At 39.8% G+C, this 115,192-nt stretch overlaps 4 protein-coding genes across 13 annotated transcripts; 1 reads left to right on the top strand and 3 right to left on the bottom strand.

Annotated features, from left to right (window-relative positions):
* Nucleotides 1–1,521: 1,521 nt before the first annotated feature.
* On the bottom strand, nucleotides 1,522–47,393 carry arl13b (ADP-ribosylation factor-like 13b). Of its 7 annotated transcripts, none has more exons than XM_052014658.1 (12): nucleotides 45,828–47,391; nucleotides 38,369–38,491; nucleotides 34,141–34,211; nucleotides 30,935–31,184; nucleotides 16,875–16,980; nucleotides 12,527–12,729; nucleotides 10,785–10,902; nucleotides 9,917–10,130; nucleotides 9,657–9,758; nucleotides 4,359–4,427; nucleotides 1,931–2,009; nucleotides 1,522–1,835 (listed from the first exon to the last, which is right to left on the bottom strand). In XM_052014658.1, the coding sequence occupies exons 2-11, from the start codon at nucleotides 38,425–38,427 to the stop codon at nucleotides 1,933–1,935; spliced, it is 1,269 nt and encodes a 422-aa protein (XP_051870618.1). In that variant the 5' UTR covers nucleotides 38,428–38,491; nucleotides 45,828–47,391; the 3' UTR covers nucleotides 1,522–1,835; nucleotides 1,931–1,932. The 7 variants fall into 7 exon arrangements, with proteins under 7 accessions (XP_051870618.1, XP_051870619.1, XP_051870620.1 ...); XM_052014659.1 differs by having other exon boundaries at nucleotides 45,919–47,391; XM_052014660.1 differs by lacking the exon at nucleotides 45,828–47,391 and adding an exon at nucleotides 45,347–45,468.
* stx19 (syntaxin 19) lies at nucleotides 18,369–26,371 on the top strand. The gene is made up of 2 exons (XM_052014666.1): nucleotides 18,369–18,512; nucleotides 23,943–26,371. Exon 2 carries the CDS (start codon nucleotides 24,044–24,046, stop codon nucleotides 24,926–24,928), a length of 885 nt encoding a protein of 294 aa, XP_051870626.1. The 5' UTR covers nucleotides 18,369–18,512; nucleotides 23,943–24,043; the 3' UTR covers nucleotides 24,929–26,371.
* Nucleotides 47,394–47,559: 166 nt separating the features above from the next.
* Nucleotides 47,560–86,201, bottom strand: LOC127569780 (nectin-1-like). Of its 2 annotated transcripts, none has more exons than XM_052014667.1 (5): nucleotides 85,941–86,201; nucleotides 75,789–76,124; nucleotides 73,093–73,422; nucleotides 66,666–66,785; nucleotides 47,560–52,113 (listed from the first exon to the last, which is right to left on the bottom strand). In XM_052014667.1, the coding sequence occupies exons 1-4, from the start codon at nucleotides 85,981–85,983 to the stop codon at nucleotides 66,709–66,711; spliced, it is 786 nt and encodes a 261-aa protein (XP_051870627.1). In that variant the 5' UTR covers nucleotides 85,984–86,201; the 3' UTR covers nucleotides 47,560–52,113; nucleotides 66,666–66,708. The 2 variants fall into 2 exon arrangements, with proteins under 2 accessions (XP_051870627.1, XP_051870628.1); XM_052014668.1 differs by lacking the exon at nucleotides 47,560–52,113 and adding an exon at nucleotides 65,774–65,826.
* Nucleotides 86,202–96,941: 10,740 nt separating this feature from the next.
* LOC127569987 (pregnancy-specific glycoprotein 22-like) lies at nucleotides 96,942–113,703 on the bottom strand. 3 transcript variants are annotated; one of them, XM_052015124.1, is made up of 7 exons: nucleotides 113,569–113,703; nucleotides 111,405–111,817; nucleotides 110,966–111,310; nucleotides 106,984–107,073; nucleotides 105,563–105,682; nucleotides 104,752–104,840; nucleotides 96,942–98,974 (listed from the first exon to the last, which is right to left on the bottom strand). In XM_052015124.1, the coding sequence occupies exons 2-7, from the start codon at nucleotides 111,457–111,459 to the stop codon at nucleotides 98,852–98,854; spliced, it is 822 nt and encodes a 273-aa protein (XP_051871084.1). In that variant the 5' UTR covers nucleotides 111,460–111,817; nucleotides 113,569–113,703; the 3' UTR covers nucleotides 96,942–98,851. The 3 variants fall into 3 exon arrangements, with proteins under 3 accessions (XP_051871084.1, XP_051871085.1, XP_051871087.1); XM_052015125.1 differs by lacking the exon at nucleotides 104,752–104,840; XM_052015127.1 differs by lacking the exon at nucleotides 104,752–104,840 and having other exon boundaries at nucleotides 98,858–99,014.
* Between the last annotated feature and the right edge of the window lie 1,489 nt (nucleotides 113,704–115,192).

Genomic DNA, 115,192 nt, shown 5'->3' with positions numbered 1-115,192 from the left:
AAATCACATATTTTGCTTTGGGCAGCAAATAAATACTGCATCACTATTTGAACACCAGTGCAGTTGAATTTTAAAATCACTTGAAGTGCTTGCCTGTACTTTGAACCAAATCTAAAACTATTACAGTTCTAAACATAATTATTCTGATGACTACATTGCATTTTCTAGAATTGCTCAAAAAGACATTAAGCTCAGAATAGGAACAAACAAAAAGCTGGAGGAACTCAGCAGTTCAGGCAGCATCTATGGAAGGAAATGGACAGTTGACATTTTGGGTTGAGACCCTTCATCAGGACCAGAAAGAGGGGAGATAGACGGTATAAAAAAGTGGGGGGGAGAAAAGAAGTGGAGCAAGAGCTGGCAGGTGATAGGTGGATCCAGGTGAGAGGGGGATGATAGGCAGATGGAGGAGGGGGAGAGTGGGAATGATACAAGAAGCTGGGAGGTGATAGATGTTAAGTGATAAAGGGCTGAAGAAGATGAAATCTGATAGGAGGGGACAGTGGACCATGGAATAAAGGGAAGTAAGTGAGGAAGGGAAATGAAGAGAGGATGTGTGGGTTCTGGGCAGATCAAGAGGGCAGGAGAGCGAAAAGAAAAGGGGTGATGGGGCCAGTGGAAAAAAAGGAAGCAAAAAGGGGGGGGGGGACAGAAGGGAATGGTTATCAGAAGTTTGAGAAATCGATGTTCATGCCATCACTTTGGAGACTACCAAGGCAGAATATGAGGTGCTGCTCCTCTAATCTGCATCTAGCCTCAACTTGGCAGTAGCGGAGGCTGTGGACAGACATGTCTGTATGGAAATTGGAAGTGGAATTAAAATGGCTGGCCACCGGGAGATCCTGGCTGTTATGGCAGACAGAGCAAAGGTGCTCAATGAAGCGATCCCCCAACCTGCATAGAGTCTCACCGACGCAGAGGAGGCCGCACTGGGAGCACCGGATGCAGTAAATGACACTGATGGATTCACATGTGGACTGCCTCATCTGGAAGGACACTGGTGAGACCCAATGCAGATTGGAGGAAATCACTTCATCGAGCACCTTCATTCCGTCAGCTGTAACAGCCAGGATCTCCCAGTGGTCAGCCACTTAAATTCCACTTCCCATCCCCACACCGACATATCTGTCCTCGGCCTCCTCTACTGCCAGGTTGAGGCTAGACACAGATTAGAGGAACAGCACCTCATATTCCGCCTTGGTAGACTCCAACCTGACGACATGAACATCAATTTCTCGAACTTCCGGTAACCACTGTCTCCCCCCCGCTTTTTTTCCTTATCCCACCGGCCGCATCACCCCTTCCCTTTTCCCTCCCCCACCCTTTCAATCTGTCCCTCACCCACACATCCTCCCACTGGTTCCCCTCTTCACCTCCATCCTTTTATTCCATGGTCCACTGTCCTCTCCTTATCAGATTCCATTTTCCTTAGCCCTTTGTCAGTTCCACCTATCACCTCCCAGCTTCTTGCATCATTTCCACTCTCCCCCTCCCTCACCTACCATCCCCCTCTCACCTGGATCCAAGCTGTCACCTGCCAGCTCTTGCTCCATCCCTTCCCCCTGACTTTTTATACCAGCTATCTCTGGTTTAAGCAGAAGGAAAACTTCTGTAGTGTATCACCTCACCACCTGTTCTTCTTACCAAGACTGCAGAAGATGCCACATAGCTAATATATCTTTACAAAACTTTCCTCGAAGTCTATCTATACCTACCACTTTTTGTATTGCTATCAAGCCAATGCCATTTCAATACAGCATCTTTCAACAAAGGATCAATTCCTGGAGCATTATTCAATTCTTTTCCTTCTTGATGATAGGTCCCACAGGTCTTTTCTGATTTGAGATTAAAAGAAAAGCATTAATATGTATTGTATAAAAATACATCAGAATTATTTATTTCTGTCTAAAGAGAAGCAAGACATTCATACTGCTAGGAGATGACATCATGGGCCTCGGAATTTGGTTTCTGACTCGTTGGTACTGGTGGCAATGGCTTATTGTAAAAATCTGCAAGACAGGTTAAATGGGAAATATACCAAGTTAATTGTAAAAGCAATAACATTTCTATTTAGCATCGAAAGTACAAACTCATTGTGTTACTCATTTCTTCTGAAAACATGCCATTGAATTTTTCCATCCACTTATATCTTCATGTCAGGAGTAAATCACAGTTAGCAAAATATCTTTTGTACATTTAGCCCTAATGACATTACAAAATTATGTTGTATTGTTCTGGGCAATATTTGGACTCTTCTTAACACTTTTCTTAACACCTCATATTAATTTATTTCTTGACACCTCAGGCAATGAATTACTTTCCATTGAAAATGCAGTAACTGTTCTATGGGCAATGCTACACCAATTTTCAAACTGGGATCTCTAAGAGCTTTAAGTTAAATGAAATATCATTTACAAATCTTGAGTGGTTATAGGGGTCAGTAGTTAATTAAAGCCATGGAAGAGAGGTGGTATAGCCCAGAGGCATACACGTCTGTGCGAGAGAGATGCCCAGGGTGTGGAGAACTGCTGCTCCCATTGCTTCAGTATGACTCAGTATTGAAAAGACAGAACAAAAGGAGGATAAGCATTTCATTTTCATTTAAGCAGTGTTCCACTGTAAATAACTACAAGGACAACTACATTAGTAACCTTAAAGATTACAAAAGAATAAGATTCCTAATTGTTTATTGACATGTTCTTCTTTTCCTCATTTCCTTCCAATTTTCTTCCTTTACATGGAGGTCATGATGACTTTTATCAAAAAATCTACACCTAATAAATGTTCCTCTCCTGAAAGAATTGAATTCAGGAGCTGGTCTCTGGAAACTCCCTATCAAGGACGTCATTCAAGCATAACACTCGACCATATTTGTTGACAGATGTTAATGCTTTAGGAGCATCATATTCAAGGCAGAACCTGCTTTCAATAATGTCTACATAAGGGTATACCAGCAAGAGTCAATGACCTTTCATCAGAATTAGGAAAAAAAAGTGAGAAATCAAACATATTTCAGAACAGAGAGGGTGGAGAGATCAAAAGGAATTTCGGTGAGAGGGTGAAGACCAAGAGAGACTGAGTGTTGGTGCTGCTGGCTGAGAGAGGGCTTGCTTATCTGCCTGGAGGAGGTGCAGACAAAAGTAGATGAACAAGCAATCATTGAATGTTATTTTTAATTATTTTTCTATTTATCTATTTTAACAATTTTAAGATTACACATCACTAATCTTTCCCATTTTTATGTTCTAGCTTGCTTCATTAATTATAACTCTGTACACTACAGGATCGTTACTTTCAGAGCTCACTTTCTGCTAAGTGAGAGTCAATGCAGTTCCTTTTATTAGTTGCCCACCATTTAACTCTCCCCTAATTTCACTAATGACATGGATAATAGTTCTACTAACTATTCATGCATCACTACTGAATGACAATCACCTTTTAATCAGGACCTTTAAATTGCCAGCAGAGCTGACATTAATGACATTGCTCATGTTTTATTAGTGAGGCAATAATACATTATAACAGTAGATATGCAAAAGCTTATAAACACAGTATTGTAAAGCACTCACAACTATGTAAAAACAAAGGTTTCATAAAGAACAAAGAGAAAGGATGCCAGATTTCATAGAATGTTTCAGATTGACAGACTACAAGTGCTTTTCTACCACGTCAGTGCCAAGGCACTGGGTGCTAAATACTGTAAGAATACAAGTCGACTTGCTCCTTTGCTTCACAAGTTTAGTCCAAACCCCAGTTAAATAACCAAATTATATGTTCGTGTTATTAGAGTCATGAAGTGCAGAAACAAGCCCTTCGGTCCACCATGATTAATGTGCATCAAGATGGCAAAATCAACAGATGAGACTACAAATTTAACAAAACTCTATAATTCTCATGGACCGATGAACAGATTTTGTAACCAATGTGATTCGTTAGCACAGAATTATTTTCTAAATGCCAGGGCTGACATACATAGTTCACAAATGTATTTTTGCTACTTCTGCCAAATGGATTTCAATATCCAGTTTCATTCCAGTAAGCATAACATTTTGTAATAGTTGTTAACAATAATACATATATTTTGTTACAGCTATACTGGCTGGAGACAAACAGTTCCAAAATTGTTACTCTAGAATGCATAGGAGACATTCTACGTCATTCAATTATGCATAGGAGCCATTCTACATCATTCTTGATATGAAATAACAATTAATTTATTTTTAAAGACTTTGAAAACAAGAAAAATAATGATGATTATTTATGTTGCAAATATTCACAGGTATCGTTGCTCCCAAACAAATTAAATGAGTTTCAGAATAAGCATAATGAAAGAACACCAAATGTTGGAAAAAAATTACCATTGTGCTGGGTTTCACCAAGGGGTTCAAGTTTTGGAAGTCTGGTAACTTTGGGAGTACCCCAGCCAACTAAGGGAAGACAGACAAAATAACCATTAAACATGGAAGTCTGGCTTAAGAAATCCTTGCAACAATGTTGATGTTAAAATTCAACAAAGCAAGAAAGATTTTAAAAGGGAAATATCCAAATGAGCAAAAATAATCTGTAAAATTATAATAAACAATGCTCCAAAAAGAGAGAGGGGGTGGGGAGGAGGGAGGGGGGACAAGAGGTGGGGGGGGGGGGGGGGAGAGAAAAAAATATTTGTTGTTAACTGACACAAAAAAAACACTACTTCAAAATCACTTTGATATCATGCGAATTGCAAAAAAAATTGTGCTGGTGTGCTCAGATTGTTGATATACTAGAGTGGTAGTTGGCCCAACTATAATATAACCTATATATGGAATCATCCCATGTATTCTAATCGAGAGACAATGTTTAAGCTTTAAATGATTATGTGCAGTACTTTATTGAAAGCAGTGGTAACAATGGCATCCAGAATCTTTAATAGCTTTAGTTAAGTTGCAAGGTCCCGTTAACTGATAACTGATTTGTCTAGAATGTGTGAAGCTTTTGAGAAGATAGATACTACACCCTATCATGAGCTCAAGATTCTCAGACCTAAAATATAATACCTGTTTATGAACAAGAAATCTGGATATAGGGTTTTATACCCATGACTGAAACTGGGTTCAAGAAATCTTCAACAGAAGATTAATCTTGATGTACATACTGATCGTTGACATCTTCCCTTTACCAGAGGCGCCCATTCTGACTGGAATTCTCTCTGCAATGGTAATCTTTATATCAATCAACACATGGTCAAGCATTACTATTTTAACCATCTTGGAACTAAACATTCCCAGCTAGATAAGATCAAGACTTATAAACACATCCAAATAAATAATCTTAACATCAAGAAATGAGACAAATCAAGAAAAACTTGTGTTAGTAGTCTGAATGTCACTGATACCATAACTTTAATATATTACATAAAGGATATACAGTGGCATGCAAAAGTTTGGGCACCCCGGTCAAAATTTCTGTTACTGTGAATAGCTAAGTGAGTAAAAGATGACCTGACTTCCAAAAGGCATGAAGTTAAAGATGACACATTTCTTTAATACTTTAAGATTACTTTTTTATTTCCATCTTTTACAGTTTCAAAATAACAAAAAAGGAAAAGGGCCCAAAGCAAAAGTTTGGGCACCCTGCATGGTCAGTACTTAGTAACACCTCCTTTGGCAAGTATCACAGCTTGTAAACACTTTCCGTAGCCAGCTAAGAGTCTTTCAATTCTTGTTTGGGGGATTTTCACCCATTCTTCCTTGCAAAAGGCTTCTAGTTCTGTGAGATTCTTGGGCCATCTTGCATGCACTGCTCGAGGTCTATCCACAGATTTTCCGTGATGTTTAGGTCGGGGGACTGTGAGGGCCATGGCAAAACCTTCAGCTTGTGCCTCTTGAGGTAGTCCATTGTAGATTTTGAGGTGTGTTTAGCATCGTTATCCTGTTGTAGAAGCCATCCTCTTTTCATCTTCAGCTCTTTTTTTTAAACAGATGGTGTGATGTTTGCTTCCAGAATTTGCTGGTATTTAATTGAATTCATTCTTCCCTATACCAGTGAAATGTTCCCCGTGCCACTGGCTGCAACACAAGCCCAAAGCATGATCAATCCATGCCCATGCTTAACAGTTGGAGAGGTGTTCTTTTCATGAAATTCTGCACCCTTTTTTCTCCAAACATACCTTTGCTCATTGCGGCCATAAAGTTCTATTTTAACTTCATCAGTCCACAGGACTTGTTTCCAAAATGCATTAGGCTTATTTAGATGTTCCTTTGCAAACTTCTGATGGTGAATTTTGTGGTGAGGATGCAGGAAAGTTTGGAGAAAAAAGGGTGCAGAATTTCATGAAAAGAACACCTCTCCAACTGTTAAGCACAGGGATGGATCGATCATGCTTTGGGCTTGTGTTGCAGCCAGTGGCACGGGGAGCATTTCACTGGTACAGGGAAGAATGAATTCAATTAAATACCAGCAAATTCATGGAAGCAAACATCACACCATCTGTAAAAAAAAAGCTGGAGATGAAAAGACAATGGCTTCTCCAACAGGATAACAATCCTTAACACACCTCAAAATCCACAATGGACAACCTCAAGAGACAGAAGCTGAAGGTTTTGCCATGGCCCTCACAGTCCCCCGACCTAAACATCACTGAAAATCTGCGGATAGACCTCAAAAGAGCAGTGCATGCAAGACGGCCCAAGAATCTCACAGAACTAGAAGCCTTTTTCAAGAAAGAATGGGCGAAAATCCCCCAAACAAGAATTGAAAGACTCTTAGCTAGCTACAGAAAGCGCTTACAAGCTGTGATACTTGCCAAAGGGGGTGTTACTAAGTACTGACCATGCAGGGTGCCCAAACTTTTGCTTCGGGCCCTTTTCTTTTTTTGTTATTTTGAAACTGTAAAAGATGGAAATAAAAAAGTAATCTTGCTTAAAATATTAAAGAAATGTGTCATCTTTAACTTTATGCTTTTTGGAAGTCAGGTCATCTTTTACCCACTTAGCTATTCACAGTAATAGAAATTTTGATCAAGACTCACTATTTTTTTGCAACAGAAATGTATTCAAAGAAACTTTATCCAGGGTTCTAGCATGTCGGGTGAATTCATTTCTGTTATTTGTTATTGCTGAGATACAGGGATCTGTGAACTTAGAAGGCAAGTTGGAAGAATGGATACTTGATAGAGAACTTAAGCTACTTATTCCACTGATATATTAGCGTCATTGGTATAGCTGCTTCCCAGATTTTCCAGCTAGCTTCATTAACACAAATATTTTAATTAGTTGATTAATGTTCTATCTGTCCCATTGCTGAAGCCCTTGGAAGACAATTTCACACATACACATTTTATAATATATTCATAGCACAATCAGAAAGTATTATCCATCTCCAAGAAAAATAACATTCATTGACAGAGACACGAGATTACAGATGCTGTAATCTGGAGCAATAAGTGACCTGCTGGAGGAACTCAGCAGGGCGAGCACTTGCTGTTGGGGGGTGAGGGGGTTGGTGGGGAAAGGAATTATCAATGTTTTGGATCAAGACCCTGCATCAGGGCTGAGAGTGGAGAGAGAAGATAGCCAGTAAAAAGAGCAGAGGGCGAGTGGCGAGACAGGGGCGAGTGGGTGATTGGTGGACCAAGGATCGGTAAAGGATGAGCTCCCGGTTGCATGCCATTTCAACACCTCCTCCAACCTCGACCACTGCATTTGGTGCTCCTGATGTGGCCTCTTCTACGTCGGTGAGACCAAGCACAGACTAAGCGACCAATTTGCAGAAGACCTGAACTCTGTCTGCAATGGCTTTCCCAAGCTCCCAGTTCCATGCCATTTCCTTCCCATTCCACACCATGCTGTTTGTCCTCAGCTGTCTCCACTGCCAAGGTGAGGCCCTATGCAAACTAGAGGAACAACAGCTCATATTCTGCCTGGGTAGTCTACAACCCAATAGTGTGAACATTTAATTTTCTCAATTTCAGGTAAACATCACCTTCTGGGTTCCTCCCATCCTCCTTCCAATCCACTTCCAGTCCTTCCATTTTTTTGTCCTCTTTCCCATACCCCCTTCTCCAGCCCCCCCATCACCCATTTCCATCCCCCTCCTGGTTCCATCCACCTACTACCCATAAATTTTGCCCACTGAATCCTTGCCTCCCCCCTCTGGTTCCTTCTATCTACTAATACCTTAATGGTTTCCATTATTAGCTTCCTTGCTTATCAGATTCCAGCACTGGTAGCATTTATGTTCCTGCTTATCACCCTCCCAGCTTTCTCCACTTTTACTCTCTCCTCCTCCACCTGGCTCCATCTGTCTTTTTTTCTTCCCTTTTTTGCCTGCCTCCACCAATCCACCATCTGCCTCTGTTTCCCAACTCCACTCATCTCCCATCCACCACCACCACCACCCCACCCTGGATCCAAATGCCCAGCATCCTTCATCAATCTTCGATCCACCAATCACCTACTGGCCTCCATCTTACCACTTCCCCTCTTCTCTTTACATTGGCTATCTTCCCTCTCCATTCTCAATCCTGAAGCAGGGTTTTGAACTGAAATGTCAACAATTCCTTCCCCCTTGCATAAATTTTGTTTTTAATTTTTTTTTAAATTTACAGTGTGGTAACAGGCTCTTCCGGCCCAATGATTCCGCGCCGCCCATTTTAAACCCAAATTAACCTACCTGTACGTCTTTTTGCAATGTGGGAGGAAACCCCAGCACCCGGAGGAAACCCCACGCAGACACGGGAGAACGTACAAACTCCTTACGGACAGTGACGGGAATCGAACCCCATTCACTGGCACTGTAATAGCGTTGTGCTAACCGCTACGCTACCGTGCTGCTCAACCTGTTGAGTTTCTCCAGCAGATTGTTTATTTCTCAACATTCATTGATAATTGTACAATAACAGATTAATAGAGATTGAAAGTTGAATATGAAGGGAAACACAACTGTTCCTGACATTTGATTCCCATTAGACATTTGCTTTGAAATAGTGATGCCTGGCTTTCATTCTATTTCAAATAATTTTCTCCGCTTTACAAACAGCAAGCAGTAAAAATTCAGGTTTGCAATCGGATCAAGGTGAAGTACATATAAAAATGTCTTTGAATATGATGCCCCACAATATTAAAGCACTCAGACTTTCATCTGGACAGTACAGCATCATATTCCTTCTTTACCTCCATCTCACAGTAATTTGCTTCTTAAAATTGTGCTAAGTTACAATTATGTAGGTCTTAGCAAACACTTAACTGTGGCTAAATATTGTTTTGTTAAGCAACTTGTTCATGACACACACTTTTTGGTATAGAACATTAGACAGGACTTTGAAAATGGGAGCCCTGGTTGAATTTTCTCTTCTCCTTGCTGATCACCCTCATTATTTGTTCTAAAAACACAAAGCAACTGGGGTTCTTCCTGATCTGCATGAATTCGAACCACCCAACATATACAAATAGAAGTCAGATTATTGTTTTTTTTTGGGAAAGAGTAAAGCCGTATTAACCTGTCTTATTAATAAATAAAACAACATATTCATTTCACCAATCACAAAGTATTATTTCCTTTAATCAGAACGCACTGCTTAAATCCATTTGTTCCTTTTAGTAACTGCTTCATTTCAAGCATTGTGTTTACTGCTAATACCCTGTCCAAAAGCATTCTCCAAAAGCATTTTTACTTACCAGGCAGAGGTGGTGGACTTGAATTTTCAGAGTCATCATCTACACTGACTGGTTCTACCTTATTCTTTCTCTTCATGTGAATCTTCTTGATTTTTCTCTTCCCTGTCATTGTTTAAAATACACAATTATAAATATAGAACAACATATGAACATTTTGAACATGAAGATTGATAAACAATGCCCATTCCAAATTTGAACATAGCTACTGTACAGGAATACTACATAATAATTACACTTTCTAAGCAACTTAATTTAATTACCAGAGTCTTGCATTTTCCGGTGATACCCAGTTTCTTCTAGCTGATCTGTTAATGCTTCTGCATTGGCACCCAATTTCACTTGGTGACCATTTTGAATATCATCCCCAGTACTCTTTTCTGTCTTAGATGATTCATTTTCTGCAATATTTAGTAGAGGTTCTCCATTAGGTTTTGGATTGTTCTTTTCTTTCTGTCTTTTGATTTTCTCTTCATTCTGACATCAACAACAACAACAAAAATCCTTTTAATGCACAAAAGCCCAACAAGAAAAGTGATTCACCTGTGGCTGAGAAGAGAAATTAAAGATATCGTTAAATCCAAGCAGTTTACAAAGCTGTCAGAAATAGCAGTAGATCTGAGGAATTGGAGCATTGAGAACTCAAAGCAGAACCAAGAAATTGATAAAGAAATGCAAGATAGAATACAAGACCAGACTGATGTAAACATAATATAGATTGCAGGAGAGAAAGAAAAGACAGGAAAATACTAGCAATAGCGGGTGTGGACACCTTGCAGGCAGAGATAGGAGAATTTAGGATGGAGAATAAAGAAATGGCAGAGGAATTAAACAATTATGTTGTATCTGTCTTAAAGAAAATAACACAGAAAATCTACAGATATAAGAGAGAACAAAAGTCAAGAATAAGAAATGGAAGGAACTGAGTACTAATCAATAGAAGTGTCAGACTTTACTATAAGCCATTAACTACATTATATCACAGATACCATTAGCTTAGAATCAACAAATTACATTTAGATTAACTTAGAAGTTTTAAGTTTAGAAGTTGATGTTAATCTTAAAATCCAACATTTAAATTGCATGCCGTTAAAAGATGACAAGTTTTTGAGCAGATGTATCAATACCCACCACAGAAATGACCTTGGATATAGGTTGAAAGGGGTTTGTTTGTGGATCTGGTTCATCACCATCATCTTGATTTAAAGGTTGTCCTCCTTTTTCAGCATCTTCCCTTTCTTTCAGTTCTCTGCAAAGACATTTCTTCTTAATACTATCAAGATTTCCCTGTGAACTGTCATTACCTTGAGCAATTAGATTTTAAAAATTAATTCTTGTTAAGTGTTTATGCTGGCTTATTACCCACATTTCACAGTCTACAGCAGTGAGATACAACTGTGCTCCTGCATGATAGTGGGACTTAAGAGTCAACCACGTTAGTGTGGAACTGGGGAGTCACTCATAGGCCAGACCAGTAAATAGGGCAGGTTTCCCTCCAGAGAGATACCTGGATATCAGTTAGATTTCCATAACATTTTAATAACTTTATTTCTTAAGGTGCAAACTTCCAAATTCTCAAAACATTATGGTGTTATGATCCAAACAACATCTTAGTAACAACCCAAACTCTTGCTCTCAGGATTATTAGTGCAGTAACACCCTACACTACTGTGCTTGCATATGGTAGAATCTGTGCCTTTTATAGTATCAGAGACACGTGCAAGAGGCATTAAAATGAGGACTGACAAAAAATCTGGAGACATGCACATGTGTGATCCAGATTCTTGTAAACAGTTCAATGCTTATACCAATAAATATTATTTTATGTTTAAATATTGCTCAATGCATACCATTTACACATTTATTATGGAAAAGTTCCAACAGTAAAGTGTTAAGGTTGAATTTTAACTTCTTAAAACAGTGCAAGCAAAGAGGGCTGCCGGTGAGCAGCAGACCCAAAATATCCTGCAGTCCAATTAGCAGAGCTGGTTTTAAGACAACCACAGGATAAACACAGTACTTTCAACTTTCCTGGCAAATGGGATTGAGTGAGTGTGGTGACAACATACATGGCTCAGTTTCAGCTCCAATACTTAAAGGCACAATGCAAGCATGATATTTGAGGGATTCTAATGTCTGGCTGCACAACACATGGGAAGCAGAATGTGGACTACAGATGATCCAAGGCTGCCCCAAGATTTATTGACTCCTCACTGGATGTCATCCTAAGCAGTGTAAGGGCCTCTAGGGATATCATGTTCTTTACCGATGGGAAGAAGTTTACTAGTGACACAAGATATCATTCATCTGATGACTCATACATAACATAAAAGCAAGAACTGATTGTGAAGTTAGGAAAGGTTATAGGAAGTCAACATCAGAGGACCTTGGAAGTTAAGCAGTCCTCATCCAGGCATGTGGAAAATTCCAACCTCATTTGTGCTTTGTGGAGGTGCTGAGCTCTGGAATTCTGTCCCTAAACTTCTCTACATCTCTTTCTTTGAAGACCCTTCCTAAAACTTGACCAAGGGAATCTGCTTTAATTATTCCTTGTGACCTGGAATCAAGTTTTGTTTGATAATGTTTCTGTGAAGAAGCTTAGAATGTTTTGCTATATTAGAGGCGCTAGTTAAATACAATCTATTATATTTGAAAGCATGTAAATATACCATTATATAAATAAACCATTACTTTGTTTACAATCTAGTTTGTATCTAGGGAAGGAGTTTATATCAGATTACTGCTTTTCCTCTGATAAAGTGGGAAATGGTCCAAATTCAAACCTCGAAGGGCTAGAAAAAATAAAAGTCATAATGCTGAAGATTAGAACTGATTTAAGTAGATTAAGCAAGTGTGACCATTTTGTCTTTTACCTCTCCTCTCGTATTTTTCGTACTCTTTCTGCACGTTCTCGTTTCTCTTGTTCTTCCTGCGCCTTCTGCTCCATTGCATCTTTTTGAACCCGTTCTTGTAGGCTATCATAATCCTTTGCTATGGTAACCAAAAGCCAAGTAAGGCCTTTCTTAATGGCCTTGTCCAATTTTTTTCCATATCCCAAAACAGCAGAACATGGTTCCTATTGGGGGAAAAAAAATATGCTCAATGGAAAATTGCTACTTCGCTAAAAAGGCAACACATACGTTGGGACACATCTCGTGTGCATTTAAGCAGATAAAATCCACTATGGCAGCAAATGAGTGGCAGAAATTGGTCTGTGTTTCAACATCATCTGGAGATCAAGTTCCATAATTTAGTTATATGTCTATGCCAACTGTAAGGTTGCCATAATCTTTTATATTATTTCACTGCTTTGAAAGAATTGGCATAGTTACAATTAGCTGAATATCCTTCATTAATTTAAGTTTCTAGGATTCTATGATTTACTATTTAAATCGACTTTTTGCAAAGTTTTGGATGCACTGTTGTTTAATAATAGTGAGAAGGGGGAATCAATAGAATTGGGTAGAAGCTAGTAGACTTTGACTGCAATCATAGGAGAATGTACAATTCCCATAGCTTCAGCATTCATCTTGTGGAGTGTGATCCTGAGTTTGGTTCCAATAGAATTGGACATTTGGAAAACAGATTATTTAAATATACAACTGGGATGGTGGATATAATTATTTAGCCACATGGTTGGATGCAGTAGCACTAGGTAGTGTGGAAAAGATCTGGGAAGTGTGCCTACCGGTAAGAGCAATTAAAAGACCAAGTAGGGAACAGAAGGTGAGGTTTTGACTCCACAGCAGTAGAACTAGTTAGTCTACTAAAGCGAAAGAACTGGGAAGCAAAATCATGATCTGGCAAGTTTAAAATAAGGCCCATGGTGTCTCAAGATTATTAGAAGAGAGAATGGGGGGTGGGGTGGGGGGGGTGGGAGGGTAGTCGGTGGAGACTGTTGAGATCTGGACACAGAGGGAATGAAGAATTCTGGAGCTGCAAAAGGGATACATTGAGGGATAGGGGAGGGCAAGGTCAGAGTGCAAAGGTTAACTGCTGCACCAAAGGCTGATATTAGCTGTGATATGGTGATATGGCACAGCAAGAGAGACAGGATGTTGTGCAAGCCCAACAGGCAGCCTGAAAACTGACAAGAATATCAGCAGGTATATTAATAGTGGTTCAGAGAAGTAACAGAGCAGAGTGGGGAATAGTCATTGATGAGTGTATTCTGCAAAGTAAGGGGGGAATAACAACCAATAATACCTTTCCTCTTAAAATCTCTCAAGAGATTTGAGTGGTTTTCATTCATCCTTCAAGAAATTATTTTAAGAGTATACCTGAATATCAGCCAGCTGCACATCTTGATTTCAGCTCATCAGAAAAGAGTAACAGAATGAGAATTTTAGCATAAATCAACTAGTTTGTTTACTCAACATACATAGCAACATGCAATAGGTTGGAAGTAATGTTGTTAGTAAATTGATGACTACAGTTACTACTCTATTATTTTTGATGTATGTGATACGAGTATTCAGATTATTAACTGATTTAATGAACAGCTGTATGTAAATAAATTCCAAAATTATTAATTATTCTGTACCACTAGCTGCATTGACTGGTTTCTACCCTTCAGAAGTACTGTTTTCCACTGAAGACAAGGCACCCAGTTTTATTTTATTTATTTTTACACAGACTAGAGTGCCATTGTGGAATTTCTCAGGGACACTCAAACTCTCAAATCTTCCAACCATCTGATGTCGGGGATGGAGAGACAGAAGTTAGTTCCTGTGACTATGACATTAGATTTTCTTAACCTTGTTCTGAAGGTTGGAACACATGGAATTGTGGTAACATATTATTACAGATTGAGAGTTTCTACAGATAGAAAAAAAAAGATGAGCAGGAATAGGTAGATCCTTCCAGGGTTAACAAGATCTGGCCAGTGGGGTACCATAGTGATCAGTGCTTGGACCCCAACTATTCACAATCTATATCATGGATTTCACTGGGAAGTTCAAATAATTTGCTGATGACACAAAACTAAGTGAGAATGTGAGTAATGATGAAGATGCAAAGAGGCTTCAAGAGGATACTAACAAACTGAGTGGGAAACTACATGGCAGAAAAATGTGAAAAAAATATAAAGGTTACTCACTTCTGTAGTGACAACAGAAATGCTGAGTTTTTGTTTTAAATGGTGGGAATTTGGGAAATATTTATGTTCAAAAAAGATCAGAATGTTATTGTACATAAGTCACTGAAAGCTAATGTACAGGTTAGGAGGCAATTAGAAAGACGTACAGCATGTTGACCTTTATTACTGGAAAATTTGTTAAGGTGTAAAACGTCAGAGGAAGTGGTTGAGGCAGGTACAATAGTGTCATTTAAGCAGCACTTGGATAGGTACATGAAGGGGCGGGGCTTAGAGGGATATGGGCCGAACACAGGAAATTGAGACTGGCTGGGTGGGCACTGTAGTCGGCATGGACACATTGGGCCAAAGGACCTGTATCCGTGCTGTACTGCTCTGTGACTCTATGACAACTTAACTAAATAGAAGCGCTGTAGAATGTGTGAGTTGCTGTCGCACGAGGAGAAATCAATTAGGCAAGACCTCAATTGTCTACAGTTTGACCTCATTGCAAAGTACATAATTCTTTGAGTGCTCTGTAGTGCTTGTGTTTGGATGACATTCTCCCTAGGTACAGTTTAGAACTAAGGGTCAAAGTTTCAAAATTGGAGTTGGCCATTTAAGACTGAAATGAGAAGAAATTTCTTCACTCAAAGGATGCTTTGGAATTCTCTATCTCAGAGGGCTGTGGAGGCTCACTACATTCAAAAATGAGACCAGAAGATTACTGGATATTTAGATTCCTGCTGTGGTAGAAGATCAATATTCTCATTGATCGACAGAGCAGACTCGAGGTACCACATAGCCTACTCCTATTTATATTTCTTTTTTGTATCGAGTTATCACATGAAATTATATCATGTGGTTAAAGGAGACAAAGCTCTTTGATTTTGAGAAGAACTTCTATGATAGTAATTAATATGCACATTTCAAAGAAAGCACTTTAATAAACCATTAAACTTTTCACCATAAAACAAGACCCGGAAGAGATACATGCCTAGAAATCCTGGTCCGCCCACATGGACAGAGTTGCAATAGACCAAGTATTGCACATCTTTGCAAGTGAAAAATCTGCCACTTGCTATGCTTTTTCTAAGCCCAGGCTCAGGCAGTTGATCACAGATCCAGAACATTGGAAAGGGCAACAGATCATGATATTTGAGACTAGCTGGAGATTGGGGGTTGTTAGGTAGTTTGTTTTATTGTGGGATAGTGGTAGGTACGCGGTTAACTTCCCATGCTGTTCTCGCACTTCAACACCAAGGGAGTAAGAAAATATCATGCTAGGAATGCCTGATTACAGGTACCAAGCCAAGGACTACATGGCCTAAATTCCTGCAAAAATCTCAAAAAACAATGAGCTCAGGGAATAACATCATTCAGTGCCCCACTGATGTGGAAATCACATGACTCATGACCGAGAGTATGCAATTAAATTTTGAGTTGTACAAATCAATCTGGAAATGGTTACTCATACTTCACTCCTGAGAAAAAAAAACTTTTCAATTGCATATGCTGAAAATCTAATATTCAATTGAATTTTCAAGCAACGATTTGAAGGGCTACACTAATCTATCATTCACCAGTAAAATACATAAAGATTTTAATAAAAAATGTATACTTTATGCTTGTTTAACTTGGAAATTTATTGCCAAATCTTTCTGTGGCTTCACGCACCAAAATATTGATGGAAATCTGAAATTTGGTCTTAATAGATATATTAAGTGATATTTAAATTAAAAAGTAAGCAAATGAAACTTAAATGTAGAAAAATGTTGAGATAATACATTTGGAAGGAACAATGAGAATGGGAACAAATACTAATTGCAAAGATTCAAATATAGCAGCAGTAACACTTAACGGCGCAGAAGCACATATCACAAAGTGTAAGAACAACTTCTTGAGAGCAGAATCTATGTTTGTAAGCTGGGGAACAGAATACAAAGACAAATAAGTAATGCTAAAATATAAAAATCATTGATTAGGCCAATAATATGTTTTCTTTAGTCTGTGTTACCTTAGTTAAGGAAAGATCTTAAGATGATAGAGGGAACAGAAGAGATTCACTGTGATGACACAAAGGCTTTAACAATGAAGAGGAAAGAAAGGATCTTTTTACTGAAGTAATTGACTATACAGGTACTTACAATTTGGCAGAGGCATTTATTATCATTGACCAACTTCTCCAATGAAAGGTACTCTATGATATCAGCCTCTGCTAAAGCTCCATCACAATCTTGTTTGTTTGCCAATCTAAAATAAAATTATTGATTATATTTCAAATTAATTGTTCATTTCACCAAAAGTAATCACATAATTGGTGAATTACTAGTCATTCACTAAAATGGGACAAATTGTCACATTGGACATTTACAAGTGAACTTCCCGAGATGCTTGTGTGGTCTTTTATTCTTCCACATTTCTTTAAAGAAGATTGGTTGTTAAAGGAATTATATTGTCATCTGTTCAAATATAAGTTATCTGGGGTGCTCCAGCATCTTTAGTTTATCTATGTTATACAATTTAATTCCTTTGCCTTGTCTGGTTTGGAGACACTTATCAATCCTGCTATTTATAGTATTGTGGCGACTCACCGTCTAGTCGGGCGAACCGGCTCGGCAGTCGGGTCGCGCGGCGTCGGAGCGACGAGGCCCAAGATGGCGGCGGGCCTCGTCTTTCCGAGCGACGGGGAGAACCCGCGCGCGGGAAAGTCCTGATGACGTAGGACTTACGTCATTGCTGGTTTTTTTGGGCGGGAGTTTTTCTCCCTTAAAGGGCCCGCACAAGGCGGGAAAATAAACCAGTTCTGTTTGGCAATCCTCCGAGTAGAGTCTTGTTTTATTCCGCGGTAGGAACCGCTACAGTATTAGCATTTAAACTAATACTGTTAAGGCGGCAATTTGGAATTTATCCAAATTTGATTTATATAAAAAAATATAGGTTTTATTTTCCTTCAGAAGATTTTAGTTACTATTGTCCATATTTTTAAATATTCATGACTATAATTCATTGAAGAGAGGAGGCTGCATGTACTATGCTCCAAAAACTGATGTTCTAATACAATTTCAATTAAAAAGAGAAACAGAAATTAATGGCATTTATATTTATAAAGATAAAACCAAATCTAGAAAGTGACTTGTCATTTCTATCAGCCTAGAAACTGCTACTACAATATAAATAATGAACTTCTCAAATATCCATACTATAACCAGCTCAGTGAAATTATTATTCCTTTGGGAATATCCAGGCTGGGATACAAGATGCCAGATTACTGAATATGTTAGTTTTAAATACATTGCATTGTCCAAAATGATTGTTTTCTAGATTGAATAATTTGAAACTTATAATCATGAATTTATAGAGTACTGCTTCTCGCACCAATAATTGTGCAATTGTTTCTAAAACCTTCAGGCAACAGGGCGGCTGACAAGGAGTACATTCCTCCGAAGAAAGAGATGGCCTCCCTGCAGGCAGAACCAGATTCCCAGACAAAAAAAACAAGAACCAAATTTTCCTCATTCTTGACGTCATTAGGAAAGCCAAATCGTTTGATCACATCTATTTTGGAAGCTTGCCAGGTTATGCACTCTTGAGAAACAACAACAGTCGGAAGTTGTCTTTACAAGATGGAGTACTATTTAGTAAAAGCCACTGAGATTATGAACTAGAGCTTTCTTTGAGACTTGAAGCACACTGTTAAAGCTGCTGCTCACGCATTCTTCATTTTTACATCCTCAGAGCCAAAGTTTTTCCAAGTATCATTGATGCTATCCGGATCGCACAAGGTATGTATAAACATTAAAGGTATTTTATGGACAATATCAGTGGCAAAATCTGTTTAATGTGAATAATGAAAGAGAGTATTAATGATTTTGTACAACTGTTGCACAAAGGGCTAAAGACTAAGTGTATTCCCTTATTTTTAAATATTGCATTATTAATTACTTTGTGATCTTAAAGCATTTAAAGCCCTTTATACTATAATTAGCAGGAATAGCACTTTTATTAAGCTGAGACAGCCTCAAGTACTTTGAATTTTTTTTAAACTTTGATGCACATTGATTACTTTCTGCATCACTGACTTACTCTCAGATGCCACAATCTTTGCACAGAGGGAAATGAAATGCTGGGAAAAGAATAAAACAAATAACGAGAGAAATCTAAAAGGAATAAAAAAAACAGAAAGCTAGGAATACAAACTGGCACAAGATAATGCTGTGCAAACTCCTGGTAAATAACACTATTATAGCAGGCAAGCGTACAGTTATAATCACAAGGAGGTAACGAAACTGCACAGCATCAGGCCAGGGAGAGACTAAATGGCATCCCTCAAGATTCAATACATGATTGTTCAGAACAAAGTGTAAACACAAACAAAGATCCCTGCTAGATACAAGTTACATTAGCACATGCAAATGAGACCAGGTTCAACAATTTTGATAACTAATGCAGATTATGTCAGAACATTGGAATGGACAAACCAGGAGCAAGGGGTGTAGTTTGGTAATTTATTATGTGGATTATAATGGAGATGCATCTATCCTGGAGAAGCACAGAGAAGATGGAAACCTGTGGTTAAGGATGAGACCAACCATAGGAAGGAAGTTATGTCAATAAACTATACAACAGCAGGTTGGAAGTTACTGGGATGAGCAGGGATGGAATGAGAATTCGGTCTGTAATCAAATTAGGGAAGTACGTTTCCAAACAGTCAATTGTTAGGCATGACTTCTATTCACCTGTGATTAATCAGAAAAGGTTACTAAGCAATAAATGCACAAGATCCTAGACATAAGACTAGATTGTTGCTTGAAACAATTGGCAAGGCCCTACTCAAGCAGGTGCTCTAGACTTGCCACATCCAATAGACTTGCCCCAATAACTTCCTTCAGCCTTAAAACTCACCATGAGTTCTGTCCTCTTGATTAAGTTCAACTCACAATTTGCATCACAGTCTATAATTATCTAGAACTCTTCCAGAATTCCATCACTTAAGCTTGTCTCCTGTCGAGCAGCTCAGAGTCAGAGAATAGTTTGGTAACATTTATGGTGAAGTAGTGAAGTATAACATAAAAGCTTATGGTGGGTGAAAAAAGTGATAATATTCTACTTTAGAAATCAATTTTGAGGGAGCCAAAGATAATGGGAAACATTAGTAAAGAAAACTGGCTCATGTTTAGGAATACTATGCAGAATGCAAGTAGGTATGCATCTTTTGGGAAAAGGATTTTGACGACAGAGTACGTCACTCACACCTTTATATTTTAGGAACGTCTGTGACAGATACAACAAAAGATAAAGAGTGAACCAATTGAATTCTTATTCATTTTAATGAAAAAATCTGTGGCAATCTCTCTGGCATCATAATTGCAATAAAGGGAGGATAGAAACTAATAAATGATATTGTTTTTCAGCATCCAAGCCTACACTTAGTTTTTTTGTTTCATAAAGGAGACAAACAAAAATCTATAATTCTGTCATCTTTCCCAAGTTAACTTCTGCCTTAAGCAGATGTCTTCTGCAAAAGGTTTATGTTGGCCCTTTTCCCTGACCGGTACACAGGCAAGTTGACCAGTTAATGCAAGTTGACTAGAAAAGCTGTACTCAAGGGAATTTGCAAATTAATATTACGGGAACAATTTCATAACACTGCTTTGATTTTCTCATATTTATGATCCATTATCTTGAATTTGCAGCAGCTGTATGAATGTTTTTATGGCCTATGACAAACACTGTGAAGTAAATTGTTTCAGAAATGACGTGTCTTAATTTTAGAACCAAGCACCGAGCCCAAGGTTGAAAATTGATTGTGTCTTCTTAATTGAGTCATGTATCAAATAACAGCTGGAGTCAATCAAGCTGCTTATTTAAAAGACACACTAGAATACAAACTGTGTCACTAATAAAAAGATACTCATCTACAAAGCAGAAAATGATACTGAAAAATAACTTCTACATTAAAAATTACTATTTAAAGAGTATGCAAATTAAACTAGTGGCACTTGTAGGCTGCTGCCTCATTGCTCCAGCAACTCAAATTCAATCCTGATCTCTGGTGTCGTCTCTGTAATTTGTACTTTCTCCCTGTGACCATGTGGGTTTCCTCCAGAGGCTGTGGTTTCCTCCCACATCTCAACATTGATAGGAAAATTAGTCACTGTAAATTACCCCTAGTGCATAGATGAGTGGCAGAATCTGGCAATAGAATTGATGAGAACGTGAAAATAATGTGGGTTAGCGTGGGATTATTGTAAAAATGGATCTTTGATGGTCGGTGTTCCCGTGCTTTATCTCTTTATAACTCTATCTGCACAATTCTCTTTAGGAATACACATAAATACCAGAAGATTTTAAGTCTTGTGCAGTAACATTCTTTGTCAATGCTAAATGTATGAAAATTGGTTATTCCCACAGTGGGACACAAATTCAAACCATTCTGGAAATATGACCAGATACTTCCATCATTAATCGAACAGCACTTACTACAATTTCTACAAAAGACTTGGGTGGAATGACGTCATTCCTTGTATTTTAAAAACAATGATCCTCAAGCCAGTCTCTATCCCAGGCAAGGGGTTACACTCAAGTAGGTTCCATTACTTACCTCCTCTCCTTTGGGCCCCTTACACCAAGTTACTGAACCCTCAGCTCCTAACCCACCAATCCATCCTCCCGAATTCTAGTTCCAATCCTCCCTACCCCTCCCCAGTGACTCTCAGGCCCCAAATGTCCCCAACCACCATCTTCAGGTCATAAATCAGGCCTTAACTCATCCTCCACCTGCATTATCCCTAGCCCTTGACCTTCACCCCAACCATCAAGCTTCTCTCCCCTGCAACTTTCCAAACTCAGCACAGGTCTTACCCAATACTTTCCTGTATGTACTCAATAATAGTACAACTCACAAAAGGAAAGTCCCATTCATGAGTGATCAGCACTTTGGGTCTCTGGCACTATTGATTTGTGCTGCAGCAGGCCTGCAACCAAAATCGTCACTGATGCACTACACAAGAATTCTTTAGAGAGCCAATAAATACCTAGATCATAAATTGTAAAAAGGATACTTTAATGATGAGGTATGGGCCCTTATTGTGACTGTTTGGAGAAGGCAGCACTAGACATGGATAGAATTAATATTCCTAATACAAAAATTATGTACATTAATCAAAGCAACTGGACACAAAAGGCAATTTTATAGACAAGTTTAGACATGTATCCTGTGAAACATGTTTTTTCGCTTTATAGATTTTGGCATAATTTTAAATAAGACTCTGTTAGTATCAGAGCAGCTGCCCATTCTTACACGCTCCTGGATTTGCACATTCAGTCTCCTGCCTTTCAGCCCTACATCAAAGGGTTAAATCTGGAAGAGTTCTGGCACTCTGCCCAGTAATGCCATTTAAGGAAGTGTGCTGTAAGCCTTGTTGAGGCCTTTGGAAAACAATCCCAAACTTGGATAATTTAGTATTTACAATGACAAAAATCAATTAACTGAGCTACACTAAAGGAACATAATTTAAAAAAATGTGCAAGGATAGTAATTCGCTTGATTGGCTCTAGAGTACAATATTGATACATTCCAAAATAGACTATAAAGAATAACTGATTTGAGGAATGGAATTCTTTGTCATCCATCTGACAGGCAGGCAGAATAATCTTGTTTTAAGTTTACATTTGACAATTTTCAGCTTGCTCAAAATTTAGTTTGAGACACAAGACAGGAGTTTCAAAGTACCATTTAAAACACATAAAAAATGAGCAGCTATATAATAAAGATCAATTTGAAATTAAGGGCTAATGCAGAAGAATTGTATTGAGAACAGTTTGGAACAAGTGTAGAGGCCCACAGTCAGAGAAGCAACTTGGCACATGGCAGCAGCTTGGAGAACTTGAACAAGAGGCTGTGCTTCCAGATCCTATCATAAGCATATGGCAGATCTAGGCCCTTTTTTGAATGCCAGAATATAGCTTGCTCATTGGAAAGACAGACATTAACAATGTAACAATTTAAAAAAATAAGCCATCCATAAACACAGGTCATGCAGAATAAAATTATCTGCAATTTCCATCACCTTCAAAGAGATTGTACCACTAGACACATCTTTCCCCCTCTCCCCTTCCAGCATTTTGCAGGGACCATTCCCTTCACAATTCCCCGGTCCACGCTTCTGTTCCCAGCAATCAAACCACGTCTAACAGCACTTTCCCTTACAGGCAATGCAACACTTGTCCTTTCACCTCTTTTTCTTCCCTTGATCTTGGGGCCCAAATAGGCTTTCCAGGCGAAGCAGTGATTCACTTGCACTTCTTCCTATCTAGTATACTGCAATCTGGGTGTTCAGAATGTGGCCTCTATATTGGAGAAACCAAACACAGGTTGGCTGACCACTTTGCAGAACGCCCGTGTTCAATCCGCAGGAGCGACCACAAGTTTCTCAGTGCCTGCCACCCTAATTCTCCATCCCACTCCTACTCTGACCTATTGGTCTGTGGCCTGCTGCACTGTTATAACAAGGCCCAACGCAAGCTTGGGGAACAGTACCTCATCTTTTGCCTGGGTATGTTGCAGCCCTCTGGACTTAATATTGAACTCTACTTCAGGTAACTTGATTTCTCTGTCCTTATCAGTCTCTGTCTGTATTGGCTGAGCTTGTTTGGTTTGTATTTCCTTTATGTTCCTCTGGGTGTGGAGGACATGTCCAGTCTGACCTCCCAGGCATGTCTTCCTACATTCTTTTGTCTAATGTTCTCACTCTCTAACTGCTCCTATTCACTTGTTGGCCAGATACCCTTGTTTACAGCTTATTGCCATGGTCACCCCAGTTTTACCCTATCATAGATATTCCCTTTCCCCCACGCACCCTGCAGTTTAACAAGCTTTTTCTTTTCTCTTCTTCCCAGTTCTGAAGAAGGGTCTTCAACCTGAAATGTTAACTGTTTCCCTTCCCACAGATGCAGCCTGACCTGCTGAGTATTTCTAACATTGTTTCTTTGTTTTTATTGAAATAAAACATTGTTAACATTTTAAATAGGACCAGACTAGTACTTTAAAGAGAGTGTGGGATTTCTAAATGCATTTCAATATGTTATTCTGATGACAATTTTAAACAAAAATAAATTACCTTCATTTCTTAAGGAAAATAATGGGACTGGAAGAAAATTGCAAAGGAAATGGTTTAAAATTTAACTTATGAAAAATTATTATTTTCACACAGAATTATCAATATTTGTAATGATTCACAGTCCAGAAATCTGCAGAGGAAGCAGCTGTTCTAATGGAAGTTAAACCTTTCTGCAATAAACCCAAGAAAGCAAAATGAGGGACCGCCTCGAAGAGCTCAGAAAACAGGCAAAGGAAGCTGAACTTACAACAGACAACGAAAGCAAAAAAACAAAGCAAACAGGAGGAAACGTGGCCTTTAAAAAGCAGATCATCATTTTTGAAAAGGAACCCGTGATACTGATTTTTTTAGTTCATGCAGAAGGAATTAAAGATGAAATTAACGAACTTAGAAATGATATAAAGAAACTGAGTGAACAAAGCACTACCACAGTGCTTTTCACACGGCGGTTCAGTATTATAAAAAAAGATAGTTCCAACCTCATTAAAAACCTGAAAGTCCGGGCCGAGTCCATCCACAAGCAATTAGATTCTTTATCAAAAGATGCAAAACAGTCAGAGGCAGAGTTTGGAGAAGATGCAGTTGTTTCAAGAATTAAGAGAGCACAATATTCATTGTTGTTTCAGCAATATCAGATGGCCATGTTAGAATTCAACACTGTTCTAACTAACAAACAAGAAATCTGCAAGAAATTCATGCAGCGCCAGCTTGAAGTTATTGGAAAGGAAGTATCAGAAGAAGAGCTAAACAACATGGTTGAACATGATAAGTGGTATGTTTTCAATGAAAACTTCCTCACTGACCTCAAAATTACTAAACAACACATGTCTGAAATCGAATTCCGCCACAAAGAGCTGATCAGTCTTGAGAATCAGATCAAAGAGCTGCAAGATCTCTTTGTGCAGATTTCACTTTTAGTGCAAGAGCAAGGGGATTTTCTAAACAACATTGAAAGGGCAACGTTGAACACAAAAGAATACACGGAGAAGAGCAAGGATAAAATCAAGCAAGCAGGAAAATACATAAAACAAAGTCTATGCAGAAAGTTGTGTTGTTGGTGTTTCACTTGCTGCATTTAGCTTTTATAACTAGACGCATTACACATTAGGTCTTATTTTCAGTACTAATTTTACAGTGATAAATTACTAACTTAAGATTCAAGTAATAGGACATCTGTTAATAGAATGCTGAAATGGTGGTTCAAATACTGTTACTCCAAGAAATAAATGAATGTACAGCTGAGGAAAGAATAAAAGTAAAAGTAAGTTATGTGCTAGCAACCAGGAAGTAAAAACAAATTAATGAGTGAACATAATTAACAAACATTGCTAATCCAGTTTCAATAGTCAAACTGAGACAGGCAAGTGTGAGGAATTACAAAACATAAATTATTATTGGGGAGGCCTGAAAATATCATTGTTAGTTTGACCAATCTGTTGCCTACTTTTCAGGTAAATGGTCAGTACAGATCAGATTTGTGGTAAATTGATGCAAGTTGTATTTGCATATGAGATTGGTAGACAGTTGCATTATTCATGAAGTGATTTTCTTGGCAAGCAAGTTCCAAACCAATGTTTAGCCAAGGGGAAAAACATAAGGCAATAAAAGCAGTTAAAAAATAAATAATTTCAACTGAAGATATGATTTGAGAAAGCTTTAGAATACCACATAAAATTTATATATGCCCAGCAGTAAAGTGCCAGTGCTCACCAGTGACCTCAAAGGAACCTTGTCAAGCACCATAAGGGCTGGAATCACCTTTCCTGACATCAGTTATTCTCAATTGCCAAATCTGGAGATCTCTGATACCGAGCAACAGGTGATATCAAACAAGCTGAATAGCTAATCATTTTGAAGAATTCTTACACAACCAACCAGAAAGTAAAAGACACAATTTTTCCACAAAGCTTTTACAGAGTGGAACACGAAGATTAAAATATACACAAGATTAAGGCAGAAGTTGTATTTTAAAGTAATCAAAGTAATCATGAGGGAATGACAGCAGACACATATAATTTTAGTCTTTAGGAGCCACTGAAGTTCAAAACATCACTTAGGGTTTAGTATGCTAATGAAAAAACTCTTGTAATTCATACAACAAGAAATGACCTTTTAGATTATTTTTAAAACATCAAACATTCCAGAAGTTGCTGTTAGTTTCACAAATTAAGAGCAGCAAATACTGACAGTTTTACCTTCACTGTAACTACAAAAATAAGGGCCATTGTTCCATACTTTAAGATCTTCTAATGAAAGTATGATGCTATTTATTATTTCAAAGCCATACTGCTTTTCTGAAAACCTGCTGTGGAATAACATTTGCCATTTCAAATAGGAGATGAAAGTTTTCTATGACACCATCTGAACAGTACGAAAGGCTTCCTGATGATGTAATTATTACTTAGTACACTCGCAACATCACATTACTGTTTTTGAGACCTTGCCTTGGGATGCCTGGTGTTGTGAAAGGGACGACAGAAATTCATGATTTATCTTTATGTTCATTTGGTAGCTACAGTACTATTCCCTCTATTTATGAACCAATAAAGTTTAATTCATTAAAATGTCCAAATCATATGCAAATATTATTTTTGATTGAAAATTACTAAGTAATCATGATTTGCTGAGTCTTCAAATCCTGCTGCATAAATCACTGCAACATCCATCTCAAGGAAACTGGAGCCCATAATAAACTGTATGATAACTTTTCAGCTCCAAAACCAGGTTCAAGTCCAGCCTGGAATGATTGATAAATATCTGCAAAGTCCTGGGTGAAGTGAATGTTGGCAGATGCAATCCAATTCCTCGTGGGCATGAGCTTCCAACAAAAAAAAGTAACACCCTACTTGGTACTAACTGACTCAGTCTCACTCAGAAAAAAGATAACTTTTATGTAAAGTGAGGAAAAAAAATGTTACACCGTTACATCAGTGGTTCTTATTCTGTGACTCAGGCAGAGCAGAAATCGGTGTTCTCTACTACAGCAGACCCGAGGACACTAAATTCTGTCACAGGGTGACAATTATAATTTTAAATATTTTCAAATCAGCAAACCAATGTGATCAGATCAGTTGTTTTACACATGCAGCTACATTCATTTCGCACAGATCAAATATACATTGAGGTTCGGAGGAGATGGAACAGAGGAACTTGGCCTTCGAATTGGGAGGGAGTAGGTCAAGGAGTTGAAGCTGAGAAGGTTACAGGAGTGCAGACATTAACTTTTCATACATTTTCATTCTTGTGATTTTTTTTTCCTTGTTTTACACCCACTACTCTTCCCTAGATGACCTTGAAAAGGTGAGTGTGCCTTCTTGAATGGCTGCCTTACAACTCCAAGGATCAGGGTTCAATCATGACCTCAGGTGCCGTCTGTATGAAGACAGCACATTCTTCACTTCATTGCTTGGGTTTCCTCGGGTTCAATTCCCTCTCACATCCCAAAGATGTGCTGAGTTTAATTGACAACTGTAACGTTGTCTATTAATTTTGATTAGGTACAGGGCTACAGGGGAATTAGGTGATGGGGAAATGGAACTGAAGGTATTGCTCTACTGAGAACCGGCATTCACTATATGGGCCAAATGGTTTCCTGTGTTGTAATAAATATGGCAAGAAGGTAGTGAACCTTTACAGTCGGAGCCAAATGCTCTTAACCGAGATCACAATCCAATGTAAACTGGGCTATACATTGAATGTACAAAAGCAAACAGACAAAATGTAGCGACTGTGTCAATTTAGGTAGAATTTTTATAAAATGTCATACTTCTGTACATTCTTAGATTCTACTTTGTAATTATGATCATAAATTTAGCTCACGTGAATACACTACTGGAAAAGCCATGGGCAATAAATTCATACAGAAGGGCTTATAAAAGTGCATGTCCTTAGTCAGGGTTCTCCCTGGACATTCTTTACATAATATACCAAAAAGTGCAGACTAATATTGATGTATCTGGGGAAACCCAACATCCAGGCATGTAAGTGACAAGGAAATGGTCATCTCTTTAACCTCAGACTGAAAGATTGTGAAATTTGCAGCACAAGGACAGCAGAAGCATAAATTAAATTGTGCAAATTCAATGTACAGAAATAAAAGGAGAGAAAATAATGAGATTAAGAAAGAAAAGTGTTTAAAATACTAAATTTTAAAAACCTCCAACAACTAAAAAGTTAAAAAACAAAATTCAACACATGCAAAGATCAATTTTCAGTTCCAGAGCTGTTGTCTGGCTACAATTAGCATTTTATGTTATTTAAAAAATATTAAAGTTTAAAATGGTAAGAATTAAAATTTTTATGAGAAGTTTAGTTTGTAACTTCCATGCAAAGACAGCATCTTCATACCATTCAATGTATTTCATTGTAAGCCCAACAATGAGGAGCCATTTCTGCAAAGTGATTAATGGTAATGGACCAAGTTGGAGAGTAACTTCACAACACTTGTTTTTTGCCATGCATTTTTCCCCTCACCCAAAATTGCAGTCCCATTTAGTGTGAAAGTAACAACCAGTTTAACTTTATTTTGAGGACACAGTCTAGCCTACTTAATCTATTTCAAAGCTATTGCATTTTTAGAGTTGCAGAGCCAAACAGCATAGTGGGCCAAAGGATCTGTTTCTATGTCCATTCCAACTAACAAATATCCATCCATTCTAATTAAATTTACCAGCACTTGCTGCACAGCTTTCTATGCCTTGGCAATTCATGTGCTTGTCTAAATACATTTTTAAGAAGTGGGTGGTCTTGCCACCCCCACCCACTCAAGCTGTGTTGCAGATTCCAACAACCACCCTCTGGGAGAAGAAGTTATTCCTCAGATCCCTTTCTCTCCCCCCCAAATCTTTTAATCTAAACCTATGCCCTCTCATTTTAGATACCATTGCTATGGGAAAAAGTTTCCTAATATCAATTTGTACTGCCACCTTCAGGGAACGCTGAACTCGTACTCTGTTCCCTTTGTTTCTTAGTATTCCCTAGGGCCCTACCATTCATTGTGTATATTCTACCCTTTTTAGTCCCCTCACCTCACACTTATTTGGATTTAATACCATCTGCAATTGCTCTGCCAATGGTTTTGTACTTGATAGAAAATGAACTTTTGGTTTTATTTTTGAACTCCATTCATTAAGTGATATCGTCTGAGGCACATACGAGAGTGGCTGTCTTGATAGTGCATACAAGTGATATTATGAAACATTGAAGTCCTGCATTTTATTGCAATCAGATATTTCAATTTTCATCTTTAAAACCTTGCAGTGATGATGAAAATTGTTCATGAACAGTTGAATTGGACTCTGATATTAAAGGCAATTCCTCCACTTTAAATTTCTACACAGGATAAATATCAGCACAACCATAATACTGACCCTTCCTTACTTTCTAAACAAAGCCAAAGTTAATTTAGAAGAGATTAGCATTTTTAAATGATTTCAGATATTTCACACTTGATGTTATTTTATGTAAATTAAAAATGAATCATGTCACAATTCTATTACAAGTTCTTTTCATATGATGGTGTTCACCAAATGAAGGTTTTCCCCTCATCAAATCACATTTCATCCCTTTAGGGATTTTAAATGCTGGATTAAATTAGGTGATAAAAAAAATTGTAGTCTGCAAGAGGCTACCAGATTTCTCCCATAATTTAAAAGGCCAAAAAGTGCCCAGTGTCACACACTACTGGAAGCTGGTACAAGGTAGGATAAATGAATGAACAATAGGGCATTGGTAATAGACCAGCTTGACTCAGTACATCATGAGACAACTGTATTTGCAACTCCTCTATCTGCACTTACTTGCACTGGAAATGGTCCCCAAAACCAATTCCTAATCAATAAGGCCCTGTACTGTTCAGGACTTTCCTGCTATAAGTAGCAGACTCTGCCCAAAGAAATGCCAAGCATCTAAAGACATTGAATTTCTGTGAATGTCTTCAACATTCATAAACATTCAAAACCAGTCAAAATCTATTAAAAATTTATTAGAGAAACATTTTAAGAAGTAAATTCATAAAATCAATGCACTTAAAAAGTCTAGAAAACATTTAAACAAAATTAACTTGACTAATTAAACAAAATGTATATCACTTGTCTCCCTCGGAAACATTCCTCTCCACTGACTTCTGCTTTATCTTTATTAGTCATATGTACATCGAAACGCACAGTGAAATGCATCTTTTGCGTAGTGCTCTGGGGGCAGCCCGCAAGTGTCGCCACGCTTCCGGTGCCAACATAGAATGCCCACAACTTCCTAACCCGTACGTCTTTGGAATGTGGGAGGAAACCGGACCTCCAGGAGGAAACCCACGCAGTCACAGGGAAAATGTACGAACTCCTTACAGACAGTGGCCGGATTTGAACTCGGGTCGCTGGCGTTGTAAAGCGTTACACTAACCGCTATAGTACCATGCACTGGAATCAATAGAGTCACTAAACTTGCCCCTAGTCTAATCTGGCAAAACATTCCACAGGCAAATTTACCATTGGGAAACTGCAGGAAATTGGCACTCTACTATTGGACCACCTGAGGTGGTTCAATATCAGAGTGCAGTCAGAACATCAGAGCAAGAACCTCTGAGGAAGTTTAGGACTTCTGCATTCATGGTAGAACTCTGTCCATTAATTATGTAGAGATGTTTTGACAATGAGTCAGGTATTTTACTGCAACACAATCATTAAGAAACAAATTATGAAATATGTTGATTTGAGAAGTTCCACTTTAAAAAAAAATGGCCATCAACATAATAATGGAAAGGTTCACTTTCTCTGCAGCTTTTTGCATTAGATGTTCCACAGTTTCCTCTTTAGTTTGAATTTTTAAAGCTGACATATTAAATCCAATACTTCGATCATAATAGCCCAAGATCAAGCATTTCCATTCTGTGCATCTTACAGATAAACAGAAAATTTTAGCCTTGAGTGCAAAGAAGCAGAATAACCCAGGTATTTAGTAATATTGGAGATCCAGCTTCCTACTAACAGATTTATAATGTTGAATTGTGTATTATTATTTTTACCAAGAATTGGAGGAAATAAATAATACAACTACATTGGCTTTGTTCTATATTCAGATGAGACACTTACACCAGTACAGGTTTTCCAGAAATCCTAGGATGCCTTATGACTTCGGCCACAGTTTCTTTAGCTTCTTCCATTCGATCAACATCACTGGAGTCCACAACAAAAATAACACCAAAGGATTCAGCATAATAATTCTTCCAAATAGCTCTGATTCTTTTCCCTCCGCCTAAGTCAAAAATGGTGACTTCAAATTTGTCCTGTTTTATATCAATTCTCGAAAAACCCACTGTAGGAGCTATATCTTCTGCAGATTCTGCAAAAAAAAAGACCAAGAAATCTAAGTAAAATACGACAGATGCCAGAAATTTGAAATAAAAACAAAAAAGAACAAAAAAGGCTTTTAACATTTAGGGACAGGAATCATTTGTGGGGATCAGCATCCCAAAGACATGTGGGTTGGTAAATTAATTGGCCACCGTAAATTGCCCCAAGTGTGTAGGTGATAGAATCTGATGGGGGGGGGGGGGGGGGGTTGATGATAATGTAGGAAGAATTAAAAAAATGGGATTAATGTACGATTCTTGGAAATGGGTGGCTGATGGTTTGCATGGACTTGGTGGGCTGAAGGGCTGTATCTCTCTACAACTCTATAAGATTCCTTGAGGTCATCCTAACTCAAAATCAAGTCCATTCACCGAGGACTCTCTGATCTACACCATCCCTAGCTAAGCAACAGCTGTATCTTAAAACCCTCATCACTGTTTCAAAACCTTGTACAGTTTCATCCATCCCCTTTTCTATACTTTCTTGAGCCTTGTCCCTGAGCACGTCCATTTATGGTTTGTTACACAACCAAAATTTAAGGGTACTTCACCAATGACAGCTGTACTTCTAACTACTAAAACTCTAGAATTCCCTCCTAAAATCACACCACTTCTCTAACTCTTCCCATATTTGGTAAATTGCTTAAAATATCCATTTGACCAAGCTTTTGGTCATCTGCTCTAATTTACATGCGGCTCATTGTCAATTTTCTGTTTCTTTTAATAAACACCCCTGTTAAGTACTTTGGTATCTTTATGTTATATTTAAGGCATTATACACAAAAAAATGCTGCAGATGGAATTGGTTTTAAGAATGAGGAGGGGACTAAAGAACAAAACAGAAGGTCTACAATAGACTGAAAGGCAGGAGGAATTAAATGACACGATGGAATGATGACTGGACAAGTATAAGTGTCCAGATGAGTTAAAGGTCAGGTTCAAAGTCTAACTGCAGACCGAAAAGTTGTGTCCCATATCCATTCTGAATTTAGTCTTCCCATTATAGATGGGACTGCAACATATTATCCCTTAAGCTGCTATTGTAAAGCAAAAAGAAAAAAAAATGATTACTAAATTTAAATACTTACCTTTATGTCATGTTCTCTAAGAGCCAGCAAGAAAAGGATACAGGACTTATAAACACCACAGAAATGTCATAATTACAGAGTTTTGTAAGATGAATAAATGTGGCCATTAGAATCCATACTACAAGGCACTCTAACCAGTTGCACTTCCAGCCAATACATAATCAAAAATCAGTGGTCCATATAATGTGAATCCACTTCCCAAACAGGATCCACCATGGCTTCAGCCTGTAATCAAGAAACCACATTTCTTGAATTTATGATGAGAGCTACATTGTCACCTACTCTACTGGAAGACAACTTGCCCAAGATAACCAGATTTCCTGAAATATTAGGTTAGTAAATGAAGGTACCATCTGCTGCTTGTGGAGGTGTACTGGCACTGGATATTCCAGTAAAGCCTCCATCCCTGCTGAACCATCTTCCTTGAAGGGGGTAGAGAACCAATTTTGGGAGCTTTTCTCTACCAGGTCCTCCACAGCTGCATCATTAAATCAGAGGGATATCTCTAGCACAAAATTGAAAGCTATTAAAAAAAATATTCAGAGCTAAAAGACATTTTACTTTAAGACGTGCAAGCTTATTTAAAGGAAGGAATGGGCCATCTGGTAATTCTAGCCTCCAAAAAGTACAAGCTGCCAATTAACATGCAAACATAATAACAGGTTATCTACAGTCTATCTTTAAATAGGCCCCAACCATCAAGAAGATCGTGCCAATTTGAAAACTCTACCCCACAATATCAGAAAAGAAATTTACTTCTCTTATATATTGCTGTGTTAGAAAAATCAATAGTGATCATAATTACAAAATGACATTGTGGGGGTTGGATAAAAGAATCCATTTCTTATCCCCCGATCAGAGAAAGAGCAACCACAGAAATAATTTTCTTCAAGGTACTAGTAAAATACAAATTCTAGTGTCTCCTATTCACACTGTTTTCCTTCCGATCACTTTTTTTTGAAAGAAGAATTTGTTCTATTAATGACCTAAAACAATACTTAGAAGAAATAATGTCCAGGAAATAATGTCCAACTATAATTCTTATCCCCAGCCCACACTGGAGAATTTTAAGAAAAAAATAAAAATAGCACTAAAGAGTGTCTTCTTTCTTCAGAAATATTCCCAATTTTGGGGAAAACAAAAATCAGGCTTCGGGTCATGAATTTCCCAGTCTCATAAAACAGACCCGGACAAGCTGCCTTAACTTCAATTAGCTAAAGTTCTGACTAGAAATATTAGCACCTGAATATTAGCAAACATTAGCACCCTTTAAAGTATAAAAATGATAGCATTTATATTCATTTCAGCCTCATAATTTATCCAAATCCAAATAACTTGGAATTAGGCTCAGGAGGCAGCACCTTCATAAGATTTTGTGCATCAGCCTACAACTTGCTCTCCGGAAATGCTCGTGGAATGAAAATTCACAAAGACTGCACAAGTTTCATCTTCATATCTCCCTCTTTCAATTATCTTGATTTTTTGAAATTGATGTTAAAAGATACAATTCAATGTCAACAGCTAAATTCAAAGCAGATCAGACTGCAGAATTCCATTGTAATGTACTGGTCACCAAATAAAAAGTCTAAGGTCACTGATATCTTGACCATGATATCCCAATAATCTATTAGATTTATCGAACGTGCTTTCTTATGCACAAGTATCAAGCTTTCTTAGCTGAAAAATGCCTCTACAATATAATTAAATGACCAAGTGATTAAAACTAAATTCTGAGCACAAGTAAGAGGAACTATAACTTCCTGTTCGACCAAACTTCAAGTTAAATTTAACGTTTTAATTCACACAACTAGCAGAAGCTTAGAGTAAAAAAATTAATGCCCTTCCAGCGATTGCTTACCTCCGTGAATCCCTTTCACGGTTGCAGTTTTTCCAGCATTATCCAATCCCACCATTACCAGAGTCACCTTCCTGCAAAATAGACAGGTTGCATTAATTATGAACAGTATTCAGTTATCGGCTTATCCTCCATGCTAGTGGCAGATTCGGTTCTGCTATTTTTTATTCTTTTGGCTGGAATATCATGTTCGTGTGCCTGGGCACATGTACTTTTTAAATAACTTGTCATCCCAACAGTTATTAATGAGTTAACCCTGGCAAGAGGCAACCAGACTACATCTCTGCAGTATTTTGCAAATGAGTATTACTAAGCAACATATTCCTAATATCCATATTACTTTTCACAAACAGAAAACTAACTGGACATTAATTAGAATACTCCATCCAAATATTACTAATAAGGGATTCAAATTGTGATCCAGTTTTTCTGGACATGGTAAAATTCTACCCTGCACCAGAAAAAATTTCTTTACATATCAAATGTTACCCTCAGCCTAATCTAATTTAGTATTCTCGTTCATAATCTCCAACAACTGATTTAACAGCATCCACGAAGTTCCAACACATGCCACATGTTGAACAAATGAAACTTATTTCAGTGAACTGCTATTGTACCAATCCTCAAAAAGTCAAAAGGCAAATGGCACCGGCAGATTAATTTGCAGAAGTCAATTTCCAGTGGCCCACCCATCTGACTTAAATTAACGTGGAAAATTTCACTTAGAAATATGGTTATCAGAATGTAGCTCAGTCAGTCATAAACAATATTTTCTTTCGAAAAATATCTTTACCACAAAGGTAACTACTGTGTAGGAGACCAGATATTATTTATACAATTGGTGAACTGTTGGTATTGAGCATCAGTATTAGATATCAATAGTGGACAGATCTTGAATATCAGTCAAGCCAACAAAAAGATAGTAAGCCGAACAGGTTTTATTTAATTATAAATAAATATTAGAGGTACAGGCAAACTTCCCCCAGCATTACAGTGGGGAAATCAACCAAACCTGGTATCAGATGGAAATCCCCATGAATCTGAATGGAGATTCCTATCCTGGAAGTAAAATATAAATATGTTTATTTTTTTAAATTAACTTCTTTGAATTATTAAAACGATTTTAACCAAATATAAAAACTCTTACAGACTTTCACAAGAGACAAAACTGATGGAATCTTGCTTTCTATCAAAGGCTGTTTGAACATGCAGCAGTGCACTGGATGAGGGCAAGTCAGCACTAAGGTATTGCTACACACTTCTTGGATAAGGTGACCCTTGCATCTGTACCAGCTTAGTACAGATAGGGGAAGTGCCCAGTTTGGCTGGAGAGAAGGAAGGGGGACAAACTGTGGCATTCAATTCAGAGAACATTTTTCTCCCTGTGCTGACAAATTTACAGTAATTTCATAGTTATTCCATGCATGAAAAATTATTTTAAGTGTTATTAAACAAAAATGAAGATGATAAAAAACAAATTTTTTTTATCATCATTCACAGTAATTTTTGTTATATAGAGAAACAAAGGACAGCAGATGCTGGAATCTAGATGAAAAACATTATGATGCTGGAGGAACTCAGCAGGCCAGGCAACATCCATGGAGAAAAGCAGGCGGTCAATTTTTCAGGTCAGGACCCTTCTTCAGGACTGAAGATAGGAAAAGGGGTAGCCCAATACATAGGAGGGGAAAGCAGAGTAGCGACAGGTGGACAAAAGAGGGGAGGCGGGGTGGGCACAAGGTGATGATAGGTAGATGCAGGTAAGAAATAGTGATAGGCAGGTGCAGGGGAGGACAGGAAAGCAGATTCATCGGGGGATGGGTCAAAGGTAAGGAGAGAAAGAAAAAAAGAAATAGGCTAGTAAAGGGAAGAAGAGAAGAAGCATGTTTGGGGGGGGGGGGAGTACTTAAAGTGGGAGAATTCAATGTTCATGCCATTAGGCTGCAAGGTTCCAAGACGGAAAATGAGGTGCTGTTCCTCCAATTTGCACTTGGAATTCTCCTGGCAGTGGAGGAGGCCGAGGACTGACATATCAGTGATAATGTGGGAGGGAGGGTTGAAGTGACCGGCAACAGGGAGATGCAGATCACGGTTACAAATGGAGCACAGCTGTTCTGCGAAACGGTCACCTACTCTGCGTTTGGTTTCACCAATGCAGAGGAGACCACACTTGGAGCACCGAATGCAGCAGGTGGTATTAAGAGAGGTGCAGGTGAATCTCTGTCTCACCTGAAAGGACTGTTTGGGTCCCTGTATGGAGGCGATGGAAGTGGTATAGGGGCAGGTGTTGCACCTATGGTGGGGGCAGTGGAGAGTTCCCGGGGTGGGAGCAGGAGGGGTGGGGGGAGTGAACTAGGGAGTCGCAGAGAGAGTGGTCCCTGCGAAAGGCAGAAAGGGGTCGGGAGGGGAAGATATGCTTGGTAGTGGGGTCCCATTGGAGATGGCAGAAGTGACAGAGAATGAGGTGTTGGATACATAGGCTGGTGGGATGAAATGAGAGGATAAGGGGACCCCACCCCTGTTGGGTCTGGGTGAGACAGAGATTCACCCGCACCTCCCTTAATATCATCTACTTCATTTGGTACTTCATTCCCACCCACTTTCTTTTACCACACAGACATTTAAGTAACATTAGTAGATTAATCTTAAACAAATTTACATTAATAACAAATAACTGAAAGCACTCAAGACACTGAAGCACATGGAATATTAGGTAAATATTTAATGTTAGAAATAGATGAATTCCTTTCATTTACTGGACAGTAAAGACACATACGTCAGACTATTGTTTATCGACTACAGCTCTGCCTTCAATACAATAATTCCAAGCAAGCTTCTCACCAAACTCAGAGACCTAGGACTCAACACCTCCCTCTGTAACTGGATCCTTGACTTTCTAGCAAACAGATCGCAATCAGTGAGGATAGGCAGCAATACCTCCGGCACGATTATTCTCAATACTGGTGCCCCACAAGGCTGCGTCCTCAGCCCTCTACTCTACTCTGTATACACTCATGACTGTGTGGCCAGATTCTGCTCTAACTCCATCTACAAGTTTGCAGATGCTACCACCATTGTAGGCCGTATCTCAAACAGCGATGAGTCGGAGTACAGGACGAGATAGAGAGCTTAGTGGAATGGTGTCATGACAACAACCTTTTCCTCAATGTCAACAAAACAAAAGAGCTGGTCATTGACTTCAGGAAAGGGGGCAGTGTACATGCACCTGTCTACATCAATGGTACTGAGGTCGAGAGGGTTGAGAGCTTCAAGTTCCTGGGAGTGAACATCACCAACAGCCTGTCCTGGTCAAATCACGTTGATGCCACAGCCAATAAAGCTCACCAGCACCTCTACTTCCTCAGGAGGCTAAAGAAATTTGGTTTGTCCCCTTTGACTCTCACCAGCTTTTACCGATGCACCATAGAAAGCATCCTATCTGGATGTATCACGGCTTGGTAAGGCAACTGCTCTGCCCAGGACCGCAAGAAGCTGCAGAGAGTTGTGGACACAGCCCAGTGCATCACGGACACCAGCCTCCCCTCCTTGGACTCTGTCTTTACCTCTCGTTGTCTTAGTGTAGCAGCCAGCATAATCAAAGACCTCACCCACCCGGGACATTCTCTCTTCTCTCCTCTTCGATCGGGTAGAAGATACAGGAGCCTGAGGGCACGTACCACCAGACTTAAGGACAGCTTCTACCCCACTGTGATAAGACTATTGAACGGTTCCCTTATACAACGAGATGGACTATGACCTCACGATCTATCTTGTTGTGACCTTGCACCTTATTGCACTGCACTTTCTCTGTAGCTGTGACACTTTACTCTGTACTGTTATTGTTTTTACCTGTACTTCTTCAATGCACTCTGTACTAACTCAATGTAACTGCACTGTGTAATGAATTGACCTGTACGATCGGTTTGTAAGACAAGCTTTTCACTGTACCTCGGTACAAGTGACAATAATCAATAATAAACCAATACCAATACCATTTGATGGTACAATTTATGTTGCTGGCTGACATGCAGATAGGAATCATAGCTATGCAACCTTTTCAAAACCAGTACATTTTTGAGGGAAGATAGTTTTGGAAATATCTTTGCTTTACTGGAATGAGACTTTTATTGTCATACAAGGGGAACTTTCTTTTCAAATCCAATTGCATACAGACCAATCATGTGGAGTTGTTAATAGGAAGCTCAGTTAAAGCACATGTTTAAAATCGTACCTGACAGGTTCTCGCCAACTTTTTAGCCATGAGCAGCAATTAGCCATGAGACTAAACATTCCTTCTCTGAAATGCTGGAGGATTAAACTTCAGCTGCAGATAAACCAACCAGGAGATCAACATCTGCAACAGAGTGAAGAAAGCTTACATCAACCAGAGTTTACAAGAAAGTACTTTCAAAATTAGAAATAACAAACTCAATATTATTCCATGCAAAAACAAAAAGGATTAATGGTTTTAAATGCTAAACAGGTATGAAGAAAATATAAATTATAATTTTATTATTGACATTAATAGCCAGGCTCTTTCTACCTTGGCTGGCAAATGCGGAAAATGCAGGATGCAGACAGTCAGCAAATCAGGTTGCATCAGTGGAAAGAGAAACAGACCACTGATACTGCCTGACCTGCTAAGCATTTCCAGCATTTATATTGTTTCAGATTTCCAGCATCTAAGTTTTTTTATTAATTTTCATTTACTGGCAGATTTCCATTTTAATTAGCTGAGTTGTAAACCATCAGTTTTCCTTATTCATATTTTGAACATAACAACATCAGAACTCTGCAGCTGAATGCAGCGATCAGACAAATCAATTCCTATCAATGCTGAAAACTAGTTTTCCTAAATTAAATCAGAACTAAATATGACATTGTTTACTGCAGGACAGAAAACACATTGTTTTATACTTAGTGTGTGATGTTTGTACAACATGCGTGCTAGATACATGATTCTTATAATAATATCAAATTTTCCAGGGTGGAAAGAAAATGTGAAGGAAAAAGAAATAATGGAGGAAAAGAACAATGGAAGAATTTGAAACAACACAGTTAAAGGATCATCAAGTCAAATGTTACCATGGATTCCAGAGGAGAAGGAATGGTTGAGGGTGAATATTACTAGCCATCCAACATCTTCCTCAAAGTCTCATTTTATGCTTCATTTCTGTCCTGAGGAGAGTGCATCTTTGAGGGAGAGGGCTGCAAGTTATATTCACACGAGAGGAAAATGAGGTTGGGGATAAATTGGCAACCCTCTAATTTCTGTCCTTGTCAGAAATGAACTGTTACGTGCGTTAAGCCTACACTGTAGATAGTTAGCGACAGTGCAATTTTATTTTCTTTTGTTTGATTTAGACTTTTTTTTCAAAAAAAAACAAGTTTTTATTCAGTTTTGTAACAAATCAAGCTTCTGGTCAGGAGTGAATTTTCAAGGCTTAGACAACTATTGTGTTGTGGCTGCTTCTAGTTCTGTTACTTCTTATGATCTGATGGAGACTCTTTAATTTGATCTCATTCATCCAGACAAGTTTCAGATGCTCACCTTGCTGTTCATGCAATTTCATATTTTTACCCCAATTTCAAGAGCTTAATTTATTGTCCTTCACTTTTATTAAAATAAAGCACTACCTGATCCTTCCTTTATCACCCCGGAGCATAATCTTTGGAAAGCAGCAAATTTTGACATATAATGAATAAAGATGCAACATGAAAACTAGATTGAGAATGAAGAAGTGATGAAAAAAGGAGAAAACAAGAACAATCTGCATACTTTGTACCTTCCCTACCCTCTGTTGTGTCCTCAGAGTTTCTTTTTGAAGTGCTCTCTTTGGCAAATACAACAAGCAAATCATAAAAAGACAAGTTCACAAACAACATTGAGATAAATGGTTTGATAATCCAATTTTGCTGGGGAGGTTTGAGAAAAATATTTACGAAGCATTGGTGAAATCCCTACGCTTCTTCGCCATGGAATCTTCAACATCCACCTATACGAGAGACTGGAGCTCTGTTAATTCTGGACTTGTTTCCCATTCAGAGATAGCATACAATATCAGAGGAAAAGTGCATAGTTTTTCAACTTAAAAGGTAACATGCATTTTCTATCTCAAAAGTTTTCCTTCACCATGACTTTCTAGAATAATTCTCATTTGGAAATCAAAAAGAATTATATTGTATGTCGTCAAAATATTTGGGTAAATAACAAAAAAAGTTTAAAATGCTGACATAAACTTCAAGTGAAAAGAGAACTATTGATCATTTAGATTTCAGACTGTAGTCTCAAAGAATAAATACATTCCAATCTAATACTCCCCTTTGCCTGGATAAGCACAGCTGCAACAATTATCAGGAAACCCCACACCATCCAGGAGAAAGAACCCTGCTTAATTGGCATCCTGTCAACCACCCATAAATATTTATTCACCCCACCCCTCTGCACAATTCATTCTACAAAAATAAACTGCAGTTACCATCTAGGCTGCTCTGACAGCACTTCTCAAAACCTCTACCACCAAGAAAGACAAGGACAGCAGCACATAAAATCACTAAGAACTGCAAGTTCCCTTCCAAGGTGCACAGTATCTACTGTGGGTGTGTGTGTGTGTGTGTGTGTGTGTGTGTGTGTGTGTGTGTGTGTGTGTGTGTGTGTGTGTGTGTGTGTGTGTGTGTGTGTGTATAGAGAGAGACAACACAGAAATAGGCACTTCAGCCCATCTGAGTCCACACTAATCATAAGGCACCCATTTTTACACTAATCTTACGCTACCCCATTTAATTCACCCTTCATTGCCATCAATCCCCCCCCTCAAGATTCTATCAATCATCTGCACCCTATCAGCCACTTACAGTAGCCAATTACCCCTCCTAACCCACATATTTTCAGGATGTGGAAGGAAAACAGATCACACAGATGAAACCCCACATGGTCAGAGGGACTGAAAAATCAAAAGAAAAACTGAAGATGCTGGAAACTTAAATAAAAACAGAAAATGCTGTAAATACTCAACAGGTCAGTCTGCATCTATGGAAAGAGAAACAGAGTTAATGTTTCAGGTCAAAGATCCTTCAGCAGAACCGGAGACAAAAGAAGCTTGTAAGCAGCAGGGTGGTTGGGGGAGGGGGTATGTCTCTGATGGGGTAAAACCAGGGTGACCATGGGGATAAACTCTAAACAAGATTATCTGGTTAATGAGCAAATGGAAGCAGTTAGCGAGTGAGAACATAGACAAAAGACAAAAGAATGTAGAGTTGCAAAATGCTGTCCCTCAAACTCACATTGGGCCTCATTTGTAAGACCAATAGGTCAGAGTGACAGGGACTGAGAATTTAAGTGACAGGCAACAGAAAGCTCAGGGTTGCCCCTGCAGACTGAACCCAGTGACTCTGCAAAGCGGTCACACTATCTGCATTTGGTTTCTCCAATGTGGAAGACACCACATTGTGAACACCGAATGCAGTACCCTAAATCAGTCTGTGGCCTCCAGTACAGTTAAAATGAGGCCCAACAGGAGCTTCCGTCTGGGTATGTTTCAGCCTTTTGGAGTCGATATTCAATTCTACAACTCCTAGTCGCTTGATTTTTCTGTCTGTTTCAATCAGTTGTCCATCTATGATACTGGGCATGTCTTCCGGTTCTGCATTTTGCAACCCCTCCATTCTTTTGTCTAATGTCCTCACTCTCAAACTGCTCCCATTCACTTATTAACCAGATAACCTTGTTTATAGCTTATCCCCATGGTCACCCGGTTTTACCCTATCAAACATATCCCCCTCCTTCACCCTTCTTGCAGATTTACAAGTTTCTTTTGTCTCTTTCACAGTTCTGACAAAGGGTCTTCTACCTGAAACGTTAACTGGGTTTCCGATTAAAGGAAGACCATGCAAACTCCACACAGACAGCACCAAAGGTCAGGACTGAACCCGGATCTCTGGAGTTGCGAGGAAGCGGCTCTACTAACTGTGGCACTGTGCCTCCCCTAGTCTGTTGCCGATCTTTCGTCATTGCCTATTCTAAATTCTGGAACTCCCTATCGGTACTGTGACAGCAGAATCACCAGAAGGACAACAGTGGCTCACCAGCATCTTCTTGAAGGCATTTAGAGATGGGCAATAGATGCTGGCCTTGCCAGCAATGCTAGATACCAAATAATGAATAAAAACATGCTACTCAAGCACTGAAAATCAGTAGTTATACAATGGATATGGAATCAACATGCCATGTAATGGAAAATATTATGACAATATTATTCACTATAAGCTTCAAAAAGTGCCAACAATGTTGCTCAAATCTGGAAAGTGTCTCTACCCTTCACTCCACCACCTCCTCACAGCATATCAGAAATAAAAAATTGTATTAATTGGAATATTGATTAAAAGAATGTTAATATTCATTTTGAGAAGAGAGTACTTAGGAATTCTACTCCTGAAAAGTTCAATCAAAAAAATGCCAAGGTTAAGATCCTTATTATCTGTGTTTTGAAACAAAAATCAGGAACTACATTAGGATCTTACTTCATATTTAGAAATAGTTTTACTACCCAAAAAAACTGTATTTACACATCAACTTATTCTATTCTCAGTACGTCCCAAAGTGTGTTTCACATTCAATTAATTAATTTTGAAACAGTCACTAATGCTATAAAAAAGTCCAAAAAATTACCATTAAAAGCAAATGCTGCAAAACAGACGCAGAAACGGTCTGCTGAGTTTTTCCAGCATTTTCCATTTTTATTTCAGACTTCCAGTATTAGGAGTGTATAGTAAACAAATTTTGCTCTGAGTAATTACATCCATTCTTATTCTGCATATCCTACAAAGGCAGAAAAAAAAAGCTATATTTAATTTAACCACAAAAATGCCATGGGCACCAACTGATCAACATTGAAGTAAAGAAATTAATTCTACTAAGAACAATGATCTTTGAATAAGATTTACGGTTCTTAGATTAACAGTGGCCCAACTTGCAGCAAGAATATCAAATTTAATTCAAATAAAACACTTCAGAAGCAAGAAATCTAAAACAAAAACAAAAAGTGCTGGAAGTACCCAGTAAGTCAGCTGAAAATTGTGTGGAGGAAACAAAGTTAACATTTCATGCAATGACCTTTCATTAAACTGGGAAAAGTCGGGGGGGGGGGGGTGGTGGGGGGTGAAATTTCATCATCCTGAAACTTATTAATAAAAACAAATGCTGGAAATACTCTGCAGTTCAGGCAATATCCGTGGAAAAAAGGTACAAATCATCCAACAAATCACCCTGTGAGAATGGAGACATCTGCAATGAACAGCAAAACACTGGAAGTTATTGGAGTTTTGTGAAGATTCAAAGCCACCCTGAACTTCTGAGCTTCATTTGCAAATGGCCTACTGAACTTGCAGAGAGCTAGGATTAACAATTAACAAAGTACCATTTTAATGCTATTTATATGTATGGAATACAGAATCATTCAATACAGAAAGGAAACCACTCCATGTGGCACCAGTTGGACTGTATGATTTGTTCCTGCACTACCCTCTGCAAGTCTCATCATCAAACCATTCACACAAAATGACAGAAAGAATTTAAGAAACAAGAGCAGGAATAGGCAAACTGACCCCTTAAACTGCTCTGCCATTCAATAAAGTCATGACTGATTCAATCATGACCTCAACCACTTTGCTGTTCATTCCATGTACCCCTTAACAAACATATAATTTAAATGTCTGTCAATCTCTGTTGTGTTCAAACTCTCTGCCTAGCTTTCAGGGATAGAGAATTCAAGATTCATAACCCTATGAGAAGAAAATTCCTCTTCATCATTATCTGAAATGGGTGACAACTTGTTCTGAAACTATGGCCCCTAGTTTTAGAAAGGTTCGCCAAGGGAAACATTCTCAAAATCCTCTCAACATCAACAGCGTCACTCCCCCTCAAAATACTATCCTCCCATTCTTCTAAACTTCAATGAGTATTGGTCCAACCTGCTGAACCTTTCTTCATGTGTCAACCCCTTGATCCTAGGAATCAACCAAGTGATCCTTCTCTGTACAGGCAACCCCTGCACAGGGGGGCGGGCAGAGGGTTGTGTTCCTGGAAAACGGCGATTTTCCGTAACACAAAATCACGTCATCTGCACATACATTAAGAAACGAGTTGAAAACAGTGTTTATTTATTTTCTTTTTTTCCCCCCCATCTGAATTCCATGAGAGCAAATTTTATATCTCAAATCTTTGGGTAGTCATTTGCGAATTCTGTAAGGGCGAATTTCCATTGCTCAAACAGCCATATCACTAAGGTTGTCTGTACCTATATGGTCTCACCAGTGTCCTGTAAAGTTGAATTAATACCTCCCTATTTTTAAACTTCATTACTCTTGCAATAACAGCCTTCTTAAATTATTTGCTCATCTGGATGCCAACATTTTGCATTTCTAGATCCCTTTGTACTCCAACATTATGTGGTTTCACTCCATTTAAATAATAGTTTGCTTTTTCATTCTTCATATTGACAATCTCATATTTCCCACATTATGCTCTACCAATCTCCTGCCCACTCACTGAACCCACCAATACCCCCTCAATAAGGTTCACTGTCCTCCTCACAACTTGCTATCTCATCGATCTTTCTATTATCAACAAATTTAGTTATTGTGCACTCAGTCTGCTCTCACTGGAAATACGGAGCAAATCAAATAATTTGAGTGATAATTAGTGATTGAGTTAATGTTTCAGGTCAATGAGCTTTTATCAAACTGGGAAAGTTAGGGGGAAAGAGTCATCAACCCGAAACTTGTTATTAATCATAAAAACAACTTGAAGGTTGCAATGTGGAAGGCGGCCATTTGACTCCTCGAGTTCGTGCAGATTCTATGCAAGGACATCGCATTCTCTCGCCCTCTCCCAGGGCACAGCAATTTCCCCCCTCTCAGGTACTCAAAAGTCACAAATGGATGCCCCGCCACACTACCTTACAGTGTATTCCGGATCCTACCCTTTGGCTGGGTGAAGAAAAAGTCGTTATGTCACTTTCAAGCAGATATTTGTTTACAGAACATAAATATTGCCAATGTCGGTCACATCATAGGACTGCATTGACAAAGCAAGAAAGCTGGGAACAAGAAGGATGGAAAACAAGGCGCCACGTTAGAGACGAATTTGAAATGTATTACTGGAACACTACTATCCACGAACAGTGCTGGAAGATATCAATCCAACAATTACCATGCAATCCGTGAACAGCTTACACAACTCAGTGAGATAACTGAGTTGAAACAAATTAAAAACTTCACAAAAAAATAACTAAGATTTGGAGCCATAAAGGAATGCTTTCTATGGCAGGAAAAGCTCCAACTCAGTGAAATAACGTCCAGCCCCCCACCCACCCACAAACAAAGATCTTGAGCAGGCGAGACGTCTGCAGGGACTCCTTGTTCCTTCCCCCAGAACACCGATGAAAGCCTCCGGTGGTTAGCGCCAACCTCGGACAGAGACTAACTGAAGCACACGCCGCCCAACCGAACCGCGCAGCAAATCTCTGCGATTCCGCTCCCCCCACCACCCCCAGCGGCGCCGGCCTCGTCGCTCAGACTACGGGGGGAGGGGGGGGGACACACTCGGGCCCCGAGGTCGGGGCCTGCTTCCCTAGCGGAGCAGAGGCAGGCGCTCCAAGACGGAGCGATCCCACCCGAGCTCGGGTACTCACCGCCCTGTCACGGCCGCCGTTCCCCGTCGGCCGCGGCCTGCTCTCTGCGTGTATGTACAGTTACCGCGGCGCTCGTTACCACGGGGGTTACCTGGTCCTACCGTCGCCCTGGTGACGAGACCTGCGTCGCCTGGTAGCCCAGTGACGTCACGACATTCGGGGCCGCTCGCTCCATCCCTGGGTCAGCGTTCGATTTCTGCCTGGAGCAAGCGCAACCGCCTTGGCTTGGCCGATCCAGCCGCGCTGAGTGAATGCAGCAACTCACGTAGTCTGTCCCCGGATTATGTTGGTGACAAGTCAAAAAACTGGAAGTTATGATTTCAGCATACCAGGCTTTAAAATGATGCACCACCGTAGACCCTACGTATAGAAAATGTAGGTGTTATGCATTTTCTGTACATACATCACATATGTGCCTTTTCTATTAACCCATAAACAGATGTTTAGACATCCTGGAGCTTTCTCACCCAAATGAAAGAAATCCAACAACTGTGCATTCTCTTAAGAGAGCAGAAACTAATTGAATATCAAATCGTGCTAGAAAACAAAAGAAACGTTAACTAGTAATAATTTCCACTATCCACGACGTACTCCTGTAGATAGTCTTAAGTGTGTCAGTGCCACTGAGTCAGGGAACACCGCTTGCACCATTTCCATGGTACCCTGGCACATGCAAAGGAGCGGAAGAAAGGCGAATGACAGCTCTACCACATCTGAGAGATGTTAAAAGTGACATTTTAGACCTACGAGGCATTGGGAATGTTCGTTACTCCATGAACGTTTAATGCATAATGCCTACATTTGCAACCTTCTTTCACTTGCTTTACGTGTTGTCATGCTCACCTTTAGTAATGTTGTTAATGGCAGCCATTATGAAAGAAAATTCAGCGTAGCTGTGATCTTTACAACTACTGCTTGTGCATTGTAAATTATTATGGTTTCTTTCGCAAACGCAGTGTACGCAGGACAGCTCCTGGAATCACAAGTGCTAGCACATCAGTAGCATGCGCCTCTTGTCCAAACTCCTGGACGAGAGGAGGCTTTTCCAAAGAAGCGAGATGCAAATATAACCTAAAAGCCAAAAAATAACCTGCAAACACTGGAAATCTGAAATTAAAACAAAAATTGCTGGAAATGCTCAGTATCTTCAATAGCATCTGTGATGAGAGAAACGGCGTTAATGTGACACCTTCCAGATGTTAAGTGTTCTCATTAGAAAATGCATTGTACCCTCTTTAGAAATGGTGTGAGAGAAATGGGAAACCTGCAGCAGAAAATAAAAAGAGGACTTAGAAATTGGCCTCAAAGATATTTTTAAAGAACGAAAATTTGTACTTCAATAAATCAGTAAATACGTTATTATTTAAGAAGTGATTCAAATACTGAGTCTAATTTAGGAAAAACAATTTTTTTTTTACATGCCTATTAACTTTACTCAATGTCTGAAGCACCTGACCTAAAAATGATAGGCCTGTTTGGCAACATTTGTTCCATTTTCATGTGCTTAGTGCCTTTAAAGGAGCTACCAAGGAGTGTTTGATGGTCTTTTTATGCAACTATGATATACACAGCAACTTGCTTAATTGTTATCTTATCCACCACTTAAACACTTCCTCTCTCCATCATCATTGTACAGTGCTGCAGTGTGTACTACATATAAATTGGTAATGGTGGAAAATGGAACAAATGTTGCCAAACAGGCCTGTCATTTTTAAGGCAGGTGCTTCAGACATTGAGTAGAAGTTAATGGGCATGTAATAAAAAGGATGTGTTCTTTCCTAAATTAGACTCAGTACTTGAATCACTTCTTAAATATAAAACAAGACCAAAATATTGCTGGTGTCTGTAATTAAAGCAGCCCACTGTCTACTCCAGAGAGACAAAATGTGACCGAAAATCCAAAAAGGGAAATTGTGATCTATTCATGGGTCCTTGGTGTAAGAAGCTTAAAATTATTTGTTGTTGCTCATCCGAGGAATAACACATAGCGATGTCAAAGAGAATTAATATCAATTGTGCCAAATAATGACAAGATGCCAAAGATATTGGATTTTTAGGTGACTGTCCAAGCAAAGTATTGAATTTATTTATTTTTCAGGATTATAGCATTGCTGACAAGGCAGATTCTTTTGCCCATCCCTAATTGCCCTTGAGAGGGTGGTGGTGAGCCGCCATCTTGAACCACTGTGGCCCTTCTCATGAAGGTGCCGCAAAAAAACTGTTGCATTGGGAGTTCCAGGATTTGGAGATAGCAATGATGAAAGAATGGCAATATACTTCAACTGGTATTGGTATTGGTCTATTATTGTCACTTGTACCGAGTTACGGTGAAAAACTTGTCTTGCATACCGTTCATACAGATCAATTCATTACACAGTGCATTGAGGTAGTACAGGGTAAAAACAATAACAGAATACAGAGTAAAGTGTCACAGCTACAGGGAAGTGCAGTGCAGGTAGACAATAAGGTGCAAAGTCATAACAAGGTAGTTTGTGAGGTCAAGAGTCCATCGCATCATATAGGGGAACTGTTCAATAGTCTTATCAGAAGCTGTCCTTGAGCCTGGTGGTATGTGCCCTCAAGCTCCTGATTGGAGAGGGGAGAAGAGAGACTGACCCAGGTGGGTGGGGTCTCTGATTATGTTGGCTGCTTCACCAAGGCAGCGAGAGGTATAGACAGAGTCCACGGAGGGAAGGCTGGTTTTTGTGATGTGCTGAGCTGTGTCCACAACTCTCTGCAGTTTCTTGCAGTCCTGGGCAGAGCAGTTGCCATGCCAAGCCGTGATGCATTCAGATAGGCTGCTTTCTATGGTGTATCGATAAAAGTTGATGAGTGTCAAAGGGGACATGCCAAATTTCTCTAGCCTCCTGAGGAAGTAGAAGCGCTGGTGAGCTTTCTTGGCCATGGCTTCTATGTGCTTGGACCAGGACAGACTATTGGTGATGTTCACTCCTGGGAACTTGAAGCTCTCAACCCTTTTGACCTCAGCACCATTGATGTAGACAGGTGCATGTACACCACCCCCTTTCCTGAAGTCAATGACCAGCTCTTTTGCTGATATTGAGGGAAAGGTTGTTGTCATGACACCATGTTACTAAGCTCTCTATCTCCTTCCTGTACTCTGACTCATCGCTGTTTGTGATACAGCCTACAACGGTGGTATCATCTGCAAACTTACAGACGGAGCTAGAGCAGGATCCGGCCATGCGGTCATGAGTATATAGGGAGTAGAGTAGAGGACTGAGGACGCAGCCTTGTGGGGCACCAGTGTTGAGAATAATGGTGCCGGAGGTGTTGCTGCCTATCCTCACTGATTGCGGTCTGTTGGTCAGGAAGTGAAGGATCAGTTGCAGAAGGAGGTGTTGAGTCTCAGGTCTCGGAGTTTGGTGATGAGTTTGCTTGGAATTATAGTATTGAAGGTGGAGCTGTAGTCAATAAACTATAGTCTAACACAGGTGTCTTTACTGTCCAGATGCTCCAGAGTTGAGTGTAGGGCCAGGGAGATGGTGTCCACTGTAGACCTGTTTCGGCAGTATACGCATTGCAGTGGGTCAAGGTTGTCTGGGAGGCTAGAGTTGATGTGTGCCATGACCAGCCTCTCAAAGCACTTCATGATGGTGGATGTCAGAGTCACTGGTCGGTAGTCATTAAGGCATGTTACCTTTTTTTTCTTAGGTACTGGGATAATAGTGGTCTCCTTAAAACAGGTGGGAACCTCAGATTGAAGTAGGGAGAGGTTCAATATGTCTGCAAATACCCCCGCCAGCTGATCAGCACAATATCTGAGGACATGGCCTGAGAGTGAAACTCTCAAAAAGACATACTTGACATGGTATCTGTTGTGGAGACTCACTGATGAACAATATAATCATTACATCATCGAAAGTGGCTTTTCATCCCACCTGCTAGTTCTTTGCAAGAGCAATCCCATCAGTTCCATACCCTGCTCCTTCACCTTAGCTCTCCATATTTTTCTCCCCAGTTACCTTTATAATTCCCTTTTAAAAGAAATGAATGAATTTCTTTTCACCACTGCTTCAGATAATGAATTGCAGATCATTACAACCCACTGCATGAGGAAGTTCTTCCTCATGTCATCCTTGATATTTTGCCACTTTAAATTGGTATCTAGTTCTCAATCATTTTTCTTTATTCATTTTGTCTCATCTCTTGTTGAACTTGAATATCTCTGTCAAATCACCTCTTAACCTCTGTTTCTAAAAAGAGAAAAATCCCAGTTTCTCCATCCTATTGATGTAACTGAAATCCCTCAATCCTTGGGATTATTCTACAAAATATTTTATGCATCCTCTCAGGTCTTCACATTCTTCATATCATTCAATGAGCAAAATTGGCTGCAGAATTGCAGCTGAGAAAGTGTTTTCTAGAAGTTCTGCATAATTCCATTACTCTTTCATTCCACTACTCTCTTTATAAAGCCCAGGACCTGCATGATTTGTTATTAGTTTTCTCAGTCCGTCCAACTACCTTCAAAGATTTGTGCTTACCTACACCCAAATCCGCCACCCTCCCGTCTCATATCCCTTCTAGAATCAAATACTTTGGCTTTCCTTGTTCTTCCCTCCAAAATGTATTGCTTTGTATTTCTCTTTCTTAAATTTCATCTGCCACTTGTCTGCCCATTCAATTAGACTGTCTATATGTCCAAGTTTTGGGTCATCTGCAATTTTTGCATTGATATCAAGAAAAGCAGTGAGGATCACTGCATTACTTCCTCTAGCCTGAGCAACAACCATTCAACATGACTCTCTGTTTCTTGTCCCTCTGCTAGTCTCTTTTCTATGCCACCAATGCCATTTTAATCCATGGGCTTCAATTTTGCAAATTACAATCATTTCTATAATGACAATATAGAAATATAGTTCAGACCCATTCATTCACCTAAAGATTTTTTTTCAGTGTTGGATGTTGAGTTCTGAAAACTAGGTTCACAGGCTTAAATGATCAAATTAATCTCCAAGATGAAGGTTCAAAACTGATCACCGTAAAGCCTTTAGAAATGCAGTGAAACACAGTATATATCCAAAGAGGTAGTGGTTTATTTGCTAAGCAGATACTAATACCAAGACATTAATCGGGAAGAATATGACAATGTTAAATTATTACAAAGCAGGCACACAACATGCTTCAACTGTCCAATCAACATCACATTTTGAATACACAAGTGGATAGGGAACAAGTAGCATGTTCAAGCTTAAAGTTACACTCCAAAACCATCACAATGCCATCAATTTATCATTGAAAAAACAATTTGTTTATTAATGCCTTTGAATGGAGGACACCTAATGCTTTTATCTATTCTGGTTTACATGTAACTTAAGTCACAACAAATATGTGGCTAACCTTAATTGCCCTGTTAAGTATGCTCAAACATAGGCCTACAGAACACACAGTTGTACGATGTTATCTTTTGGTTATGGAATATTATGCTCTCTCAAGGAGAGCTTCCAGGTGGTTAGTTACAACAATTTTCCAACATACAAAATGCTCAAAAGCTATGTAATTAGTTTTCTGTTTTTCTTCATACTAAACATAGCACAGTAAAAAAAATACAGAAAAAAAAACTTGAATAATACTGGAAGTGATTATTAAGAACATCACAGAGTAGAAATGTTTTTACTGCAATACACTTTTTTATACAGTATATCATGCAACTTACTAAATAAAACTGGTAAAAAAGTTACTCACAAAATGTGACATTTGATATTTCAGTAATAGAGTACAGCTACTAGAAATTAAACCAGCAAAATTTTTGTGGAAGTAAACAAATATAGCTTCTGAATACACAATAAAAAATTAGCCTTACAGTATATTTATTGCAATAGATTGAGAACAGATGATCTATGCTATTTCAGTTAATTTTATATTTCAATTGTAAACAAATTTTCCACAATATTTATATCACATTGTGTTGTAATAAACAAATAAAAAACTTTTTTTCTGTCTTGTTAATGCAGATATGAGTTATTTAAAAATAATCGACCAATGCTTAAGTCATTTTAAAAGGAATTTCATTTGTGTGGTGTAAATGTATAATTGCAATTAGTCACTGTGTAATAATTGATTTAACCTATCTGGCAATCTTGTTAGGGAACAACATTTACACATAGAAGCAGCATTTTTTAATGTTCATCTTTGTTCCCGTTCTTGTAAATCTTGTTTTGCAGTCAAAGTGCTTGTAGTCAGATGCCCGAATTTGTCCTATTTTGTCATTTGAACTGCCATTGTTGAACAAGATGTCTTAATGTCCAAATAAGGTCCAACCCTAAAAAAAGCCATATTGTAAATGAATAAAATTAAGAGACCAAAATGCAATAGGATAGTGTAATTTTATTAAGCAACAAAACATTTGAAAGAGCATGTCTGTGTTTGAAGACCCACAAGGTGTTGACAACATCATTTATTGATTTCACTAGCTCAGCTAGGAGTGAGCTTTTGAGACCACAAGAAACAGCAATGGGAGTGGACCATTTTGTCTTTTGAGCCTGCTCTTCCATTCAGTAAGATCATGGCTGATCTGACATTCCTCATCCATTTTCCTGCACTGGGCCCAGATCCCTTGATTCCTTTACTGAGCTACCTCAGCTTTGAACATATTCCAGGATTCAGCCACAACTGTTTTCTGGGGCAAGGAATTCCAAAGACTCATAACACTTTGAGAGAAGAGGTTCTTCCTCATCTCAGTCTTAAATTAGATCATGTCCTCTGTCCTAGACTCTCTTACAAAGGTAAATATTCTCGTAACTTTTATCCTGTCCAGCCCTCTAACAATCTTATGTGATTCAATCAGATCATCCTTCATTCTTTTAAGTTCCATTGAGTGTAGTCTCAGCCTATTCAACCTTTCCTCATGAGATAATCACCCCATACATAGGATAATCCCAGTGAACCTTCTCTAAACTGCCTCCAATAATATATATTTCCGTGAATAAGAGAACCAAAACTCAACCCAATACTCATACTAATATAACTAGGTCCTTATTAAAAGTTATACAGGACTTCCTTACTGTTATACTTCAACCATCCTGAAATAATAGTCAGTACTATTAGCCATCCTGTGCACCTGTATACTAGCTTTTTGTGTTTCTTTTATGAGAATCCGTTTGTACTGCAGCTTTCTGCAGTCTTTCTCCATTTAAATAAAAACCTTTTTTATCATTCTTCCTTCCAAAGTGAACAACTTCTCATTTCCCACATTATACTTTATTTGCTATTTTTTTGTATCCTCAACCTATCAATATCTCCCTGCAAATGTTTTGTATCCTTCTCACCCCTTTATCTCTATCACTGTAATAGCTTTTGAAACAGCAGATACAAGGTTTTACTGCTCCAGATAGTTTATTTGCATGACCAGTCATAACACGAGATAAAAACACAGATGTATTTGATGGATGACATATGTGGTGGGTGGAGAAAATTATTTTTGTCAGAATTAAAGAAACAAAGTCCTTTGGAAGTGAGTGTCACAATGCTAATGCAGAAGTTCAGAAGTCTTTGATGCCTTCCATGAAGCACCTCATAAGTTTATGTGAAAATTGTTTTGCTGACTTATGCTGCCCAGAATACCCTAGTGCTTGTAACTGGGCACAGTATTTCGTGGCCAATAATTTGCAATCAGCAGCAAACCAATGTTGTTTCCTCCTACCTGCAGAAAAGCTCAACCTCACTGATTTAATGGTTTCTGTGCAAAAACTTCCCTTTTCTAAACACCAGCTGCTGTCAAATGTCAGTTCATTTGGATCTCTGGCACCCAGCAGTTGAGCCACCATTAAGCTGGCTGACATATTAAAGATTCTCACAGGTAACAAATCAAAATGAAAATGTTTCATATGGTTTTTGCCTAATATAGATGCAAACGTGTAAATGATTAAAGTAGAAGCTGAAGTAGCATTTAAAAACTTTTAAAGTATAGGCTAGTAATTCCTGCATGTCAGTAATACTTTTATAATAATGGTGTCTGAGGTTCCTCCAACAATTTTGTGTGAGGTTCTCCTGTAGAGAAATTCTGTCATACACAAAACCAAAAATAAAGGAAGGCCTTTTGAACAATGAATACACCATTCCAAACCTAAGGAAGTGAGTCAGAACACTGCTTGTTTTGGAGCTGGAGGGAGCTGCTGATGGAGATGAGCCATAGAATCACACAGCATGGAAACAGGCCCTTCAGCCCAACTGGTCCATGCCGACCAAGATGCTCAAGTTAGTCCCATTTGCCCGCATTTAATCCATATCCTTCTAAACCTTTCCCATCAATGTACCTGTCTGACTGTCTTTTGATTGTCATTGTATCTGCCTCAACCACTTAATCTGGCAGCTCATTCCATATACATACCACCCTTTGTGTAAAAAAGCTGCCCCTCAAGTCCTATTGAATCTTTCTCCTCTAACTTTTGACCTCTAGTTCTTGATTCCCCAACCCTGGGAAAATGACCAAGAGCATTCATCCTATCTATACCCCTCATGATTTTACATACCTGACATGGGGGGGTGGAGAGAGAGAGAGAGAGAGAGAGAGAAAGAGCATGAGAGAAGAGAGAGAGAGAGATAGGAGTTAGAGAGGATCAAGCTTGGGTGGTTAAGGGCATCAGGAAGTGCAGCAGAGGAGTAAGGGATGTAGTGAGGGTACATTGGAGATCAGGCCGGTTTGTCAGACACGACAATGAGTGGGGGGGGGGGGGGGGGGGTTGGGGAAGGGATCAGATACAAGAGCAATCTTGAATTTGAGGAAGATGGCTGAAGAGACGATCAAACCAAGGTTTATGAGGTCAAGTGGAAAGGAGTCCACTGAACACATGAGTAGAAGCCATAGCAACATAGGCAGAGAGAAAAAGGGGCTTGTTGATGGTGGGACTAAGGAAAATACATAGAGGATCTGTCTGTCTTGGACTTCAAAGCAGAGGATAAAACAAAGATGGTCCCCTCTGACTAACACTGAAGGAGGCCTTAACATTCCAGTCAAGATATGTTTAGTGGGAGTGGCCAATGCTGATTATAGGCCTCAATTGCACAAACTAACTTTGTGGTTAAAAAAAACTCATAAAGTGTGTTGCATGCAATTTGCTATCTGCACATTCCTGGGTTTTAGATAATATTTATTTGTATAAGGAACAAGGATGTTGCTCCATATAAGTGAATTTCTGGTCTACGACTTTTTACTTTAAAATCCCTTATATTTTTAAATATTCGGAAAGTAAATTACAATACACAATCATATTGTTTTATGGCCCTAGAGGCTGCTAAGCAGACATTAGAGCTTAATTCACCATTAAAAACTCACTTAGACCTTGTTTAACCAAGCATAAGATTTTCAGTGTATGTTACAGTGAGCTTGTTTGCTTAAAGCTTATGTTCACATTTGTTCAACTAATTTCATCCTTACTGCATAAAGCACAATGTGCAAAGGCAAACCAAATCACTAATAGGAATTTTGGAATTCAACATTGTCATGCACGCATGAAAACCCCGCTTGGTTTCAATTCATGGAGCAATAACAAAGAACACCAATGATATTGCCAACATTACTGTCCTGAATCAAGGTGATTATGCAATTTGATATCTTGCTTCCAAATATTAGGTAGGTGGAATGCATCCTCAAACCATTAAGGGATAGTGATGGAAAATTAAGGTGGGCTATTTCCTAAATTTGCCTTGGATTCTTTAATATGTTCAGTGGTTGCAGACATTACCAGCAAACAAACATTTATTTTCAAAGATGATTAATTATCTCTTCAAACTAAATGGCTTGCTATTTCCAAAGGCTTTAAGACTCAACCACCTTGGGTGGTCTAGGGTCACATAAATGTCAGACTGGATAAGAGCAACAAATATCCTTCTCGATGGGTTTCTACAGTTTTCATGTCCTCCATTATTGATATTAGCTTTTTTATACTAGCTTCTTTAATATCTTGAATTAAATTCCCCCGCTATGGAACTGATGACAAAGGAAGAACGTTGGTGAATCAGACTAGGCTTTTTTTAATAGCAATCCAGTCACTCTATTTTTCATTGCAATTATGTTTTTTACGTACTGGAATTTAAGTTTCTCATCTCTTTGGATCAATAATCTGGTCCTCTGCATGTTTGTCTAATAACCATGGTTATTAGACAAACATCCAGAGGACTAGATTATTGATCCTAGAATCAGGCCAGGGTCTTCTGCTCTAACAAAGGAATGGAGGGCCAAGGAGGATCAATGAAAACTTTTATGGAAAGATATTGGTTTTCAATGGAGAAGCGAGTCTCCTGTGGGACTGATTCCCTCTTACTAGTAATGGTGAGGAGTTTTTATGTACCGAATGCAGTGGTTAGCCTGATAACTTCTCAGACACAGTCACTGGTAGCAGGGGAATAATAGAGGATGATCCATCTATGACCCATTCAGTTAGAAATTGATTAGGTAAAAGAAACAAGGCCACAGAATTGGGCTCCAAAATCCAGCCCTGATTCAGTTTCAGGGCAGAGGAAACCAAGAGCTTATCTTGAGCATGCAAGTCTTTGGTAGTCAAAACCACATCTGAGAAGTGAATTACTTATTTTGGTTATAATGGATGTTTAGGTTAGGTAAGGTTAGTAAGGTTAGTAAGTAATGTCAGGTTAGTTTTCCCATCAGCAGCCATGAATATTTTCAAAAAGGGAATAGATCTTGCACTATCTGAACACTTTTTTGACAGAAGTTAGGGTCACCCCAACATTTTAGTATAATACAGGTTATAACTATAAATAACTGACCAACTTCTTCATTGAGGTGTAGTGAAGGTCAGTGGGAATTCCAAAGAAAATACAACTGATAATATCTAACTAATTTGCATCAGTGCAAAGTGATGCATTTTGAGAAGTTAAACCAGGCCAGGACATACGGAGTGAATGGCAGGGCCCAGGCAAGTGTTATGAATAGAGAGACCTTGGGGTACATGTATATAGTTCCTTGAAATGGCAATACAGGTAGACAGAGCCGTGAAGAAGGCACATGGTATGCTTGCTTTCATCAGCTGAGGCACTGAATATAGCATTTGTGACGTCATGTTACTGTTGTACAAATCGTTGGTTACACTACACTTGGAATATTGTGTACAGTTCTGGTTGCCATGCAATGTAATTAAGTGAATGAAGGAGGCTGAGGGATGACCTTGTAGAGGTTCATAAAATTATGAGGGACATGGGTAAGATGGATTGTCACAGTTATTTTCCCATTGTCGGGGAATCTAAAACTAGAGGGCATAGGTTTAAGATGAGAGGGGAAAGATGTAAAGGTGATCGGAGGGTAAATTTTTCACCCAGAGAGTGGTGGGTATATGGAATGAGCTGCCAGTGGAGTTGGTAGAAACAGGTACAATGATAACATTTAAAAGACATTTGGACAAGTATGTGGATAGGGAAAGTTTAGCAGGATATGGGCCAAATGCAGGCAATTGGGACTAACATAGATAGGCACCTTGATCAGCATGAATGAGTTGGGCTGAAGGGCCTGTTCCCACGCTGTTTAACTCTACATTAAAAAAAATATGTATTCCAATGGAACAGTCAATGACATATAGAATCATGGAATGGGCTCTGGTGGAAATCCAAACAATGACTCAAAACACTGCTTTGTGCATTACATTTGCCCACTTTGGCCTTGTGATGTTACTGAGGCAGAAGTGGTGGCGGTGGTGATGGGGGGTGGGGGGGGGGGGGGGAAGGAGTGGGTAGATGTCCAGAGGTAGTAATCCTGTACTGTGACATGCTATTTCTTTGGACTAGTTGTGATTCATGACTTGGCCTATGCAGTGAAAGAGAAGTAATAACTGCATCAATTTTGGGGGGCCTGAGCATCAAAGCACTGTGCCATAGAGAACATCCATCACTCTTCTCCTCACTGTTCAGTTTGCCTTTAGCTTCATGCTTTTGCATTGAAACATGAAAATCAGAGACTGGTTTGGGTTAGATGGCTGAGTTCTACCATAATGAGATGTGACTACATACCTCAGTAGTCCGAATCTGTCATGTGAGTTGTGAACTAGGCGAGTTAAGAAGAAATATGCTTCTGAAGACATATGGCTGCATTACTGGGGATAGTTCTTTCAAGTGTGTGGTCTGCTTGTACGTACAGTGTGTAAGAGTGGTTAAAATGTGTTCTGTAAGGTCTACATGTGCTATTGCCGTGTCTGATGGAAGGCTACATTTGTCAACTAAAATTAAAAGAGTGAGTGAAGTTGTGGAATTTCTTTTACAACATTGCCAGGTCTGGGAATGTTCACTCATGAAGGTGATCTTAGTCATTTCCTGTTACTTGCCTCTCAGCTCTGGGGACCATCTCGGCACCCTGTGGCAGAGCACGTGTCTCTTCCTCACCACCTCACCTACTAGGATATGAAGGCCTCCACTCACAAAGAGTGGATCACACTCCCCCTCCTTTGCACAGCTTCCTTTCCAGCCATCTCAAATCGGCAAGCAAGTAACACTTCCTACAGGTGTCTTTTGACCTGACATCAAGTAATGAAGAAGTGGGGGCTGGAGTGTGGTATCACATGAGAAATGACTGCACAGCAACAAGCTAAGTTTTGTGTGCATGTGCATTAGAACTAAGATCACAGTTAACCACCACGCCCAGCTGCATCAGCATGAATTCTAGACCTCTGCATTTAATGTGGAACAATCATTGAGCTATTTTTATTGGAGCACAGATTGCCTTTTTCTTTGTTTATTCACAGCATTAGGACATTGTTATCAAGGCTAGTATGTATTTTCAATCCCAAATGCCTTCTAAAACAAATGGTTTTCTAGGCCATTTCAGTGGCAGCTGAGAATAAATCACATTGGAGGGTCTGGATTAACATCAAAAGCAGATTGGGTAAGGATGACTTATCTTTTTTTCTGAAACATATTAGTGAACCAAGTGGGCTTTTACTGCAAACTAGTAGTCTTACTGTCATCATTACTGATAGTAGCTTCCAATCCCAAATTTATTCTAAATATTTGAATTTAAATACCTCAATTTCCATGGTGCAATTATATCAATAGTGCACATATAAACTACAATGCAACCACACCCAGAGGTAGTTATAGCGTCTCAGACTATAATACCTCAAACGTGACTTTCGGTTTAAAGAAACATTGAAACAACAAGTACTAAGCCCACCACCTGCACCTGTGCTTTTATCCCCCCATGTGAGACATTTTCTCATTTTATCCCCTTACTCTCCACCATGTGTAATATTCATGTATAGCCTGTTTCATTCTTAAGTCATTGCTGTGGACTCTGCTTGAACAGGACCAGCAGACAGCCAATTAGCCAATGGAACCTGGAATCATCAAACAAATCCAGAAGTAAACCAAAGCAACACCAATAAACTGTGATTAGAACTAACTCCCTAAAATACTACACATACTGCTCACTTTATGAGAAACAGCCCAAAATACTTGTTGTTTGTCACTTTTACTGTATTTTCACCCTGAAGTAAAAGATGGTTTTGCCTTCCAAAAATAACATTGAATTTACATTCAGTTATTTTCAGTGTTTAGACCTTCTGCAAATATTAAAATATACCTTATGAAGCCTCAGAGATTGCAGTAAGACTGCAGGTGGTGACAGTGCAGCTGTTCAATTACTGGACCAGTAATTCATTGGGCCTGTACTAATACTTGAGAGACCCAAGTTCAAATCCCACATTGGCAATGCTGAAACTTAAACTTAGTTAAAAACCTGGATTTTTTTTAAAGAAACAAGTTTATTATTATAAAGGATGATCACAACATGACTAGAGTATCATGAAAACCCATTTGGTTCACTCATGCCCTTCAAAGTAGGAAACCTGCTATACAATATGTGACTCCAGACCCACTGCAGAAGTATCCAAGTAAGCCACTCATAACCGCTATGCTGAAATAAAGCAAGGAAAAAATCAGACCCAGGCATCAAATTTAGGCAAGGCAAAGGTTCTCCCAATACAGCCAATCTTGTAAAGTCCTCCTCATAAACGTTTGGGGTCTAGTATCTAAGTTGGAAAAGCTATCACACAGAGTAGCATCTCAAAAGTCCGACAGCAGTTAGCAAACAATACTTTACTGCTGAGGGTGATTTGTGCTGCCTCCTGCCCTCACACAAAACTCAAAAATTTCATCATTTTTATTCCATTTTCTGCCCTTTGTTACCCTTTCATTATCATGCTTTTAAGGCTGCGGTGGGGGGTGGGGTTTAAAGGTCACGTAAGGGGCAAGTTTTTTTTATGCAGAGAGTGGTAGGTGCCTAGAATGGGTTGCCAGGGGTAGTAGCGAAAGCAGGCAGTTTGGTGGAGTTTAAGAGGCTTTTAGATAGACACATGAATATGAATGGAATGGAGCAATATGGATGATAAACAGGAGGAGGACATTTAGTATAAATTGGCATCAAGATCAGCGCAACATCATGGGCCGAATGGCCGATCTGGTGTTGTACTGTTCTACGTTCTATCATTTGACTCTTCTATTCCCTTGATGGATCTCCCTGTCTCCACCTCACAGGATAAGTTAACCATAAACACCTATTACAAGCCTACAGGCTTCCACAGCTACCTTCACTAAACTTCCTCCTACCTTGCTCCAGCAAGGACTTCATTCCACTCTCCCAGTTCCACTGTTCCTGTCATTCTTTCCCCAATGACGAGACTTTCCACCCAGGTCCCACTGCTGCTCGTGTCAGTTTGCTCTGCACTAATTTGCTGATGCATCTCCTACATTAAAACAATGGCTACACTTCAAAAGTATTTTATTGACTGCAGAACACAATGGAGCAATCTGAAGTCAAGAGTTGTGCCGTAGGAATGCAAAGCTTTCTTTATTATCTACTCTTTCCTTGGTGGAAGAGGCAGGGGAAGACTGAGGAGCAGAGTTGGTGTGAAGGACGGAAACATATTGATAGGGTGGAAGGGAAGGGCACAGCGCCTGATAGTTGAGTGGTAACTAGAGAGGCACAAAGCTGAATGAGGAGGAGGAAAAAGATATATTTATTCTGCATGTTGCCGGCAATTTTGCTTTAAAAGATCTTTTCTGGTCTCTGTACTTCACCACGTGGACTGCAGTTTATTCACTGGTCTGTTCTCTGCATTATCATTATGGCATCATTTTGTTATTGGAAACCATGAGCAGCCTTGATAACCACTTTCTCTGTGCAAAACCATTTTATTTTTGTTGTCTTCCAACCACCAAGAAAGGAATCACAATATCTCTTAAAGCATTTTAAAGTCACCTTCAGGATATTATTCCTATTGCCTGAGCAAATATAACAGTTACCTATTTTGCAGGTCACTTTTCAACATCTTCTGTAAATAAATGCCTTGTAGTCTCCCTCAGACCTTCAATTGTTGTTTGTTCTCCCCTCACCTCCCATGGGCTCCAGGTTGGTTCTGGTGGCAAACTTCAGTCTGATTGTTCTGCCTGCTGATTTTAGTGAATGCTTGGCTTTGGTAGCTGGCCGCTCTCTGTGTAGCTGAATGTTCCTGCCAACTTGCTGTTGTTGAATGTGGTGCCTGGATAAATATAGTTGCATTTTTGCAAGCTGCATGGACACAGGATGGTGGGGTTGGTTACTCTTCCTGATCTGCATTAGCTCAGCTATTCTCTGGGTGAAATTAACAAATCATCAGGGGAGCCAACTGTTGTATGTTTCAAATGTGCACAATGTTTTTAAATATTGTGATAACAAGTTTATTTCAATGTATTTAGAAAGATATGTACACCAAACCCTGCAAAATACACCCATTAAAATATTTAGGCTCACTCAGACTTCCAACAGAAACCAATCACTTCCATGGAAGGAAATAGACTGCTAGAAATTACAGATGTACTCCACGAAGAGAAGATGTAATTTGAGGAAATGCCTTATTTTTGGGAACTGCACATTGCATGTGGTTAGCATTAACAACCATCATCCAAAACCCAAAATAAAAGCAGAAAAGGCTGGGAATACTCAGCAGATCAGACCAAATCTGTGGGAGGAGAAACAGACTTAATGTTTCAGGTTGAAGACCCTTCATCAGAACTGGGAAAGAAACAAAAGGAGCTTGTAAAGATGTAGGGAGGGTGGGGAAGAGGGGATGTCTATCTATAACAGGGTAAAGCAGGGGTGACCATGGGGATAAGCTGCAAAGAACGATATATGATTCATGAGGGAATGGAAGCAATTAGGGAGTGAGAACATGGACCGAAGAATGTAGGAGTTGCAAAATGCAGAGCACAAAGACATCCTAACGCATGGAGAACTGATACGAACAGAAATCAACTGTTACAATGAGGCCCAACACCAAGCTTGAGAAATATTGCCCCATCTTCCACCTGGACATGTTGCAGCCTTCTGGACTTAACAGTGAATTCTACAACTTCAGGTAATTTGATTTCTCTGTCTACATCAGTCATCCATCTGTGAGAGTGGATCAGTTTGTTTTTTTTTAAACCAGTTTCTTCTTTTTTTGTGCTTTGGGTGTGGAGGACATGCCCAGCCTGACCTGCTCTGCATTTCACAACTCTGACATTCTTTCATCAAAGTTCTCACTTTTAACTTCTCCCAGTTAACCATAGACCAGGTAACCTAGTTTATAGCTTATCCCCATGGTCACCGCGGTTTTACATTATCATCTCCTTCCCCCTTCCTCCCTGCAGCTTAACAAGTTTCTTTTATCTCCTTCCCAGCTCTGATGAAGGGTCTTTAACCTGATGTTTCTCTTACCACAGATGTGACCTGATCTACTGAGTACTTCCAGCAGTTTCTGTTTTTATTTTAGATTTCCAACATTTGTAGTTTTTAAAATTTTCATCCAAACCCCATTGCAGTCTCTGAATTGCAGAAGCAATTTGGAACTGAATGTGGCTCCAGAGACAAAAACAAAATAAATAGTGCTGAAAAATACTTCAAATCATCTCCATAAGAATCGACAGAAGGAGCACAACATATGTAATCTATCTCCAGGTTAGATAATAATCTGCCTTTTGATTCTTCCTACTGAAGTGCACGATCTCACAATAAACGCCAAATAACTTTAACAGTCAAAATAGGCCAGAGCCCCTAGTTATTCCCCTTTCAGAGTTTCTTGAGAGATTTCACAGAATTTCCCTCCATAAATCCATCAACCCAAACTAGTTTCAGACAGTTAGGCAATGGTGCATTCAACTTGTTGGGATTTCTGTAGTGGGGCTTTCTAAAGAAGTGTGCACCACTTGTCTCAAACAACATGCCAGTTACTCTGTGTGATACCAGGATTTCTCTTGAGATTTTTCCTTCTGTTGTTTGAGTTTTAAAGATCTTAACAAATATTAATCAGTATCTGCTGAATAGAATATCAATTTCCGCCAATCCCCAATTTTCTTATTTCATTTCATGGCTGTCATATCCTATTTTACTGCCAGGATTGTCCAATTAAGTTAGGACAGCTAACAGAAGTCAAACAGACTTGTACAAGAAATGCAACTGCAGTTAAATTTGTTGGGTTCAAATTTGCTTCTGCTGCTTCTGGAATTTGTCAAGGTACCTAGAAAAGCTGCTGTTTTCACTGATTTCCAATGCATGTTCATTCACAAGTCTGTTGGTTTTTGCCCATTATGTTACTTTATTAACTCCTTTGGAATGAGCAAATTAATTTAGCAATAATTTAGTTTTCACATTGTGCTCACTCAGAAGAAAAGGAATTTTTTTTAAAAAAAGGAAACTTTAGGTGAGTTCTGAAGCATTCTTCCCCATCAAACCTAGCAGTCTCTATCAGAAGGAACAGTGACAGAAAGAGACCACACAATAGTCAAGGTTGGAAGAGGCAGATTTCCATGTGAAGACTGTTGACAGGTCTTATTTATATAAGACCTCAGTGAAAGTAGACATTAACTCAGAGTAATGATGTTACTCGTGCCACTTCCTAGTGTCAGATCTGCAGCCAAATAATAGTGACTGTGCAGTAAAACTCCGACTATTAACTCTGACTATTCAGAAATCCCAATGGTTCAGCATCCAGCTCACTGGGTAATGCACGCCACACTCCCTTTCAACATGCTGGGCCAAGTTCCCACACTCAGTTTACACTAACAATCTGCTGGAGGAACTCAGCGGATCGAACAGCATCCGTGGGGGGGGGGGGGGGGGGGGAGAAAGGAATTGGTCGATATTTCGGGTCGAAACCCTGTGTCAGGACTTGATGTGGGATTTGACCCAAAATGTTGACAATTCCTTTCCCCCCAACAGATGCTTCTTGACCCACTGTTTCTCCAGCGGATTGTTTGTTGCTCCACATTCCAGCATCTGCAGTCTCCTGTGTCTCCCTTCAACCTGGTTTACTGAAAGATCGATCATAATACTGTGTAACATCTAAAAAACAATGAATTAAAACTGTGTTAGGGTATTAATAGTGATAATATCCCATAGCCCTGAAGGTATGCTGGTCTGGAACCACCAAAGTACTGAGCCAGATTATAAACGTTTTACTGTATTTTGTTATCTGAAACAACTATTCCTTTGCCAGCATATACAACTCCCTTGGGATGGGGATGGGAAGAAGGTAGTGGTGCCAAAGATCACAGAAGGTCTGAGAGATTTGTATTGGGATAATTTAGTTTGAAAGTTCACAGGAAATAATTAAATATGAACACAGATGGATATGTGGCACATTGGTTCTCTGGTCTTGGAGCTGCTGGCCATCCCCAGTAAAACCCAGGACAGATTCAACTCCCATCAAGAAGCAGCCCATGACTTCATCATGCTGTGATGATAGGTGTGGGGGTGGGGGGGGGGGTGCTGGGGAAGTAGGGCAGGGGCAGGCTGTTGGTAGGGTGTGGATATTTATTTTACCAAGTGAGAACAAGTGGGCTTTCATTTGAAAACCATTGGACCCCCCAGCCCCAAATCTAAACTGTATTTTTTTCTTCAAGAGGACAAGTAACCAATGGATTAAACTATTCTTTTCAATTGATCAATAAGTTCTTCACAATCATTTGATCACTGACTTGAAAATCATTAACATGAACAATAGCATGCAAAGAGGCAGTACACGTATAGCTCCAGAGATGGTCACATAGCAATTTGAGTAACATGTTCTGTGTGGTGATGGTTCTGTGTCAGTTCTGTGTGGTGATGGGATTATTCATTCTTCTTGGAGCTGAGCCAGCACCACACAAATCATATCCATCCATTTTAAACACTTTTGTTCTTTTACAGAATTGTTTGGCCTCTGTTAGTTTGCAGGTTTAAGTTACTGGAAACCATTAGAATAATTCTTGCTTGGGGATTATAGGAACTGTTGTACAATGGATTTTAATTCCATTTGCGATGCCCCTTTAAATTCTATGTGCTGCTTTGATATGTGCAAAATGAATAGGGTAGATGTTCAAATTATGTCCATTGACTTAAATCCTTGCTTCAGCTTTGGCAGCCAAGCTGCCACACATGCACTGGTGGAGCAGGGCTGATCATGTTTTAGATCCAATATATTCATTGGTTTGTATGAATGTAAATATCATTGTATTGTCAACTCTCATTACAGTAGAAAATCTGGGGTAATTTAACACCACCCATCTGATGAAAGATTACGTGCTCACTACACAATGACAGTGTGAGCTGCAGATGACTCCCTTCCACCTCAGATATGAAATTCAGAAGACAACCAATTACTTCTGAGATTAAAGGTTCTTGTGGCCTATCTTGTCATTCAAGCCCTGAGAGTTAATAATGAAACTCATTCAAGCAAAATGGAAATAGTTCTGAAATTTTTAAAGTGTAACACTTCAACAATTTGTTCTTAGTTTTTAAATGTGTTTTCCTCTTTTTCTTAAACCATCCCCTCTTTGAGTCCTTCTTATTTTGATTCACCTAGTTTGACTCGAATTAACTCTTCTTTTCTCCGGTGTTGTTTCTCTATCTGAAATTTCACTGGGTAAGGAAATCACTGTTGGTTCCAATGTACCTCAAGGAATGAGGTGTCTCTTGGATCTTGCTGCACAGTCACCAATAATTTAGCTGCCAGTGAGCTGTGACACAAACATTTTTCAACTGAAATATGACAGAAAAAGAATCTGTCAAAGAAAATAGCATGCTAGACATTTTTAACATTATCTCAACTGTATTGAATATTGATTTACAACCTCACCCTATCACTGCAATTTTTGGATTACCAAGGATAGACTCTGGCCATTTATCTGCTTCCGCTAACTGTATGATTGCCTTTGTTACATTAATGGCCAAACGATCCATTTTGCTTAAATGGAAGGATCCAATACCCCCGACTACTTCTCAATGGTTCTCTCAAACTACATCATGTTTAAACTTGGAAAAAATTAGGAGTGGTACTGTTGATCCTTCGCTTAAATTTGAAGATATTTGGAGTCCATTTATTCAATATTTTCACATGATATAGATCCCCTTTCAATAATTCTCCAATTTAGAGGAACGGAATTGACGACATAATATTGCTCTGTTTCTACTGAGAAATTTTAGTCCAGTCTTTTTTTTTCCCTTTTCTTTTTTGTTCTTTTTGAAATTTTTGTTTAGTTTGGTTTGATATATTGTTTATAATTTTTCTTATTGATTTGTTTTTTTTTCTCTTTCTTTTTTTAATCTATATAATAAATCTTTTTCTTTCCTTTCTTTTATATTATATTCATTTACTAAGAGATTGAGGGATCTACAGATTTTTTATATTTTATTGTTCTTTATGATTATCTATGCCATGATTGTTCTCCTGATCTCATGTACAAACATTGATGTTATATATTAATCTGTATTAATTTGGAAACTAATAAAAAGATTGAAAAAGAAAGAAAAAGCATGCTAGAAGGTGCCTCCCTTTGGTGGTCTGGATCAATTGGTGTGCAAAATAATAGTTTCCTTACCTTTTTTTGCATCTCCTTTTCTTATTCCAGTTGAAACAGAATATTAAAATACTATCAAAATTGCCAGCAGTCCCAAAATAATCCAAAAATAATTTTGTGATCTAAATCTCGATGCATGTGCTGAAAAACAAAAAAAAGTATTAAACAATTCAAAAACTTGTCTAAATCCTCATTGTTTTATTTTCTTTATAGAAATAATACATTTGAATTCAGATCACAACTCGGTCTGGAAGATTGTAAAATGTTGGTCTATTTCTGGAACTCCTTTCCAAAGCATATTTGTCTGCTCAGACTTTTGTCTCCTGGGATTATTAAACTCTTCAAAGGATTTTCTTTATCACAAGGAAATTCCACCTCAAGTTTTATCCCAAAATCCGCAGCGCTCTATTGAAATTGGAGTGAATTAGTCTGATGGAGGGAGGGGTGTGTGGTTAAAGCCCAGTATAAGTGTGTTTCATTGGGAACACACAAAGGCCCAGTATAAATGGCAGAGGAATGTACCACCTCGCAAACCAAATACCTGGCCATCTATAAGCTACCACTTGATCCATCTGTAAGGGTTTGTGGTTCCCACGTTAGCCTCATTTGTCCCCTCAAAACCCATAAAACTGGAGTGGAAGCAAGTTGTCTTTGATCCTGAGGGAATAAACCAAGAAGAAAAAGACTATTTAAAAAAAGGGAGAGAGAGGGGAAACAAAACTACTGACTGCTTAGTCTAACATTAGTCATGAGGAAAATGATGAAAACTATTACATGGAAAAAAATACCAGGATCCTTAGAAATTATCAATGGGATTACACATAGTCAACATGTTTGACAAACCCACTGAAGTTTTTTCTTGAGATGTAGCTGGTAGAATTGATAAGGGAAAATTAGTGGATGTGATGTACTTGGTTTTTGGAAAGCCTTCATAAAGTCCACACAAAATGTTACTGTGTAAAATTAACATGGATGGTACTGAGAACAATGTATTGGCACAGATTAATAGACAGGAAACAGAACAGGAATAAATGAGTGGAAAACAAATAAAACGGTGAATGTTGGAATCTGAAACAAAAATAGAAATGCTGGAAGAACTCAGCCAGTCAAGCAACATCTGTAGAAAGAGAAGCCAGTTAATGTTTTGGATCAAGGACCCTTCCTCAGAATAAATGGGACTTCTTCAGAGTGCCAGGTGCTAGCTAGTGGGATCACTGCTTGGGCTCTGCTATACATGATGTACATCAATGTATTGGGTGAGGAACCAAACGTGGTATTTCAAAGTATGCTGATGATACTAACCTGCATACGATTGTGAATTGTGGGGAGGATGTAAAGAGGCTTCAAGGCAGCTGAGACTGATTGAGCGAGTGGGCAGAATCTTGCTGGATGCAGTATAATGTGGACAAATGTGAGGTTATCCATTTCAGTAAGAAAACAGAAAGACAGATTAAATTGTGTTAGACTGGGAAGCGTTGAGGTACAGAGAGACTTGGGTGACCTCGTACACTAGTCACAGAAAGCAGCAGGCAAGTGCAGCAAGCAGTTAAGAAGGCAAGTTACTTTGTCCTTGAAAGCAAGAGGATTTGAGTACAGGAACAAGGATGCCCTGCTACAATTATACAAGACTGTGGTGAGACCACACCTAGAATATTGTGTACAGTTTTGGGTCTCCTTATCAGAGAAAGGATATACTTGTCACAGAGAGAGTGCAGCGAAGGTTGAACCGACTGATGGAAGGACTGGTGCATTGAGGAGATATTAGGTTGACTATGTTTGTATTCACTGTAGTGTAGAAGAATGAGAGGAAATCTAATTGAAAGGTACAAAATGCTGACAGGGCAAGATAGACTGCATGTGAGGATTTGTCCCTTGGCTGTGGACTGCCTAAAATGAAGGGTAACAATCTCACAATATGGGGTAAGACACTCAAGTCTGAGATGAGGGAAAATTTCTTCACCCAGAAGGTGGTGAACTTGTAGAATTCACTACCATGGAGGGCTATTACAGAACGTCACAAAATATATTTAAGTAGGAAAAAAACTCTTGATGTAAAAGGTATCAAGGGTATGGGGAGAGAGCAGGAATCTGATATTGAGATAGACAATCAACTGTGATTGTATGGAATGGAGGAGCAGGCATGGAAGGGCTGAATGGCCTACTCCTGCTCCTATTTTTCTGGACACCTGTACACTTGTCATGGAGGAGATTCTGAAATATTGCTTTTTGTGCTAGATTTTCAGAGATTGCACAGACTGACACCCAAAAGTTTGCAAATGCCCAGGGCAGCCGGATTATTCTTCAGACAGGTTTCCGCTACTTCTGCTGATGAAAGTGATATGAAGGAGTATTGCCTTTCTTAGTCACACCTCTAAAGCATCAGACAGATGACAACGTGATTTTGACTGTTAAGAAAGCTTCTTGAAGATGAAGCACAATATGAGCAGGTAGATAGCCGAGGTGAGTTTCTGTGTCTACCAAGAAATAACGAGGTGGATGCTTCTACCTGGAACCTTGAAGGACATTGCTGCTTGACACATCTACTCTTTAAGGAACCCTTTTAAATCCAACAATTCAGCCCAGGAACATGCACGCCATGCCTTTCATATTGCTCAGGGAATCAAGATCTATGATTGTCACATGATTTTTGAGTGTCAGGCAGCAGAAACTAGATATTAGAGATGCTCAAAATCTGAAATAATGTTAAATGATGATGCAGATCCTCAGTAAATCAGGTAGCGAAGACAGAAGCAGTTATAGGTTTTAGACTGAGGACCTAACACCAGAATAAGACTAAATGAAAATCCAAAAACTGCAGATGCTTGAAATCTGAAATAAAAACAGAAAATGCTAGAAACACTCAGCAGATCAGGCAACATCTGTGGAAAGAGAAACAGTATTAATGTTTCAGGTCCAGGATGGTTTGTCAGAACAGGACCTTCCTGTTCAGCAGCATGGATTTAATTAGTTTGGATCAATCCTTATCTTGGATCTATTTCATTGATAGCCACAATAAATTATTGTCATTTTCCTATTCCCGATATCAAGGACTGAAAGCTTCAATGACTCCTGATCTTTCTTCTTCTTCACTTGATTCTGACTTGTATTTTTCCTTCAGATCTTCAGTTTCCCCTCTAAGTCCTTGAATGATCAGTCCTCAGCTTCACCCACTTATTTCTATATTGCAAATAGATTTCAAGCTCAATATGACACCAAGACCTTCTTCCACTGCCTACACTTCCAGGTGAAGCCTCCTCATCCAGAACATTGAACCATGGAAACTGGAGTAGCCCCTCAAGCCTTTTCCAGCATTTAAAGAGATTATGGCTGAACATCCTTATCCTTTGCCCCACATACCCTAATAAATTTGGTTATCAAAACTCTATCAATCTCAGGTTTAAAAAGTACCAAGGATCCGTTGTCATTTTTAACAAAAGACATCACAAGCTTCTTCAACTCTTTGTCTTTAAAGGCATTTCCTAACTTCACTTCTGAAAGGTCTCCTAATTGTTTAGACCATACCACAAGTCCAAGACTCCCAATTTAGTGGAAAAGTTTCACTCTATTTGCCCCATCAATTTTCATTATTATCTTGGAAGTTTTGATCAAATTGCGGCTTAACTTTCTAAGTTTTGGTAAACACAACATAGCCTGTGTAATTTCTTATAATGGATTACTAGGTGTTCATGTAGGATTTTGGTAAATCTATAGTGCACTCTACACAAGACCAACATATTCCTTTCAAGGTGTGGTGCCCGGAATTGCTCATGCTACCTCAGGAGTAATCCAACTAGGGATTTCTATAGCTCTGCTGTAGTCTCTAAACCTTTCAGATTATTTTCTATACTGGTCCATGATATTTTAATGATTTATGTAAATGGACAATCTCCCCCGTCCACCCCCCCACCCCTCCCCAACACCCAAAGATTCTCTAGACCAGTCCAAATGAAGCATCTCAACTTGAGATGTCGACTGTCCATTTCCTTCTACAGATACTACCGGACCCATGGAGTTCCTCTGGCATTTTGTTTTTTGTTCTTTAGACCTCCACTGCTTCCAACATTTCACCATGTAATAAATTTTATTCTTTTTACGTTTGAGACAGACGATTCAAATGTGAGATCTATTTTCTACAGTTTTGACCATTTCTCAATATTTTTGTAATTTTATGCTTCCATCTACACAACTTATAATGCAGGCCATCTCTGCAATTTTAACTTGGATGTGTAGCTTTTTAATCCCATAATCTTTATTCATCTCAATACTTGAGAACCCACAGATCTTTGTAGGTCATTATTGGCCACCTTCTGCCTTTCAAAAACCTGCCTATTAGAGTCACAGTCATAGAACTGTACAGAATAGAAACAGGCCCTTCAGCCCTCCACATCTATGCTGGCCCTTATGTCCATCGATGGTAATCCCACTCCTGCATTATTTCCATATCCTTCTATCCCTGGCTCATTCAAGAAACTGTCAAGATGCTCCTTAAATATTGTTACTCCACCACCTCCTCTGGCAGCTCATTCCAGATGTCTAGTATTCAATGCGTGAAAAAGTTACTCCTCAGAAGCCCTTTAAACCTCCTCCTGCTCACCTTAAATCTATGTCCTCTGGTTTTAGACACCCCTACCATGGGAAACAGACACTGGTTATCTACACTATCTACGTCTCACATAATTTTATATACCTCTACCATATCACCAGTCAGCCTCCTACACTCCAGGATAAACAGACCCAGTATATCCAATCTCTCCTGCTAACTCAAGTCCTCCAATCCGGGCAACATCATTGTAATGACCAAAACGTTCTACAGATGCTAGAATCTGGAGCAACACACAAAAAATGCTGAAGGAACTCAGCAGTTCAGGCAGCATCTATGGAGGGAAATAAACAGTCGACATTTCGGGCCTAGATGCTTCATCAGGACTGGAAAGGAAGAGGGCAGAAGCCTGAATAAGAACATCATTGTGAATCTTTTCTGCACTCTCTCTTGCTTAATACTATCTTTCTTGTAGTGTGGTGACCAGAACTGCACATAATATTCCAAGTGCGGCCCAACCAAAATTTAGTACAACTTTAACATGGCGTCCCAACTCTTATACTCATGCCTCAGCCAATGAAGGCAAGCATGTCGTATGCCTTTTTCACCATCCTGTCTACTTGTGTTCCCATTTTCATGGAACTATGTACTTGTACCCCTCATTCTCTGTTCAACAATGCTCCTCAGGGCCCTGCCATTCACAATGGATGTGCTGCCCCAGTTTAACTTCCCAAAATGCATTACTTCACACTTGTCCGAGTTAAATTTCACCTGCCGTTCCCTTTCCCAGTTGATCTATATCCTGTTGTATGTTTAACCTTCTTCACTATCTATGACTCCACCAATTTTTGTGTCATCTGTAAACTTACTAATCATGCTATCTAGATTCTTATCCAGATCATTATATGACAAACAACAGAGGATCCAGCATCAATCCCTGCAGCACACCACAGGTCACAGGTCTCCAGTCTGAAAAACTACCCTCCACTACCACCCAGGCAATTTTGTGTCCATTGGCCAGCTCACCCTGGATCCATGTGTTCTAACCTTCTGTACCAGTCTACCAGGTGGGACCTTGTGAAAGGCCTTGCTAAAGTACATGCAGACAACATCTACTGCCGTGCTTTCATCAATCTCTTGATCACCTCTTCAAAAAAAAACTCAATCTAATCTGTGAGACACAATTTCCCTAATCAGTCATCATCTTTCCAAACACAAATAAACTCAGTCTCTCAGAATCCCTTCCAATAACTTTCCCACCACTGATGCAAGACTCACTGTCCTTTAGTTCCCTGGAGCAGCACTGCTGCCCTTATTAAATAAAGGCACAATATTAGCTATCCTCCTATCTTTCGGTACCTCACCTATGGCTAACAAAGATACAAAAATCAGGGTCCTGGTATGTGGGAAGGAAGCAAGGGAACCAGGGTCTCTGCAAGTGGGGGGGGGGGGGGGGGGGGGGGGGGGGGGGAGTTGCGAGAACCAGGGTCCTGGTGAGTCAGAAGGGAGCTCAGCAAGTATTAACTGGTGAGCTAGGTGCCAAGCCAGTGGGATTTCCGAAAAGTCAGATTGTTGACTATCGGAGCTTTTCTGTAGGCATGTAATGCTCCCCTGCTTAAATTTACTTCTATTAACTTCAGTGGAATGAATTTTAGAAAGAGTGTAACTCCAATGATCCACTATATTGTATGTTTAATTGATGCACACTGGGATGAATTTCTACCTCTGACCTCTCTGCCAATTTCCTTCAAGTGATTAATTTGCCCGAGTCTTTGACTGAAATGGAAAGTCAGTTTCTCTCTCCACAGGTATTACTGAGTGCTTTCGGTATTTTTTTAAAATCTAACTCATAGATAGTAATGTTGCTCATATTTTTGTTTTTTGTGTTCATTAATATATTAGGCTTACCAGTTACAGTGAGGCAGGTCTTCCTAGAACTTGATCCAATTTCAGATGTATTAAAGAGACATTGGTAACATCCTTCATCTTCAAGCTTTATTCCAGATAATTCAATTGTGTACCCTTGCTCATTTCTTGATATTAAAGTAGCTCTATCATTACGTAACTCAAATGTATTGAGTGTTGCATTAAATATGATTATATTTTCCTCAGATTGACCACTTAGCTTTTTCCAGGTAACCTGTTGAATATTTTCTAATTGTGTTGTACAGCTGAAGTTAACGTTTGCACTTATAACTGCTGTCTTATTCTCCTGCGTCTCCTCATTCGGACTTTTTGCTGTGAAATGGAAACAGAATACAGTTAACATTTCCTCTGAAGGAGTGAGATTTACAAATTGGTATGGATGATCGTATCAACCACAGTCTGGTAATAGGATTCTCGTCAACTTTGTTCCACTCCAAAGCCTTGAGCACAAACCCTGGACTTGCACTTCTGTGCTGCTTTGTAGGAACAGTACACTATTGGAAGTCCTGTCTTTCAATTGAGACCCCAACTATTCATCTGGAATAAAGGCTCTTTTCAGAGAGCAGAGAAAGTCTTCTCCTTGCTTCTGACCGATATTGATTGCCAAATCATCATTAATAACATTATTAAACTAATCATTAATTGGTTGCTGCTTCATCTTGTGATCAGTTTTCTCAGGCAACAACACTTGAACTGGAAATCTAAAAGTATCTGCTGTAGGCTAGCACCAAAAATAATTTTTATTTACCTGAAAAATCATGTCAGAAGGTGCAAGATAGCTCATCCTAATCTTCAGTATAACTATCATACTGGCTTCTGTAGCATGGCAGGCATCCCCACCACACCCATCATTTCCTGATCACATGCAAGGGACAATTGTGTGCAGTCCTTTTGGTATACCACTTTAATCTTGCTGCAGGGTTCACACCTGACGTTGGGCAGGAACTAACTTCTAGACCAAGAAGTACATCAGTATGTATTTGGTTCCCAGTTACTGTACCATAATTCATCTCTTGTGATTCAAACAGCAATGCCTTAAGTTCGGAACATAATGAATACAACTCTTTGACATGTCCCATGGCAACGATGCCAGAGATGATTTCAGATTTTTTTAAAACCTCTTTTCTGTGTTATTCATTATTTTCAGTCTGAAAGATAAAGAACAATATCTGTGACATTCCTTGTGTGGAAAAACAGCTGTTCTTCGCTAAAGCATTGTTAGTGAACCGTTGGGGAACTACATTTGTAAAAATTCATCCCTCGTTGGTACAGGTCATTCTCAAGTAATGAACAGGTTATGTTTTTACAGACGTCCATGAGACCATTTTCACCATGTTGGAAGATGCACAAAAATCACGGTGTGGTAACCTTACCTCCATAGTACTGTAAGGAATGGCATCAAAAGCACACAAGATCGATAAAGAACAATTACTAAAAGTGGTGAAAGAGGAAACTAGTTCTGCTGTCCATAGGAATGAACATATGTACGTACATTGGACTTTTGAATTTAATATTATGGGAGCTTGCCTGTATGTAGGGGTGTCCATAAGTTCAGTGCTCTTAACCCGAGGACATCCTGTACTACTAAACATGTTACTTTAATGTGATAGTCTGGTCTGAAATCCATTCCAATGACCTCAAAAGTGGCCAATCGATCTACCAATCTGCACATCTTTGCTATGTAGGTGGAAACCACAGCAGCAATAGGAAATCCATGTGGTCACAAGGAGAATGTGCAAACACCACACCAACAGCATTAGAGGTCAAGATTGAACCTGGGGCACTGGAGCTGTGAGGCAGCAGCTCTATTAGCTGCAGTGCTATGTTGCCCCAATAGCACCTATTGTGGTTAGCTTTATTTTAATTCTAGATTATTTAACTCACTTAATCTAAATTCCTTAGGTTCCAAAATGAAATTTGAACTCATCTCTGAGTTACATGTCCTGCAATTTAACCATTTCACAACTGACTCCACGATCTCCCTAACAAAGTACAATGTACTGACACAACTACTGATCTAGGAAGAAATTCTGGCAATGCAACTGGGAAATTAAAATAGGTTTTAAAACGTGCAATGCTAAGCACATAACTGAGCAACATTCCATCCATGATCCAGTTAAACTCGTGCGCTGTGGACTGCTAAAATGTCTGATTGCTTCTCAGCTACATCACCAGCTTCATGGGAAATCAAACATCTCAAATATTAATCAACAAATCAGGGACATGTTTGAAATCAATCTAAATTGAATTTTCCATAGTAATAGACAATGCTTTTAATGTACTACACACAAGTTATTGCTTATTCTTACTGATTAACAGCAATTTCAGGTTGGTAGATGGAATTTTTAAGTTCAAACTGCAAACATTTCAGTCACGTTTATGTGAGATAATGGAATTACAGAATAGACTCTCATAGATGGTTTTAATTCAGAGTCAATTAATTATATTAAAAGGAACCGAGTTAAATAACAATTAACCAAAGGGATTGAGAGTTGTAGGAATATTAATAGATCTGTTTGAATGATGCAAGAATTGGTAAAAGAATATTGAAATCTTGGATGAGTTATACATCCATGATTAAATAGTCATGTAGGGACTGTGGAAGGAGATGATTTAATGAGCCGAATGGACTTTAATGGTTTAAAAACATACTTTATTTTTATTTGTACAAGTCTTACCAAGTACATTGAGGCAGGTCTTCCCAATATTTGATCCAGTTGGGAATGTCGTGAAGAGACACTGATAACATCCTTTATCTTCAAACCTCACTCCAGAAAGTACAAGGGTGGACTCTTGCTGATTTGACGGCAAAATAGAAACCCTATCAGTAAACGACCCAAATACTTTGGGTCCAAATTTTTCATTATAAGTGGCAATGTTGTCCTCTGATTGACCATTTAACTTTTGCCAGGTCACCTGTAGAATATCTTTTAAATGTGTTGTACAAGTGAAGGTAAGATTTTCACCTAAAACTGCTGTTAGTTTTTCCTTTGTCTTCACAATTGGACTTTGACCTGTGGAATAGAAATAGAATATTGTAAAGAAAAAAAAAATCAACTGTTCACAAACATTTATCCCCAAAGTGCTTAGAGGTATGTAAATTACACTGGACTAACTGGATCCAAAATTGGCTTGGTAACAGGAGGCAGGGGGGTAGTGGTGGATGGGTGTTTCTCTGACTGGAAGTCTGTAATCAGTTGCAAACTACAAGGATTGGGTCCAGGACCTCTGTTGTTTCTCATGTATGTGAATGACTTGGATGAGAATGCAAATGTCTGATAGTAAGTTTGCAGAAGACGTAAAAATTGGTGGAGTCGTAGATTGCAGAGAAGGTTGTCTAAGGATACATTGGGACACAGATAAGCTGAAAAGTTAAGAAGAGAAATGGCAGATGGAATTTCATCCAGAGAAGTGTGAGCTAATGCACTGTGGGAAGCAAATTCTTGTAGGACATCTACAGTAAATGGCAGGAACTTTAGGAGCATTGACGTACAGAGGGACTTTAGGGTGCAAGTCCATAACTCACTGAAAATGGCAACATGGTTGTACAGGATAGCAAGGAAGGCATTTTGTATGCTTGCTTTCATAGGCTGAGGTATTGAGAAGAGTTAGGATGTCATGTTGTAGCTGTACGAAACACTGGTTAGACCACATTTGGAGTATTGTGTACAGTTCTGGTTACCACACCACAGGAAGGATGTGGTAGCAATAGAGAGAGTGCAGAAGAGATTCACTGGGCAATTCCCTGGAATGGAGGGCTGTAGTTACAAGGAGAGATTGAATAGGCTGGGTTTATTCTCACTGGAACATAGGAGGCTGAGGGATGACCTTATAGAGGTTTATAAAATTATGAGGTACTTGGATAGTCAGAGTCTTTATCCAGGGCAGGGAATCTAGGACTAGAGGGCACAAGTTTAAGGTGTGAGGGGAGAAATTGAAAGGAGATCTGAGGGCAAGTTTTACACACAGAGGGTGGTTGCTACCTGGAAGAAGTAGTAAGGCAAATACAATTACAACGTTTAAAAGGCTTATGGATAGGAAAGGCATAGAGGGATATGGGCCTAATGAGGGCAAATGGGATTACAGTCAGCATGGACGAAATGGGCCAAAAGGGCCTGTTTTTGTGCTGACGATTCAATGATTCTGTGAGATGGGTAATAAGCAATGCCAGTGTTATCTACATCCCACAAAAATAATAATAAATAAAGATCTTTTTCCTTCAATATAACTGATTCAATTATCTTTGGAATGTTCCTTGCTATTAATAAGGAACCCACTTGTTCTTGTAACAAACTTTGAGTGGACTCTTGCCAATAGTCATTTTTCTTCCTTCTGTGGATATGGTAACATAGTGGTCAACTGAACCGGCATCCACAAGCCCAGAACAGTGACTCAAAGACATGAGTTCAAGTTCAACCAAGCAGCTGGGAATTTAAATTATAGGTTTGGTAAATGACATTATTGATGGTAACCATGAAATTACTAATGTACTTAAGGGAAGGAAATCCTGTCTACTTATTACAGATCAGCACATGTGTGATTTCAGTCTCACTAATTTCCTCCTGAATTGAACTCAATAGGGTTGGAGATTAAACATTGGCTTTACCAGTGACTTCACATCTCACGAACAAATAAGTAGAACAAAAGACCTGTTCCTAGCTGTACCTGGTCATGAGATCAGTCAGTGGAGCAAACAGTTTCTTTGCTATAATAACAGTGTATTTTTGCTATAATAAGTGTATTTTGAGCAATAGCTCACACCAGTTTCCATACAACTTTGATGACCACTTCAATGGTTATAGGGGATATTACAAATTTCATTGCAGATTTCTCTGCTGAGAATCCCAAATCTTCTAGGACACAATGTGGAGACCCATCAGAACTGTGACCTCACTCAAATTTCTCCCCAGCCCACTCAGTTAATGGTGCCTTGGTATTCTCAGGGTCCAATATGTGGGGGCTTTTGAATTTGTGTTAATATTCTTACAATATCATCTTTCAAGGAAGAAAACCATAGGGTCAGGCATGGTAGTGTAGCAGTTTGCATAATGCTATTACAGCACCAGTGAGCCAGGATCAATTCCAGCCATTGTCTGTACACAGTTTGTACGTTCTCCCTGTGACTGCGTGGGTTTCCTCTGGGTTCCTCCCACAGTCCAAAGACGTACGGGTTAAGAAGTTGTGGGCATGCTATGTTGGCGCCGGAAGCGTGGTGACACTTGCGGGCTGCCCCCAGAACACTCTATGCAAAAGATGCATTTCACTGTGTTTCGATGTACATGTGACTAATAAACATATCTTGTCTTAATATACTCCGCTTCTAACAACATGGATTAGATTCAGATGAAGCACTGTGAGAAATACTGCTTTTCACACAAGTATTTAGCTTGAGAAAATGAAAGCTTTTTGGACATTTCAATGCAATTCAAAACCAGGAAGTTGGAAATTGTTTTGTCATGTAAACATGCAAAGACCATAACTGAATCACGTAAAAGGTTTCTGGGAGAGTCTTAATTGTGCAACCAATGATCATAAACAGCAGATGCAAAGCTCACTGGCCTACTGGTTCCTAGCTTATCCCTACCATCCTTCTTGAATATGGGAACAACATTAGCTACCCTTCCCAGCCCTCCATCCTCTCCACCCTGGTCAACACTGGCACAAATATTCATTCAGGACACTATGCATATCCCTGGCTCCACCCAAGGAGTTCCCTTTAGTTCTCCAAGGTGACCTTCCCTTTTCTTAGCTAATCCCTTGCTTCTAAAATATTTAGAAAATGTTTTGCAATTCTCTTTAATTCTGTTTAGTGCATAGATCAAAAGTGAATAATTTGGCTTCCTGTATGAGAGACAGGAATTGTCCCTCCAACAGTGGTTTTCTGCATTCCTAAATTGAATTGTTGTTCCGTCCACATCTCTTTCCGTCTGGAGACCTCTAACACAATTTGTTGGTATTTTAGAATCTTCTCTCATTTGTTGTCCAGGATACTGGAGGATAACCGCTAATTTAAATTAACAAACAATGGTTCTTTATTTAAGAAATAGGAAATGACATGGTGCAAGACAATATTTCTTGACAGAAGCACTTTGGCTTTCTGGCAGCTTCTAGAGTGGAACATGTAGCAACATCCAGTAATCAGTTAGTTACACTTAAATGTTACACTCCTCCTTGAATAGTGAAAAACAAAAACTAAAGATCACATTCAAAATAACTGTTCAGTATCTGTGCTTTACCATAGCACAAATTCCTCTAGATATTTGGCTTGATGGTTCTATGTTTGTTCCACTGATAATGGAATGGCCTCTTCATTTTGAATTCATTTGATATGGGATGAAGTGTGTGGAATCACTGCTGATCTCTGCCACATCCAGCATCATTCTGATGGTTGGCTTGATTCTCACTAGGTCTCCACATTTGGTGGCAGCATGTTTGTGGCAACTCTGTGCCTGTCTTCCTTTTGGTTGTCCCCAGTTGCCTACCTGTACCTTCTTGCAGTTCTGCTCTATTCATCTGTTGGTTGCATCAAAACAATCTTCCCAATCCTGTCTTGATGCATCTTGGTCAATCACATCTCTGTATTGTAATACTTTCAAGTAAGCTTTCCGATTTATGACAATAAAATCCACAGCATTGCTCTCAAGGTTCCTTGGGTTCCACCTCTCCTAGCCAGCTTTAGCGTAGCCTTGCCATACATTAACAAGATTGATTTCAACTGCACTGTCTCAAGGTTGATGGCTTGCTTCAGGAGGACATTAACTGGGCAGAATTTTCTCTCAAGTCAAGTTGAAATGTCACTAGTTGCCCTTGCACCAATATTTTGGCATGGATGCATCTAACGTGTGTTCCTGCCATAGCTACACTAACGATGTTCTTCAGAGAAGCAAATGCTGCCCAGCCTAGTTCATATGTGACTCCAATCCTGCTGTGTTGAACTGGTACTCTGAATGTCATCTAGTCTCAATACCTGCACTGCTCATCTCATCTGCCTCATGAACTTTCAATGTCTACTTCATTGTGCACTTTTTGTAGAAATTAATTTCTAATTCAAATTGAACATACCTTTCTCACTATAAAAGGACATTGCCTTTTTAGCCACCCATGTTCTCGTCCATAATGCATGTACGCCATCTTGACAGTACTTCCACTAATCTTTTTTTTAATCATGCACTTCACTGCATGTCCTTCCTTCTGTTGGCCATCCAACACTTCAGCCCAGGCTTTGAATAACTCCGCAGCCTGTCTGTATGCAGAGTTAACTTTGACTTAGGAAGTAGCCGTTTCCTAAGGTTGGACTCTCATATTCCCCAAATACAGTAAAACACTGACAATCCGGCATTTTCAACGAAAGAGGCTCAAGATGAAACGACTATCTGTTTGTCATTGTGCCTGATTTTCTCTCCAGTTAATAGAAAATAAATTAGGATGCTACATAAAGTACTAATTTGTAGTTACACTGCGGCTGAAGACCATATTCCACACCCTCTTTTGATCTGTGAAGGAGCTGAATCTGTTAAAAGCTATGGATCACTACCAATTTCAAACCATATAATGAAGTTTCTTCGCAGAACTTATATCCAAATGCAATCTGAAATTCATTGGCTATTTAAAATGAAATTATTTCTCAGATTTCAGAAATGGTTGATTTTTAAACCACACACTATAAAACTTGTACTTTTTGGCTTTCTGGATCAACATGGAATTAACCCAAAGTATTTGCAAGATCCACAAACTACTGCCCAACTACATTTAAATTTCTATTTTCTTCAAAATCTGTTCTTTTACCAATATATTAATCACATATTAGAAAGACGTTGTTTGGAGCAAAACACCTGGGTGATAATTGTGGTTTAGTGAGAAAATCACGAGAAGCCAATGTTTAATGATAAGAAAAACAAAGGTTTTGTTGAATAGGTTGGGTTCAAATGTCTGTCTCCCTATAGAATCCCTGCTTTTACTGGCACAAAGTCTTAAAATCAGTTATTAAAAAAAATAATTAATTTCTTTGTGTTTTCTATACTTGTGTCTACCATAATTTTTATGGTCACCATATGTCAGATGTTACTGATTTTTTTATTGATCCATCCTCATTTGCAAGAAACTAAAAGTCTGCTGTACTTCCTTAATGCTCTGTTCTAGAAATTAGTCTCTCAGTATTTCAGTAAATTCTCCCTAAGACGCAATAGTTTCTCACACACATTTTGCATTTTAATCCCCATGAGGAAGATTGATATTTGGCAGACTCCTGAATTGGGAACCATTATACTAGGGGATTTCAATGAGGTTCTATGGTAATTTTAATATTGAATGTAATTTAGTTAGAAAGTTCACCAAAAATGAAATAATTAGAAATAAACTTGTCACGCTCTCTGCCCTGCCCACTACCAGCAGTTGTTGTAATTCTCAGGGACAGTCCAACTCCTTGTCAGGAGTGACCTATGACTGCATCAGGTGATTATGGGGGTGGGGAGTGAACATGAATTTTACAGAGTGTGCACTAGTGGGATTCTCATTCAAGAAGGTTGAAGACTACCATCCTGGAATGAGTACTGAAGATTTGTCACCCTTTTACCTCAATGTTTCCCATCAGACGCTTTTGGATTACATATTGGCTCACTGTGTAATTTCTGTCCTTCACTATCTTTTGAATTTCTTCAACTATAGAACCATTTTCATCAATCAATTCCATTCTAACTCAACTTTTTCTGACAAATAATGCTTCCCATCTCCTGCCTTATGCTTCCTAACACACATTGAACACTGGAAATCAATTCCCTAACCATCATTTAATTCCAAACAGGTTCAGTCTATCCTACAACTTTTCTTACCTTTCTAAGTATCAGTACTCCCAACTTTTATTCTTTATATTCTCCATATTCATAGAAATGCCTTGCAGGTTATCCTTTGATTTTCTTAAGCCATTTACAATCTATTCTGTTTGAAACTACCCTCACCCCAGAACAGTCACCCACAATAGAACCCAACCCAGCATGCTCCCAAAGGAATACGCCTGGCAAGCTTGCACAGCCCACTGGTCATCACAAGAACTGCTCCACTGTTTTAGACACAAGCCTTGCCCACAGAACCAGACATCCAAACTAGTATTGGGAGCTTCAAATAATCTTGCTAACTTGGGAGCCTTCAAGTAGGATCTTAAAATGATAGTCAGAGTTGTACAGCACAGAAACAGGCCCTTCAGTCCAACTCATCTATGTCAACCAAGATGCCTACAAACATTAATCCCATTTTCCCCACATTTGGCCCATATTCTCTATTCCTTTCCTATCCCTGTACCTGTCCAAATGCTTTTTAAACATAATTGTACCTTCTCCTCTGGCACCTTATTCCAAACACCCATCACTCTCTCTGTGAAAAGCCTACCTCATATATCCTTTAAATATTTCCCCTTTCACTTTAAACCTGTCCTCTAGTCTTAGACTCCCTTACCCTTGGAAAAAGACTGTAACTTTTGCCCTATCTATGCCCCTCATAATTTTATAAACCTCTAGCCTCCTACATTCCAGTGAGAATAAACCCAGCTCATCCAATCTCTCCTCATAACAACAACCCTACAATCCAGCCACATCCTAGTGAATCTCTTTTGCACTCTTTCCAGTGCTACCACTTGCTTTATATAGTTTGGTGACTAGAACTGCACAAAATATTGCAAGTGTGGCCTAACCAATGTCTTGTACAGCTGCAACATGGTGTCACAACTCTTATACTCCATACCCTGCCTATGAAGGCAAGCAAGCTAAATGCCTCCTTCAGTACCCTATCCACCCATGTTGCTATTTTCAGCAAACTAGCTTGCACCCCAAGGTCCCGCTGTCTAAGTTAGCAACCAAGTTAACCAAGTTAACTTGCTAACCAAGTTAGCAAGGTCCCACTTCTAAGTCCCTGATGTTTACTGTATATATCCAGCTAGTATAAGATGACTCAAAATGCATTACTTATCTAGGTTAAATGCCATCTGCCACTGCTCAGCTTTCCAGCTGATCTGTATCCTCAGGCAAACATCTTCTGTATCTACAGCTCCACCAATCGTTGCATTATCAGTAAACTTATTTATCAGACGACAGACATTCTCATCCAAGTCATTTATATACATGACAAACAACAAAGGTCCCAGCGCTGATCCATGTGGTACACTACTGGTTATAGACTTCCAGTCAGAAAAACAACCCTCTACCACTATCCTCTGTCACCTATCATCAAGCTAATTTTGGATCCAATTTGCCAAAACATCTTCGGTCCCACATGCCCTAACTTTCTGGACCAGCCAACCATGCAGGACCTTATCAAAAGCCTTGCTAAAGTCCATGTATAGCACATCTACTGCCTTACATTCATCAGTTTTCTTAATACCCTCCTCAAAAAAAATCAGATTTGAGAGGCAGGATTTACCATGCAGAAATCCATGCTGACTCCCCCTAAAGAACCCCTGCCTTTCCAAGTGATCATAAATCTTATTTGCAAAATGTGGATACTTTACAGACACTGTAAAGCATTTCACAAATGCCTTTGAGTACACCATTTTTAAATGTATTAAGCTGTTCACGGTATCCCAATACAATGAGCAAATTGTTTTGTACATTTTTATCACATTTTCACAAATTTATTATGAGTGGTGATTTGACGCTCTAATTAAAGTCTTTACTTTTTGCGATGAACCTAGTTTCATCTATAGTAATCAAGCTGCAGTACCAAACTTAAAGGTATCAAGGATTGCTTTGAAAAACATCATACAATCTAATCTGATCGTGTAGATCTGTGGCAGTATTGTTGTTGAATGAGTCCTATGAATGCGAGGAGAAACTATATGCAAAAATCTCAAAATTTTAGGCAAGATTTGCAGTCTGACCATTGTTTATTCAAAACTACAAAGAGTTCTTTCAAACATTTCCCTTCTGGGAAAGCTGAGGTGCTTCCCCATTAAGTTTATGAACTTCTTGTTCCTGAACAGACAATGTGGCTGTGAGAGTGTATTGTACTGCAGCTTCCATTCAAGGCATAACATAGATACTTGACAAGCTTTACACCTCTCTTCTTGGTAGTCCTTCAGGGCAAGGGTGACTTGCTTTCGTTCTAATACTGAGGGTTATGTGCTGTTACCAGGTCTGGGTAATGAGGTGTAACGACGTGGCTGATGAAGCCAATGTGGGACCTGCAGGCTCTGCTGGAGGGGCTTCCTGGGGTGGGCAGTTGTGAGGTTGGTATTATCCTTCTGCCATTTTCACCGGGTTGTTGTCTGCTCCTGCCAAATAAATCCTGCTTCCTGAATGACCCATCTCTATTTTGAGTGGTCATGGGCCAGAGATTCCTACAAATCAGTGGAATTGTTACACTTCTTCACGGAAGTGGCTTTGAGAACATCCTTGAATTACTTCCACAGTGCAGCAGCTACTCTCTTCCCATGACAGAGCTCAGATTAGAGTGTCTGTTTCAGGAGTAGGGTGCCTGGCACACCAGTGATGTAGCCTGTCCAACAGAACTGGCAGAGTGCAATCAGAGCTGGGGAGGTTGGACAGGGAGAGGTCACTGACATTGGTTCAGTGACCCTGCTGGTGGGTTTGGAGTATTTTGCAGAGACAGCTTCGGTGGTATCCCTCCATTGCTTCGAGGTGGCTGCTGGAGGTTGTCTGTGGCTCAGAGGTGCAACTGGATGGCAGAGCTCACTGCTGCTCAGTGGAACTTTGTGCCAGACTTGAGGTCCTGATCCTCACGCACTCTTTCCCGCAGGAAGGCGGCACTGGTTCACTGAAAGCAATGGCAAATTTCATCACCAAATACCTGCCTTCAGTGAGTGATGGCTCCCGATTTACTGAAAGTGTTCCATGTTTCCCAAGCCTTCATTGTCAATGGGCGGTGTTGATAGAGGAGCTTCCTTTTGCAGGTGTTAAGTGCACGGCTCGTTCACTCACTTCCTTCAGTGAAATACAAGAATTTGGAACTCACGAGTATTACCTGCACACTGCAACTTGATGACGGAAACTGTGGTGACCTTGTTTCTGGAGTGGACGTTACTCAGGTTGAATCCTTTCCCCTTTGTTCGGTGGATCAACTTGACCCCAGCAGGAAGCTTGTTGGAGTGAGTTTCGACAGGCAGCAAGAAACAGCACCAATCTCCCATCTGAACATTCTCGATGAATACACAGTAGGCAAACTAGGAAATGCTTCTGGTAACGCATTCCAGAAATGGATACCATTCAGGATCTTGACGCTGGAGTCTACAACTGCTTCTCCCCTTCAAACATATACTGTATAGCACCACAAAGGCTTCCAGAAAACAAAACGTTGTTTACATTGTATTTTGCAAACAGTTTAAATATAAAGAATGAAGCTGTATAACGTGATGAAGTGATAATGAAATGTTAAATAATTGCTTAAAATAATGTTTTAAACACAATTTCAACACAGTTTCAAACACTCACTTCATTCCCCTCCCCACAACTAAAGAGAACACCAAGTATACAGGGTGGAATATGTTGGCATACCCCACCTTACAGATACAAGTCACCAAGACCATGTCGAGCGCACCAACTTGAAACATTATTTTAAACACAATTATTTATTATTTCATCACATTATTATTTCATCACCTTACACAGTTTCATTCTTTTTAATTAAACTGCTTGCAAAATACAATGTAAATAACATTTTTTCCACTGGAAGCGTTTATGGCGCTGTATATTAGTGCATTTTCTCTAACCTTTCTCTAATTTTCTCCTCCTAACCACTCTCAGCTGACTACGGATTTGCCAGTTCACTTTCATGCTCGGCCATTCTGCAGAAAGTACTGGACTAATGAAAAGATTAACGATTCTCACCGGCGGCGAGAGAGACCAGCAGGGCGAGCGCTAGGAGGTTCATCTGTCAAGCCGTTCAAGGGTCGGGTTCCAGTCCGCCACCGGAACCGCTTGGTGCTCTCCAAACGATCTTGTCAGGCGAGATCCACTAGGCAGCCGATCCTGATCACAGTCGGCTGGATGTCTGCACTTTATTGGGAGCTATTTTCACATTCAGTTTGGCCCAGAACCAATTCACGCACACTCTGTTCGAATTACGGGCATCCACATGTCTTTACTTCATTTCCCGAAATGCACACCAAACTGCATGAACGAGGAGATAACGTGCACGCCCCTTTCTCAATATACAGTGGAGGAATACGAGTACGTGTGGGTTCGTAAACCCGCATTAAAACTTCCGCACTTTCCCGGGAGTAATTAACAATAGGTTCGTATTCAAGATTGGTTCACAACGCTAAACGACACAATAAGCATCCACGCCTGTACAGCGAGAAGCAAAGAGCTTGGAGTTACACGGGTCGCTAAAAGTTGCACCGTTGGTCATTAGGTGAGCCAAAAAACAAGAGATGGGAGGACGTTCTACACACACACACACACACTGCAATATGTCCCAGTTTGCGAAGGCTGTGGCAAAGGCCCCAGCATCAGGGTTACACACACTGCAATATGTCCCAGTTTGCGAAGGCTGTGGCAAAGGCCCCAGCATCAGGGTTACACACACACACAGCAATATGTCCCAGTTTGCGAAGGCTGTGGCAAAGGCCCCAGCATCAGGGTTTCTGGGACAAATCGAGGCACGTGAGATTATTGTTCAATTTGTTCTGGAACTCCAGTTCTGTGCTTCAGAGTGACCTGTGTTCTCCCGCTACATGCAGATTGTCAGGGACTCCTCCACGGAGGTGCCATCCATCCCCTGTTGGGTGACACAGTCCAAAAATATACACATTAATGCCCAGCTCCGGGCTGAATCCCTCCGGGACAGCATGGAGTCATAGAGTCATACAGCACAGAAACAGGCCCTTCGGCCCAACTCATTCATGCTGAGCAAGGTCTGACTGGAGCCATTTGTCTGCACTTCACCCATATCCCTCTAAACCTTTTCTTTTCCTGAAACTGTCTACCCCCTCCTCTGGCGGCTCGTTCCATATACCCATTGCTCTCTGCAGAGAAAAAACAGATCCCCTTTAAACCTTCTACTCCTCCCCCACCTTAAACTATGTCCTCGAATTTCAGAGTGCCCTAACCAGGGTTAGAGACTGTGACCCTCGTGATTTTATAAACCTCCATAAGGTCACCCCTCAGCCTCTTCCACTCCAGTGCTAGCAGTCCCAGCCCATCCAGTCTCTCTTGTACTTGTACCCAGGTTTCCCAACACCTAATCCCTTCTGATTTTACAAACATGGAGGACATCCTGGGAGGTCGGAGGCAACCTCAATGTTAACTAATGAAGGGTGGGGACTGTAAACATGGCAGCCACCTAGACCCCAGCAGAGTGCTGTGCTTGTGAAAGGGGAGCTCGCCAGTTGGTTGCTGGAGTCAATAATTGATCATTTAAAGGTAGAGATGAAAATGACATCTGCACAATAACTTGACGAGTATGGATCCTTTTGGATATTAACTGGATGAAACAGCAGAGTCAACCAGAATAGGATCATGGATGACCCGCACCAACGTGTTGCACAGGCGTTCTCTTTATCTCCTACCGCAAATATCAGCAGCGACCCTGAGGAAATAGTATAAGTTGTGCCAAAATTCAGTTAAGGGCAGGCGCAGTAGTGTAGCAGTTAGCGTAACGCTTTACAGCGCCAGTGACCTGGGTTCAATTCCGGCCACTGTCTGTAAGGAATTTGTACGTTCTCCCCGTGTCTTTGGGTTTCCTCCAGGTGCTCTAGTTTCCTCCCACATTCCAAAGACATACGGGTTAGGAAGCTGTGGGCATGCTATGTTGGCGCCAGAAGCGTGGTGATACTTGCGGGCTGTCCCCAGCACACTCTACACAAAAGAGGTATTTCACTGTGTGTTTCAATGTACGTGTGACTAATAAAGATATCTTAATGTTAATGTGGAGAGGATGAGGAATTCTTATGGAATTTCAATCCTACAAAATTGAACCACAAGAAGCAGCAAAAACTGCTGAGACAGAGACGAACATTTGAGTTGTGTAAGATTCCCACTGCCTACACAGCAACTTATGCAACTCCAGATAATATGTTCAATTTTAGCAAAGGAGGGGTATACTGTCCCATTAATGGGGATGGCATGCAACTACTGGCAAATGTTACCCATGCCAACATTGTTTTCACATATAGTATGTCAATGCACACTATAATCCAACCATGCAATAAAATAAAAATGTTAATCGACCTGACACTGCTGATGCAATAAGGCCCAGAATGAACAACTGTACAATTGTTTTGCCAAGTTGTTCTGAAAGTGTAGATGGGGTGGAGGGGGTGGCAAAGGAGGCATTTGGCATGCTTACCTTCATCAGTCAGGGCACTGAGTACTTGAGTTGGGATGTCATGTTGCAACTGTACCAGTCATTGGTGAGACCACACTTGGAGTAATATGCACAGTTCTGGCAGCCCAGCTATAGGAAAGATTTCACTAAGCTGGAAAGGGTGCAACAAAGATTCAAGAGGATGCTACTGGGACTGGAGGGCTTGAGTTATTAGGAGAGGTTGGATATGCAGGGACTTTTTCCCCTGGAGCTCAGGAGGAGTGACCTTTCTTCCTTTTTCAATCTTTTTATTAGTTTTCAAATTAATACAGATTAATATATAGCATCAATGTTTGTACATGTAATACAAAGGGATCTGGATAACAATCATGGCATAGATAATCATAAAGAACAATAAGATATAAAAAAATCTGTAGATCCAACCATCTCTTAGTAAATGAATATAGTATAAAAGAAAGGAAAGAAAAAGATTTATTATATAGATTTAAAAAAAGAAAGAGAAAAAAAACCAAATCAATAAGAAAAATTATAAACAATATAAACTAAACAGAAAAATTTCAAACAAAAACAAACAAAAAAAAAAGAAAAAAAAGACTGGGCTAAAATTTCTCAGTAGAAACAGAGCAATATTATGTCGTCAACTCCGTTCCTCTAAGTTGGAAAGTTATTGAAAGGGGATCTACATCATGCGAAAATATTGAATAAATGGACTCCAAATATCTTCAAATTTAAGCGAAGGATCAACAGTACCACTCCTAATTTTTTCCAAGTTTAAACATGATATAGTTTGAGAGGAGTGACCTTTTAGAGGTATATAAAACCATGAGGATCATAGATAAGGTAGATGGCCACAGTCTTTTTCCCAGGAGAGGGGAGTCTAACACTAGAGGATATGGATTTGTGAGAGAGGAAAGATTTAAAAGAGACCTGACGGGCAATTATTTCACACAGAGGGTGGTGGGTATATGGAATGAGGTGCCAGGAGAAGCTGTAGAGACTGGTTCAATTGCAATGTTTAAAGACATTTGGACAGGTACATGGATAGGAAATGTTCAGAGGGATATGGGCCAAATGCAGGCAAATGGGAATAGCTCAGAGAGGCACAGATGAGTTGGGCTGAAGGGCCTGTTTCCATGCTGTATAACTCTATGACCCTATAAATCATATCAAGTAGCAGACAACGCCATAAGTCATGTTGCTACATCCAAGCAGCAATAAGCCAGACCACTGGAGAGGATGAATGGGATGTAATGCCCCAGCAGCAGAGTGGGAAGTGACTGATTGAGGACCCAACACACTCGACCACTGCTATACCACCATCAAGACTACCTACTGCTTCATCCCTCACCCACATTTTGGTAAATCCGACCACTTGGCTGAGCTTCTTTTCCTGTGTATAAACAGAGACTGAGGAGCACGGCACCAGTGAGGAGAACTACAAAGAGCTGGATGGGAAAGGCGGCGAAGCAAATTTGGGAATGCTTTGAGTCGGTGGACTGGACAATGTTCAAGGATTCAGCAGCGGACCTCAATGAATATGCCACAGTCGTCACTGACTTTGTAAGAATATGCGTGGATGAGTGTGTACCCACGAAAACCTTCTGAGTCTTCCCCAACCAGAAACCCTGGATAAACCAAGAGATTCATAATCTGCTGAGGGCTAGGTCTGTAGTTTAGGGCTGGCAACCCAGAGCCATGTGAGAAGTCCAGATATGGCTGGAAGGCCATTGCGAGCTCAAAGAGGTAATTTCAGACTAAACTGGAATCATATATGCACACTCGGAAGCTGTGGCAGGGTTTGCACAACATAGCTTCCTACAAGGCGAGATCAGGTAGCATAAGTGGCAACAACCCATCACTCCCGGATGAGCTCAATGCCTTTTATGCACGCTTTGATAGGGAAAACTACGACACACCCACATGAGCCCCCACATCTCCAGATAACCCTATAATCTCAGTCTCTGAGGCTGACATCTGGGCATTCTTCAAGAGGGTGAACCCACGAAAGGCGTCTGGTCCAGACGGTGTACCTGGCCGAGTACTAAAGATCTGTGCAGATCAACTGGGTGGAGTATTTGCAGACATATTCAACCTCTTGCTTCTGTGATCTAGGGTTCCTATCTGCTTCAAAAAGGCATCTATTTGTATCGGTACCCAAGAAGATCTTGGTGACCTGTCTCAATGATGACAGTCTGATAATGCTTACATCCACCGTAATTTGCGCCACATCCAGAGGCTGGATATGGCGCAAATCAACTCCTGCCTTCAAAATGACCTCGATCCGCTTCAGTTTACCTTCTGCCACAACAGGCCAACAGCAGGTGTGATTTCTCTGGCTCTTCACTCTGCTCTGGGCCATCTGAACAACAGGGACACACACATCAGGCTGCTGTTCATCGACTACAGCTTGGCATTCAATGCAATCATCCCCTCCAAACTTATCATCAAGCTTCAAGACCTGGGCCTCGGTGCCTCCCTCTGCAACAGGATCCTTGGCTTCATCATTGTCAGACCTCAATCAGTGAGGATTGGTAATAACATCTCCTCTTTGCTGACAATCATTCCAGGTACACCTCAAGGCTACATGCTTAGCCCCCTGCTCTACTCTCTGTGTGGCAAAGCACAGCTCCAATGCCATTTACAAATTTGCCGACACCACCACTGTTGTTGGATGGATCACAGGTGGTGATGAGTCAGCATATAGGAGTGAGGTAGGACACCTGGTTGAGTGGTGCCACAATCTCTAGCTCACTGTCAGTAAAACTACAGAACTGATTGTTGACTTCAGGAAGGGGAAGGAGGGCAAACATGTGCCTGTCTACATTGGGGAATTGGCGATGGAGAGAGTCAGCAGCTTTAAATTCCTGGGCATTAACATACCGGATGACCTGTCCTGGGCTCAGCACATAGATGCAATCACAAGGAAGGCACATTAGCGTTTCTACTTTCTTAAAAGATTAAGGAGGTTCAGCATGTCACCAAGCAATCTAACAAGCTTCTTGGGATGTACTGTTAAAAGTATCCTGAGTACCTTCAACAATTTGATTCTTGAACCAACCTGCACAACCTTAATCACTACCTCAGTATAGCAACACTATGACCACATTGACCACATCACACTACAATTGATTTTGTTTTTGTTCTAATTGTGTTCTTTCTTATATATTTTGTATCATTGATATTTAATTTATGTTTTTATGTTGTGTCTCTAATGCTATGTGCCTGTGATGCTGCTGCAAGTAAGTTTTTCATTGCACATGTGCATACATGTACTTGTGCAGATGAAAATAAACTCTACTTGTCTTGAATCACTCAGGAGGACTTTCTTTGAGTCTTGCATGTGGCCCTTTTTGTAAAGAAAAGAATATAGAAAATATTAATTATATTTGATTTGATTTCACTTTCTTTGTGTTTGCGGCCCCAAGTGTTTCAGCTTTACATTGCTCACTCCAAGCTCTTATTTTTTAAGTGAACTGTTTGGCAGCTTTAATGGCTGGTCTGTCTGGATACCACAGAGTGTACTGCATGTGCTACTAATACTCTATTGGACTCCAGCAGAGGGAGACCCATGATAAATTATCCATCAAATGTGCCAAACAGAAGCAGTGTTGAGAGCCATGTGCCTGATTTGTTATTTTAAATGCACATAATTGTAGTAACTGAGTTACAACCCTATCACTATCAATATATTAATGTACATGAATACTCACATAGTCCCCTTCCAATTATTTTGAGAGATTTTCCCTTCACAAAAATCCACCCAGATTTTCACTCCAATGAAATCCTCATTTGGTGTGTTCAGTAATCATCCATTCTAGTCTGTGTGCTGCCATCAACATTTTGATGGATCTCCTAGAAATCAGACCCAGTTTTCACAATTCTAGAGACACAAGGGGCTGCAGATGCTGGAATATGGAGCAAAAAGCAACAAGCTACTGGAGGAACTCAGCTGGTCAGGCAGCATCTGTAGAGCGAAATGGGAAGTCGACGTTTTGGGGCGAGACCCTTCATCTGGACCAGATAAAGGGTCTCGCTCTGAAACATCAACCGTCTACTTCCCTCCATAGATGTTGCCTGACCCGCTCAGTTCCTCCAGAAGTTTGGAGACACAAGAGGCTGCTGATGCTGGAATGTGGAGCAACAAAGAGATGAGATATGAGATATCTTTATTAGTCACATGTGCATCGAAACACACAGTGAAATGCATTTTTTGCGTGGTGTTCTGGGGGCAGCCCGCATGTGTCGCCACGCTTCCGGCGCCAAAATAGCACGCCCACAACTTCCTAACCCGTACGTCTTTTTGGAATGTGGGGAGAGGTGGGGAATGTGGGAAAACAATCTGCTGGAAGAAGTCAGGTGCTGACGCAGGGTTTTGCCCGAAATGTCAACAATTTCTTTCCTCTTACAGATGCCCATTGAGTTCTTCCAGCAGTTAGTTTGTTGTTTCACAATTCTGTATTATTCTTGTATGAGGTCAGCCCAGAGCAGCAGGCAGGTTAGTAATTGGTGAGGGACAAGTACACTTGTGATCTTTGACTTGTCCCACCTTAGTATTTCTGAGCACGTAAGTCACAATGACATTAAAGGAAGTCATGAATCAGACTTTGCTGAACATTCTGCTCATGTACTTTTGACCCTATGGTGGTCTAGTTTCTTCATCTTTGAGTGGGGAATATAAAGTACAATCATTGGATGTGGACTGTTTATAAGTTATTTATTTATGAGATGCAAGTGTGACTGACAAGACCAGTATTTATTGCTCATTCCTAATTGCCCTTAAGAAGGTAATGGTGAGCTGCCTTCCTGAATCGTGTGGACCTTCTGGTGAAATTACTTCTATAGCATTAAGAATGGCCACAAATATCACCATGAACCCAATGCAGGTAGGACACTACATTGTTGCTCATTAGAATGATTTGAATGCCCACCCAGGACTAACAACACCTCAGCACCAAGCTCTGATTTCATGAGTGGTTAGCAGTAAGACGCTGAAGTGGAGTAACATGACTCCAGGCATCACACAGGAGAGTCCAGCCTTCACAGTTTTTGAATGTTCTCCTGAGGACTTGATGTAGAAGGTGAAGAGGAGGAGATATATTCTGTTAGTAGAGAGGATCAAGAACCCTCTAACAATATGCTCAGAGAGCAGGAGGTGATGGAGCTGGGCTTTCAAATGTGCGTATTGGTATTGGTATTGGAATTGGTTTATTATTGTCACTTGTACCAAGGTACAGTGAAAAACTTGTCTTACAAACCTATCGTACAGGTTAATTCATTACACAGTGCAGTTACGTTGCAGTGCATTGATGTAGTACAGGTAAAAACAATAACAGTACAGAGTAAAGTGTCACAGCTACAGAGGAAGTGCAGTGCAGGTAGACAATAAGGTGCAAGATCACAACAAGGTAGATCGTGAGGTCAGAGTCCATCTCATCATATAAGGGAACCATTCGATATTCTTATCACCGTGGGATAGGAGCTGTCCTTGATCTTTTCTGCAGCCTGCATCTCGTTAACTGAAACTATAGTGAACTTGGTTCTGGAGTGGAACTGGTATGGTTTGGACTGTATACCCATTTGCCCTGTAGATTAACCCTATTCCAGTAGGAAGCTTATTGGAGGTGAGGTACAGCACTGTGATGAAAATAATTGAGAAAAGCATTGGGATGATGATGCGGCTTTGCTTGTCACCAGTCTGCGCAGGAAGTGGGTCTATTGTGGACCTGTTGATCAAGCTCGTATGCCTTGTGAAATGGATGTAAAATGGAGACAAATTTCTGCGCTCAGTCAAATTTGAGAAGAAAGTTGAACAGTCCTGTTTGATTGATTGAGTCAAATGCTTTTGTAACATTAAGAAAGGCTACATATACTGGTTGTTGCTGTTTCCTGGATCTCCCTTGGAGTTGTCCTGTGGTGAAGATCATGTCCATTGTGTTTCTAGATGGATTTAGGAGCAGCTCCTTGTCCACTGCGAGGAGGTAATTGAGGAGGAGCCTGGTGATGACTTTCCCTTGGTAGGCACCAGGGAAACCCCTCAGGAAGTACCACAATTTGACGTCTCATTTCTTGAAAATGGTCACAAATACAGCGTCTCTGTGGTCTTCTGTCATGTCTTTCTCTTCTCAGAGTTGACAGGTGAGTTCTGCCCTGTCGAATCTTAGAACTTCAACAGGAATTTCAGTGCGTTCAGGTCAAGGGTAGAGTCACAGTTGAGTTCTTTGAGGAGCTCCTTCCACTTGATGATAAACATCAATCATCCAATCTGTGGTTTCCCATCTATAATTCCGCCAGGATCAATGAAAGAATTATATGGGAACAAAATGTAGGAACTGTTAGAAACAATAGATTCCCAAAAGAGACTTAAAGTGAAAACACACCAGAAGAGAGACAACAGAGAACAGAAAGGGAAGGAGTACCAGTCCTCCCCAGGTTCCAAAGATCTGACTTATGTACAGCCTGTACATAGGGACGAGCAGTTGGGAGACCGGTGGGATGGATTTGCCGGCTGCTGCGGGGCTGCAGGAATCTTCTGCTGTGTGGGAACTCAGTTCGCCGCTTTGGTGCAAGGTTGGGATGCAATGTTCTATCTTCATAGAGCATGCATGAAACAAACCATCCTTTATTCCATACAGAGCAGCAACATTACTGAGTATGGATAACAGTTTTTCTCTGATGACAATATCTTTGCATCTTGCAGAGAAATCTGAATGGTTGAGTTAAACGCCCTGGTTTAACTGCACATTGCCTATGTTTTTATTTGAATATATTGCTGGGTGATCACATTTCCAACTTACAAGTTCTTTGGGTTACAAACAGTCCTCAGGAACAGAAACCCGTCGTAACCTGGGGAGGACCTTCAGGCTGATAATGGAGCCAGAAAGGCAGTACCAGACGGGAACCAGGAGAGGTCACTGTTGCAATGATTGACCCGACAGCAGTCACCAGAGTAACCTTATACAAAGATAAGGAGGTGCAGAAAAAAGGCTGGAGGAATAAACAGATGTCAGAGGGAGCAGATGAGGGGGTGGACCAATGGAGAAACAAGAGTCGTAGTGGCCCCAGCCTGGATTAGAAGGATGTTGGAATAAATGTACCATGGGAAATGCACCAAGGAAGGCAGAGTATGAATCCTCTGACAGAGCTGGTGGTGACCAGGACTGGGTAGACATGCAGGGAGATTCTGTGGGCTGTGTGTCATATTCATCCCAGCACCAGCTGAAGGGAGAGACAAAAGCAGGAATCAGCTGTGACCACAGATACGCTACAGATTCTACAAATGGACTTTGCTGGACCTTTGTTGGAAAGTAAGGGAAAAGGTTACTGACTGGTAATCACGGACCATTTCACCCACTGAGAGAAAACCTTCCTGATAAGGAACTGTACTGCTGGGACGACAACATAGATTCTACTTCAGGAAATCATTCCACCAGGATGGATTTTGATTGGGGATGCATTATATGGGGAAGGGGATGTAGGAAATAGGAAAACTTTTAAGAATCTAGCAATGGCTCCATATTAAAGAAACAAAGGACTGCAGATGCTAGAATCTAGATGAAAAACACTATGATGCTGGAGGAACTCAGCAGGCCAGGCAGCATCCATGGAGAAGAGCAGGCGGTCAATGTTTCGGGTCAGAACCCTTCCTCAGGACTGAAGATAGGAAAAGGGGAAGCCCAATATATAGAAAGGAAGAGCAGAGCATTGATAGGCGGACAAAAGAGTGAAGACGGGGTGGGCACAGGGAGATGATAGGTAGATGCAGGTAAGAGATAGTGATAGGCAGGTGCGGGGGAAGGGAAAGCATACTACTTGTCACTCCCATGTCACTCAGTCATGGTAGAAATGCTGAATCAGAGAACCAAGCCTCAAACTAATTGGGTTAGAATGGCAAAATATGTGAAGGACTTGAGCAAACAAACATCTAAGGGACAGAGCAAAATAATATTAATTTATTGTCAACCAGGGAACTATAGAGGGAGGAAATGAACCTCCTGCTACTGGGGGGATCAAGTTATTGTCAAAGAAATACGTGGAAGGGCAGAATTTTCCCCCATTGACTGGACAACCTATGGTGCGGCTATCCGGAGATTTTTGTATTTCCAGAAGTTCTTCCCAATTATCTCATTTAAAGTAGATCAGGGACCTGAATATCTGTGCCGTTCTCTCAGTTGTCTGTCATAAGATCCACAACAACCCAAAATGCCAAAATGAATAGGCAAGGGCCATTGTTTCCTGAAGTTACAGTGGACACTGGCGCATATGCCTTTAAAATCACTTTTTGGTTTATGTTTAAGAGTCACTAGCCACACTGGAAAGTGTATCTCATATTTCTTCTGATGCAGAGTAGACAAATAATATCAGAATCAATTGCTGAAAATCAGGTATTTATGCTCTTTACAACAGTAATGTGCAGGTAGCTCATCCCCTTCACTGAAAAATGAATAAGAAGATATCTAAAGACATGGGCCTTGAACCAAAAAGAGTTTTATTTATAAAAGACAAATGAACACATAGTACCTAGATCAGTAAATGTATATATTTCACCACAGTCCCTGGTATTTAATTAACAGAAAGCAGGTAAAGAGGTGCTCTGCTGGGCATTTAAAATTCTGATGGTGTAAATAAGAAAAAAATGATTAACTCCAGTTGGTGAGTCAGTAACTAGAGGATCAAGAGAGAAGCTGTGCTTTTTCATATATGTAAAGTTATTAGGAATTTGTTTGCCTTACATGTGCTAGAGAAAAAGAGCAAAATACACATTAGTTTTTGAAAGAAATAGGAACTATCTTTTGAAGTAGGTAGGTGGAAATGAGTAGCTTTTTTTCTTGGAAAGCTAGCAAGTACATGACAGACCATATGATTTACTTCTGCACTGTAAAATTCTAAGTTTCCAAAAGTCATTTTGGTCAGAATTTGGGTACTGAATATACAAGCCATTTTTTTTTCAAGAAGACAGAAATACTCTATGTGATAAGGTCAAGTTACATATTAAGGCATTGAAATTCTTTAGACGGAATTCTTGACAATTATTTGAGGATACAAATCATTGCTGGACACTGCATACTCCATGGTGAATTTTACAAGTTCATTATAAAGCCACAAGCTTCATATGGTCAGTGGGTGCCAACACCCACGCACATGCTCTTCAGGCTGCCAGACCAGGCTAGTAGATGCAGCCTTGGTTCCAGGGTTAGTTGTCCTCCCCATGTAATCCTGAGCTCTGCTGCTCCTTTATAAGAGGTAAGGCTTGGAAGCACTGCCCAAACAAATACTCTCTGGTTTCCCAGATTATGGCTGGGACCTGCAATATCTCATTCCCAACTTGGATTATAGCCCATCTGTGGCACGTAATCCCAAGTGTGACAAGAGTGTGTAGATAGCCCCTTATTGAAGGCTTGATTAAAGCAAAATTGATTATGTTGACATAACTGACTTCATTACATTTTTCTAATGATTTCTGGCCTAGAAATTCAACTGCACCATTTTCCTGCCATTAAGATAGCACTAGCAATTTCGTCAAAGTTTCAAAAACATTGCCTGTTATAGGGGAGGCCAGGCAAGGAATGAGTGCGTGATACAATGATCGGAATGGGATTTCAGAGTCCTCCGGGGGGACAAAATAGAGACACAAGCTTCAGAAGAATAGTGTGCACAGGAGGCAGCCTCCTTGTGCAAGGGGAACTTATGGGTGAAAGGTGCCAAAGAGACATGAATGCCCTCTGAACACAAAAGTTGCATTTATTAAAAATGGAAGATTCCCAATTTGCTTGCAGAAGCAATCTGCACTTCTGCAATGCGTCAGTAAGCTGGGTAATGTCACATGGAGAAATCTCGGCAGAGATGTGAGGAAGGATCCTGAGGCAAGGTTTCTGAGAGTGAAGCTTACCCTGACTTTGGGAGAGTGTGTTGTCCAGCAAACATAAATGCTTGCACAGCCCCTAAAGTCAAAGTCAGGGAAATCCTATTCTTTTACCCATTTCTAATTTGATAACATGAAGTCGTGTCTCTTACTGTAGAGTTTCTACTGGCATCTCTGGCCACTCAATTTGAGGGAGATTTAGCTGAAACCACCTTGGGATAGTGACCGGCATCCCAATTTGGGTCAAACCATTTAAGTGCAGCACTTTGCTTAATATTGCAGGAGCGATGTGTCTGACCACTTAAGTTACACTGAGTTTGAGCCTTCAGTATTATTAGAAGCTGGGCTTTCTGTGAGCAAACACAGCCTGATATGATTCAGACTAATACGGTTTAAATCACACCAGAAACAAATTTTGAGCATTGCATTATGTTTGATGTTATACGGGCAACCTGAATGCCTGAAAAAACATAGCTAGTTTACAAGAAAATCTCACATCATTTTGTACCCACCTTATAGCCAATGGCATTAACTCACACAGAAATGTGCACAAAACCAGTTTATACACTCTAAAATCATTTTCACCTGCACAATGTCATTTGTTTGCTAATTTCACAGATGAACTTCCAGGCCTACATATTCACACTTATTCTGGCACCTTCCCCATTTTTTCATAGATGTCATCATTCGTACTTCTTTTGATTCCATATGATTGTGCAGCCTTGTTTCTTTTATCTGCTTGGACAAAATTGTACCACAAAATAACTCTTGTCTTCTAAGAAAATGGAGACAAAATCACATTTACATTTAGTTTCACAATGAACTTGGATTATAAAGCGCAATGTGTAAATTCCTCCAGACGAGGAGGTTCAGTACATTGATTTGTGAATAAGTGATTCTGAGCGTTACGTTTTCATACCCTTAGATATAGCAATGAACTGAGGGTCACTAAAAACTGGTTTAAATTTAACAGGTGTTAAAATTATCCTGTTAGTGAAATAAATAAGCTATGGATTAAAATAGTAATTTTGAATTATATTTCCATTTTAGCACAACAATATTTGTAATCACTCCATGTGGGAAATCATGTGTAATGGGAAGTCTGCACAATAAAAAAAAACAACTGGTTCTTGCCCTCCCAAAGGATACAAATGGGCTACTTTGTTAGCATTTGGCTATGCGGGTACAGTGGCTAAGATAGAGTCAACATGGGAAAATGATAAAAAGATAAATTTACAAGCTCGTTATGTCATTACACATAGCATTCATAACAAGACAGATGAAATGATGTCACAAATAGAAATGAATGGATATGATTTGATAGCTGTTACAAATGCCTGCTTGCAAGGGCCAGGGTTGAATATTTCAGAGTATTTGACATTGCAGAGATAAAAAAGTAAAAGAGATGGTGTAGCTCTCTTAATAAAGGATCAGATCAGAACAGTAATGTAAAATGATCTTGTCTCAAAGACTAAGATGTAGGGTCAGTTTGAGTAAAGATAGAAAATAACAAATGACAAATCACTGGTGGGTAGATTCTCTCGTTAGATATGGGCATTGCCTGGCACTTTTGTGGTATGACTGTTACTTATACCACATGTTAGCCCATGCCTGAATGTTGTGGAACCCACCAAGAGAAAAGGTAATTACAGATGTGGCCATGCACATTGAGACAGGATTAACTAATAATCCTAAAATAAAGAAAGCTCTGGGGATATTTTAATAATTTTATAGTGAATATAGTTAAATAGTGAAAAACTTTTTAGTAGGTATAATAGTGAAAAACTTTTGCCTGAAGCCAGTGTCTTAAATTTAAATAAAGGAAATAACAGTGCATAATTGCCAATATGGCCAAAATGGTCTCAGAAAATAGATGAAAAATGTAAAATGGTAGATAAGGAGTGGCAGATACTGATGAGAATATTTCATAATCCTCAAATTATATTCCATTGAGAGATAAAGACGATGAGAATAATGCAAAATTGGCCAACCAAAGAATTCAATCTCAGTGTCAAAGTGAAAGAAAAGGCATATAATGTGCGTGTTTAGTTAGTGGTAGGTCAGAACACAGGGAAACATTTAGAAACCTGCAAAGAATGATGGACAAGTAATAAAGAGAGATAATATGGATTGTGAAAATAAACCAGCAAGAAACATAAGAATGAACAATTAGAACTTCTTGTTTGTTATATACACCAATGTAGTAGGTGTGATTAGTAAGACTGCAGATGACACAAAAGTTGGTATTGTGGATAATGAGGAGGATGGCCTCAGGTTATAGAAAAATATTGATCAGCTGGTAAATTGGACAGAGCAATGCAGATGGAACTTAATCCATATAAGTGCCGAGTGATGTATTTTGGGACGTTAAGTATGGGTAGGACATGCACTAGGGCCCTAGGCAGTGTTGGAAGACAGAGGGACCTAAGGACCTAACCTCACCAGGATGGGCAGCATGTATAGTGTGTCCTTAATTACTCTGAAATGAAGAGGCAATCAAGAGTCTACTACATTGGTGGGTCTGGGCAAGACTTGGTAAGGATGGCAGATTTTATTTCTTCAAGGACATCAGGGAACCAGAGGTATTTTTACAGCAACCTGGTAGTTTCATAACCACCACTTCTGATATTATTTTTCAAGCAGATTTATTTAAGTACTTGCATTTGAATTCTATAGCTGCCATTGTGGATTCAATCTCAAGTCTCCAAATCAGTGGTCCAAATCTTGATGCTCATCCAGTAACTTAACTGCTAAAACAGCATAGCCAATTCTGGAAATGTCCCAGTGGATTGGAAAAGTCACAACGTAACACTCCTATTCAGGAAAGTATGGAGAGGGAAAATAGGGAACCATAGGCCAATTAGCTCAACATCCATCATTGTGAAAATGTTGGAATCCATTTAGACTTCGAGAATATAACAAACAGGATAGATAAATTGGAACAAGTAGGTGTAATGTAGTTGGACTTCCAAAAGTCTTTTCCTAAAGTGCCATTTATATGGTTACTGCAGAAACTGAGGAATTATGGGACTGGGAGTAAGACTGCAGCATGGAAAGGGGATTGTCGACTCAACAGAAACTAGAAAGTAAGGGCAAATGGATCATTATCAGCTTTGAAAACTGTAACTAGTGATCTGCCACAGGTTTCAGTGCTGGAGTCTCAGCTATTTGCAATTTATATTAATGACTTAGATGAAGCGACTATATTAGAGCCAAATTTACTGATGGTACAAAGGGACGCAAAAAGTCTGCAAAGGAAAATGATAGGCCTAATGAGTCAGCAAAAGTTTGTATAACATGAGGTTGTTCATCTTCACAGAGTAGCATTGTTTAAATAGATAGAGCCACAGAACATCACTCCACGTAACAATTTGGCTGCTCTTGTATATGAAGTTAACTTGCAGGTATAGGAAGTAATTAGGAAGGCTAATGGAATGTTGATCTTTATTGCAAAGGGAATGGAATATAAATGTAGAGAACTTTTGCTGAAATTGTACAGAGTACTGGTAAGACCGTGTCTGGAGCACTACATTTAGTTTTGGCATCCATATTTAAAAAGGTATATTTGCATGGGGTGTTTTCCCTTGTTTGGGAATCTAAAACTAGGTGGCAAATTTCCAGAATAAGGAGTTGCCCTTCCAAGATGAAATGAGGAGGAATTTCCTCTCTTGGAGTGCTGAAAATCTTTGGAATTCTCTACGCCAGGCAGCAGCGAAGGTTGAATATACTCAAGGTTGAGCTGGACAGGTTACTGGCCTATGGGCAAGCTGAGGCACATGGTAAACAGGCAGAGATGTGAGGTCAAGGTCAGACCAGCCACAATCCTACCGAAAGGCGAAGCAGGCTGGAGGGACCACGTGGCTTACTTCTATTCCATCTCGTGTGTTCTTAAAAATCTTTATGGTTTCCAAGTACAAATCTACAAACCTTTTTGGTTGTGTTATCTTAAAGGGAGTGCCATCAGCAAATACAGCAATTTATGTTTAAAGTGCAGATTCTAATTATTTGACATGGTACTGGCAATAGCTTGGCAAGGTGCAACCAGCTTGTCAACCTCTACTGCTCCCTGGGGCCGAGAAGTCCAAAGATTTACAGCTCTCCAAGAAAAGGAGTTCCTCCTCAGTTTTATCTTAAGTGGGCAACTCTCTGTTCTTGGCATCATATCATTAGGACTCTTTCTATCTTCTGCTTATCTTTCCATCAGCTGAGAGAGAGATGTGGTTAAAGTTGAGGGCAGTTTCTCAGACTAATCCCAAACACTTTCACTTTGATGTGATGTCTGAAGTGTTCAATGTGAAAATGGTGATATAACTTGGGATTTGGGTCCTGATCTGACTGCTGAAACCACTGAAATTTGGAGGTGTGAGAAACTGTCTGGTGGGAGCCTTCACACCGCTGGGGAACACAGAAAGGGTGCCTGGCTATGACTCATGGAAACGTTCCGTCTGGAATTTTTTTTAAAAACTGAACGCAAAGTATTTGGTTAAAAAATGTGCAAATTTCTAAAACTTAGTCATTGAAGCATGCCAAAGCAAAAATGACCAATTGTAACTCAGGTATGATGGCTATTTTATATCGGCAACTGCTGTATTTGGCAGCCTAAACCATTATCATTAACATTTGCCAATCAAACTCTGTCAGAGCAGACTCCCTTAAGCTATTCTCCAGCTTGCTTTCTAAATTTCCATTGCAATGACAACATAGTCTAAGATTCTGATGTTTTGAAGTCTGCCCTGGACCAATTTTACTTGAAAGCTACAGAAGTATATCTATAATTGTTTTAAAACTGTTATTTATAATTTCATCCCTGGCATCTATGTTTTCCTCAATAGCTGTGGAACACTGTGTCGCTGGCCTGGTACAGGTGATAAAGAATGAAAACAGCTTCTGCCTGAAGATTCTTTTAGTCAATTTCAGACCTTTCTTTACAAACTACCATTGAAGATGACAAAATCAGGATTCTGCACCCAACTCAATGTAATGCTTTCTTCAGAGTTCACCAATCTGCCTTTCAAAGCCAAGTTAAATCTCATTTGTAAGAGCTTGGAGCTTTAGAGACAATAACTCTGACTGTGATTGTGTAATTTTAAAAAAGTCGTTCTTGAAATGTTTTGTTTCTTGAAGTAAACATATTCTGTTTACAAATTATTTTAAGTTAGTAGGAGTGCCAAATATGTTCACAATTTATCCTGTATTTACTCTAAGGAAGTAGTTTTCTTTTTAGCAATGATAATGGTTTACATACTGGTGTTGCCTAAATTTTGCTTTTATGACATTTACTAGTGCGGAAGTTGATAGACTGAGTTATTTCATACTCTCTGTATGAATCATCTGCAGAGTTGACTTTTGTATTGCACGCTATCCTTTATAGTCCATTCCATTGTATAGATGTCAGGTCATTGCTAGACTCTTTTCATGTGTGCACAATAATGTAAAGAGCATCACATAAAAAAATGTTGAACGGCCTTCTGGTTTTTCCGCCCAAGAGGTGTCTGTGGTTGATGTCTATGATATGTTCTGTATTTTCCAAAGTCATAGAACAACCAATCTTATTAACAAAACAACAAACTGAAGATGTGACTATGAAGATTACATAAAAATTATTTTATGTCTAGTTACTTTATATTAATATAACTTCCCAAAGCAAGTTTTCCCTCCTATATATTGGGCTTCCCCTTTTCCTATCTTCAGTCCTGAAGAAGGGTCCTGACCCGAAACGTTGACCACCTGCTTTTCTCCACAGATGCTGCCTGACCTGCTGAGTTCCTCCAGCATCACAATGTTTTTCATCTAGATTCCAGTATCTGCAGTCCTTTATTTCTCAAGTATAATACTGACACAAGATTATTCACAATGTAATGCTGGTGGAAATGCAAATACTATAAAAGTTTGCAGAATAAAAAAATCAGAAACTTTTGTTTCATTTTTCAAAGCCAGTAAATTCTTGGGTTATTTTTAATGGTTATGAAATATGCAAAAATGTTGCTGGATTCTCCATGAAGTTATAATGGGCAGACACAACCAGAAAAGACATTGTTACAAATCCATTAAAAAAGTAGAAATGAAAAAAGAGAATACTGGAAACAATAAACAGGTTAAGCAGCGCTTGGAAAAGAGAAACAGAACTAATATTTCAGGTCGAAGACCCTTCATTAAAACCTGAACTGTTGATTGTTACCAGGATTTTCTGTTTTCATATCTAGCATCTGCAGTTACTTGATTTTTAATTTAAAAGATAGCACTGTGTTCAGTCCTCCCAATACAATCACACCTGTCCATTGTCGACTAATTATTTTGCTAAAAATGAAATATCAATATCTGAATAAATGCACCTTACTTTTGCTCTATTGTACTTATTGTTTCAATGTCACTTCTTCCGCCTCCTCATTTAATCTGTCATTGTTAACCAAACCTTTGGACTTCATTCCGAATATGCACTTCTCTAACTCAGTGTCAATTTTTAGATCTTAATCTCAATATATGCAACACACACATAAATAAATGCAACCCACACAAAATGCTGAAGGAACGCAGCAGGTCAGGCAGCATCTATGGAGGGAAATGGACAATCGACGTTTCGGATCGAGACCCTTAATCAGGACTGGAAAGGAAGAGGGCAGAAGCCAGAATAATAAATGCACATTTTTTTTGTTTCTTTTAAACATGGAGGTTTATCTCGGTGGGAGTTTTTCACAAATTTTCCACTGGTGTTAGGAGAACAGCAAAAAAAAATCTCATTACCTAATTCCTCATATTGTCATTTATAGTCTTTCAGGAAAACTTCATTGGCACATCAATGAACCAATTATTAACCTACTTTTTCAGAACAAAGTGCAAAGTGGGGCCTTACTGTTAATGAGACTAAATCACTCATATTAAGTCAGTGTTTATATTACTGGTTTGCTAATAATTTATTTAATTCATTTTTAAACCTGAACATCAGGGCATAGTTATTTCTAATTCCTGCAAAGTGATGGGAGTGGGCCTTTATCTTGAATCACTTTCTCTCTGATAGACTCAGTGCCTTGCTAGTTCATCTCAAGGGGTAGTTAACAGCCAACTACACTGGTATGTGACCAGAATTCATGCAGACCAGATGAGAATTTTACTGAAGGACATTAGTGAACTTGCTGATTTTTTACACAAATCTACCACTAGAATGTATTTCACCGATATCAAAAGTTTCTGGATTTCTAGATTATTTTTTATAAATGAATGTAATTAATTCTTTATTTCCTATGTACAACTGAGTCTCTGGTTTGTATTTAGTATAGAATCGATCTTTCTCTTAATAACATAGCAATATATTTTTTTCTATTTTACCTTGCCTTCTTGACCTGCAAGACCGCACAACCGCCCATATTGATATACTTATAATGATCAGCAGTCCTACTGCTATTCCAATGAGTACACCTAGGTAAGCACAATTTGCTGAAGTGTAACCTAAGAAAGAGAGGATAATTGATGAGAAAGTTAGATCAAAAGATTTTCTATAAATATAAATTGATTCAAAAGAGTAAATAAAACTCCAATAATCCGACACTCTCTGGATTTTCATTATGCTGGATTGGCAGATTTTCTGGACTATTGGAGGTCACTCCCATTAATACCCCAATATATTCTTAATTCACTTTGTTGAGATGTTACATGGTGGTACAATAAATTTTCCAGTGAATTTAAAGGGAGCATGGGAAAGGGCAGTAGTGATTTTAAAGGGAGCACAGGAAATAGAGTCCTGGTATATTCAAAGGGAGCATGGGAAATGGGTCCCTGATGAACTTAAAAGGAGTGTGAAAAACAAGTCCCTAGTGAATTTAAAGGGAGCGCGGTAAACAGCAGATTATTGGAGTTCTCCTCTCAAACAATGGCAGTGAGGATTGCGCAGGTGTGGTAGAACAGTACCCACCAACATTGTCTCCACAAATTTCTCTCCCAAATGTCCTCCCCTAAGCCAACATCTGCAGCACTGAGACCCTAGTTACACTCAGTCAGCTCCATTGGACAGGCTAGGATATTTCATGCCTAATGAAACCCTCAGAACAGACTCTCAGTTCTGAGCCTTGTCATGGGAAGAAAATTAAAGAAAAGCTTCAAAGATGTGCTCAAAGCCTTCTTGAAATAAACAACTTCCACACTGACTATTGAGAATCCCTGGAGAAGTACTGAGAACAGTATTGAGGACTCAAGTCCATGCACTGGGAGCACACAGAAGCCCCACAGTATGTACATGGCAGAAGGAGTGCATCGCCTTACAAACCACCGAAACGCCCTCCCCATTGGGAGCCTCCTTCCTCACCTGTGGAAGACTGCATTTCTCTGATTGACTTAATTAGTCAGCTCAGAACCCATAAAACTGGAGTGGAAGAAAGTAATCATTGTGGCTGAGGGAATGACTAACAAGAAGTATAACTGTTTACTCAATTGTGCTTCATATTTTATCTCCTAGGAGATTACAGATAATTTCCTTTCAATTTGATGAAAAGATTGTAGCTTCTAAATATTATAATCCAGTAAATAAAGGAAATATTTGAGAGAACTGCTTTAAGAGAGATAAAAGAACTGGTTTGGGTGGAATTAGCTTTAGCAACATAGAATACTAAAAGTGAGAGAAATATTATCTTTTACTCCATAATAAACCAAAGTAATGTTTATAAATTAATTTGCTAAGCCTGGATTGTAACATGGCTAATTACAGAAGATTTTTTTTTAACAGGTGTAATTATCAGATCAAACCTCATTCTTACCTTTGTTGTTGACATGGTGGGTTAAATTGAACTCTGCATCTGGACTCTTTTCATCCACTGGTGTCTCTATTCTCCCAAAACCAACACTTCCTTTGAGAAATTAATGAGAAACATGAATGGGCATCCTATTACTCATGTACATGTTGGAGAACTGCATTTAAGGGCATGCATTTAAGGTGAGAGGGGGAAGTTCAAAGGAGATGTATGGGGCAAGTTTTTTACAGAGAGAATGATGGGTGCCTGGAATGCCTGGAGCCTGGAGGTAGATAAGATAGAGGTGTTCAAGAGGATCTTAGATAGGCACATGAATATGCAGAGAATGGAGGGATATGGATCATGTGCAGAAAAGAAAAGGTTAGTTTAATTAGGCATCTTTAGCTTAATTAGTTCGGCACACTATCATGAGCCGAAGGGCCCGTTCCTGTGTTATGCTGTTCTATGTTCTAATTAGGACACGGTCATATGTCATTAGCATGGCGGCATCTTTGCTGCCAGGTCGAGACCAGTGGAGAAACTCTGTAGCCTAGGGTGGGTAAAGCTAATGAGAAAATTAGCAAAGCCCTGCAAAACATGGTTAGGAAGAGGAATCAAGGCTCGAGCTAGTGGCAAGGTATGACACATTGTTGGGCCGCTGTCAGGTTTTTTTGGCTGTTTCCCAGGGACTAATCCTATCAGATGTGACAATTGATCCACACAACAATGAGACCTCCAGGGGAGCCACTCATTGAGAAGGTCAAACAAACTGGCCAGCCATGTTTTGGATATACTTACTGGAATTTTATTAAAGTGAAGTGCAAGATATGTTTTACCCACCGATTAGCACCTTTTAACATCCATGTTGGTGCTTTGCAACACAGAAGTACTGACAGAGTTGGCCAGTGCAGCTGACCTGCTGCTCTGCTTCAGGACCCAGTGCTGAGTCAGGATGGTTCCAGATCAGCCTGAGGTTAGGGACGGGATCTAGCACAGACCCATTCATTCGTAATGCTGGTCCTGGAAGGTACCATGGCATCGCCTCATTGTGTCATGGTGATAAATTTAAATGAAACCATCAACTTTACATGAGAGGTAGATAGATGTAGACAGGTTCAAAACTTAGTTCCCTCTGTCTCTTTCTCCCTTCGGCTATTTCTATTTTTGTCTTTTTTTTTATTCTGATGACTTCTTTGCCTTTTTTCCCTCCGAACTCTAATAGAAGTCCCAACTCAACCCTGAGATCAGCACTCCCGCCGCAGCAGTGTTCTCTCCTGCCGACTCTGTCCAGATCAGATTGATCCAACTGTGGCTACAATGAGTTTCCCTAAGGGTCTCTGTCTGTTCATTGCAACTTCACTGCCAAGTCAACAGAACTCCCCAAAAACTGCCAAATGTGCGGTGCAGTTCCCACAACTTGAACCAGATAGTCATTATATCTGTCAATAGATGATAGTCTGTTACAGTAATTAAGAAACCCACATTAACCTTTAAAAATATGCACGGCACTTTTCAAGTAAAATGATGGTTATACTGGAACTATTCCGAAGTAAAATACTATGTGTATCACCTTGGAAAATTCATTCCATTAAGGTCCAAAAAGAAAATAATGGCTGCAAAAAAACAATTTAGTGAAGAGGAAATGGAGATGAAATACCAGCCAAAGTGCGTTAAGGGAAGCAAACTTAAAATAATGAATCTCAGATTAGAATAATCAATGAAATTGATAGAAGTATACAAGCTTGACATACAAACTTGATGTTCAGATTCGTACGTTAATGCATATAAGTCATTTAAAGGTATGCTGTGAGTATTTCTGTTACTGCTCCCAGGAGGGACTACTTTTAACCTGCATAAGAACAGAAGAAATAAAAGGAATAAGCTATATGACCATGAGTTTCCTTTGCTGCTCAGTAAAATCATTACTGATCCTGTACCTCATCCTATGTTCTGCCCATTTCCCATCTTGTCTGATTTGGGCGGCACGGTAGCGTAGTGGTTAGCGTGACGCTATTACAGTGCCAGCGATCGGGGTTCGATTCCCGTCGCTGTCTGTAAGGAGTTTGTACATTCTCCCGTGTCTGCGTGGGTTTCCTCCGGGTGCTCCGATTTCCTCCCACATCGCAATGACGTACGGGTGGGTTAATTTGGGTTTAAAATGGGCGGCGTGGAATCGTTGGGCCGGAAGGACCTGTAACCACGCCGTAAATAAAATTTAATAATTTGATAAATTTTAATAAACTATCCAGAAATTCTTCAGTCTCAAGTCTTGAATAGATTTAAGGTCTGGGCATCCACTGACCGGAGAGGGCATTGCAAGGATTTACAACTTCTCAGACCCAAGTTGCTAACCTGTTATCAGGGTCATAGAGTTGTACACACAGAAATGGCCCTTTGGCTCACCATGCTGACCTTTTTGCCCATCTACGCTAATCCCACTTGCACACAATAGGTCTGTATCCTTCGATGCCTTGCCTGTTTAATTGCCTGCCTACATATCTCTTAAATGTAGTGATTGTATCTGATTCCACCATCTTCTTTGGCAGCACCTTCCAGATATCAACAACTCTGTGTGCAAAAAACTTACCCCTCAAATCCCATTTAAAATCCCTTCCACTCACCTTTAAGCCGTGTCCTCTTGTTCTTGATCCCCTACCATGGGGAAGATATCCTGACTATCTATCCTATCTATGCCTCTTATAATTTTATATTCCTTTATCAGATCATCCCCTCAGCCTCCTTCATTCCAGAGAAAGCAAGTTCAACCTATCCAGTCTTCCCCTATAACTAAAGTCCTCCAATGTAGGCAGCATCCTAGTGAATTTCCTCTGTGCTCCCTCCAGAGCAACCACATCCTTCCTTTAGTGTAGGACTGCACACGGTGCTGCAAGTGCGGTCTGACAGTGTTCAGTAAAGATGCACAAATTCTGAGACTGTGCACCTTAGTTCCAGACTCACTGGTCCAAGGAAACAGTCTCTAAGAATTTATCCCGGCAGAAGCTCAATGAGGGCACCTTTCATTCTTCTAAACTCCAGGGTTGAGTTCCTTCCTAATCAACCTATCCTCATTGGACAAACCATTTATTCCAGGAATCAATCTAGTGTTGCTCTGATTCTAAGGCAAGTACATCCCAAACTCCTGGGACACCCAAAGTACATCCAAAACTCCTGGTGCAACAGATGCAGTCTCACCAAGGTCCCGTGCAGCTACAGCAAGACCTTCACACTTTTATACTCAAATCCCCTTGCAACAAAAGCTGCCGTGCCATGTGCCTTCTACACAGCAAGGTTTCTCTGTTGCTCATGTGCCACCATGCCCAGATCCCTCTATACACCAACACCTACTCATTCCTCATTGGTTAAAACATTGTCTGTTCCTCCTGCTGAAGTGAACAACCTCACATTGGGTGTCTATGTGTCACCTTCTTGCCTCTTTGCTTAACATGTTTATATCAGTTTACAGACCTTTGCATACTTCTCACAGCTTTTTTTCTCTAGTAAATCTAACAGTTCCAGCACAGATAATCTGACATTCCAACCTTGCATCTCAGATTGTCGCTGATAATTTCAGATTTAATTCATTTTCTCCAATTTACAAGCTCCCCAGATAGCCCTTTAGTTTGCCACTAATCTTTACCAATTTCTTTAAACCGGCACCACCCCCACCGGTGTTATTCAGTCTCGCCGAGCCTCCGCCTTAACGCAGCCCTTCCCCTTTGTTCTGCCCTCCCCTCCCTCTCTTCTCTGGACCCTAAAACTTGTTTATATCTACATTTCCCCATCTCTAATGAAAGGCCATCAATCTGAAACATTAAACTCTGTTTCTCTCTCCACAGACGCTGTTGGGCGGGCTTAGTATTTTCAGCATTTTCTGCTTTAGTACTTTTTTTTCTCCTATAGTTTTATTTTATTAAAGCAATTAAAAAGATATTTTTTTAACCACCTAATGAGTCTAACAGCCCTTTAACATACATGACAGGTTAGATACCGACTACAGGGACAAACTCACTGATCACGTTCACTTTGGTGCTCTGGGTGAACTCTTCTCCATTCTGATTCGCGACGGTGCAAGAATATGTCCCAGAATCGTTCATCTGCACATTTCTGAGGGAGAGCGAACCGTTCGGGTACAAGTAAGCCCGGTGCGAGTAGTGGAAGAGAGATGTGCTCGAATTGCCTGCATCCAATATCAACTTGCCGACATAGTGCGAAGCTGAGCCGTCGGAATACTTCCATTCCACTGTCTGAATCTGCTCAGAAGTGCCAGTAACCGGCGCTGCCAGGAATATATTCCCACTGATCGTTCCGTTTATAACATTGGGGCCGGTTTCGGTGGCCGCCGCTTGCAGTACAACTGAAAAAAGAACACGCACAGGATTAAGAGACAGATTTATCCCCGAACCGAGCGTGAAAAACCAAAAGTGACCCGTGTATCGGCCAGGGGTTACCTTGTAGCCAACAAATGCAGAGTGTCGCCACCGTGGACTTCCGTGACCACTTCATGGTTGAGCCAATTCTGCACCCTTGGTTCAACGCGTCAATGCAGCTGGTTCAGTCGTGCAGCATCAGCAAGTGATTGTCGCCTCTGCTCAGGTAGTGGTTAGAGGAAAGAAAGGGCGAGTTGCGGAACTGAAATGTCAGTCGGCAAGAAAAAAATATTAAAGGTTCAGTCAGTGATTGAGCGAAAGGCAAGCGGTTTGCAATATCGGTTCCTCTAGGGCAAGCAAACACACACAGTGTCCAACGCGGTGGTAGTGGTGGTAGACTTAGGTCGATTCAATGAATGGAATACAATTACATCCGAGCATCAGAACGCTGCAAAAATGCAGCCGGCAAGTTCCCCAAATTCGCCCCTCCGCATCTGGGGTAAAAAAAATAGGGCTGGTGAGTTCCTAAAGGACGTCACAATTTCTTCAACCTGGTCTCACATTGGAAATTGTGATCGGCGATTTCGTTAATACAAATGCAACTCAAATCGACTTCGAATAGTCAAAACTGAATTCAAGGATTTTAGGCTTTATTCAAAATCAGGACGAGTATAACAACGAGTTGTTGGGTTGTTATACAACTGGACAATTCCGATCTACAATAAAAACAGAAGAAAAATGAGAGAAACACTCAGCAGGACAGGCAGCATCTGCAGAGAGAAAAACAGTTAACGTCCTAAATCGAAGACCATCGATTTTCTGATCAATAATATTCTATTAAACGAGTTTAAATGCGCTTTTAGAGTTACTTCGTCTTAATTCCCGTATGTCCAGTCTGAGACCCAATGTGCTGTACGTACCTCATACATATCAGTCACCAATGCAAGTTATCCTTAAGGATGCATTTACAATAATTAACTGCAGAGCAATTTCTGTTTCTTGGTACAAAAGGCTACAAGTTGTAACCCGACCTGACTCTGGAAGAGACAGAATCCCACAACTAGACTGACTTAGGGACATTTCTGAAAATCATAAGAAATTAATTTATAAGTTTGCAATTGACAAATATGTTAACTTGAACCATCGGGAAAAAAAAGTCCTGTGCTAATTGGAGAAGTAGCCGTGGAACTGGAAACTTCAGCTGAAAAGCAAAACACTGCAGATTCTGGAAAGCAAAAAAGGAAACAAAACGGGAAATACTCAGCATGTAGGGCAGCATCTGTCTGGGAGAAACAGATCCAATGTTTCAGAATAATAACCTTGCCTCAGAATTTCCTGATGAAGGATCGTCGACGTGAAACGTTCTCTCTGTTTCTCTCTCCACAGCTGCTGCCTGATATATTGAGTATTTCCAGTACTTTAAAAAAAATCGCAGTTCCAGCTCAGCACCAGGCAATGCAGTGCAAATATTTCTCTTCTGTATTAATTTCGTATATTTGACTGTCAGCTTCCCCTATCTCACGATTGTTGGGTAATTCTAGAAGTGCTAACCCATTGCATGGAAAACCACAAGGAGGGTGTGAAATTAGCGGACCCGCTTACAAATAACTAAAATTACTCATTTATCCAGTTTCCTGGATGTCCGGTACATTAGAGTGAATTCACAATATTCTCTATAAACTTATCATAACCGTTGCAACTGAATTAGCAAAGGTCGGATTAATCAGCTGCACGACATGAGAGAAAACGAAGTACGAAGCACGATTTACCGAACAAACTTTAATGTGGCCGTAAATATACCAGAAAGGAATAGCGTGCAGAGCCCTGTGAACAATGCAGAGTATGAAAAGATGAAGGTATTTGTGAACTGGAGTCTGTTCACCTGCCGCATCCGAAGAATCGATGCACTTAAGAACCCCAAATAAGTAAGTTCCACAGTTCAAACTTTTTTCAGTAGCTTGAATATGATTAACCCATTTGATTCAATTGCTAGTTGGAAATGCAATAGGAAAATAATAAGGACTGTTGAAGTAAAAGGGAAACAGATTCAACTGCTCAGAGATTTATCTTATTATTCAGGCAAATTCGCCAACTTTAATGCAATTATAAAGTCAGGGTACTCGACATTTTCGAGTGGGCAATGTGTAATTTGCACACAGACAGTGACATAACATGAAAAGTGCAAACCAGCAACTGTAAAGCGATTTCAAGTCTTACATCAGCGAATACATATTGCAAAACTCACCCTTTCGCAATGTATTGTTCTTTTTTTTATCACCGATATCAAACTGTCAGTGGAATGTAGATGACGCAAGGGCTTGGCAGCTTCGAGCAGGTTATCACAGTCATGGAATAGGGAGCCTTGTACAGAGGATCTGAACCCGGCCAATGACTATAATTGTCGATCGAGCAATTAGAGATATTCCGATCAACTGTTCCAAAGTGCAAATCAGAAACTATGATCTGATAACAAGGTCACTGCGTGCAGTGCAATTGACACAGTGTTATCAATTGTACTGCACGTAGACCCTCTTCTCTTCACCGCAAGAGATAAGTTTGAACTTCGGAAGTTGTCTTCTCAACAAGTCTCAACACTCAGTGTTATCAGATAAATCTGTAGCAAGCACTTACCCAGGTTCACTCAAGGAACGGGATTTTACAGGGTGAGGAAGGGAAATACACAAGCATGGAACAGTCTGGTTCTACGATACGGAGATAACAGGAGAAGCCAAGTTCTTGAGGAGACCCCTTGAGCAGTTCCCACGTTTATCTGTATAACCAGGGGAAGCTTCAGAAGCCATGCGAGTCTCTCTTGGATGAGCTTCTCCTTTGTGGAGCGGTCTGGGGAGCCTCGTACCATGTTGGTGGAGAATGGTGGGCTACAAACGGTGCACCTTGGAAATTTAGAAAAGTAAATCCCACTTCTTTGGTATCTTTACACAGCCAATCGGCGAATCAGTTGTTATCTGATAAATACAGACACTGTCTCTGTAATTTTTGGATCTTTTGACTTTGACTTGCTTCCTTGCTCTTCCTCCCACTGGGTCAGCTTCTGTTAAAATGGGTCAGATGTCTGTTTCCCCATGTCGAGACTTCTGTTTCTGTGAATTTCTTTACCGTCGGATTCTCTTGGTTAGTTGTTTAAATTTGGTTTCCCGTTTTTTTAAACATTTGAACATGGAACAAACTGCGAAATGATAACTGATGTTAATGTTTTAATGTGTCAATTTTCTGACTGCTCACAAATATTAATTTGTGTATCAAATTTAATGACATTTCAGTTAAGACTCTCTCCTTACTTTCCCATTCTCCCATGGATTTGCAGAGTGCACGTTGCTTTAATATTTCAGAAGACCCCGAGGACATAAGAAGTAGAAACAGGGGAAGGTTATTCGGCTGTATGTCCAATAAGATCATGACCAATCTTTTACCTCAGCACCACTTTCCTACACTCTCCCCTTCTCACTTGATTCCCCTAACACCTATCAATCTCTGTCTTGAATATACTTAGTGGCCGAACCTCCACGAAACTCTTGAGCAGAGAATTCCAAAGGCTCAGCACCCTCTACGTGATGAAATTTCTTCTCATCTCTGTCGTGAATGGTCAATCCCTGATCCCTGTGATCTGACACCTAGACACCATAGTCAGGGGTAATATTATCCCTGTGTCTATTCTATCAAGCCCCATTAAGAATTGTGTATGCTTCAATGAGATAACTATCATGAACTTTACTCTGTGCTGTAACTGTTTTTACCTGTACTACATCTATGCACTCTATACTAACTCAATGTAACTGCACTGTGTAATGAATTGACCTGTATGATCGGTTTGCAAGACAAGTTTTTCACTGTACCTCGGTACAAGTGAC

Source organism: Pristis pectinata, chromosome 4 (assembly GCF_009764475.1).
Source record: "Pristis pectinata isolate sPriPec2 chromosome 4, sPriPec2.1.pri, whole genome shotgun sequence".
NCBI lineage: Eukaryota > Metazoa > Chordata > Chondrichthyes > Rhinopristiformes > Pristidae > Pristis > Pristis pectinata.
The sequence above is the reverse complement of the archived record's forward strand: the minus strand, read 5'-3'. Positions and strand labels throughout refer to the sequence as shown.

Bases quoted from the DNA above. Each gene is read 5' to 3' on its own strand.
- stx19 (XM_052014666.1), top strand. From the start codon at position 24,044: ATGAGGGACCGCCTCGAAGAGCTCAGAAAACAGGCAAAGGAAGCTGAA.
- arl13b (XM_052014658.1), bottom strand. From the start codon at position 38,427: ATGTTTAGTCTCATGGCTAATTGCTGCTCATGGCTAAAAAGTTGGCGA. The intron at 34,212-38,368 runs GTACGATTTTAA...TCTATTTTGCAG, and splicing joins AGTTGGCGAGAACCTGTCAG to GAAGGTGACTCTGGTAATGG. The intron at 12,730-16,874 runs GTAAGTACCTGT...TTCCCCCAATAG, and splicing joins ATAAATGCCTCTGCCAAATT to GAACCATGTTCTGCTGTTTT.
- LOC127569780 (XM_052014667.1), bottom strand. From the start codon at position 85,983: ATGAACCTCCTAGCGCTCGCCCTGCTGGTCTCTCTCGCCGCCG. The intron at 76,125-85,940 runs GTGAGAATCGTT...TCTATTCCACAG, and splicing joins GCTGGTCTCTCTCGCCGCCG to GTCAAAGTCCAATTGTGAAG. The intron at 73,423-75,788 runs GTAAGACTTGTA...TCCATTTCACAG, and splicing joins GACCTGCCTCAATGTACTTG to CAAAAAGTCCGAATGAGGAG.
- LOC127569987 (XM_052015124.1), bottom strand. From the start codon at position 111,459: ATGAAGTGGTCACGGAAGTCCACGGTGGCGACACTCTGCATTTGTTGG. The intron at 107,074-110,965 runs GTGAGTTTGTCC...AATTTCTCAAAG, and splicing joins CACCAAAGTGAACGTGATCA to GAAGTGTTGGTTTTGGGAGA. The intron at 98,975-104,751 runs GTGGGTTGCATT...TTGTCCAAGCAG, and splicing joins GCGTTCCTTCAGCATTTTGT to ATAAAAGAAACAAGGCTGCA.